General features: G+C 43.8%; 3 protein-coding genes across 4 annotated transcripts; 2 read left to right on the top strand and 1 right to left on the bottom strand.

Annotated features, from left to right (window-relative positions):
• The first annotated feature begins 10488 nt into the window (after nt 1-10488).
• On the top strand, nt 10489-11945 carry LOC147905398 (uncharacterized). Its single transcript, XM_087372194.1, has 2 exons — nt 10489-11346; nt 11621-11945. Exons 1-2 carry the CDS (start codon nt 10561-10563, stop codon nt 11777-11779), a joined length of 945 nt encoding a protein of 314 aa, XP_087228320.1. The 5' UTR covers nt 10489-10560; the 3' UTR covers nt 11780-11945.
• A 40388-nt stretch (nt 11946-52333) lies between these two features.
• LOC147905396 (uncharacterized) lies at nt 52334-134041 on the top strand. Of its 2 annotated transcripts, XM_087371679.1 has the most exons (14): nt 52334-52951; nt 53286-53591; nt 54044-54155; nt 54267-54433; nt 67656-67718; nt 69709-69756; nt 70302-70445; nt 80044-80186; nt 108043-108167; nt 130556-130691; nt 130955-131045; nt 131142-131816; nt 131927-132043; nt 132818-134041. In XM_087371679.1, the coding sequence occupies exons 1-14, from the start codon at nt 52757-52759 to the stop codon at nt 133757-133759; spliced, it is 3264 nt and encodes a 1087-aa protein (XP_087227805.1). In that variant the 5' UTR covers nt 52334-52756; the 3' UTR covers nt 133760-134041. The 2 variants fall into 2 exon arrangements, with proteins under 2 accessions (XP_087227805.1, XP_087227757.1); XM_087371631.1 differs by having other exon boundaries at nt 130955-131816.
• Nucleotides 117342-129727, bottom strand: LOC147905397 (uncharacterized). Its single transcript, XM_087378414.1, has 2 exons — nt 128974-129727; nt 117342-117409 (listed from the first exon to the last, which is right to left on the bottom strand). Exons 1-2 carry the CDS (start codon nt 129725-129727, stop codon nt 117342-117344), a joined length of 822 nt encoding a protein of 273 aa, XP_087234540.1.
• Nucleotides 134042-144179: the final 10138 nt, after the last annotated feature.

Below are 144179 nucleotides of genomic sequence, written 5' to 3'. Positions count from 1 at the left end.
CGAGGTAAGATCGGCACCAGAACCTGAGGAAAGATCGGCACCAGAGCCTGCGGCTACATCATCATCACTAGAACCGCCCATAGACGCCATGCCAGTCGATGAGCCATAAGGGGAGCTAGTGCCAAATCAACAGTATCACTATTGTACACAAGGGACTGAAATACCATTGGAACAACCTCCCCCAAGTACTATAGAATCATCGGGATGGCTACATGGGCACCACTTGCATCAGCAGTATCCCTAGTCCTTATCACCGTCTGTCATTCTCCAACATCAAGCTAGCCAAATGATCCAAATGTCAGAACTATTCAATAGCTTGGCCAAAGAAGAATATGCAAGAGAATTGGACAGACAGACTGCAACAGAAATCGAAGACCAATTCTAGGCAATTGCCATAGAGGTCAAGGCACTTCGGGCGCAAATAGATGAGAAGGAGGTAGAAGAAGTGTGCATGAACCAAGCTCTCCAAGCTCAAGAAAAGGCAGTGAGGGATGTAACCTCCAACCTCCACCAAAGTCAAACACAACTGACGGCAGCAGTACAAGCAATGGCAATCCTACAGACCTACTATAACTCCTTGACATGGATGCACATGCTCAGCAGACGGAGTAGCACAAGCTCGACTCACTCTAATTCACAAAGAAGAAGAGCTCCTGGATTGCAAAGACAACCTTGAAGACATGAAACAATCTTTGGCAGTACGAGCCTTTAGCATTGACGAGCTTACAAGGGAATGTGGAATCTTAAAGGACCAACTTGCTACTGCTCATGCAACTAGCACTTCACAAGCACAAGTCTTGGACCAATGGTCCAATACCACTGAAGCCATTCCTCAACAGGCAAAGGTCACCTTGCAAATGAGAAAGCCTAAGGAGGCATATACAACCATCTACCAACAATACAAAGAAAAACTGAATGAGATGCATTCCCAAAAGAAAATCATCTCCAAGTTTGAACTCCAAGTGCTAGTGCACAACAATGAGGCATTGGAAGACAACACCAATGAAGCCCCACTACAATGCACAACGGTGGTGTACCAAGAGCTTGTGGCTGCTCTACAAGTGGAAGATCACCTCAACGCACACGTGTTTATCCAATGGAAGCAACTCTAAATCAGGATCATACCTACTCATCCAACAATCAAATGGGAATGCTCCATAGGGACCAAAACTCTATGCATAATTTTCCAAGACTTGTCCGAAGATGAGAAAAATATCTTCTGCCTTTAGCACTCAAGACGGATGCTTTCATTGCATATGTATGCCTCATGGGTAGTCCTCCCCTCAGGGTTATTGTTGGTTTGTTGCCATTGCTACAAAGGCCATCACTATTATTTGCAAGGCACGACATAACCGACATCCCACCCATGCAGCTGATGATCCCATCGCACCAAAAAAAGAAGTGTCGAAAGATGATAGGGCCTACCTCACATCCAACTTCCCATATCTAACCACTCTCTCTACCAACCTCATAACCTCACTTACCCTTGCTGCTACCACCCTCTTAACCTTCCTCGAGCTCCATCCTAACATCTATTCCCTCCATCGTCTCTTTGCTCATGCCTCTCACCATTTTCAACTAACCCAATAGTCACAAACTTACGAGTCACTCACACCTAGCTTCTTCCCCTCCCTTGCTTATCCTACCCTTGAGGATTACCAAGCTGCTCAAACCATTTGTCCAGTTCTTCCCCCCCTCCCCTCTGCTCCCCCTTTCGCAAATAACACTCTTCCATATTTCTCCCCCATGTCCCCAGATTCCCTCCCTGCACCGTCATCACCTCCGACACTACTTGTGCTTCCATCAATAGAAAATGACACAGTATTTGATTTTGAATATCAGGATCCAGATAATCCAATTCGTACTCCCATGCCAAGTTCCAATGATGGGTATGATTTTGATGAGATACCACTTCCCAGTAACCCTATCAAGGAATTTTGGAGCAAATATCCTGATATGAAAAGTCGAGGTGGATGGACCCTGGACAATTTTCCTACCAACCTTCGTCAACATCAAATTAGTGAAGGTTGAATTAACAAGTTGGATCCACAACCTGATTGGTGCCGTCCCAAGCTCTTTGATGTAATCTTTTTGAAGGAGTACCTACATGCACCTCCATGTCTTAGAACCCATCCCAAGTTCTATGCAGTTCCACGACGTAAAAAATGGGAAACCAACATACACACTTTGGATGAAGATTGAACCATTAATTGGCCAATGATCTAACCATACTCTGGTGTAAAATTGAATATCCAAGGCACAATGATCCGAGCACTTCAGCAGCATGAGCAAATAATGCACGGCAACATTGAACGCTTCCTTCGCCTAAGTGCTATATTCTGTAAAACATTGGAATTCATTCTGGAGGTCCCATGTTACCTCGATACCCATTTGCCTCCACTCAGTTTCAATCCCAATGAACGGGTCGATGCTCAGATTGCAAGTCGACTCTATCAAAGAGTGATCTTCTTAGATGCATGCCAATATCTCTGTTCGAACAAATGGTGGATACAGGCTACCTGGAAACTGAGCGCAAAAATTGTATGGTGCCAAGGCTTTACAGCAGGATCGACTGGCATGACACAAGTTCCACAACCACTGGACTAAAGGCATGGCAATCTAGGCACGTGCTCATAATAAGCCATAACCCAAGGACGGGTAATAAAATGGATCCATGAGTATGTTGTCTCTATGCCAACATGGACTTAGGTAGTACAGAATGTGTGTGTAGAGTAGCGGCAAAGCTCCATTTGTACTTGCATAAGGCTAGAAATAATCCCTCTTAGAAATCCAACTTGCATGTTCTACATGCAAGTTCTACATACGATTCCTACATGCGAGTTCTACATGCAACTCATACATGCAACTCCTACATGTGAGTTCTACATGCGAGTTCTACATGCAACTCCTACATGCGAGTTCTAAATGCAACTCCTACATGCAGCTTGCAACTCCTACATGCAACTTCTATATGCAAGTTCTACATGTAGAGAGAGAATGTCTTACAATTCCTACATGCAGAGAGAGAAGCTCTCCAACTTGTATAAATACCCCATAATGGAATGAAGCCCACACTCTTTGGGGCATTGTGTTGAGTTCTACTTTGGTATTCCAAGAAATTGTCTCAAGTGTCCATGCTTCCTTGCACTCCACGTCCAAAAGCATGTCCTAACCTTGCAACTCCTCCTCCCCTCTCCTCCAACCTTGCAACCCATCCTCTCCCTCTCCTCCTCCCTCCTCCTCCCTTCTCCTCCCTCCTCCTCCCTTCTCCTCCTCCCTCTTCCTCATCCTCCTCCCTCCTCCTCCTCTTCCTCCTCCTCCTCTTCCTCCTCCTCCTCCCTCGTCCCTCCTCCTCCCTCCTCCTCCTCCCTCCTCTCTCTTCTTTCCCCCATGCTCTTACACCTTCTTCCTCTCCCACTCCTATGCTCCCCCAAAACCCTTAGTTCCTCAACCCTTAAGCTCCATGATCTACAGGGGAGACGAGTTCTCCACCATGTACTCTACTCTAAACCTTGGAACCTCTTCTAAACTCTGGAACCTCCTTCTAAACTCTAAAACCTCTCTCTAAACCTTGGAACCTCCTTCTAAACCTTGGAACTCCTTCTAACCCTAGAACCTCTTCTAAACCCTAGAACCTCCGTCTAACCCTTAAACTCCTCCTAAACCTTGCAACCCCCAATGAAGACAAAAGCCTTCATTACCTCAACCACGATGATACATGTTCCTTTTACACATGCATGCACTATGTTTGCTTACCACACTTAAGCCTACGTCTCTCACCGGAATACAACTCGAGGTCCTAAGCTACATGAATACTACAAACAACAACCCCGATATATCTGTAGGTGACAAAAAGCCTTGAAACTCTGCATATTGAGAATACCCAGCTCTTCCTGTGGAAGCCATGGGAAAGAGCCAATAGTGTTCAAAGGTCTGGATGTGATGACCATGAAGATTTTGGGCACTTACATATGAGTGCATCACCACTTGAGGTGATAAAGGCCCCTCATTTAAGTCAAATACAAGTTCGATATGCAATTGCCGCCACCGTTGGTGATGTTATTTCCTTGGTAGATCGAGGGTGGGGAGATCTCGGAGCAAAATGATGAGCAATCAGAAAAAATGCATGGTGGCCACAACTGCTTGATTAGGGAGGATGGTTGCGAATGTAGTGTTGAACTCTTTCATCCAGGAAGCCAAATCTAGTGAAGAGACAACCTCAGGCAAGTCAAAGTGAGGAAAGTTGTACACAATATTGGGATTTGTGCCTCACATCTCAAAATTTGGCCAACTCCATCATTGGTGATGTGGCATGTATGTGGGGTCGAGCCCCGTGCAATAGTAAGTCCTCCAAAACATTGTGTTTCAAAAACGGAACCCGCCATTGAGGTTGGACACCAATATCGCCATCGGCTTGGGGCACTTGCTTGTAGTCAGGTCAGCCGTATCCTCGCTGTGTTTGTCGATCATTCTCCTACCACCGCTTATGAAAGCTGTGTTGGATGAGCTCAGTGAGAGGTGTCACCTCCATTATGTCTTTCAAGTGAGGTGAAAGCTCTACAGCTTTCCTTTCCATCGATTTACATCTGCCACATCCTTAACCATTCTGAATGAAGTGATCACCTCATACCAAGTGTCATGGTCGGAAGTGGATTCGTACAACGGCTGCTGGTCTTCTTCATATGGCGGATGCTGGGCTACTTCTTCTTCAAGCTCCTCTTCATATGGGTCCTCCAAGTTGGAGAAGAGCATGGGATTAAGGATGTTGTACCATTACCCATGTCTTCTGGTCCTTCTTCCTCAAGAGGCTACTATTACATGTCCCCTGTGTCGTGCTGTGAAGTGGAGGGCTATGTGGTGGGCCCGTGCTTGTGTGAGTGCTCACATGATGGTGGAGCTAGGGCCTATGCCAGGTACTGTGTTGGGGTGTGAGGAAAATGAATCATGTTCTAATAGGCTTGTAGAATATTATTAGAAAGGAAAATGACACAAGTCGGGGGATATCTCTCACTTGCTACCCTAAACAAACGATGAAAAATGAGCTCGTTTTGAATGCACCCTTGCATCCATTTGAGATTATGTTGGAGAATGTCAGGATTTCATCTGAGGAGGAGGGCTTGACCAGCTCGAGAAGGGGTATAGTCATTAAGAAGTTGATAGATTCATGAAGCAATCTAGTCCACGCCATGAAATTGTATACAATGGGGTGGTAATAGAGTGTCAGGATATTCATGTCAACATCCAAAACTAGATCTTTGTGAAAATACTCCATTACTGTAAGTGGATGTGCTTGGACGGTTGTGTGGTGGAAGGCCTCATTGAGGTCATGCAGTGTGAGAGTGTTCTCACAAAGGATATTGTGCAAAAGAAGAGTGGCAGCTAGTGTGTGCAAAAAATAAGTGTAGGTGTTGTGAACAGTGCATGATGTGAAACAGAATGTGGATCCTGCAACCTCTCGTGGAGAAGGCATGGTACTTGTTTTGGAGGGGATGATGTCTGAGCCGCTGCAGGTCCACATGGAGTGCCAATATTTGTTGTTCTCTTTGTTGGGCAGCTGCATGTAACTGCTCTATCAGTGCATCCTATTGATGTACTTGGAGTTCTAGTGCTCTTTTCTCCCCAACCATGACTCGAGCAAGATGTTGTTGATCCATTGTGTCTTGTCATTGTTGCAATGCCTTGAAATCCGCCTAGAGGGTGTCTATGTGGAAGCATTTGGTAGCAAGGGTCTCTTGGGTCTGCTATAGCTCTAGTTCCATTCCTTGGCAATCTCAATTGCTTGCACGGCCCATTGGCCTCTACCATTAGCTTTCTCATTTTGAAGGGCAGCATCTATCTACCGGAGTTTGCATATGGTATGAACTACCACCACATATTGGTGCATGAAGGCTTCTTGGCACCGATGGAGAACATTCTATGCAGCAGCTATGAGGGAGATGATAGATTTCATAAATGATATCTCCTTTACATCAACATCTCTATCCTCCCTTATTAGATTCTGGTATCCTTCAGTAGAGGTGTCATGCAATACACCTTTGCCTGCTGATACACATTTGGAAGGAATGGGGGTTGGGGAGGTGGTTGTCTTGGAGTTGCTACTGGCTGCTATGCTGAGGCCATGGCAAGGCATTGGGCTCTTGGGCCCCTAAGTTAGGTTTGTAATATCTTCCGCCTGGCCGATTGGTCTTTTCAAATTCTACTCTCATCTCGTTGATGTTCGAGTGTCTCTGCAACTTTATTTGTTCCTCCTCTGCTCGGGCCATTCAAGTTCCGCCTACGGGAGAAGATCTTGTTGTTGCTTTTCTGCCTCCTCTGTTTGTCATCGGGTGTGTTCTTATTCCTAGAGCTTACGTGGTGCTTCTTCATCTTGCTAGAGCTTGCTGCTTTTTTGTCTCCTCTCTTTGTCATCGAGCTTGTTCTTCTTCCTGGAGCTTGCGTGCTGCTTATTCTTGGAGCTTGCGTGCTGCTTCTTCATCTTGCTACCTTTTGGCGATGGCTGCTTCCTCTTGTGCCCTCTAGTTTTGTTCCTCTCTTCTTTTCTTCAACAAGGGCATTGTGGGCATGGACCTAGTGGAGGGCGCTGAGCGTAAACCAATATCTTTTTTCGCATCACCATAGCCTTCCAGAATGAGGTCATTGGAGAGGTGATGGATGATCGGCATCAAGAACATTGAGTTTCCAATCTTTTCACTACCACAGATGTAAACGGTGAGTATCTCCTCATAGAAAAAATCGGCCCAGTTTATTTCTTTGGTTTTGATGAGACGTGCTAGGAAGTTGGGAGTACAACACTATGGTGTTCAGTTAGTTGAATTCGGGCGAGCAGTGTGATTGCCCAGGCTACCTTGGCAAATGACAAACCATCTTATTCTCAATGATACTAATGGGTACCCCTCCCCAATGTATCTTTGAGTTGTAGGGGACCACTGCTGCCAACTGCTTTTCAATTACACGCAGCATTGCAAAAGGTTGGGAGATCGCTGGGAGGTTAAATGCACACATGTCTCTATCGTAAACTGGTAGAAATGGTATAGACCATCTACATGTAGCCAGCTTGTGGTGCGCGTTGCCATATTGTAACGATCAATAAACTCCACTGCTTGGCAGAGGTTGAGGTGGTATGTCTCGCCCTTTGCTTGAAGTGCAACAGGTTCTTGTGTCACTGCACCATTCTTAGGGACAGTTTCTTGTGTAACTATCACAACTCATGCTACTGATTCCTATAACATAACTACTCAAGGGTACATGGATGTTTCCTGTGGTCTCACTTTTGCTGTGTTGATCTGTCAAGTCCTAGCAATAGGTTCTTGCATTGCTACCTCTTTTTTGGAGGTAGGTTCTCGTGTTACTACTGTGGCCCGTGTCATAGATGATGTAGGATGTCGAGTGGTAGCAACTAGAGACATGCGTGCCTTGGGCACCCTTATGAAGCTATTGCCCTAATAGAATCCTTGGGCTTCCAATAGCCGCTTTGGTACCCACCTGTAATGGCACTTTCGCTAACCCTTTGTTGGTTGGCGTCTTCTTGAATTGTTTCTCTTCGAGTGTGTGGTTGTAGCTTTCACGGGCGGAACGGGAGAATGGAGAGGCAGAAATGTATCTTAGCATTGGAAGATGAGACTGTATCCTTCGAGTGCCAATACAAGCACTTGCCCTTATGTGCACTCACTATAGCTAAGGTAGGCCCATCATACTTTGTTGGCGTAGCTACAGTTGGATTTGGAGTAGCGGCTGTAGTACATGAGGAAGCCATTAGACCACTGAAGTGCGGATGTCGTTAGTTAGGGTGGTCATACGCCCTTGCCAATCATTTTGGCAATTGACTGCCCAACATCATGTCCTTCTAGAATGACCTGTTCATCCATGGCACCTTCTGGCATAACATAAAATTGACCTTGAATGTTAGGAGTTGAGTACACATGTCGTATGAGCTCAAGTTGTGGCTAGACGCAGATCAATGAAAGCATCGGCCGAGCATATTGTTTCCCTGCACAATTGAAAATTGGCTTGCACCCTCCCGGGGGCAACTGTTAAGTCCTCCATGGGGTTTAGCCCTTCCATGGATGCTTTATAAATTGATATAAGCCCTAATTTTTTCGCTTTAGCCTGACATGCTCTAGCTTCTTGTAATGCTTGTTGCTTCATCCGAGCAACTGCCAATTTTAATTCCCTTTCCCGATGGATGGCCTGTAATGTCTGCAATGTTAAAGGGCCATAGTAGCACTTAAGCTTATTACCATTAATGTAGCCCTCCATCTCAGTACCATCAAGGGTTGCAACTCTGCAAAACCCCTAAGGTGTAATCTCTACAACCGATATGGACCCATGCCATGATACTTTAGCTTGTGCTTGGTGTTTCTAATGCTATATAAAAGAGTGAGGTTACCTTCCTTCAATTCCTTATTGTGCAAGTTATGGTTAAACCATTTTTTACGGCATAGCTTTTCCACTTTTATGCCATAAGCTGCACTTAGCCTCGTTTCATCAAGCTTTTCCACCTCAATTAATCTCTCAGGAATTGCCTCATCAGATATTCGATTCCTAACCATGACTCTAAGGCTTGGCACAATAAATTCCATGGGCATAACTACCTCTAACCCAAACGCTAGTCTAAAGGGTGGGCAGTTTGTTGCCACTTTGTAGGCCATTCTCGATAGGCCCATAGTGCTGCGATGAGTTTGTGCTCCTAGTCATTGCAGCTAGCCTCAACCGTGCACGTCATAATTCCGCACCAAAACTTATTTGAGATCTCGGCCTGACCGTTTACTCGGGGGTAATGCAGAGTAGACTTGCAATGCACAATGAGGAACTCACTCATCAATATTCGAATTGTATCATTCACGAAGTGCATTCCTCAGTTGCTTACAATCTCAAGTGCAAGGCCGAAGTGGGATATTACATTTTCGCATTGGCCCTCGCATCTACCTTCCTTATGGCTCTGGCTTCTGCCCATTTGGTGAAATAGTCCATGGCCACTATAATATAACGGGCTTAAGTCCCTTTAGTGGTAGGACACTCATTCGATGTGGACCCTAAGAGCATTGGTACCACTCTAATCGTTAAATTGCAACTTTGATCACGATAGAATGGACTTAGTGGTCACTTCTCAAGTTTGCCATTCGATTGTTGGCCTGCCACCACGAGGCCCAAGTGAAGGCAACGCTCAGTAGAAGCGAAAATACATGCTTATTTTTTATTTATTTTGGCCACATTTTTTAGGGACTGTGATTGGTGCATGCCCCCAACATTTTTAGCCTCTCTCTCTCTCTCTCTCTCTCTCTCTCTCTCACACACACACACACACACATTGCTCATCCCTTCCCTCTTTCGCTATTTGGATCTCCGCCCTCTTTCGCTATTTGGAACTTGGGCAGGCCTTATGAATGATTTATTATTATTTAGCTTGTCAAGTAAATGGGATTAGCATACGATATGGTTTCTTTTTTAAACTAGGCTTGTATAGGTGGTGGTCTCTCATGGCATGTGAAATTTTGTAAATGTTTTGGGGCTTAAAGTGTCCACATCATAGTATTCTAAACAACGTCAAATGCCTATGCTACATGTGGGTGTTGCATGTGAAATTGGTCTTAAGCTACTTTCTTTTCTATATTCATTTTAGGGTTTCAAAGAGTTTGCTTTGTCCAAAGAAGAACCTAGCTTCAAGATATTGATGACTGTTTGGTAGCTCATGAGTAGAAATTTATGAGTGGGCCCACTGGAACACAAATACATTGCAACTATACTTCCTACTCTTGGTCCTTGAGTGTTTTGGTCCCCAAGTGTCAACATCAAGGAACCACCCCATGCGTGGGAGAGAGAGAGTGGTATCTTCCCCACTCCCTACTAGCTGTCATTGATTACTAGATACATACTAGTAGCACCTCAACTAATATGTTGCTAGTACTATTAGTGATGGGGTCCACAATTGGGGTGGCATCTAATATATAAGGGGAGGGGGGAAGAGGTCTCTTCATGAGATGGAGTTCTCCAAGTGGGTGCTTCGAGAAAGAAAAAGAGTAGAGAAAAAGAGAGCGAGACATGTCATTTTCATTGTTAAAAAAAATCTTGAAGTTCTAAAGAAAAATCTTCACATTTAGTCTTGTGATTTGTTTAGAAAAATGTTTTTTGTGAACAATGCCCCCCCCCCCCCCCCACACACACACACACATGCCTCTTCACATTCTGAAATCCCAAGTTTTGTGGTTTGTTTAGAAAAATGTTTTAACTGTGAGCATTGCCATGCACGCACGCACGCACACATGGAGGCATGCACACACGCACGCACACATGGAGGCATTTTTACAATCTGAAACCCCAAGTTTTGTGATTTGTGTGGTGGGAGAAATTCTCTATAGGGGGGGAGAGAGAGAGGGGGGGGGCTTATCTGAGGCACGAGAAAAGGAGAGAGGTGATTGGGCAACCCCAATCCGGGCTGTCCCACTCCCCAAACTGTTCTTCTTCCCACTCATCAATATAGTCTTTGTTTGTGCCATACATCTCTCTATCTATCTATCTATCTATTCCCTGTCTTGCACACACACCACTTCCGCCTTGTCCGCCATGTCTCTCGACGACCCTCAGCTTCTCTCTGCTTCTGCTGCTTCCACGCCTCCTCCCCCCGACTCCCCCGATTTCGCAGATCCCTCCCATCAACCCCCTCTTGATCATCAAGAACTCCCCCCCCCTCCCTCTCAGCCCATTGCCCAGCAGCCTCCTCCCTCCGATGATCCCGAACCCGCCCAGCTACCACCTGTTGCGGACTCTCTTGCTCCCGACACGCCCCCTGTCCTTGAGGACAATGACCCTCCTGACTTTCCTGTCGACGAAGACCATTCCTCTCCCATTGATGGGGATCAGGCCACCGGTGTGCAGCCTCAAGGGCCTACCGACGAAGAGCAGGCTGCTGAGCCCAGTATGCCCGCAGTCAATGCAGACGAGGACGTATGCGCTAGTGATGGGCATCAGGTGCAGGAGCAAGAGCCTCCCGTCGACGTAGACGAGGGGCAGCTAGCAGAGGATTCGCCCGTTGTCGGTGTAGATGAGTGCACACTCGGTAGTGAGAGCCCTGAGGGTGAGCCTGCAAAACATAGCTCCCTGGAAGAGACTCCTGTTGAGATCGCATCGGATGACAACCAAGAACAGGCTGCTCATGCTGATGAGCCGGTTATGAACGGAGACCGAGAACCAATAATTGAATCTGATAAATCCTTAATCAGCGGAGGAGAAGAAACAGGGGCTACAAACATCGCCGAGCGGACTGTCCCACATTCTCTGGAAAACGGGACGCCTCTGGAAAACGGTTTGGAGCCTGGGCAAGATGTTAATCAAAAGGGCGAGAAAGCACAGGTGAACACACTTGGACCTAAACGCTGTTTATTCTGTTTGTAGGCTTCCTATATGTTTCTCTTATGCTCTGTGAATTTGTCGCTACGCGACGCCTAGATTTCTGTTGTCCAGTGACCAGTAAGCAGTTGTAGTGCGTGAGTCCGCCAAGAAGAGGGATGTAGGAGTATTTGAATACTGGGTTTAGAAGCCACTTGTCTGTAATGAGTCCTTAGTCCTGGCTTGAACCTTTTTTCTTGTTGAGCGTAGGCCCTCAACTATCTGTTTGTCTGAACAGGAAGCTGAAGACGAGGAGGAACTTCAGGAGAAGCCTTATAAGGACGGGGACAGATCAGCAGCTATTGGGGTTTCTGGTGTGAAGAGCCCCCTTATTTTCGCAGGAGTGGTTCTGGCTGTTCTTGGAGTTGCTGTAGCCTGTCTCAAGAAAACACATTAGAGTGTAGAAGCCCAACGAGGTCAGGTGTATAGCAAATAACGTCGAGTGTTAGTGTACAGGGCGTTTGGGTGAGTTATAGGACTATAAATATGAATCTCTTCATAGTTTTTGAATCTGCGGGCCTTTTGTTATTTAAGAGTCTAAAGATTCAACGTTGAATTGAGCAGATCAACTGCTGTGGTAGTCCAATTGTACCTCTTAGTTTTTTGCTTGTCTTGAGTCTTTACAAAGATAGGATTTGCATTATGCTAGCCAGTACTGAACAATCAAGGTGATCTTTTGCAACATACTTGCAATTAGGGTTCTCTTTGTTTCTAGGTAGAAGTACTCATGTGCACACTTTGCAACATCCTGTCCTGGAAATTGTAAGAAACTACCTTAAAACAAAATGCTTTTGCAGTTGCGGGGTCGACATTGAGCTCAAAGTGATGGTCTCCTACTCAATTAGTTTCCATACCGATCCCAGCTGTAATTTTCTGCGTCACTATTGCAATGCAATCCTGCTTCTGCCTCTGCCTGGTGAAAGGGTTTGCACAGAGATTAGTAGGCAAGCTATACATTTTTGCACGATTTCCATAATTCCGGCCATGAAATCTCATACATCTGGATTAGTTAGCCCATGCAGCAGAGATTTTTCCCAATGATATGGCTTGGGAGTGATGATCAGATTAAAGAAGCGTTTTTCACTCTATAATCTTCCTCAAGTGACACCTTTCCAAGTAAAGGCTCGAGGATGCGTACATTCAGAATTGGAATGAACCCTGGATCAAATTGTCATTCGCTTGTATGCAGGTGGGTGGCTGTGCAGCGATAATGCTTGATGCCACCTCAAAGCTTGCATAGAAGAATATGGAAGACAACGGCTCCTACGAAAGGTTTGCTCCTTAAGATCGCTCAACAGTAAAACATGGTAACTGTCAGTTCCTTTCGTATTGACTCAGATGTCGCTTGGATGTTCTCTCTCTCTCTCTCTCTCTCTCTCTCTCTCTCTCTCTCTGTAGCACTTAGCGCTCCATGATCCCATGTCACCCACTATATAATTTGATTTTGAACAAGGCGCACGAAAAAATTAAAAGTAAACCAGCGCAGGCAAGTTATCATATATTGTGTAATTCTTCCCCTGCCCATTATCTGCACCACATCCATCTATGCTCCAGGTCTCAATGCACGTGCAAATTTGATGTTCTAGAGAGACCCTTCATTGTCTTGGTAGTCTCTATTGATCAGAAAGAGTTTGCCAATGTGGAAGGCCACATTTGACGGGTGCAATATTGTATCTTGCTTCAAGGGTCTAGGACTTTGTTATTAACCATGTACGAGGCATCTTTTGAGTGCAAAGCTCTCATTCATCGGAGGAAAAGCCTAACGAAGGTGAAAGCTTAAGCCTCATACAGTGAATTGTCGCTTTTTCACACGTTTCAAAATGCACACTAAAATGAAAATGCACAAGTCCATCCGTGAGTGAATTGAGGCTGAGATAGTGTTGAGCCCCCCAAATGGACATTGAAATGCATATGGTAGGTTTTTTAATGCATGAAATTACAGAATTCAAGTTATAATAGAGGGAAAGGGATGTAAAACCATATGTAAGTAAGTGTTTAGATATTATCCCTTGAATGGACATCGTATGCATGTTCATCTTATAATGACCATTCACCAATTCCTTTAATTATTTCAACCTCCCGTTATTTATTCTAGCTCCCACACGACGAAGCAAAGATAAATTGGAAAATATAGAATGCACTTTATTCGAGGTTTCTCATGAAGCAACCAAGATCCAATGCAAGAGAAAGTGAATGACAATCCTTGGCAACTCAAATACAAGAAACAACCACCACCTTACACATCCTTCCCCACACACATGCCGCTTACAATATGTTGATGCAAAACCATGCATAGAACCTCCCACGTTTGCCAAATGGCATAAAAGTACACATAAATTGGATTAAAAGGAGACTACAAATAACTCAAATAACATTAGCAAATGGCATAAAAGTTCATTGCCAAATGGCTACATATGTGAATGCCAAACACCTCAAGTAGAGACTCATGGGGCTCTTGAGGTTCTCCAATCCTCTAGATTGTGGAACCCCATATTTTGCAACTCGCGTCTTGTGCGAGTGAGTCTTGTATGGAGACGACGATGAGCCTGGACATCCATCGTTGGTTGGCCACATTCCTCAAGTGGGGCTTTGAGGTGAGCCTTCCACATGGCATCTTGTAATACATATTGGTAATCTTGCCCACCTGTTGACCCATAAAGGAAACAATGATGATCATTGATACATCTTGGACTAATAATGAATTCATTAAGAATTACAAATAGAAAGATTTCAACTTACCATCCATACGATGTGAAGATTATGGATTCTCCTTTCTCCTTGCCTTTTCCTGCAGAAGTCACGAAAACAAGCACAAAGACTTAAAAACCCTAAAACCCTCCTCAAGGATTCTCATCAATGCCCATTTATATGCAAGGATGATTAGATACACAATGATAGTCTACTTACCAAGGATGCTTTGGAATGTTGTGAGAGCTTCAAGGGCCTTAACCAATGATCATGAAGTTTGCCTTTGTTGTCACGTGACTCTAATATATTGAGAGTTGATTGCATACGAATCCTTACAACAACAACCAAGGGGATAGCATTAACAAGCAAGATATTGAATATGTTCATTACACAAACAAGAATAAAGTGGTTCATATAGTTGTCTACTAACCAGCTGTTTGAAGGCTACGTTGTAAATTTGCTAGAGCTTCAAGGACTTGATCCGCAGGTGACTGTAAGCTAATAAGTATATCTTGCCTATTGTACCTCCTTGTAAGCTCTGGTGGTGTGTCCAAATCAATAATGTTTTTGGACATGGATGAATGTACAACTCTTGCAAACAAGCAGCAATGATAAGATAACTAGAGTTTAAGTTGTTTGATTTTAATTTGTCATGCCTATATTGGGCTTTGCTTGCTCATGCAGTTGCATATACTTTCTCATTTCAGCCCCCTAACACCCCATTTTAGCTCCCTATCTTATAAACCTTATTCATCTACGCATCCCCATCCCATCTCCATCCCATCTACATCCTATTTGTCAGCATCATACCCCAAACTAAAACAAGAGAGTGTGAAGAACTAGCCCTCTCAAGAATGCAAATGTGTGCAATGCATGCAGAATTTGAATGCCGATTGGCCCTCCAATGGGGAAGAGCGCCCTCATGAGAGTACTTGTTTCTATTTTCGACCTACGTGCAAGGTGTGTGTGAGATGGCGAATGAATGCAATGTGAATGTAGAATGCTACGTGAGATTCGCAATGAAAGGGTGATACCCTTTCATTAATGTCCCTTGAGATCACTCAAGTTCCATCTTCCCATTTACACCTACCCTTAGCCTATGATCCATGCATCTACCATTCAATGCACCTTAATGCACCCTTCCCTTCCTATTGCCCCTAGGACCTAGACACATGTGTGCACATTTTTATTAATAGAATAAGTATCACATGTCCAAATTCGATGCTGTCTAAAGCAGTGGCTCCAACTCGACTAGTCCTATCTACCCAGATGATCCACCGCCATAACAAATCGGTCGGTGTCCATCCTAAATACATATACATGTTACACCATTGGCGTATAATATATAATAATGTTTTAATGTCTACTAATCACAGATTAGTGATTACTCTGGTCATGACACTCCCTCCTGCTTGAATGGGCAGAAATCCTCTTTTGGATCCTCTCTTGTCTCTTTGTCTTGCGTATGCTTTTCTCTTTTACTTCTGCATTTGCATCTCCTCTTCATAATCTGCAAATAATCTTCTCTTAGTAGTACATGATCTCTTCTGAATCAAAACTTAAATCTCATCTTCAAGTTCTGGTTCCTCTTGATGGTGAATATTCAAAATGCAGAAGTACCACTGTAGTGGCTCTTTAGTATCTCTTCATACTCAGAATCCCCTTCTGAATACTTAGCTGCTGAAATCTCTTTATAGCAACCTGCTCAGTAAGCTGAAACACATTCTCAACAAACTGGTCAATATTAAAAGGATTCTCTCACCCAAACATTTCATTGAACTAGGTAGACCTTGGCTATGGATGATTTTGCGATGGAGAGCTACTTAGTCTATAGAAACTATAGACCTTCAATCTCTTTTTCCAACTCTTCTATTTCAGCCCTATTTATCCTATCAGACGCTCTACACGGAGGAGAAAAAAATTTATTCTCTGTCCATACTCTACAATGAATATGCCTACTCTCTATTCAGTTCACACATCCATACACCAGTGTTGGCTGAATGGATAGCATTTACTCTTGGTTCTATGTTCATCGTAGAGTCCTGGAATGAGGAGTTAGAAGCCTCACCCTCCTGCTTGGATGCTTTGCCTTTCCCTTCTACAGAATTGGTTTTGACAATTTTGGCTGATAGAGTAGGACATTTATGCCATGGATGCCCTGGCTTATGTTTCTTACATCCGAAACATTTACCCTCCTAAGGTCAATTCTTATTCATGCCTCAGAGGCATGAAAGTGGCCTTAAGTTGCTTTACAAATTTAGACCATTGAAGAATAGGCTCTTTTCCCATTTGTAATAAGGACACCACATCAAAGCATCCTTTTGTAGGTGCAGTGTGGCAAGAGCAAGCTTCTCGTGGTCCGTCTTATCTTGATGGGCAAAATATAGCTCAAAATGGCGAATCCAATTGAGGATTTTATCCGCCTCTCTTGCTCCATCATACTTTGGGAATTCTATTCTCTCTCGGGGTTGGAATTTAGCTCTCTTTGACGGGGTACTTAAATAGTCATCCCCAAAGTTCAGCACTCTCTTAGTCCCTAATTTTGTCATAATGGATTGTTCAATCATATGGCTAATCTGAGAAACTAGTTTATCAATGGGAGACTCTTCTCTCCCTCTTGCACTTGGATTATAATCCATGTGTATCGGATTTTGAGTTAAAGGTGTAAACTCAGCGCCTTGCTCTTGGATGGACTCATTTCTCCCTTCATTTCTGAAGGAAAACTCCCTATCAAGAGATTCTTGAAGGAGAGATGAAGGTAATTCTATACGTGGGTTATCATACTCAATATGTGTGTAACTCTCATCTACATTATCTTCTTCAAGAGGAGGTGATGGTGTTCTCTCCCTATGTCCTTCTGGTAGTGGAGGAAAAAGGACAAGTTCATTATTAAATATCCCTCCTCCTTCCATTCTTTCCTTTTAGTAATACAAGAGAAAATGGCTTGCTGTAATTTCAGAAAAGGGATTTATTTTACAACAAAAGTCAAGTGTTGTAGAGTTGGTGGTACTTATCCCACTCCCACTTTGCTTGTGTCGAAAAACTACTTCATTTGACCTCTTCTTCCTTCTCTTTTAGCCTTTCTTCCTTGTTTTTATGTTGTAAACTGGTATACTCCATTTGGGCTACTTGTTTTGAGCAGATTGGTGCTCTAGATACCGTTATAGGGGGTACTTGATGGGTGGAGCACCCCCTTAAAATCTTGTTCCAATATGACTTTCCGTTGGGGAGAATGGGCGGGTCTCTTTTTCCCTTGGTTTAAGGGTTTTAAGGGTCTATTCGCACAGGGGGGAGTCACCCCGTTAGGACACCCCGTTCCCCATCCAAAGACCCAAAAAATCAGAGAAAGCCCTTGCCCTCAAAGGCTCTGTGTTTTAGGGAAAGCCCTTTCCCTCAGAGGCTCTGTATTTCAGAGATTGCGTTCCTGAGAAATTAGGCCTTCCTCCTGCGGCGTAGAAACATCATGTCAGACAAACTTGCACCATAGATTGCTCCCCCGATGTAGAAACAGGATGACGGCCAGCCTTACGTCGTAGATTGTTGTCCCGAGCCTTGCTGCTCATACCATGGCTTCCACACCGCCCTTGTCAAAGTTCCTTCCATCTGCCCCTCGCACCTTCTTGCACGTGGTCTGCGATTACAGGGCTTCGACGCTTGCTGTCATGCATCCTTTTCGTATGGACCCTTGTCTACATGCTACAGTCCATGCATGCCCTGCTGCACTCTTCCCTGTGCGCCACCTTCTCATGCGGCTCCCTTCCATGTTGGCTACTGTCCCGCACGCTTGCGCCTTGTCTCGTGCTCGCTCCTTCTCTTTCCTTCCCTGTAGTGGAACGTCGAAGCTCTGATACCAAATGTAAAGAACCAGCCCTCTCAAGAATGCAAATGTGTGTAATGTATGCAGAATTTGAATGCCGATTGGCCCTCCAATGGGGAAGAGCACCCTCGTGAGAGTACTTATTTCTATTTTCGTCCTACATGCAAGGTGTGTGTGAGATGATGGATGAATGCAATGTGAATGTAGAATGCTACGTGAGATTCACAATGAAAGGGTGATACCCTTTCATTAATGTCCCTTGAGATCACCCAAGTTCCATCTTCCCATTTACACCTACCCTTAGCCTGTGGCCCATGCATCTACCATTCAATGCACCTTAATGCACCCTTCCCTTTCTATTGCCCCTAGGACCTAGACACGTGTGTATACATTTTTATTAATAGAATAAGTATCACATGTCCAAATTTGATGCCGTCTGAAGTAGTGGCTCCAACTCGACTAGTCCTATCTACTCAAATGATCCGCCGCCATAACAAATTGGTCGGTGTCCATCATAAATACATATACATGTTACGCCATTGGCGTATGATATATAGTAATGTTTTAATGTCTACTAATCACAGATAAGTGATTTCTCTTGTCATGACAGAGAGGAGAAAGCTTGTAGGAGGAGTCTCTCCTTTATCTCTAACTCTAATGAGGCATATCATAGCCCTAATTAGACATGCTAATATCAACTCTCATGAGACATATCATATATCTCTTACTCTAATGAGACATGAAAGAATATTGGTTTCGAGAGAATCCTTCAAGAGAATCGAATAGTATTAATATGCAACCATGTTTGAATGTGTGTTAAAACAAAATATTTGTTTCATCTATTTCGGGTAGTTTCATTTCGTTTCGTTTCATTTCTGTCTGTAGTTTCGTTTCTTTCTATGTGTAGTTTCATTTCAGGTAATTTCGTTTCCATCTGTAGTTTATCTTTCTTTCTGTCTGTAGTTTCTGTTTCTGACGTTTCAGGTAGTTTCATTACTGTCTTTAGTTTCGTTTCTTTCTGTCTATAGTTTCGTTTTGTTTCTGTCTGTAGTTTCGTATATGTCTATAGTTTCATTTTGTCTCTATCTGTTGTTAGCTCGTTTCTGACATTTCAGGTAGTTTTGTTTCTATAGTTTCTCCTCGATTTTCAGAAATAGAGCTGCAAAGGAGGAAAAGGTTGAGACGTTACCATTTTCAACGTCTACGTGGGTAGAAACAGGCTCCATCCTGGCAAAAGTCTTGGCAGTGTTTCTTTTGGCGTTGTCGGTAAGCCTTGACAGGAGCAAGAGCATGAGGGAGGCTTCGGGGTTCTTTCAACGCTATCGTGCCTGTACAGGTTTGACCGAAAGGGCTCCTAGAAGTGAAAAAAGGGGAGGCTTTTGGGTACAGGTTTGTTTGAGAGAGCAGGGTACAACTTTTATGTGCTGCAGGCTGGGTTGACAGATGTCTAAGCTAACGGCATTGAGCGAGGCATGGTTTGAGCTGACTAGGTGGGTGCAGGGTGACATCATGAATGTTGAACACAGGGCTAAGCTCCGAGAGTGACCAAAGGTCCGATGTTGAAATTAGAGTTTGGTGGGAACAATGAGGGACCCGCACAAGTTTTGCAAAGATGGGGGAAACGACAAGAGGATGGTCACTACATCTATCCTCAGGCACTCGGCAAATTCGTTGCAAAGTTGGGCGTAATCATCTTCCGACCACTCTTCGCCCCACGTGTCTCTAGGTAGTTGAATACTTTTGACATACAGAATGGATCCCAGCATTGACAATAACAACGAGCAGGATAATAACATCAGTAATTGTGTGTCTTGGCTCACTACACTCTAACTATCGCTACAAGGAATCTAAATTCCAACAATGCATCCATATACTTTCTAATGGCAAAGATTGCCACGTGGTAACTTCTGGTAAAGCAGCCACATGGCATACCTTTGCCCTATGTGGGGTGGAGCAGGGGCATTTTCAAGGAGCTAGAGCATGGCATTGAGGGTGGTGTTAAGGGAGATCCGACCACGTGGGACACAGCATTCTTGCTCCACCAACTGACAGCCACCCAGTCAGCATTAATTGCCTCTGCCGTGCCCACTGGAGACATTCATGTTTCACATTTGAAATTTTGCTTGGCGAGAAAAGGAGGCTAACGGATGTGTGAGAGTGAAGCCAAAGCGTTGGTGAGGGCAAAGCAACACTGCTTTCCATCGCTGCAAGCCAGAAGGCCTTGCTAGATAGGCACACACGATGAGTGACGAACTGTATGCTCTGACCTCTCCTGCATCTCAATTCCTTTTTCGGCATGGCATGATATGATCCTTTGCCATTGCTTAGTTTGTTGTTGCTAAATTCTTGCTCAATTGCCGATTTACAATGTCACGTAGTTTGCTTGCTGACGTTGATGCCTGCTTGCTCTATTGGATGAACGAGCCTCTCACGAATGTAATGCGTCTGGATCAGCAGAAGTGGGTGATTGGAGGGGAAGACGGTGGATGCATTTGAACAATCTGGCCTCGAGTTGAAGCTGTTGCAGGTGTGTTAACTTCATTCCCACAACGTTTTCAAAATAAAAAACTAGACTTTCCATACATTGAATTGTTGATGATTCTGATTATGAGTGGGTTGCATAGAGCATTTTGGAGTAGCATGGATCGGATTGCGAAGCACACAAAGGATGCGGTGGCGAGGTTGGTGAACCAAAGGGCCATTACAAGCAACCATCCAAGCCGGTTCCTACTACTTGCAGTAGCATGAATTACTACTGCTACCCACATCATCGTCATCCTCTTCGACATGGAATCATTATCATTTTCATCGGATTTACGTGTCTCTGCTTCTCCAAAATTAACATATTGTTGTTGTTTACTTGCTGACCATTTTGTTTTTGTTCTGTCAACATTTTGGCGAAAAGAGGATTGTTTTTTAGTTTTGCGTTGAATTTGTGCTCCAACTCTGGAGAGATCTGCCGCATGTGGAAACAGTTCTAATGATATTTACGGTTTGCCTGTCCTATCAAGAGATGTGGACCCAAAATCAAAACAGAGCTCCACCTTCCCGCGTGGTGACCCAAAACAACCATCCACTTTCTTTTATTCTCAGGTGCCATTCTCTCTCCAAGAAGCATTTCTCTACATTCGCCACCATGAGCCATTCCATTCTCTCTTCGATAAGCATTCCTCGTTGCATTACTATTGTATTACTAGCTTTCTTGCATGGGGATCTGCATGAGGAAATTTACATGGTGCAACCGGAAGGCTTTGAAGAAAAGGGCAAAGAGCATTTAGTTTGCAAGTTGAAGAAGAGTCTCTATGGACTTAAGCAAGCACCTAGAGAATGGTATCAGAAGTTTGATGCTTTCATTCGGTCCCAAGGTTTTAGAAGGAGTGAAATTGATAACTGCCTCTACACTAAAAGGGCTAAGGATAATAGCCTGATACTCCTGGCACTATATGTGGATGATATGCTATTGGCTAGCAAGAATACTTATGAGCTAGATGCATTAAAGGCCAAGTTGCATGAGGCCTTTGATATGAAGGATTCGAGACTTGCAGGTCATATTCTTGGTATGCACATCACGTGTGATCGGGGTAGGAAACTCCTTTGGCTTTCACAGAAGGAGTATGTTACAAAATTATTGCAGCATTTCAATATGGAGGGGGGGAAGGCAGTGAGTACTCCATTGCCTCCATATGTGAAACTGAGTCATACAGATAGTCCCAAATCAGATGAGGAGAGGGCCATGATGGCCAAGGTTCCTTATGCATCAGCAGTTGGGAGTCTTATGTATGCTATGATAGCCACTAGACCAGACATTGCATTTGCAGTGGGAGTTGTTAGCCAGTATATGGCTAATCCAGGAAAGAGGCATTGGGAGGCAGTTAAGTGCATCATGAGGTACATGAAGCGTACCAAGGAGATGTGCATCTGCTTTGGTAGAGGAGACATGTGTGTACTTAGGTACACAGGAATTCAAACTATGCAGGGCATGTGGATAGTAGGAGATCCACTTCTGGTTATGTGTTCACCTTTGCAAGTGGTGCACTGTCGTGGATGTCTCATGCATAGAAGTGCATTGCTTTGTCTACCATAGAGGCCGAGTATGTTGCAGCCACAGAGGGTTGCAAGGAGGCTATATGGCTTGATCAGCTAGTGGGAGATTTGGGGATTCATACAGGTGTAGCGACATTACATAGTGATTCCATGAGTGCTATTTAGCTAGCACGGAATCCGGTCTTTCATGAAAAGACCAAATACATTGACGTCAGGTACCATTTCATCAAGGAGGTACTTGAGGACAAGCGCATAGAGCTTGTCAAGGTTCATACAGATGATAACACTGCAGATATGCTGACGAAGAGTCTACCTAGTCAGCAATTTGAGTATTGTCGTGTATTGATGGGCATTGGATAGTATGCTCACTGGTTGTTCTCCCTTAAAGGCACATTGTCCTTTAAGTGGGAGGTTATGGGGGTTAAATGTCATTGTGCCTTTACCCCGGTTATGTACAATACTTAAACACATATATAAATGAATGAAAAAGAAGATTAGGGTGTTCTGCACCCACCAAAAACTTATGTGGCTCTCTGTTTCTCTCTCTCCCTCTTCCATTCTGCTTCCGTTGAGAGCACTCTCAGACTCGGACTCTAAGCTCTCAGAAGTCAAAGTTTCCTCCTTTACCACCTTCTTGTGGCGACTCTTGATGTTGTAATGGACCTTCCTATTCCCTCCTTGGAGAATAAGATCACCTGTCTCCCACTTCTGTACTGCCTTCAGTTGACGGAGCCAAGGCCTTCCCAAGATCAATGGATAAGCCCTAGCATCTGGTTTTGTAGGAATAACCTGAAATGTTGTAGGTACAGAAATTCCACACACATCCACTACCAAATTCTTCACAACTCCTAGAGTTTTCACTCTAGTATTATCAGCCAACTTAATGCGATAAGGAGAGTTAAGAGAAGATAACTTCAAATCAGCATCTTTCATTGTCTTTTCACTCATGACATTTATCGATGCAGCCCCATCAATGTATGCATTAGAAATAGTCTAGCCATCTATGATGACATCAACAACAAGTACATCATCTCCCACATCTATGTCTACCTTTTGTGCCATAGGTGTCCCATTATCCTTTTTTTTCTTTTTCTTAGACTCCCTAGTGCTAGCCAATTTACTCCATTCCTTCCTAAGTTTTGGAGAGAGTGCCAAAAGCTACCCAAATGTGATTTGTGCAGTCTTCTCTCTAAGGTCTGTCAATAGATCATAACTAAGAGTCCCTTGTCCAAGAGGAAAATCAAATTGTCCAATCTTTCTTCGGGATGATTTTTTCTTCTTGTGTTTCCGTTCTTTCTCCTCCTCCTCTTCCTCGTCACTCCTAGTTTTACAACTTCTTGTCATCAATGGCATCAAAGTTTCTTCCTCATCTTCCTCCTCTGAACATGTTCTTTCTAAGAGTACTACACTCTTGTCTTCTCTTTTTTTCAATTTTGGACATTCGGGACGATAGTGTCCCTTCTCTTGACATTCATAACAGGTAACATTGCTTTTATCCCTACGCTTATCCTCAATTCGTGGAGCCCTAGGTGGCTTGGCATTCACTAAGTGCAACTTCAAATCAGCAAATTCTGCCATCAATTGTGCAATATTATGATCCAGTGAGGGAGCAGATACCTGGGATGTTGAGGCTACCTCTACCCGATGTGCCGGAGTCATGACACTTGTAGATGGCTGAAATGCGGACTCAATTTCATGGGCCGCCTCCTTCTTCAAAGCAATGCGAAGAGCCTCTTTGAAATTACTGGGATTTTTGCTTAGAACCTTTCCATGCAAGGTAGAATCCAAACCATAAACAAATTTGCTCATCTTGAGATGTTCCATTGCCCATGAACCTTTAGAATCTCCCATAGAAGATGGAGAAGAGTCAACCATATGCAAAGTAGCTTGTTGGTACTTGATGAATAAATCCTCATACCTCATAGCAAAGTTCGAAATTGACTTTCCTTCCTTTTGGGAAATCTTCTCCAGCTGCAATAACAAGGAATTTGGTGACTCCAATGTCCCAAATCTCTCCTTCATTGCCTCGACCAAGCTTTCCCAATCATCCTTGGTATCTTTTGGCAAGGCCTCGTACCAAGTTAAGGCCACACCTCCAAGAAATCTGAAAGTATCTCAGTACGTTCCTTCATAGACCAACCAGTCAAGCGACATGCTCGATTGGATTCCCGAAGGTAACTCCTCGGGCCTTCTCCTTCTGATCCACGGAACACTGGAATGTTGTACATCTTGCATAGAAAATGAGCACAAAGAAGAAAATCTTTGCTTGTAAACAAGATGAGATCGTGAGGTTATGATAGGAAAATCCTAAGCAAAACCTACCCGGCGTCTCCATTTAAAAAAAAAGATGTGACACAAAACTGGGGTTTTGGTTTTGGTCACGCGTGTCTCAACCCACAAATTGAAGAAGAGAGAAGAGATTTGGGCATTAGAGGAAGCTTAAAGAGACACTCACTCTCTATCTTCTCAGATCAAAACAAAGATATAGATGTCAAAGGTGAGGTTGTACTCTAGCATTGGAAATAAGAAAGACTGAGGGGAAGCATTGATTTGAGCTAATCGGTCAGCTCCAAAATTAAGGGCGAGCCATTGCCGGAAGAACATCTTTTGACTCAACACAATGTGAGCTGATGTGAAAGGCGTGAATTGATAGGGCTGATTTGACTAAATGGGACGGTTGGGACGAAACATAGATCTCGAAAAGACAAAGATACTGATATCAGTTTCATTCAAAATGGAGCTTGGAATAGAAAGTTATGATGGTTTTACGAAAGGTTCTCAAAACTGCTCCAAACAACAGACCCGACCACTTAGACAACAATAACTTTTATTCTACTAACTAAAACAAATATCTGAATACATCAATAGATAGATCTTGAAAAGACAAAGATTTTGATATAAGTTTCATTTAAAACGGAGGTTGGAGAAAGAAGTTATGACCATTTTATGGAGGACTGTCAAAATTGTCCATACCTGACTGCAGTTATGGAAAGGGCAACGATCTCCTTCAGCAAAGAGAAGTAGCTTCCCAGATACATGGCAAATTGAGGTCGCCCAGAGGAGTAGAGAATACCCTTAACACAGATCAAGAAATGACTCACTCATGTAGGTACACTAAGCTTTAGAGCGAGGAGAGAGGAGATGGAAGAAGGATGAGGAAAAGGAAGCATGAACTTTATTCAAAACATCAAAAGCAAGAAGAGGGATACAAAGTGGGAGCCTAATGCTCTAAGGAGAAGGGTAAAATAGGCAAAGCTAGATACAAGTGAACCAGATGCTGGAGAGGGAGGAGAGAGGTCTCTTTTATAGAGCAATTCTCACCCTCCTTCACCTTGTTACATTTTCAGCCAGTAAATTTCTTCACCCCCTAGTGACACAATGACATGGGTCACCATCAAATGTCCTTTTGGGCACATTTTGACAAGTGTCCCATCACAAGATCCTCATGACCCTTTAAATTTGAGAAAGTCAAGAGTCTTTCCCCTTGGAGCCCATAGGGACCCTCTCTTTACCATATGTCAACATCCTCCATATACCACCTTGGAATTCTAGAAGGATTCCTCTTGACTTTACACTCTTCCACACTCCTCCACATGCCCTCCATGTGCTTGGCATGTGCTCTCCATATTATTTTACTACATTATGGAGGCTATGCAGTCATCTGGCCCACTCAAAATACATGACTCATTTCTATTTTCCCAATTACAAAGCAAATAATATATCTCTCAAACCATTCTATCCCTATACCAAGGTATTTATAATTCATACCCGTGGTACTTACAATGATGCACTCCACTCATAATCACATTTGCAATCATTTTCACTAATTATTCTAATTAGTGTCAAACGCACATTAATGATTACATGAAATAAAGAAGTCGACATCAAAAGATTGACAAGCCGCATGAGAGTAGCTGCAAAGAGCCGTCTCCTGCCACCAACTTCTCCGTCACGCTTCTTGGTTCTTTGTCTCCTTGGCTAGCTTTTGTCACCTTGCGGGCCCCACAAATCCTCCCATAGGTTTCAAAACAAAATATCATTTTTTATTGTCAGAGTATATCTGTTTAATGAAATACCCAATAAAGTACTGCATGGTCCTCAGTCTTCACCTGTAATTTAAAACCACAGGTTTGCAAGATATATGATATAAAATTTATAACATTTCGAGCAAAGACTAATTTGAAAGGCGATAGTTTACATATCTCAAATGAGCCCAACCACCATACGTGCTTTTCCAACTGGACACTGTAGTACTTTGAGCTAGACTTTGTGATTGATTGATCAAGTGCTCGATTCATCAAAGTGATAGAAACTCTCTCTATATTTTTTTCCTTGACAATTTCACACTCATCGAGCTTCACAACAAACTTCAAAACTCCTTTACATTCTTCAAATGTGATACTGTAGAACTGAACCATTAGTCTCTACAATTGTTCAAGATCTACAAAAATATTATTCCAAGCATTATATGTAGTGCTTCTCTTTTCACGTTCATATACACTTTCGATTGTCCAATGAACTTATCAATTTCTTGGTTGAGATGACCTCGTTCTTTCCACACTTGTGCTGGTGTTGGTAACAACACATGTTTTATCCGTTGATCTTTTAATGTTAATGACACAACTCTAAATATTGAAGCATATCCCTTTCTGCTCACATCAAGAGCCTCTTGAATTTTCATGACATCAGCTTTACTTTCTGATACAAAGTCTTCAAGAACTTCATGTTTTACCTTCTTAAACTTTTTTTCCTCCATCATGTTCTTTGCAACAACAGTGGAGCCTAAGCCCTTCATTTGTTTGATGGGAATTAAATTAGGATCAACTTTTTTTCCTCCTACAAGTACACCTTGCAATATCATAGATTTTCTTGCAAGACAGACACACATATACAATTACAATGGCTAAACAAGATGTACTCTTACCTTGCTTTTTGTACTCTGTGCTTACATCCTCTAGTGCCAGCTTTCAACTCCGCAATGTTTTGAATTCTCTTACTTTGTTGTCTGTCTCCAAGAACTACTCTCTTCATTCTTGCTCTTTGTAGCTCATTCTTTGTCTTTGAATGCTCTTCGATTTCTCTTTGCAGCTGCTCTTTCAAGTCTGAATTTATCGACATTTCTTGCGCCTTCTCCATTCTTTCTCGAACATACAATGTCTTGTACATTTCCGTAGTTGAATGTTGAGTCAAAATGTATCCATACATTCCATTATTCCCGTCACCCACAAAACTCAATAGCATTGTTTGATTAGAAAATGGAGGGCTTGAATTTCTCAATGGACATTTTCGGTAAATTTCTCCGTTGCACCATAAGTCGATATGCTAGGAGCCTGCTCTTCTCATAATTTCCTTTCACTCAGCATTTATAAGCGGAACCTTTCCTCTTTTCTATAGTGGTGCATATTGTTCTTCTAAATCAATGTGCAAATGGTGGTCGCTTCTTTTGAGGTTCTTCTTTAGCAGTATGGTTGCATGCAGCCATTTCGTGAGGGCTGGTTCTTCATCTTGTCTGCTTTTTATAAAACTCATCTAATCTTTCGCGGTAACCATTCAAATATTTGAAAAAAAATAAATTAGTGATAGCGTGATGGGTTCTATATGGAGATGTGGAATCTATATGGAGAGAGAATCAATATGGAGTGTTTAATGCAGTGTCTTCTCAATTATTTGAAAGGACTTTTTTATTCCTTTTTGGACTGAGACACCTGTAGTCCTAAACTGACAGATATCCATATTTTATTGCTTTCTCCACATTTTAGAAGAGAAATAAAAGAGAAAATAGAAAATTTCTTACAGGGCCCAAAAATGAGGTCCCTTTTTTCCTAATGTGAGCATGCGGGTGACGGACAGGACGATACCGTACAATTGCCTCCTATGCCAACCTTCTGTCTATCACTATCTCACTCCTTTGGTGTTGTAATCAGCTCCTAATGCCAGCATCAAAACCAAATTCAATTATAATCCTGAATATCAGGCCCGTGACCATTTTTGTGTGATGGAATATTTTTTTGTCCCTGTAGAGATTGGATTGTCCCCACTGAGTCACTTTAATTGTACTCTTGCTAACATCTCATTAGATCTTAGAATATTTATAAAGAACATCCTGGTATGATAGCCAATGATGTACTCCTTGATGGTATTTTTTCATACTTCATATGAAGCATCAAACTGTACTGCACTTGATAGTATTAGACTTCAAAATTGTATACAAACCAACCCAATTTCATGTTGCACTCAAACTTATCAAGTATCGTAGAGGTTGTGCGTTTGCAAGTTGACTAAATTTTGAATTTGGATCGTCATTGTGTATGTAGCATACACCCACTTGCCCTTTTGTACCCCTAATATGATGCTCATTGAATAAGAGTCCTCTCAATGCATCATGCTATCCCTATTGCATTGAAGTTGACACTGAATTCTCTCCAAGAAGTAAGGTGAATACAAGGATTTTAAGGGAAATTTAGCACATGTAATGGAAGGAATTGAAAGACCCAGTGTTTAGGGAGAGCACATAAGCAAGAAGGGCTAGAGAGGATCAAAACAATGAGAGGTCTTGCAATCACTCTAGGGAGAAAGCACGTGGGAGATGGAGGGCATTAAACATATACATATAAAAGGAATCAACATAAGTAATTGGGGGAATTGGTAAGTGCAAATGATTTCACATGAAAACTTAACAAGTAAACTATTATAGTGACTAGGCACTCTCGCTAATATGATGCAAAATATTTGCTACTTAAGGAAGTGTAACTTCAATGCATGTACAATAGAACATGAGCTCCGATATATAGTGAAGAGATGCTTCAAATTGATAGTCAAATCTCAAGGGATCCACTCATAAATATGTAAGTTTATCACATGGTTTCAACAAAGGGTTTCTTTAAATCATTTTTTAACACATTTTTTACATAGATATGGACAATTGGAATAGAAAAAGGACGGTTTTTCATAGGCATGGAGTCCGATAGCTCTTCAGACGGGCCATTATTGAAGAAGGGCAATTCACCTAGAGTTTTCTAGACAATCAATCCGTTAGAGACAATCTCAAAGGCCAACAAAATAAAGGCATCGTTGAACTTATTACCCGATTATTGCTCCTGTGCAGTTGTTGCGAAGGAGGTTGGCTAGAGCACGAAGGGATTTGTATAGCTGGGGGTACCACACATGACTTTTGTTAGGTGACGATGAATCTTTGGTTGCAACGTGTAGGAATTCGTGGAACATGGTGTAATTGAGGCGTCGATCGTTGTGGGACTGAATGACTGGTGGAGACATGTCAAAGTTGGACTTGTTGCTTTCTATGAATACGTTGCTCTCAATTAAGATGGTGGCATGAACACACCCACCCATCGCATAGTAGCCCCAATTGGTGTAGAGATTGTTGATCACATGGTAGTAACCCCATCTGCCACATGAATAGATAGGTGGTAACTTCATCCTTTGCAGGCATTTTGATTCCTTAAAACTATTTCCTACTCAAATAAGTCCCGCACGCATCTATGATGCTCTGTAGATTTGCAGAAGGTGAAAAAGGATGTATGTGGGGCTTGGCAGCAGTTGGAGACTGAGATTGTACTAACATTTTGGAGTAATGGTAGCGATCTGTTAAAGGGACGAGTTTTTGTTTTCAAGTGTCTATCATTTTGACGAGGAAGCTGCGAAGCTTTATGAGGAATTGTCTTTTGTTATTTGCAGCATGCTGACAAGGAAGCTACAAGGATTCTTGAGGAAAATGTGGAATTGGCCCTAGAGGAAAAGCATTTGTGCACGATCAACCTAAACGAGCGGTCGAAAGTGGAAGTATGCATCTACAACAATGAATCCTCGAAGCAAAGGAGCGAAGCTAGTAACATTAGAGTTAATGGGTCAAAGCATAGAACATGCTATCTTTTGTCATATGATATTGCTGAGGTGAGGTATAAAACCTAGGCGACCTTAAAGGGCAGGCTCTTGCCATCAGTCCCCTCCAGCTATTGCCTAGACCATCTAACTAAAGGTTATGTAGGAAGAATGGGCACAATGACTCTGTGTTATGCTTTCATTTGGTTGTGTAGACATCGAAGGGAGGAGGCCCACAAAAGGGTGAGCAAAAGCAAGAGCAGGCGGGGTCAAAGGGAGGAAGCATATCGTCAACAACAAGTACTCAAAATTTTGTGTCAGGAAAACATCTCTACCTTTGTGATCACTTTTCAGGGCTTCATTGTTCCAAGCATAGTTTACAGAGCAACATTTCATAGTGATTTCATTACAGAGCCTGAAGCAATGCCCAGGAGGCCGAACTCCCGATTACTACAATTTTATTTCTTTTTGGATTTTATTTGTGGGAACAACGAATAAAACTATAGGATTCATGTGAAATCTTCCTTGCTATTTCGTTGGCAGTGCTAGCTTCGCATCAAGCTTTGAGCAGTGTATGGGTAGCCTAGAAGACAAAATGAGGAAGGCGATGTTGGGCTGAATATTAGGCCCATCTAAGCATAGCAATTGTTGTAAGGCATACATTGCCCACGATAGATCACCATCACAATATAGGCATCCAATGAGGGCATGCCCAATCTACTCTCTCAAAATATGCCTCGCTGCCTATGGCAACCCTGGAAACAACTACACTATCAAAGCCAACTTCAAATTCATGTAAGGCGGGCTCTGAGATTTCCTACAAGTAGTTCCTTGGACTATCAGTGTTGTGCCAAAAAGGAATCTCGATGGTAAACCCTCGATAGCACCGAATTGCCACCCATTGAACCAAAGAGGTAAAAATTTGAGAAGCGCTTAGCGTAACAACTATTTGCATTACCATAAGAGCATTTTCCATATAAGCATTTGCATTATAGAAATTAGCATTAGTCATTTGCATGAGTTATTATTGGCATATAGGGCTTCACCAATAGCCATGTATGGCATGAGCCATAGCTGTCCATAGTTGGTTGTCATAAAGCTACTTTATGGAGAGAGTTTGAAGGTGTTGCAAATGTTATGAAACATGTTGTCTATGCACTTAGGGCTTTGGATTCGAAGGCTCCGACAATGGGAAAAGCTTGGATGCATTTTTGGAGCATCGATTAAGATCTAATTACAACAAGTCTCCATGTTTGTCCAGGGCAACAGAATGAAAGAAGACTATTTACTACTACAAGACATGGGGAATTGTGGCAATTGTTTAGGCCTCGATGGGAGCAAGCTCATAATCTCTTGCATAGCGTTGGGTATCTCTTAGATGCTGAGTGGTGGAATGTGAACCCTGAAGAGATCCCTTTGGTCATGAATGACTTTGATAAAGTGGTGCGAGGCTATTATCCCGACAATCATGAATTTGCAAAGTGTTGTAATGAGTTAGACAAGTATCGATGCAATGAGGGGTTATTTGCTTCAAGGGATGTCCATTGGCTGAACATACATCTGCTTGAAAATGGTGGATGATGAACGGTGCCACTTGTGAGATTCTACACCCAATTGCTCTATGATGGTTCTATCACAAACATGCTCTAACTCAAGCTTAGAAAGAAATTGGAGTCATTATACATCCATAGTGTTTTGCAAAATAGACTATTAGAGGATCGAGCTGAGAAGCTCGTGTATATTTATGCTAATCACAAAATGCTCGAAGCATTAGGGGATGTGGGATATGAGGAGCAGATCCCAAAATGGACCTATGACATTCAACATGATCCTAACCATGCTGGAAATGTTCTGTCATTGCAACCCCTACAATCGAAAGAGGAGGACGGAGAGGAGAATGATAATAGCACATCCGAAGAGGACATCGATGAAGAGGATGAAGATGAGTAAAATAATCAGCCTACACATGTGTTTGATGATGAAGACATTGACGATGGGTGTGATGATGATAGTGAATCGCACCATGCTTGCTGACATTCATTCTTTCAACTCCTTCTCTTGCTAGTTCCCTTTTATTCTATTAAAAATTTCACAAACCTCTAGCAAGGTGAAAGGAGAGGATCAGTATTCATCTTGGATTCTTCACATAGAGAGAGGTTTCAACCAAGTCCTACAAACAATATTCAAGAAAGGAAATCGAGCCAGAGGTTGGTGAAATTTTTTATAGAGAAAAATATGATGACTTGTTTTTGCAAGAAGTGGTTCAAGTAGAAATTTCCTCTGAATCTCCTCTCATTTCCATGCCAATATTTGGATAGGCAAACTAAACCTTGGCATGGATAGGAGAGGAGATTGAGAGAAAATTTCTACTTCATCCACTTCTTGCAAAAATGAGTCATCATTTTTTCATCTATAAAAAACGTGCCAAAGCTCTTGCTCAATTTTGTGCCTTGAATATTATTTGAATAATCTCCTAGATGCCTTGAATATTATTTGAATGATCTCCTACATGTCTAATTTACATTTGATAGTATTTTATTTTGTTTGATTTTAGAAGGTCATACAAATAATTTGAAGTTGGTTTTTTATGTCATGAGTTTGGGCAGATTCATCTATATATAGTCTAGCAAGCACTGAGTCTTGCTTTGCTTGCTAGGTATGTCTAACTTTTGTTTTCCAAAGTTGTTAGTCTTACAAAGGTATATTTTCATTTATAAATTCATTTTGAATATTTATTAAAATTGAAGTGCAAATGACAATTTCTTAAATGCAAAATCAAATGCAGGTAGCATAGTGAAATTTTCTTAAATACAGGTAGCATAATGAAAGAAGATTTATAAAGAAGATTTGTAGTTGATCTATAAAGAAGATTTTGCATTTCTAGAAACTATGTTCCATTTTTTCACTTGAAATTTGTTTTCCAAAGTTGTTAGTCTTACAAAGGTATATTTTCATTTTGAATATTAATTAAAATTGAAGTGCAAATGACAATTTCTTAAATGCAAAAGAAAATGCAGGTAGCATAGTGAAAATTTCTTAAATGCAAGTAGCATAGTGAAATAAGATTTGTAAAGAAGATTCGTAGTTGATTTATAAAGAAGATTTTTCATTTCTAGAAACTATGTTCCAAAGTTTCTTCACTTGGAATTTGTTTTCCAAAGTTGTTAGTCTTACAAAGCTATATTTTCGTTTATAATTTCATTTTGAATATTAATTAAAATTGAAGTGCAAATGACAATTTCTTAAATGCAAAAGCAAATGTAGGTAGCATAGTGAAAATTTCTTAAATGCAAGTAGCATAGTGAAAGAAGATTTGTAGTTGATTTATAAAGAAGATTTTGCATTTCTAGAAACTATGTTCCAAAGTGACAATTTGATTAAATAACAATTTCTTAAATGTGAATGCGAATGATGTTTGATTTTGTTAGGTAAATGAAATTTTCTTAAATGCGAATACATATTCTTTTGAGTACTCTAACCATTATTCCCAAGTTTGAATATGCATTAATCACAAAAATGCAAAGCAATAAGAGATAAATTTGCAAGCTGTGATTAAAGAAACATACTTTTCATTCATATTATAGTGTATCAAAAAATATACAACATCCAACCTCATGGTCCTAGATACACCTCTCTGCAGCCTAAAAACATGTACAAAGATTTTGGTATTTATACTTTACAAAGTGGGCAGAGATGTGATGTAGGAAGGTAATCTACTAAACAATAAACATGAAATCTATGCTAACATGGCAAGGCATAATAACCAGTGGAGTTGTCAAAAATAAACTGACATATAGGGCATACAAAATTGTCAAGATCATCCACCGGTAGTGGTGTAACTGCATATGGCGGTTGGTGCGAGTGTCGATAAAGAGCCAATCGCACTTCCACCGCTAGCATCTCCATGCACTGCAACATGTGTGTCTATAGCCTCTTGTCACAATCATACATTCAGATATTCCAAATACCTTACTTGCACTTGTAGGGCTACATTCTCATTCACCAACTCGATCTCGGTGTGGGTGATTGCTCGGTTCGCAAGTGTTGATTTTCCTCGAACCTTGCAATGTTTTCTTCCCCTAGTTGCAACACTTTATGTTGTAAAGTGCCACGTGCACCCTCCAATGCCTCAGACAGGTGTGACTAGGTGATTGGCACTTTTGTCCTACCCCGAATGTGCATGTCTTTGTAGGATGAGAAATCCACTAGCACGCTCTTAATAAAATGCGCATATAAAAACTTGGTGAAGAACATGGTGACCTCGTTGTGGTGCACAGGCTTTCCATATACCTCGATATAAATTTCACGAGTGTTCATGCAAATTTGCTCATCTTTGTGGTTCACAATCTTCCAGTGTCCATGCTGGTCAAGTGACTATGTCGGGGTGTCACCTTTGTCGATTGTCCTTCTTCGCCTCCTGGACTGTGACTACCCCTAGCTTCACCCTCGTCGACCTCCAAGGGCCAGATCTCCAATGATTCTTGCTTGGAGACAAGTCTATTGATGTCCTTCCATTGCATGCCTAAAAAACCAATCCATAATCCCGAGGCGGTCACTATTAAGGAAATACCTATATCACGTGCGTTCAAGCCCCATATATAAATCCCCTGTATACATTTTTTAGGTAATTTTAATACCCCCTAATGCAGAAATTTCCCTTTTTATGAAGGGTCTCTATATGTATACTTTTCACTCTTTTTTAATGACCCCCTCTGTAGAAGAATTTTTATAAATGCCTCCCCTATGTATCTATAGGTCACGATAATTAAAAATATGTCATCGATTAACTCACGTGATAGCAAACATTTATGAAAAGTGATCGCCCCGGGTCCATAATCAATTCAAACTCAAATAAAGGATGTGTAAACATTCTTTTAAGCCAATCCCAAATCAAGATCGCATCATACCTCTTGGATCATGGTATATCAAATGCGTGCCAATGTGGCAGGCATGTGCTCTAGAGGTACATTTACTATCCAATGGAGTCCCTCAAAGTGCAAGCGTTGTTGCTCTACATGTCAAAACTCCTCCTCGGCCTCCTCTTGCATCAATGTACGCTTGCCTGCTTGCCTAGATCCTTCAGGTGGGGGAGGATGGTTCTGCTCTTGTGACATCCTTGTGTGTGCATGTGTGGTCTATAGATTGACAGGTTGTAGGTGTTCTATCAACATTAAATTGAACCTTTGTGAGACATGTGCATGCCATATTAAACACAAGATGCAGGCGGTACATGACATTGTGATAGATGCAAGTATGACATCTGATAATGAATGCAAGATGCATATGTAACAATGTGACATGCATGATGTACTCAAACGATGAAAGATATTACATATAATGTAGCATGCACTATGCAAGATGCTGATGCAATGCTTAAATTTAGACAAGAGAAATTGAGACAAGAAAAATAAACAATAATAATAATCATGGAGCAAGTCACAACTTATTCAAGCATATGAAGGCCAGTGGCCAAACATCAATATTGTCCAAGAATAATTATGAATTCATAAATATTTAATTACAAAGTGTTCAACATATTGATTCATCTCAATATGATACATCTCAACATGATACAAAGTATTCAACATGATACATCTCAATAAATACAATACCGGCTTGTAGGGGAGGCAGTCGATCAAGCGAGCGATGTCGAGCAAGCAAGACCAATTAAGCGAGCGAGAAAAAGCAAGCAAAGCAAAAATGGTTGGGCTACCAACACATAATCTCAACATTGAACATGATTATAACATAATATTGCAAGTGCACATTAGTAATAGTGCTCTATATTCTATGAGATGAGCTTAAATAGAAATACTTTGGCTATCAACAACAGGTACTATATAGTTGAAGTGCATCACTTGAGAGAAACATAACCTCACTATATGTATGTACTATCGTTAATAAAGCTTTATAGTATCACCATAATTTTGAAGATGATTATAACATAAGCTTGTAAGTCTACATTAGTGATAGTGTTATTTAGTCTCATAAGATGAGCTTGCATAGAAATGCTTTGACTACCAACAAGTAGTATATAGTTGAAGTGCATCATTCAATAAAAACTTCAACATCGAACATGATCATAACATGTTATTGTAAGTCTACCTTGGTAAAAGTGTTCTATATATTTTCATCAGAAGAACTTGCATAGAAAACATTTTATTGTTTTTGTCTCAATATATAGATAGAGTTCTAACATGCTCTTATTATGAGCGGCCTTGCTCTAAATCTGGTGCAAGAAACTGGAAAATTTTCCATTAAATTAAATTTTGATGCATGAAGTTTTATTAAATGTTGTAAGAGGTCATGATAATCATTTAAATCATGCCTTGCCATTTGTTTTGATATGTAACATGACCCCATTTGGATTTGTAAATCAAAAGATACGGGACATCGAAATTCTCATCTTTTGGGCCAAAAGAGGGATATTCTCATCTTTTTTGTACAGCTGCAAACGATGAAATACAAACTAAAAAATCATGAGTAGAGAAAGACCTGTACAAATTGTATGGAAGGTCAGAGCCTGTGCAAAGGAAGACCCTTTACGAACTGTACAGAAGGATAGAGAATAAATTCTACGGGATGTCAGACTGTACGGAAAGGTCATACAAATTGTATCAAAAGGTCGTATAAATTGTATGGCGACAAAACTAACAATGGGGAAAAGGTATAGAGAAAAGAGAAAAAACATATGGCAGAAAAGAGGAAGTCTATACGGAAAGGTCCGTACAAACTATACGGCTGCAAAAATGATGACAAGAAAAACATAGATAGGAAAGAGAAAAATGTACATCCAACTCTCTCTCTCTCTCTCTCTCTCTCCAATGCACACACCACACCTACACACACTCACACACACACACACACACATGCATTGATGGTTTTTTGTTATATTTCCTTTTGCTCAAGACTCCCGTTAGTCTAGCCTTTGTACAACCAAGACAATGTGTCAATACTCTTGGTAAAGGAAACTCGTAAGAAGGGGATGAACATCAATGTAGAAGTTGAGTTTGCTACAACATGGTGCAAGGGTCATATGAAGATGCTTCAATGATAAAGTGCACTTCCAACCTTATAGAATGAATAGAGACTCAATGAAAACCTAATGGACAAAAATGCCGAGTTGTAATAAGAAAAGTTCTTGCAGCCCATGACTATAGCTATAAGCAACAGTGAGCTTCAAGCAACCAAGAAATCTCTATGCCTCATTGTTAATTATTCTTTGAGCCTGGTTGCATCTCCTATTGTTTGAACCATTTTGAGTGACCTCATATTTTGAGCTTCTTCCTTCCTCCTCATTCTAGCTCATGCTCCTTTCTTGTATGGGCCTACTTGGAATCCATTGCACATGTTAGTACCACTTGCCTGCCACATCAACAACATTCAAATCTTGTATGGACCACTTCTTCCACATGCCACTTCTTCCATGCACCACTTTCATACCACCTTGGCCACATTTAATTCTTCCAAGGATACCCACATTCAAGTTTATTGCATGCATGTTTCATGGCTTACCATTTGCTTGGACTAATTCCTCGTGGTCCAAAGCTTGGAGGGAAATTGGAGATAGCGCTAATTAAATAGGTGGAGGCAAGGGTGGGAGGCTTGAAATTGCTCACTTGGAAGGGGCATCAAGGTGTGGTTGAACCTCAAATTAGAGCCAACTTGGGGTTGGCAATGGGGATCAAGGTTTGTGTGCCTAGATAGCAACTTTAATATCCAAGTAGCAGATTGTGATCCTAGCACTAGGATTTAGAAGGCATTAGATGAATGCATTCGATGGCTACTATGGTCTAGATGGTTGGTTGGGGCAAAGTGCAACTAAAATGCTTGGCTCGGAGATGATTTGTCAGCATCACCATGGGTAGCCAACTGTAGATGGATGAAGCAAACCTCAATTGCATCTGCTTCAACTTGGCATGGCCCTCAGTCTACTTCTCTTGTGGTCTTTGGCAAACTAATTGGAGATATACTCACATTGATTGTGACTCCATCAATGTGATGGTAGGCAAGTAATTTTTCAAGCTACTGAAGTAGCTTGACAATGTTTGCTTTGTTAGATTCTCGAGCAATACTATGGATGCATATTGCTTGTCATTCCACTTTATATTTTGCTTGTTCCCTCTATGCAATGATGTTTTTTTTCTTATCGTAATCTTGCATCATTCTATCGATATTTTATCATAGAGTTTCAAATTGATAAGGAGATAGGAGACGGAATTACTTGAGTGGGCTATTTCAGGCCTTTGTTTGGGTGATCATGTGGAAATTGGGGGCAATGAGGTGCTTGTTATGGAAGATTAGTAAGTTTTCATGAGTCGGGATGGTTAAGAGGTGAAGCACAAAGAGTGACAGACTTCAAAACAAATTAGGCTTCTACTACTGATTGCTTCAAGTGCTTTCCTTTAGGCATCAACCACTACCCTTTGTGATTCCAATTTGAGTGTTATAGTTGGAACTTGGTTTGTTGGCATTGTAGACATAAAACCTCCTTGTGGGTTGGTGAAACCTTCTAGAGGGAAGTAAAACAAGCTCACCATATGTAATGATTCTTGAGGGGGCATGTTATATTGCAGCTTGTGGGGCACCATCTAAGCTTATTCAAAGGGATTGGGAGTTCCTCAATGCATTATTATGCCTTGCTAGCTTGACCAGTTGAGGAGTATGGAGTCTTCATGGACATAATGTTATCCTATGAGGAGTTTCCCATGAATGGAACCTATTGAACCAATGGAGGGATAGTCTTGTCTGCTTGTTCCTTGAGCTACACTTGAGGGACCTACTATTTTCTTGGACCTACGCTTCACTTGACAGGGGGTTGGCCATCTTGCCTAGTGTGAGTTGGTTAGGGGGCTTGGGTGTTGGAGAGGGACACAAGAGGAGTGGACAATGAACTTCTTAATTGTTGAGAAGATTATGCTACAAAATGCACAAGTGTGCCTTGAGATTGCAATGCATCTATTACATCACAAAGTTGGTGTAGAATAGGGTGGCCTAGTACACCCTCATACTTGATTCCGCTACAACTATTTTGGCTAGGAAGGCCTACAATACATTTCATATACTCTTCTTGAGCCCAATGTACTTGGATGGGAACGTGAAGAATGGTGTACTTGATTCATTGAGAGTGTGACTAATCCGAGAACCTTGAGAAGAAGGAGATGGAAGTACATATCACATTGTTGTGCCACTAGCTAGGAGTGCTTATTGTTGGTCTAGGGTAGCTAGAATACTTTTGCAATGAACTCTGTGCTTATTTTCACCCCCCTCCCTTCAATGATAAATGAGTATTCGCCATCATCATTAGCATTGAGGAGCACCTGTACATCCATTATGCTAAAATCCATGTGTCCCATGGTAGTTCCACAAATCTATCAAGGCTATTGCTATGCAAGTGACCATTGTTGGTCATCGTTTGGTCGATTGGGGGTGGAGAAAGGATCTATGACATGGTTTGTTGATGGTGTTTCTTATGAGACATGGTGAAGGGAATAGTGTCAAAAGAATCCATAAAGAAGAGCTAAACAATGAGCTTGAGGCATGCAATTGGGGAGTGCGGAGAAATGGCAACAACAATGGGAGCTAGTGCATGAAGGAAGTTGCTACATGCATAATAAAATTTTGTTCTTGTGAATTGATATGTTTTGTGTTTTTCTTGGACGAGAGTGGAGTGGGTACTTAAGTAAACTATTGTGTCATGGCATGACATGGCACTCTTGAACTACAAATTCCTACACATGCAATCTTGATGCACCATTGGATGGCCACAATGCCAAGACAAGGAGGATGGTTACATGGTAAGGCTTGACCTTATGTCCATTGAATAACTTGGGAATCAAGTGCCCTTGCAACATGTCTTTGGAAAATACCTCTACTAAACTGAATAGTCCATTCCACCCCAGCTATAGCTTAGGTTAAATTGTATGAGTTTAGCATTGTGGAGCAGAATGAGCATGCCTTTTTTGAGGTGATGTGTTAATTAGATAGGTTTTCCCTCTCCATTGGTGAATAACATATTGTGCCCATGCCACTCAAACTTGGATCTCATTGAACTCAGCCAATTGTTGGCATCATTATTGGATGGCCTATTGTTCTCTCAATCCATGCTTGATAACTACTCAAACACTTGGCACTAGGATTCTAGGGCATAATAGCTTCCAAGCTATTCATAAGCCAAGTAAAAATGGGCTAAATTGGTGGTGATTTTTAAGGTCATTCTATATGCCTAAAGGGTGGCAAGGACTTTGATATCCTAGACTTGGCTGTCGACATTGAATGTCTTCATGAGAATAAAATTCGACACTTTCTTTATAGACATAGCCTAACATTGCATTGCGAGTAGTAGTTGGTTGCCACTCAAGGAATAATCATGAATTCTTCTAGCAAGATGGTAATTTTTCCATCATGGTGTGTGCCTTGATCACTGGAAACTTTATCAGGCATACCTTCTCATAAAGGAACTTTGTGGTGCTCTAGCCTAAGTTCTCCCTTTGTGTCTCACCCTCTACCCAATTGGTAGCATAGTCAGCCACTATATGATGGCATACTTGATTTGCATGTGTTATGCTGATTTCTTGAATAGTTTTATGAAATCTAAAAGGCCTTCCAAGGCAATCTTGGATATAGAGGCATTTGGTTTTGTGGCAAGACTCTTCTTGCCCTGATAGACATAGCACTGAGTACAACACCAACGAGCACCTCTAAATAATGTACTCTACCATAGCATGGCTTGTAAGTCTTTTTTAATCATCACGCTGGCATTGAAATAGCCATGAATGAGTATTCAATGCATCTTTGCCAATACCACATATCACTAGTGGGGGCAGCATCCATGGATGGAATGCTCCATCCATGCCTTGCTTGTAAATCTATCCCCCAATTAGGTTGTACTACCATGCCCATAATGCTAGTTCTCACACTTACCTTCTTGGGGATGCCTTCTAGAAACATAAATTTAGGTAAGTACTATAGAATCTCTTTGTATTTTAAAATAAATGGGCATCAAGTAGCTTGATGGAGACTCCTCGATGTTCTCCTGATGTTGGGAGTCAAAAAAGGCAGTCCGCTTTAACATCGGATTTTCTTGCCTTATGCACAATCCAAAATTAAACTCCTATTATGGTAATATCCACAAACTAACCTCCCTCAGATGACCATTTTGTTAATTAGATACAATAACGTCTATTGGTCAACAAAAATTATAAAGGGTCTTTTGAGTAAATAGTGGGGAAAATTTTGCACACAATCTACCATCCCTAGTGCCTCAAGTTATGTAGTGTTGTAGTTGCAGTCAAGTGGGCCATCGAGTTGGGATAGAATAATACCTATGGAAAAGAAAAGGCATCAATATGCACATGAAATATTATATCCCACCTCCATTATCAAAGCATGGGTGTCATTGTAGAATGGTCCTTTAATGCCGTGGATGTTGTAGTAGCAAGACTAAAACTTCACCTCCTTCTTTGTGAGTTCTTACAATGGAGATGCTACTTTGGTAAAGTCCTTTAGAAATATATGATAAAAGATAATGAAACTAATGAATCTTGGTGGAAGCATGTAAGGAAAGATTCCTTCATCTATTCCTAGTCCTAGAAATAACTAATTGGAAACCAGTTCCGTCTTACCCAATGTGCAAGGGAAACAATTTATGAAGTTCTCCTCAATAAATGCACCCATTGATGGAATAGAGTCAAAAGAAGCTTTGTAGCTGGTTTTATGGGTCCTCATCATTAGCCCCTTTGAAAACCTAGAACTTCATTTTTATGCATAGCCGCGATGCCATCGAAGGATCCTTTTTCTTACTACGAAGGGACTTGTCAAACGGGGATTCTCTAGAAGTCTTGGGTTCTCTAGCCTCCTTGCATTCCCACACTCATATCCAAGTGTGTGTCTTGGACCAATCCTGGTCCAATATGCTCACTCTCTCTTGTTTCTGAGTTGTCTTTCATTATTGTTTTTGCAATAGTCACATATTGTGATTGGCAAACATTGATGGTTTTATCTTAATGTTCACATATTGTGATTGCCAAACATTGACGGTTTTATAATCAATATCCCTCTACTTGGAATTCAGGTTAGTCTAACCTTAATGCAACCTAGACTATGTGCTACTACTTGTAGGGAAGGAAATTCATTTAAAATGGCACAAGCGTTAACTTAAAATGCTACAACATGATGCAAGCAGCATATGAAGATGCTTTACTGACAAAGAGAACTTGTGGTTGTACATGAATGAATGGAGACACAATGGAAACATATTGGATAGAAATGCTAAGTTATATTAAGAAAAGCGCTTATAGCCCATGATTGTTACAAACAACTCAACCTTGTGTCAACTATGCACAAACTCTCATGAGTGCAAGACTCTCTCTCTCTCTCTCTCTCTCGTTTGAGATTCGGATCTTCTTGTTTTGGCCAAGATCTTGAGGGAGCTGTCTTCAATCTCACATAGATCTAGGCTGAGGTGCTACCATGAAGCTCGAGGAGCTGCCGTGAAGCTTGAGGAGCTACTGTGAGGAGTTGTTTTGTTGGTATGTCTTTCAGGGTTTCATCGAGGCGGCCATCGCCATCATTGCCATATCACTTCACGTTGTCATCATCATTGCCCTATCCCCATTGCTAAGGTTCATGTTGCCATCTCTAAGGTTTAGGCTGCCTTTGAATCAAGAACTATAAAGCTGCAGTGGGGATCAATTCACGAACCTATGGGGGACTGTGGAGTCATGAGGAACTAGAAGATTGTCATTGTTCAGGGATTCCATTCAAAGTCTCTATTTGACTCACTTAGGATGTGTTGTTGCTGTTGTTGTCTTGAGATGGCAAATCTGAGAAGAGCCCTGAGAAACTTTTAGATGCACAAGTAGTAATAAATTCCTCTATCAAAGGGAAAAAACTGAAGGAACAGTTTGGCTCACCTATAAAACTTCCTCAGTCTACTTGCTATATCAAGAGGAGATAAAGAGAAATACCTAACCCCATATCAATGAAGAGGGTGAAAAAAGGTGCCAAGACATGCCAAGATACACTATATAGTGAAATGCATGCATTGATTTGGGCCGAAGTACGCCTCGTGTAGGCAAAAAATGGAAAGAAAATGCAAGCTAATTTAGAGCAGAAAACATATGAGGAGATGTGCAAACTCAAAGATGAGTGGATGAAAGACATGTATGCCAATTTGAAAGAGGAGTTTTCAACATACTTACTGGCTGAATGTGATGTCATGGAAGCCATGACAAAACGCCTATTGCAAGCGACTATGGAAAAGGAATTGATAAAATTGAGAGGGGAAATGCAAAAAGGAATGCAAGAAGACATTGAGGCCAAAATGGCAATGCATAAAAGCCACTTGGATATGTGCTTGAAGGATCGGGATAAAGAAATCAAGAAATTGAAGGATGCACTTTAATTGGGATAGGCAAAGCTTGAGGCCCTTAGAAAACAAAAAGTGGGAGCACATGAGACTTTGCCCCAAGAGGTTAAAAAAGAAATTGAGGGGCTGAAAATACATGTAGAAAAGGAAATAAAAAGCTTTGCCATGTGGCCAAGAAGGCTCAAACAAAGGTAGAAGAGAATGCCAAAGAGAAATCAAAGTGGAGTTGATGAATGCCACTCTTGAAGAGGAAGCTAGAAGTTGGGCACGTGCCTTGAGGGTGTGGGTTGTGGGATGGGTGGAGAAATGTAGTCCCCACGAAGATGCCAAGGAATAAAGCGAGAAAATGAATGCGAAAGATATACCTATTGCTGATGCATGGTGAATGGGTGCAAAGAGTGATACTCGTGCTAGAGTGATGATGGTCAAGCTTGAATCTATGGAGAGGATTTCTTTGCAAAGAGGAGAGCCCTAAAAGGTGAGAAAATCTACTTAGATGATGACCTCACTCCAGCACAAGTAGTGCACATGAAAGAAAGTATGCCCGGGGTGCATGAAGCAAGGAAAGAGGAGAAATGGGTGATGTACAAAGATGATAAGGTCATCATAGCTAATCGTCGACCTTTGTGGCGGATTATGGCCTATGAGACCTTGAAGATGACAATATGGAACTGTAATGGATCACTTAGGCTTGATGCGGGTTACTTTGAGGACACCTTTAGGGGAAAGGACATTGCTATGTACACAGAGACTCACCAATGCAAGGGGAGTAAGTTACCGGATGTGCAAAGCATACAGATGGGAGACCGTGTACCGACCCTACCCATGGAAACCAGGAGGCACCAGAGGATCATGTGGCGTAGGGATATTCTTTTGAGAGGGCAGGGATTCCATACATGTGGTACACAGAGATGCAGAGTGTGGGTCAAGGTTGAAACTAGTAGACCAAGGGACTTGTACATAGCCGTATGTTATTTCCCGCCTGCATATTCTGGTTTTGCTTCACGTGATGGATCACCATATGCCCCTTTGTATGAGGATATTATGAGCTATGCACACATGGGGGACATCCTACTTGTGGGATATTTTAATGCAAGGATAGGGAACAGACAATCAGCATTCTATGAGTCGGAAACCTCATGATGAACCTTGGGAAAACCAAGGTTATAGTGTTCAACATCTCGGCATCATGGATCACTAGATTTGATTGTAGTTTCACCCTCGGAGGAGAGGCGATTGAGTTGCTCTGGGAGTATGTTTATCTTGGGATTACCTTCACAGGGTCAAGGTTCTCACTGAGAGGGGCATCAGAGGCCATGATGACACAAGCATATACAACTTTGGGGGCATTGGAGAGACAATGTACGCATATTCAGTTTCAGGAGCCATGAACCAAATTATGGCTCTCTGATACTATGGTGACACCCACACTCTTATATGGAGCAACAGTTTGGGGACCAAGTCTTTACCATACCAGAGAATAGGATCGTAAGGAATAGGCTAGACTAGATTGATGGATGGGATAGTATGGAGAGACCTCTAGTTATGATGGTATCGCACATGATTTGAAGTAAAGGATTGGTCCCACATGAGATTGTCAGATCTGAGTTGGGAGCAGCACCAGTGGTAGTAGAAGTACTTTTTCAGGTTGTGACATCTTACAAAGAATTTGGGAGCTCCCCCAACAACGGTACCCCCATTTGGCACTTACATCCTCTAGAGAGTTGGAGCAAATAAAGGGGAGGATGAGTGTTGGTTCTCCCACATGAGCATATGGTTGAGCCTGTATAGCATGCAAATTGATAAACTTCCCCCTTTTGATTACAACTTGGATTGCCCCACCCTGGGTCTCATCTGTTCAGTTGAACCGGGTGACGAGGATGGAGATATTGAGAGAACATGGCTTAGCTCCATTCCCTCCAAGGACAAAGATCATAGCCATTTCTTAGACACTACAACGGGGATGGGTTCATCATACAGTCGAGCTACATGGATACCCCCTTCCACATGGCATACCAGTGGCCATCGAACAACTACAGACCTCATTACACCAACTACTACAAGTAGAGACTGACAGATGGACACATGTGGATGTAGAGCAATGCATATTCCAGCTTTGTGGGAGAGAACCTGAGACAGCAGAGAAGCATTGCATATGCAGATGCACCGTTTACTATGATATCCGAGGGAGGTATCATTGCTTGTTCAGAGAGGGTTTTGGGCCTTTCCGTCAAGTTACGGAGTTTGAGGGATGCCGCGTACATGTGGTACACAGAGATGCAGAGGCAAGATACAGGTTGAGACTGGTAGATCGAGGGACTTGTGCAGAGCCGTATGTTATTTCCCACCTGCATATTCTGGTTTCACTTCATGTGATGGATCACCATATGCCCCTTTGTATGAAAATATTATGAGCTATACACACATGGGGGACATCCTTCTAGTGGGAGGATATTATGAGCTATGCACACATGGGGGACATCCTGCTAGTGGGAGATTTTAATGCAATGATAGGGAACAGACAATCAACATTCTATGAGTCAGATACCTCATGATGAAACTTGGGAAAACCAATCTTGTGGTGTTCAACAACTCGGCAGCATGGATCACCAGATTTGATTGCAATTTCACCCTCGGAGGAGAGGCGATTGAGTTGGTCCAGGAGTATGTTTATCTTGGGGTTACCTTCATAGGGTCAAGGTTCTCACTGAGAGGGGCATCAGAGGCCATGATGACACAAGCATATACAACTTTGGGGGCATTGGAGAGACAATGTATTCATATTCAGTTTCAGGAGCCATGCACCAAATTATGGCTCTCTGATACTATGGTGACACCCACACTCTTATATGCAGCAACAGTTTGGGGACCAAGTCTTTACCATACCAGAGAGTAGGATCTTAAGGAATAGGCTAGACCAGATTGATGGATGGGATAGTATGGAGAGACCTCTAGTTATGATGATATCACGTATGATTCGAAGTAAAGGATCGGTCCCACATGAGATTGTCAGAGCTGAGTTGGGAGCAGCACCAGTGGTAGTAGAAGTACTTTTTCAGGTTGTAACATCTTACAAAGAATTTAGGAGCTCCCCCAACAACGGTACCCCCGTTTGGCACTTACATCCTCTAGAGAGTTGGCAGCAGATAAAGGGAAGGATGAGTGTTGGTTCTCCCACATGAGCATATGGTTGAGCCTGTATAGCATGCAAATTGATAAACTCCCCCCTTTTGATTACAGCTTGGATTGCTCCACCCTAGGTCTCATCTGTTCAGTTGAACCGAGTGACGAGGATGGACATATTGAGAGAACATGGGTCAGCTCCATTCCCTCCAAGGACAAAGATGTTGCAATATCATAGTCATTTCTTAGACACTGCAGCACGGACCTCTAGTATGGAGAGACCTCTAGTTATGATGATATCGCGCATGATTCGAAGTAAAGGATCGGTCCCACATGAGATTGTGGGAGCAGCACCAATGGTAGTAGAAGTACTTTTTCAGGCTGTGACATCTTACAAAGAATTTGGGAGCTCCCCCAACAATGGTACCCCCGTTTGGCACTTACATCCTCTAGAGAGTTGGTAACAGATAAAGGGGAGGATGAGTGTTGGTTCTCCCACATGAGCATATGGTTGAGCCTGTATAGCATGCAAATTGATAAACTCCCCCCTTTTGATTACAGCTTGGATTGCCCCACCCTGCGTCTCATCTGTTTAGTTGAACTGGGTGACGAGGATGGACATATTGAGAGAACATGGGTCAGCTCCATTCCCTCCAAGGACAAAGATGTTGCACTGTCATAGTCATGTCTTACACACCTCAGCGGATGGGTTCATCATACGGACGAGCTACATGGATACCCCCCTCCACACAGCATACGAGCAGCCAACTATAGACCTCATTGCACTAGCTACAAGTAGAGACTGGTAGATGGACACGTGTGGATGTAGAGCAGCCGATATGCTAGCTTTGTGGGAGAGAGCTTGAGATAGAGGAGCATTGCATATGTAGATGCACCGCTTACTATGATCTCCGGGGAAGGTATCATTGCTTGTTTAGAGAGGGTTTTGGGCCTTTGCATCAAGTTATGGAGTTTGAGGACTAGAGATGTCTAATCTAGTCCCGCTAGAGATTCACGGATTTGCCATCTTGAGGAATCGAATCTCTGTCAAACCCGCTCCATCCAACCAAAGATCTGTCGCTTATTTTTTCAGAATAGTCCCTCCACCTGATATCATGCCACCTACACCACTTGCAACCTCTGCATTGACACCCCTTAGTCGCCAGCAACCACCATCCTCTTCAGCAAGGTCATGTTGGATAGAGCCCTTGCACTCAGTCAGGCACGGCATCCTCGACTACCCAGGCCACCCCCCAAGTGCCCTTTCCATGAATAGATTTGGGCCATCATTGCACAACATCAAAGGCGTCTGTCGAGACGTGTTGATCTCTTTGGCCTACATAACATCATGATAGATATACTGGGATGAGTAGGAGAGAGAAATATCTCAAATAGTTTAAATCTTTAGAGTTTTTCTCTTCATTCTGTTTCTACCCCCAGTTAGAATCGAGTTGATTCCAATATCCCTCCCTCTCTCTCTCTCTCTCTCTCTCTCTCTCTCTCTCTCTCTCCCCCCCCCTCCCCCGCCCCTCCCTCCCTCCCTTCCCCCCTCCCCTCCCCCCTCTCTCTCTCTCTCTCTCTCTCTCTCTCTCTCTCTCTCTCTCTCTCTCTCTCAACTAAGCACAACAACGTGTAGCACTGGGCAATAGTGAGCTTCAAGTGAGCAATCACTCTCGAAGCCTCACATCAATTATTAACTCAAAGCCTTTTTGTGCTTCTTGTTCTTTAAAAGCTTCAGCTTCATTTTCATTTTATTTAACTCTTCTCTTTCTCTTACTATCTCTAAACACTCTTCTTTGTTGATATTAACCACTATTCCTTGATATTAGCCACTATTTATTGGGGACTTGTTATCAAGCATATAATCAGTGTCACCTTCTTCGTTTGATAACAAGTTATTTTCTCCTAGACCAAACACTCGGAGGGTGAAGACTCCTAAATGTCCATGGACCACCTTATTACTTTCATGCAGATAATATTTCTCATGGGAGGGGTTATCACAATCATATTCGTTCCACCTCAACTAGGGAAATAAACCACTTTCATTGCATCTTATCAAAGACAACACACTATGCATATAGTTTGATTTGATGCAATTTTTTGCCTAGTACATATCTCATGCCCCTCTCACAAATCTAGGACAGCACATAACCCCTAGGCCTAGGTGATATCATTTGCTGGCCTAGATTTGATTGGAAATTTTTGTTGATAACACGTTCCCACCAACATCTAAGTGCCACTTTTTTGTTGTGAGTTTTGTCTTGTACTCTAAGATCCACCACTAGTAACTAGTTGACATAAATGCATAATATTTAGCATCTAAGGATGTAGTCATCCTTTGGAAATTAATGGAATCTTCTTACAAGTTACCATAGAAGGGTACTCCTTAAATCCACCCCAAATTACCCACTAGTCTATCAAAATATAAGGCCTGGAAAGTGCTTGGCTAAAACGTGCCCAACCATTTTTGGTGTATTTGCCAGTATTTTTCAAGTATTATTTCTAACAAGCCCCACCTCCTCGAATGCATAATGATTTGCAAGATTGACAATGATAAACAAGTAAGGAGGTCTTGACCATCATATATATATACATATATATCCTTTTGTTTTTGGAGCAAATCATATATATGTTTCATACAAGGGTTTATGCGTTTGTGGTGGTATAATCCCTTTCACCTCCCTCCCTCAAACATATGAGTAAATAGTGCTTGACTAATTGTGCCGCTCTCATTCCATACTCCTAGTGAGTGATATCTCCCCTTTTCATCTCTCCCTTCCCCTATGGTGCCACATAGATATCAAAATAACTTTTGTACTAGTCAATTGTACCTCCCCTATGTATCACCATCCACAGACCCCTCTTTTCTCCATTGAATTTAAATTGGAGAGACTAAGTTTATTAATAGCCATTCATAATGAAACTTTTTACAGGCCAATGTTTGCAAAGTTGTTGCTTCAAAGCTACTTTTTAATTGTAAAAATGTATGTCTCTCACTAAAAACATGTTTAATAGCACATTTGAGAAAAGAAGGGGAATTTTTACATTGTGTGCAGTGTTACATTCAAAAGAGATGCATGAGTGATAAAATAAATTCTTATCCAATATGACTACTTTATGTGAACTTATTAAGGGGATGCTTAAATTTAGCACTTGAACATTTATACTTACAAATACACATTGAAAATATATGTAAAAGTACATAAAGTTTATAGCGTTGGGGTATTTTAAATGCATTTTAATGCTATGACATGACGGTTGTGGATTATGAAGCAATGACATGAAAAGAGCATTTCAACATTTTATGCACATTTATAATGCTAACAAGGACACAAAAAACATAACCTTCAAATTGGGAAAACTGGCAATTAATCTCAAGCACAAAATATATGATGTTAATACACCACAAATTGGGACACAAATGAATATTATAGGATTAAGCAAATTAAAATTGTCACTATGTGCTTGGCATAGCTATGATATTTGAACTATTCCTATGATTTATGTTCTTATGACTTATATTAGGATATAGTTTTTGCTAGCTAAGGTATTCATCCTTAGTCAAACATGCTTGCTTTGCATGTACTATATGTACTCAGTGAACCCCTACCCCTCTCGCCTTGTGATGTTTGGTATAATAATTGATATTAGCCTAACTTTGATAGTGGAATTGGGTGCTTGTTATGCAGCCATATGTTTCTGGTCCTCGGCATTAGGCTCCCTAGTGGGATTTCCAAATGGCAAACTATTGAGGAAATATTTGCCTTCATATGCTATGAAAAGTCCCATGTGAAGTGTTGTTACATAGATGAGCAATTAGTGCACTACATGCAAATTCATGAGACATCCAGTGTGGGTTTTTCTAGGTTTTGTGAATCATGTATCACCCTTGCAATCACTACCCATTTTTTGAGGGAATGTTTCTTTCCTAGGAAGGTTATGAGTGGGGAAGGGGGGAGGAGGGGCATGAAATCTGAAAAATAAAGCTCCTACTAAGCATTTGGGTGAGTCTAGATAAGAGGGAAGGATGTAGAAGGAATTTGCTATATTTTGTTGAGCTAGTTAGGGCTTGGGAAAGAATTGAAAGTGATCATTTTGAGAAGAATTGAACATTTGGAATAAAGCACGTTTGAATGAAGAAATAAGGCATACTTTGCATGTGTGACTTTGTTACATGTAAATTAACCAACTTGATTTGATGCACTTAACATAACTAGTTTCCCAAAATATTACAAGCAATCAAGTCATGCATTGCAATTTGCAAATACAACTTGAGACATGCAATTTCTTGGATGGCTTAGTTATCATAATCTTTCTTCTTTTTTTTCAAGGGTTTATTTATTTTTTGTTGAGTATGCACAGCCGTTTTATAAGGTCTTGTAACTACTGAGGTAAGAAGGGGTTTATAAGTGGGTGTATAAGATAAGGTAGAAATCAAAAGCTTGGGGGGTTTATAAGTGGGTGGAGAAGATAAGATCGGTTTGAGGAGACAAAAGTCACTTGATTTGAATAGGAATATATTTTTACACAACTATAAGATAAGGTTGATGGTGATGGACTTGGATTAGTGAATTTGATTGAAGGGCATGTGTGAGGTCCCCTATGTATGAGTAACTCAACTATTTGCAACCCACTATAGAAATGGAATTTGATTGAAGAGGTGAGCAATTCAGTCAACACAAAATAGCAATCTTGTGGGACACTTTAAAGCAATATTATCATGATCATTGTTAGATCTAAAGTCGTTGTCTCTACAAGTGTTTAGCCCTTGATTGAAGATGAGATAAAGAGTAGGATAATGCAATTTAGTGATTGTGAGATCTTCTACATGAGTCATTAGACACAAAGAAGTAGGATAATGAGATTTGGTGAGATCTCGTACACGAGACATTAGAAATAAGGTTACCCACAAAGAGCACTGTAATGATAGCAATAGCCTTGAGAATTGAGTATGTTAAGCATTGTATGAAAATGTTTGGCCGACAAGTCGGTACCATGCCCAGAGAGGTAAGTCGATAGGACATCAATAGCGGAGGTAGGGCTTGTAGAGAGCCGCGGAGTTTGAGAAAGTGCTAGAGTCCTTGTTCTGGTCGCTAAACAATGCAAGCAAGTCGGCATTGTCCAGAGGTGTCAGTCAGCAGAGGCAGGCGAGCATTGGCCGAGGGAGTGTTTGGAGACACTCTTTTGAAGCTTGGGAAAGGGATGAGATGAGATGAGTGCCTTCTTTGGTGGTGCCCTTTCCCTCCATTGGTAGAGGTTTAAGTCTAAACTGGATTAAGCAGGATTAGGAGATGGATTAAAGATGAATTACAACGATGCATGATGCTTGTGTGAGTTTCTTCTGATTTTGTTACTTTTCCGTCAAAATACTCATCATTCCTGTGTTTCTTTTGACGAAATCCGATCATTCTCATCAATCTCCGATCATTTTGCTTCTGTCTGCCGTCACAAACCTTCCCTTGTCTCAATCATTCTGTTGTGTTTTCCGTCAAACATTTTCTGCTGCTCCTCTTTTTGTTCCTGCGTCATTCCCAGTCTTGATCTTTAAGACATCCGATGATTCTTGTTTAACGGGAAGACGCATCAGTACTCCCTCGCAGTTCCGATCAGTACCGATTGTGTTTGGTGCATCTTCTGGTCGAATTTTCGCTGCAGGGGCGACGGACTTGCTCTACTTTGTCGAAGACAGCAGGAGGTAGGATGCTCGAGATGCAGGCAGCAGCAACGAATTTGTTTAGCACGTCTTATTCATGATCTTTTGGACGAAATAGGGGAGATAGGAGCCCGAAACGTTAGGGGAGATAGGAGGCCGCAACATCCTTGTCCACGCGTTTAGCGGACCAATCCGTGCTGACATTGCTTTAAGGGGTTTCAAAAGGTTTTTTCGCCAAGTTTGAGGTTCCGTTCCCGGTACAACGATCATGCAAAGCCTGCAAATGCAATTATGCGAAATGTATCCTGCTAGAGTGACGGAATTTGTGGCAGTGCCTGTGCTGATTGGAGAATCTTCTGTCAGTGTACCGTTTACTTCTCATGCAACCTGGTGGGAGTTTCTATCAGCTCTTGTTTAGTTAGGAAAGGACCGTCAGATTGCTCTGGAGCAGTGATTTTGCCTGGTACGAGGTGGGAGTCTGGGAGATGCATTGCATTGCGTATCACACGTTCGAGATGTTTGGAATCACACATTGATTGCTGCACTCTCATTTTGTGCCGAATGCTTCCCGCCTTTTTGCGGCGCCTGCGCAGAGCTGCGGTCGTTCTAGGCTTCCCATTGCTCGGCAAACGGTCGAAATGTTCCATGCTAATTGGTCCTTAGAGAACTCTCTCTCTCTGGCGTCATCGTGGCTTTTCGTCTCCTAAAGCTCTTGGACTTCGCAGGCGAGCTGGATGACGTAAAACATACATCGGCTTCATCGTGTCATCTTGAACGCAAGATTGCAGTCTCTCTTTGTCATCGAGGCGATTTGGCAACTGTTCTGTAACGAACAGCTGTAATGGGAACGCAAGGAGACGGAGCCTTTTCTTCCGACAAGGAAAGCGGTGCAGCATTGGGACAATCAAGTCAGGACGATGATTTGTGTATAATCTGTTTCGGAGAAGAGAGGGCCTGCGATGTGTATTTTAGTCCCTGTGCACATAAAGCTTGTGCTGCGTGCGTACAAAAAATTCGTGTAGCGAATGTGTATAAGGTAAAATTCTCAACTACAGGCTTCCGTTGCATCGGTACAGTTTACTCCTCCGCTACATGGTATGAAGATGGCCTCGCAGAATAAGATAATAAAGTACCAGAATCTTCTTGGCGTCATTCCCTTTATTACTGAGAGGCCTCCCACACACTTCTAAATACTATCTTCGCAATCCTTTCGACAGCTTGGGCTTTTTTTCTTACGACGTAAATACACTCTTTCAGTATAGCCACTCAGCATGAGGAGATTGGTTGTACGCATGCTACCTTGTGTGTGCTGTGCGATTTCGCAATTTGAAGGTCTGGCCGTATCTTAACCGTGGATGTTAATCATGTAGGCTGACAAAGGCGTTCGATGTCCCTATTGCCGGCAAGTGATCGATGGGTATCTTGATAACCCTCCTCGTACTGCAACGAATAACAATCAGAATGCAACCAAGGCCCAGAAAGGAATACAAGTCCCATGTCTCTATGGTAGAGCAGGCATTACATCTATTGGCGGAGCGAATGATTACGTGCCTCCAAAGGGAGTTGATGGTGGGGGATTACGCAGCATGCTCAGGCAAGAGGACCCGCTTCCAGGCTACGTTTTGCCTCCCCTCAAATCTTCAGATGACGTGGTCAGCATGGCCTTTGACAAAACGGTGAGCTCAATCGACTTTCAATGTGGCGCGCTTGGTCCTGAGGATCGATTCTGGTAGCGTGTAGCCCTTTTACCCACTTTATATTTTTTTCTCTTATATCGCAATCTGTCCATTGGTCTACGTTATGTTCACGTCTTTTTTAGTTTCAGCAACCTTAAACATGGGAGATTGTGCATAGTTTATCTGGAGAATCCTTGGGTTGCCATTTCTGTGTATGCCAATCTTCTTCTTATGCATTTTCAACTGGGAATTTAGAAAATTCTATTTCAAATCATATTTACTTCTGCTTTTCCACTTGTCCTGCACTGTCCACCCATATGTATGTAGAGATAGTGGATTTTAAAATTCTAGTGGAGAATATTGAGTCAAATTATGCATTGAAATAGCATAGCTGTATGATCAACAAGGGTGGTTTTGGACTAAGTCTATTTAGATGTAATGTGGCACTGCAGGGATCTAGGCATTTGAACTTGATGTTGCGAGAGGGATATCAAAAGCGCGATAAAGTAGCAAAGATTTGCAGGGAGATGCTAACACCCTGTGCGACGAAGCTAGCTGTACATCGTAGGTGGCTTTTATTAGAATGCTGTGCAGTATTTTGAAAGCACATCCTGCATTCAAGTTTTACAAGGATTTGTTTGTAGAGACCTGATTTTTTCGTACTTTTCCTGCCAGCATTTGGGAACTTCGTGTTACAGAGATTGTTGGAATATGCAGCATCACACAGGGGAGACTCTTCTGGAGAGAGTTTTTTCACTGCATTGGTGCGATCATTTGCTCAAGACAAGGGTCTTGTGATCGCTGCTCAAGATTCACGGGGGACGTTTTCTATTCAAAAAATGGTCAGAGAGCTGATACCATGGTCTCAAGTATTTGAAGGCTGCATAAGCTCTTGAAATTTAGAATATGATAGGTGCTTTGCCTTTTGAATTTTGCTGTATTTGTCGTGAAAATTATGCCACATTGTGTCACTATATAAAGGTCTGACGGGTGGCATATCTGGGCATAATGAGTAGCTTCACTCTTCCTCTTTGTGCTGTGTGGAATTGAAAATAAATTAAAGATTGAGCTCCGACTGGATATGTTACCTTTGTTTGTAATAAAGAAGCAAGCTTTCATCTTTGACCACTGTTATGTATCCCACAACTCTGTTTTTACCATGACGTTGCAAGTTATTTGCATGCTCCTTTCATTCATGTCTTTCTTTTGCATACTTTCTTCTAGGATTATGCCACATGCTGCGATATCCTGACTTCTGCCCTCAGGTATGCAATAGATAAAGAGTGAGCTGATACCAACAACTGGTATCAGAGGGGAGAGGGGATATGGAGAGTGTTCCAGCAGCTTTTGGGCCTGCTGCTATACTCCAGGAGAACTTTCACAGCTGGCACACCAAATGAAGGTGAATGGCATGTCATCTCAGGATGAGAGAAGCAGGAATTGAGGATCTGAGAAGGTTGTGCTCTGGGGGCAAGGAATGAGAAGGCGCTGGCTATCATGTGTTGAGTGCTTGCACACAAGTATGTACGCAATGTAGATCTTACAAAGTTTCCAAGGGAATGCTGGGATAAGCATTACAAGACATTTGGTGCTAAGATGAACTATTCAAACCTACATCTGACAAGTGGTGACCTTTTGGATTGAAGATCTACAGTAGTAAATTGATGGAAGAGCACCTATGTAGGACGCAGTCCACTATTCGGCAACTAGGATCTCTTGATGTAACTGCAAGAATATGATTTCACAGGAATAGTTGGCACTTCAATGGTAACAAAAGATCAGAATTTAGCATTTTAATGGTAACGGAGATCAGAATTTGGGAAACACGACTGCCATTCTTCTTGAGGAAAAGTGACATATGAAAGCTATGATCATCTACAGTTGATCTCAACACTGTAAAGTATATTACAAACAGGATTCAGGAGCTGATCCGTCTGAGGAGGTCTCTGGAGACCCCCTGCAAAAGAAGATAATAGCACCACATAACAAGATCTAAATCAAGGAAGCAGCAAGAGAGCATCTAGCCCCGGTAGTCTCCATAAAGGTCTCAAGCTCACTCTATGCAGAGGCCACAAACAGGGTTGGTAATAATGGGTAACCTTGTTTGACCCCAATAGTGCTCATGATCTCCTTTGTCCATCCAGCTTCTGTTCAGACTCTGCCTAGACCCATTCATAAAGTGCCATAACAGCCCATATGATCTCTAGTTCGTAACCCAGCTCCTGTAGTCATCTAATAAGGCGGGCTCTTAGTATTGTGTCAAAGGCTTTGCGGAAATTTACAAAGCAATAATAGACCCTATGACTTCATGCTGTGGCCTTCTCTATGACACTCTTGAGTGTGAGTATGTGATCCATGGCGCCATGGTTACATCGGAAACTGGCCTACCTCTCTGCCCTAAGTTTGTAGAGAAGGGGGAAGGGGCAGATTTGGAGATGGGGAGAGAATAGCAGAAGGAAGGGACGAGAAGAGAGGAGAAGGGGAAGGAGAGAGGAAGAGAGAGAAGGATGAGGGGATAGAGAGATAGTGAGAGGGAGGAGAGAGAGTGTGAGCGTAGGCAGTAGGTAGCTGGAAGGAGGAGGGAGAGTAGATAAGATTAGATGTCACATCAAAAAGTGCGTACAGAGGTGTGGAGGTGGACTTATATAGTCTCCCTCTACTATATCTTCTTTTTGCCCCCCTCTAGGCCTAAAAATCCCTGAAGCCAAATGAGGCCTAACCCTCACTAACTTGGCCTGATCTTGGCCTTCATTACAACCATCCCCGCTCAATATTATTTTGCCCTCAAAATTGCAAGTGGTGGCTGGAAACAAAGGCTCCTTGCTGCTGCAAAACGGTGAAACATATGCCACCTGGGTCAAAAGGAAAAATAAGATAAGTCCTTCTCCCCATAAGTTGTGGCACCACCGGGGTCATGTAAGTGTTGATCCCACCTAGCATACTTGTCATGAAGAAGCTTCAAAAGCACATACAGATTGGCTCTCCCCAAGACAGCTATTTTGGGGACCTCTCCATGCCTTGCCACCCACTTTTCCCCATGTCGGAAGCATTCATTGTTTTGCCATATACCTTGTAAGGCAGCTTTGAGGAGTTGTTGCATTGCATTTTTCAGCTGCCCATATGCTAGGAACTGAAAATCATTCTCATTATAACTGCTGTACTCAGGCTCTAACACTTCCAGCAGTGCTTGTGCTTACTCAGCATCCAAGGATTTTCAGTCCTCACCTGTAAGGCCTTCAGCTCTGGGCTGTATCGCTGTAATTTACTTCTAACCATGACACCCATGAGGTCTTTGAAAGCTGCCCATGTGTAGCTACGGCTTCCAAGACAAAGCCCTCAACTTCAACCAAGTGTGGGCATGGTGCATGCCATCATGAGGAACCTTGCCCTCATCATCCATTGGATATAATCTGAAATATCCTTCCACAAAAATCTGTCCAGGCTGCATTTGAGGTGGCCTAGACTCTATGTAGAGCCTCATGTCTGCCAAATCCTCTCATAGGCATTGGGCTGAAGCAAAGCTGAACGATGAGTGCTAGAGGGACAGGCTCTCCCAAAAACATTAACATGAGTTTGGGATGTGCCAAATGGCAGCAACGAAGATGGGCTTATATCCTCTGCACATAACTCAAGGATATCACCCCTTGGAAGAGTCGCTGGTGGAAGTCTCTGGCTGAAATTTCCCATGGGTGAGATCATAGTGAGCTGCTCACTAATACGCTTCCCAACGATGGAAGGATTTGGCTGGTCTACCGCCTGCCCACCCTGCATCTTGTGTGGGGACGCGACAGAATCCACATGCATGAGTGTAACTTCATGCTCTACAGACAAGGATGTAGCATCATCGTGTCATATGAGATCACCCTTCTCAGAAAGAAGCTGATTGCCTTTGTCCTGTACGATACCCAACTTGTGTTGTGGCAAGTTTGCCTTACCATTAACTGTAGCTCTACCTTGGTCTCCTTCCATCGCACTTCCATGTGCATCTTTTCCATCATCTGGCAAATCTGCATTATCATGCTGCTGTTTGGACCAATATGGTTGTGCAAGGGTTTCTTGCCATCAAACACCTTCTCAAAAGTGTCATAACAGGCATCTTCCTTTTGCTGTCCATTGCCATAACAGCCATCTTCTTTGTGCTGTCCATTGTCTTCATAATTTGGGCTGTCATTTCGAGGTTGTATCATGTACATGCAGCTTTTGTCATTCCTACTAGTCATGAATGTATGCCATCTGGTAGTATCCCAGAAATCTGCATGCTTGGCCTGGTTTCCATTCCTACCATTAAGTTCAGTCCCATTCCTACTAGTCATGAACGTATGCCATCTGGTAGTATCCCAGAAATCTGCATGCTTGGCCTGGTTTCCATTCCTACCATTAAGTTCAGTCCCAGATGAATGCATCTCTATTGTGTGCTTCATAAACATGTCATTTAAGTTGAGCAGCTCAAGTTTTGATTGCCCTTTGAAAACTTTGTTCTCAAATTTTGAAAGTGCCAATACATGGCAGCAATATTTATGACATGCTGCCCTTGCATTTACAGCACTCATGCGAAATGCCTTCATTCCCATTATGGCTGCTAAGTATTGGAGGAAAAACTCCCAGATATACTCATTTAGTGAGCAATAGTGAAGGGCATTATTCATGTGGCTATCTTTCCTGTACTGCTCCTGAATGTGTGGTGATGCAGCTTCAGGGATTAAACTGTCATGCATACCTTGCTCTTGCTGCATAATCTGCTTCTTAGTAGATTTGCTTTGGCATCCTTTGTTATCATCACCGTGGTCTTCAATATTTTCTTCCTTAATGGAGACCATACAACGCTGGATACTCACCTCCTCCTCAAAAACTTTGTCCTCAGTTTGCATGCCTAGACATGTCTACTGCAAGTGCATCCACATCCTTACCTTGCTGGTCAACATCCGCATCTTGATTTCTATCACAGATTTGCTCAACATTGCTTTTCTCATCATCTATCTTTTCAACCATTTGGCCTGCTTCATTGTCACTGTTATGTAGGCTTCTGCCATCACCATGCATACATGTATTCCTTCCATTGGTATGCTGAACTGCTAGGGCATCGTCTGGAGCAATGTATCGGTTCTGCAAACTGATACAACAGCATCCTTGCTGTCCATATTCGTTTCCATCATGTGGGCTGCTGCTTTTATTTGAGCGGTTATCCCCAAAAAATCCACTTATATTTGCAGTTGTAATCGCCTTGAAATAATCAGATTTGTGTCCTGCATACAAAGGCATGGTAACTGGCTTAAAGCATGATTTGGCTGTGTACTAGTGAGCGGCATAGGATGGCTAGGCTGCATTGGCTGCATTACCAACATTCGCACATGTGCATTCTCCTCAGATGTTGTTGGGTGGCTATTTTTATCGGCTTGCTTAGCCTGTGTCATCACCCCTCTAGTAATCATAGCTCCAAAAACAGGTGGCTGCTCTATGGCATTTGTATCTCCACATTTAGCGTGGAATGATCCTAGGAATGACATCTTTGTTGGTTCTAACAGCTGAATGTGTAATGTACAGCCACCGTCATATATATCCCGACCTTGCAAGCTGTTTCGTGCTTGCAAATAAGCCCAAAAGGGGAAAATACTTGATGTAACACATCCAATGTAATAGGGTACAAGAGGTTGTAGATGGTAATCGAAAGAGTTCCCTTGGGCTGAAATCCTGCTGTGCGTGCAACGTTTGCCATAAAACCTCGATGCGGTGTAGAGAATGCATTCCGGCTGTCTGATCTGATTGGACCCCATGCTGGGGTATAGGCTGCTTGCCTTTGTCCGGTAATGCATGTGCGACAACTTGGCCAATCTGCTGAGACTGCTGACCAATCATTTGTTGTCCCAACTACAAAGATGTATCCTGCTGGAGCATGGAGGAGAATGCTGCAAGGAATTGAGCCTGGACAACCCAAGATGTAGGAGAGAGGGCCTGAGTGGTAGTAGGAACATTTGTACCACTAGTGGATGCACCCACTGTGGAAGGCAAGTGCTCATGCTGAGCAGCCTCATCACTGTCTAATCTTATTGCCTAGGGATGGGTCGTTTTGAGCCTTCTTGTCAGTAATTCCGTGCGTATGGAGAGGGTGTCATGGCTGCAATTGTAGAGTACCGAGTCCTGATGGAGATTGAAGGAGCTGAGGGGGACTTGGAGGTAGGCCAGTCCATAATTGCTTATCTGTTGAACCCCCTAGCTTAACCTAACCCTTGGGTTGGGTTGGGGGTTTAGCCCAACTCAAGGTTAGGGTTAGTTTGGTTGCTGCTAGGGGGGAGAGAGAGAGAGAGAGAGAGAGAGTCTATTAACGTCCACTAGAGACCAAAAGGTGTATGGGACAGCAAGAAACCCTCTAGTACATCTGCCTTAGGGAGGGCACATGGCAACTTCCAAGGAGTGCAAAAAGTCACCCACACATTATTTAGAATACCTACATGATAGTTTGGAAGAGTAAATAGCCATACATCAGTTTAAAAGAGAGAGAGAGAGAGAGAGAGAGAGAGAGAGAGAGAGAGAGAGAAAGAAAGAAAGAAAGAAAGTTTATTAAAGTCTTCGGGAGACCGTGAAGGTCTATGAGACTAAAGATAACTGATACAATGAGCATAACGGTGGCGGTCTCAAAATGGGCCAGCCAACCGTTTCTACAAAAAAGAGGTTATGAAGGACGGTGTGTCTAGTCCTGATACAAAAAATGTGTGTCTACCTCCAGATGATACAAAAAAGAAGGGGGGGCACCAAAAATGGGGTAGAGGGGGGAGATACAGTATATATGTGCAGGTGGTGATCGTCAGAGACCAATCATAGAGGGGCCGTCAAATGGGAGGTCGGAAAAAACCCTGCGATAGATGATTGGCCTCTGACGTCACGCGGCCTAGTCGAGCTCGGTCGTCGGGGGCGGCGGGTGGCCCTGTGGATGAGGGCAACGGTAACCCCGGTGGGACGGGCAGAGAGCAGAGACGAGATGTCATGGACCCGGATGTGTGAGTCTGTCCGCTGGCGCAGCTGTCGTGGCTCTGGCTCTCGCTCACGTCCGCGTCGTCGGCTAGACTGAGGAGAGGTATCCTGTGACTGGAAGAAATTAGAGATAGGCCGCTGGGTGTCCTCACGCTGTGTGTGCTGCTCGTGTCGTCATGCTCGGAGAGAGGTATCTCGGTGGCGAGTCATCTCATGTAAGAAAGCGGCTAGGCATCGCTGATCCGGGAACTGCAGCATGTGTGGGAGGGGGCAGAATCTGTCGCGGAAGAGGCAGTGGTAATGGCCTCGAATGGCATAATAGATAGGACATCTGAAAGCAAAGTGCTCCTCCGACTCGATCTCTTGCAAGTCGCAAAGTGGGCAAAGGCGGTCCTCTCATGGGATACCCTCTGCGCGTCCGCTCTCGATCCGTAATCGGTGTAACGAGACCCTAAACTGACCGGGGTGATCCGGAGCGCATGTGGTAGATGAAGCTGTGTGTAACTCAGAGATGTGATGAAGCCCTCCTGTGAGATCTGGAGGCAGTGTCGGCGGTAGAAGTCGAGCTTCACAGGAAGCTCGGAGTGAAGAAACCATATCCGCCAGGTGTGGAGCTGGAGCAGATCCGCTCAAATGAGCTGGTTGACCTCCTGGTCAGTGGGGGAGAGGGGAGATGGTGGAGCGTCGAGGCTATACTGAAAAGGAGGCAATCGGTCTAAGTCGAGGCCCAGTTGGGTGAATCAACTGGAAAGACGACTATACCAGCATTGCTGGTCCCCATCAACGGATAAGGCCATAGAGGAGGATAGGGCTAGCCAAGGTAGGCGGAGGCGACCATCAGCGGAGGAGCTGAAATCCCTGATTCTGTGGAGATAGGTGATAGCCTGAAAAGCCGCATCAAGCTGTAGGGGTGAGGCGCCGAACTCTGCTAGAATGATCTGGTGTGGTACCAATGGTTTGTTGCGGATCATCCGAGCAAACATCAGTATCTGTAGGCGCTCGACTCGAGCCCACTCTGTGTCTGAAAGGTCGACTCCCCACCAAGGGCTACCGTACATGCCTGCTGGGCGGACCAAAGAATAAAAAAGGAGAGACTTGGTCCGCGGGTCCTGGAAGTGGGAGTGGTAGCACTGTCGCTCCAGCTTGGCAAGAGCGGCGTATCCCCGGCTGATCCTGGCCTACATGGCCGGGCGCATTGTGAAGATCGGGCCTGAGAAGACAACGCCCAAGTATGTGTAAGAGTCAACTATCTCAACAGGGTCGCCAGCGAAGAGGAACTGCTCTCGGTGCATAGCGGGTCTGGAAGTGTTGAAGATCATCACCTTGGTCTAGAAGTGAGAGAGAGAGAGAGAGATTAATGTCCGCGGGAGGCCTCGCAGGCCTATGGGACAAAGTGCAAAGTACACCAAAAGGTAAAAACTCATACAACCCACAAAGGGCTGGGGCAAGGGCATGTTAAGATCCTTGTTGAGCAGTATACTACAGTGAAATACTGAATCTGAAGCCTATACTATGATGGCTCGCCTATGGGTGGTGAAAATGTCTCGGATCTGCATCTGTCGGGCTGTCTCATGCTGTGGTGGCGGAGGGAGACGTGGTCTCCTCGATCTTTGAATCCTCTGAGCTATGTTCAGAGTGACCCCTCGTCTTGGGCGGTCTCCTATGAGGAAAGCCATGATAGGTCAGACCTCAATAGGATGTGCTCTGGTTGCTCTCCGTGTCGCGAGTGGCCTCTACAACCCTCTCTCAGTAATCCATTTTGCCCGCATATTAGCTAGCTCCTCCTCCTCTCCATTGTGTCTTGGAGCTAACTCAAATGCATAGAAATCTGTGACTTGCTGCTGTGTCTGGTTAGCCAGTGTCTGGTCAGCCACTGTATCCTGTGGCCTGGTCGCCTCCTGTTGCTCTTTGATCTGTCGTAGTAGGGTCTCCCTATGTCGGTGCATCTCAAGCAGGTAGAGTCCAATGCAGACCTAGTCATGGAAGTGGATCAATCGCAATAGTGGGCTGAAGCCACTCCCATCCTGATAGTATGGCCCTCTGATCTCGTAGTAGGTTGGGCAGGCGCAGGAGAAAGTGCTCCTTTGTCTCAATCACTCCTAGCATGCAGAGCATGCAGATCCATTGCTCTCTTGGTATACATGCTGCTCTCCGTGTCTCAATCCTCAGCTGATGGGATGAAACCTGCATCTATCCAATGGTGATCCTCAATCCTCTGTCGTCGAGATACTGAGGTCTGATGATGAATCGCTCCGAGACGCTCGGGAAATGGTCGCGGTAGAACTGGGTCTTGGTGGGGAGCTCTTGATCTTCCCCCTGAAGTCCGAGACGTGTGGAGCTGGAGGAGATCTAACCGTATGATATGGTTAATCTCATCTCGCGGGATCGACTCAGGGGTTGCATCCATATAGTTCTGAAACGGAGGACGCTTGTCCATCTGAACCCCGTGTCTTGCAAACCATGTGGATATACGTGCATACCATGTGTCGGCCCCGCTCTCAGCGAGACGTCTAGATGACTCTAGGGTCAGGCTCGATAGTCTCCAGTGGGGATCTCAGCATCATCATCAACATCCTCATCATCATCAGCAGCAGGTGGATGAGGCAATGGGGGCATGAATAGAGTGCTGTGGGCTACTCAAAGGTGCAGTCTTGGCACATATCCTAGTTATAGCTCTACGCCTAACCAGGGCTACTGCGACCCGCATCGGTCGGGCTCCGACTCTAAACAGGGAGGGGATGTCCTCAAGTGTGATCTGTGTGTCGATCCTCTATCTAAGCTATCGGGTCACAGGCTATGGGTTACGGTCACATCGAGGCCTCATCTCGTGGAGGTCCATGTGATCTGGCTGAAAGAACTCCGTGATAGAGCTCTGAGAAGGATCAGCCAAGGAAAAAATTTACTCCTGTCTCTGTGCTCGGAGTATCCTCTCGCGGTGTCTGGGTACCTCATGAATGAATCCTACTAAATACCGTTGGTCTAGGTAGGAGAGGAATCGGGCAAAAATCCCATAGCTATCTCTAAAGAGGCAATAGAAACGCCCTCGGATCTCATAGTAAATAGGACATCGGAAGATGAAGTGCTCCTCTATCTCAACCTCCTGCATGTCACACAATGTGCATATGCGCCTCTCCTTGGGTAGTTGCTCTGCTCTGCCGCTCTCGATACGAAGTCTGTGTGAAGAGACCCGTAACTGTCCAAGAGAGATCCTCAGTGAGGGGGGTAAGTAGATCTGCGTGTATCCTGGTGGGTCAATGAAACCCTCTGCTGTGATATGTAAGAAGTGATCTCTGTAGAAGCTAAGCTTCACTGGGAGTTCACTCGGTCCCAACCAGGTCCAAAATATGTGTAGCTGTAATAGATCCTCACGGATAACTTGGTTGACCTCGTGTGATAGGAGGGGAGAAAACGGAGCATCCATGCTGTACTGGAAGGGAGGTAGTCTATCCATGTGGAGCTCCAATCGCTCAAACCATCTCGCTGTGCGTGCATACCAGCACCTCTGGTCCCCACCTGCTGCAAGTGCCATAGAAGTGGACAGAGCTAGCCATGGTATCCTGCTACGCCCAGAGGTGTAATCCCCATACTCCCTGACTCGGTACAAATACTTGATGACCTGAAATGCAGCATCTAGCTGTAAGGGGGGTGACCCAAACTTAGCCTAAATGATCTGGTGAGGAACGGATGGCTTACCTCGGATCATCCGTGATAACACGAGAATCTATAGCCGCTCCACACGGGCCCACTCTATATTCAACAAGTCTGGCCCCCAACATGGGCTGCCGTACATCCCCGCTGGGCGGACGAAGGAGTCAAAAAACAACCCCTTGGTCCGTGGATCCTGAAAGTGCGAGTGGAAGCATTGCCTCTCTAGTTTGGCCAATGAAGCATATCCTCTGCTCAAGCGTGCCTGCATCGCGGGTCTCATAGTGAAGTTGGGTCCGGAAAAGACAACCCTGAGAGAGAGAGAGAGAGAGAGAGAGAGAGAGAGAGAGAGAGATAGTTTATTAAAGTCTTCGAAAGACTCGAGGGTCTATGAGACAAGAAAAACCAGATACAATGTGCTGAATGGATGGAGAGTCTAAGCAAGCATTTGCACCTAACCAAGACAAATAAAAACACGGAACACCAATACAAGGATTTGAGCCTATGGAGAGGATGGGAACTGTGGTGATCCTATTCATGCTCTGTATGTTGTCTAAGGAACTAAGTCCACCGGGCGGTTGCGAATGGAAAAGAGGGTCTTGGCAGAGAGAGGCTCCGGTGACAGTCAGTGCTGCAGCGGCATGTAACCCATGATAGAGCATAGATGTCAGTCATTCTGTGTGGTTCGTTGTGGTCTCCTAGCCATGGCTTCATGTCGTACAAGAGCCATGTCACCCCCATTGTTGGTGCCCTTGGTCTGGCAAACATGGAGGTAAAATCCCCAAGCCTAATCTGTGCATCGACATGCTGTATACCCCTAACTGCTTTATATCTACTGCATATGAGCAGTAATACTGCTGAAATGGCATAAATCTCAGAATTCCCTTTGCATTGGGATGTGTGCTAAAGCAACAATGTGCCCAAAAGTGTATGCAGAACAGTCTCGAATGTTAAAAGCTGGCAATACCTTTGTAATGCGCACATGAAGTGTTGAAACCCTCAAACCAAATGCTTCTCCGTGAAGTGTACTTGCCAAGAAATGTCACAAACTAGCTCTGAATTCTAGAATTTAATGAATGTGACTAATAAATTGCATTCAAAACAGCTTCAAATGCTGTGCTTATTGCAAATGTGCTGGAAAATGCACACAATTGATGTGGTGGTCAGGTCAAACTGCTCAAAACTTGACAAAGTTATATGGACTTTTCTCTTTGCTCATCTTTCTTTCAACCCCTTTACCTTGGGGAACCTCTGCAATGACATGATCCTTGAGACCCTCCAAAAACCTTTCGAATTGGAATCAAATCTGAGAATGCCTTTAAATTTGTTGAAAACCCTAAAAACCAGCACATAACTTGCACGTTTCTCGACCTATCATGTGCTTTTTGTTCCTAGAGTGATCCACTCAGCTGGGTGAAGTTGCTGACATCCTAAAACATCACCTATGTTGCAAAAAGTGGACACAATAATTAAACAAAATGAAATCTTTCCGAAATTGTTTGAAACGGATGCCTGACACTTGCACAATTTGCATAGTGCTTTGTAGAGCTGATAACACTGGCTTCATGCAAAAAGCGAGCTGCTCTCCAACTGTTGGTAGATTATTTTTTACTCCTCTTGAGATCAAGCTCCTCTTCCTTGGATGGACTTGTGTCATAGGGAAAACTTTTGAGTTCCGTCTAACGCTTCTGTCAATCTGGATCTCTAAATCTGCTGTGTAGTAAGATTGACAATGATTGAGTCTATAGAAGTAGACAGGACTGCCAAAAAGAAAAAATAACTTCCCTTGGTTCCCTTGCCCATGGCTATGTCCCTTATGCAAGTTTTGTGCAAAATAAACCAACACTTTGCTTTGATTCTGCCTTCTTCCCAAGAGATGAGCTTGAGTGTACTTGAGTAGACTGTCTCTAGAAATTAGCACTTACCTTGAGTGGAGATCCCGAATTTAGAAGAGAGGGCTTTCTTGAAAAAACTCTGAAATTTCGCTCTAAACTTCTCTTACATGCTCTGTTTTCGTAAGTTTCCTTTAACAATTCATGGACAGCAACACTATGGAGGGACTTTACCTCAACAGATTGTTTGGGAGATATCACAATGCTTTGTCAATAGGGACTCCTCTTCTACCTACGTAACATAAACCCACCATTACCTTGAATGCAATATGCTGCAATGCTCAAGTCCCTCTTTTTTTTTTTGCAAGAAAGAGATTTCTTTTAAGTATGAAAAAAACCCGCGAGAACTAGCTCACAGAGGAAATACAAATGCATGGCATGAACAAAAAAACCACCCAGAAATGGGTCAATCAGCTTTGACTTTTTTTGTCACAAAGCATGCCTTCGATTTGTGCAAAGATGAATGAAATAAATGACTTTGTAATACCACCCAGCAGAGACTCATGAGGATCTATGAAACAGCCCATGCGTTACATTGAGGGGTTGACTCTAATCATACCTTAGTCGCGTACCATATTAGAATTTAGAAGTGGCTTCTGTCTTTAACTGCCCTAGCTTGCTGACTAAACCTAACAGAAAATTGATTTCTCTTAAGATGCTGGCCTCTGGAACAGAGAAAGAGGTAAATCGTCCTTCTTAGTGGCAAGCTGATCAACAAGTAGTCGTGTTTATATTCTGACATTAGTGAAGCTCAGCTTATGTGGCTATTTAGCTTTGAAGTATCTACAAATTCCTTTAAAGAACTTCCAAGGATCCTCACAAAGGGCATAGCCCTACTTTAATTGTGACATCAGTTAAGCCCAGCTTGTGTGCCCCAGTTTAGCTATGAATTACCTGAAAATACGTTTGAAAAATTTCAGGGATGCTCACAGCATCATGAGTTTGAGACTGCACTATGTTGTGTTTTTGGAGGATGAGTTTGGGCATGTTCCTGGATTCATCTAGATATATTGCCCTGCATCACTTGGATGATGAGACCTACCTCTCCTTTTGCCTGAGGGAAGATCAAAATCTAACCGTCCATCTTAGTACGGCTATCAAAGCTCCAATCCGAAATTGATCAGACTGCAGAACAGAAGGGTGTTCTCGAAGGCTCAATTGCTTTCTATGTCATTGATGTTGTCTTTAGATGATAGTTTATGGACATCTTTATCCTCTACATTAGCTCTTGGGAGTTGTGAAAATCTGTGGCATTTGAGTTTTTGTTATATGCCCAAAAGATTTTTCCATGTCTGACACACTGTCAATCTGAGTTTTTGAAAAGGAGCTGCATATCGGAATTTATTTTGTCAAATATTAAAACTCGTTATGTTTTGTATTAGGAGGAAGAGTTATTGCCATGGTACACAGCGGTTTAAAAAAAGAAATTTCAATGTAGTTTGGTCAAGCTAGAAGGGTCTGATGGTGTTTGTGTCTTAGATTTTACTTTGATGGAAGAGGATGAATTTGTCTCTAAAGACTTGACTGGTTGGAACTGAAACATTTTTGGTGTCATGTCCAGCTTGTGTCTCTACATGGGCCAGAGGAACTTTCCTTAGTGACAGAGTGTATTCGCGGCTCTGTGGTAAGCGTTCAATATCCTTTTGCACTTATGCGTGTTGTTGATTTTGTGAATGTCTTCCTAGAAGGTGTTTGTAAAAGTTAGAAGAAGAATGAATTCGGTTAGCTCTACACCCTCTAAAGTTATCACGTTTACTTTATCTTTCCATTTTCTCCTTCCCTTTGGTGAAGGGGACATTCTCTTTGTTTAATGAAGCTTTACTGTGCAATAGCTAATCTGCTTGTAAGAATTCACAACAAGAATAAATTTCCTAGCTTTACACATTCCCATAATTTTGTCAATTACCATGGTCAACAAGAGCTTACTTTTTGCCTTTTTCTCTCTCTTTGGAGAGGGACATTTTCTTTGTTTGAGTGGTCAAGCAAGCTTTGACTAAGCTATGAGGCTTGGCAAGAGAGAAAGGGGAAAAGCTTGTCAAGAAAGAACGAAAAGACAGTTGCGCTTACAATGGCTGATGACAGTAAAAGCTCATACTTTGCTCTGGAATTGCTTCCATAATGTTACTCCCTTGACAAGCAAGTTCAGGGGAGCGTCCTGTGCTCCTTGGCTAACCTGCCACGTATCCTCCTGTTTGCTGGCAAGTCCGACCTGTGGGCTTTTTGTTCCTGCTTCCTCTATGCAGTCGCGGTCGATAGCCTGTTCCATTTTCCCACTATCCTCTCATTGAGTTTGCCTCTTTTCACTGTCCGCTTTTCCCGTTTCTGCCAGTCCATAAACCCTTTCCTGCTCACTGCCCATTTGTTTCTTTCTTCCTGTCCGCACACCTTTCTGGCAAGTAGCCTCACTATTGCTTTCCCATACACAACCTCTTACTGTTTTGCTGTGTCATCTTGCCTCTTTATTTCTCATCATTACACCATTTGTCTCATTCTTAACTGCCTTCTCCTCCTTTTATAGGTTTCTTGACCTTAGGCCATTGCACCATTTGCCTCATTCTTAGCTGCCTTCCCCTCCTTTGATAGGTCTGCTAACCCTTAAAGTTATTTTGTCATATATATGTATATATATATGCCTCTTAGGTCTGCTAACCCTTATATATGCCTCTTCTACATTTTATTTTATCCCGCCTTTTTATGGTGCCATGTTTGTATTGCTTCTCTTTATTAATCCTACTGGTCACTAGCATCTTGTGCTTTGTGTACATCAGCTTTTGCCTGCCTTTTTTGGGTGAGTTACCTTCTTGTCATGACCTTGTGTGTCACCTTCTCTTTTGATTCCCCATCTTTCGTTCTTGGTCCCTTGCTTGACCTTCATGTTTACTTGCTGCCTGACCTTTTTCGGGCCCCTCTTACACTTTTTCTCTTTTACTTTCTTTTGTTTGTTCTCTCTTATTGCTTTCCACCTTTCTCTGGCACTTTTATTCTCATAGGGTGGCTTTTGGTTACATTTTCCAGGGTGAGCCATATCAAGAGTGGCACCTCTGCTCTGACGGTCCCTATGAGGAGAGCTGAGATAGGTTGGACCTCCATCATGCGTGCTTTGCTGACTCAAACGTGTAGAAATCTGTGACATGTTGCTGTGCTCGACCTACCCCGTCTCCTATGGCACTGTCACCTCACTCCTGCTATCTGATTTGCCTTAGTAGAGTCTCTCTGTGCCGCTGCACCTCAATAAGGTAGAGGCCAACACATACCTCGTCATGGAAGTGGAGCAATCAAGAGTGTTCCAAAGCTGTGCCCCTCTTGAAGAAGAGGCAATGATATCGTCCATGGATCTCATTAACCGAAGTAGGTGTATAGCCTGTCATTATTGAGGAGCCTTCTTAGCAGCCCCAGAAAGCATATTTAAATTGGTGGTGAATCTTTTACAGTAGTTGAAATGGTGTGTATCTACTTCTGAAATCTCTGAATGAGAAACAGCAACAAAAATTCATCTGGGATGAGCAATTTGTTTGATTGTAATTATGGTCATCTGTTCCCGTGTCAGTGGCATCATCACCATTCCTTAAATTTTGTGGATTAACTTTTAAAGGATGTTTCCCTTTAATGTGCAGGTAATGCTGGCCTTGGATCAGTATGGAGTCTATGTACTAGAACGACTGGTTGGTACTTTAGAGGATGCTTGAATTTGTTTGGCTTTTCCTACAGCTGTCCTAGTTGCCTGTTATTTCTTTGAGGGGCAGGAGAGCAGCAAAGGAGAAATGTAGGGAGGGCCATAGAGATAACAAGGCTTGATGGCAGGAGGGCTGAGCAAAAGCGCAATGGAGCAGAGGCGTGGTGAGCAGAAAAGCTTCGGTGGACAGGAAGGCTGGCATGATGGAGCAAGAAGGCTAGAGCAGGGGTAGGGAGGGTTGGAGGGGGGAGCAGGAAAGCAATGCAGCAGAGTTTCGATGGAGCAGTAGGGGTGGCATGAATCATGATGCAGGAAGCCTGGAGCAGGAGGGCTGGAGTGGGAGGACTAGAGTAGGTGCAATGCAGAAGCGCGAGAGCAGGAGCAGGCTGAGCAGGGGAGCAGCGAAGGGAAAGGGGCAGGCCGGAGCAGAGAGCAGGAGCAGGATGAGTGGAGAGAGAGAGAGAGAGAGAGAGAGAGAGAGAGAGAGAGAGAGAGAGAGAGATGTGTTAAGCTATCAGGAATGTGGCAGTGCAGGTTGAAGTGCTGATTACAGCATTGAAGTCTATTCCTGGAAGGAAGTCAAAGTTCCCTCCTAGCTTAGCAATGTTTGCGTTATCTCAACTGTGCCATGAGATGACTACAGATTCATGTGGACTTGTCAATATTGCTAAGCATCAGGTAACTTACAATTGTATGGGTAATGAGTGATTGATTTTAGAAGTAGAACATTTTGGCCTTTGAAGGTTGGAGGAATGACATGCATGCCCATGGATGCAGGTTTTTTTTTGAGAAAAATTTGTGTTTGAATACCTAGCTGAAATGCAATTTCTTTTAGGGCTTGTGCTTGTGAAAGTTTTATTGTTCTATATTTTTTTGAAGTATATGCACACGTTTGTTTTAGTGAATGGGAACTAGAGTTTGTAATGATATGTTTTTAGGGTGCAGTGTTAGCTAGGCATCGTTATGAAATCGGCTATAAAACTTTACTAAATGTCATTAAAACTTTAGGAAAATTGTTTGAGGGTGGGAAAAGAACGAAATAAAACTAGGGACAAGATCTGAAATTGAAACAAGATAACATTGGGATTACCAATTTCGATGATTACAATGTATAGGATTTCAATGTGGAGGTGGTCCAATAACGATTGGAAATTTTTCTGAGACTCTGGTGTCAAGGAATTGAAAGTTAGCACATACAAATTTTGATCGATATTAGTCATGGTACATTCCACAAGTCTCTTGGATTAAGAATCCTAGGTGTTTGACATTGGATCAACTGAGGGAAAGTTTGAAATTGGAACAAACATAACATTAGTATCTCTAATTTAGATGATTACAATGTGTAGACTGCTCCATACACCTTGTCATGTGAAGGAACTAAGGTAGTAGCACTATGATTCATAAGAACATTTGTTAAAAATATGGAAGAGAACTACTCTTTCATCCTCATGAAGTGGAAAAATCTGAAGGAACCCCATCTGTATCAATGAGGATCTTCCCCAAATGCAAATAGAGGAGAGAAAGAAGGCATCAAGATGTAGGTGAGGGAAGGGAAAACGGGAAGTCTATAGGGATGGCAGGGTTACCATATACAACTGGAAACTCCCCCTCCCAAATGGGGGTACACAGCCGCTGGGACCATCAATACTTTGTCTTTTGTTTTTTGGGAGAGAAACGGGACCTTATGGCAACTTTGTTGAGACTTTTAGAGGGAAAGATCTCACAATACACTAGAGCCCTTAGAGGGGGCCATCCATATTACAAGGATACACGTTGCAATCCACATATCGCTTATAGACCCATGCAGATGGAGGGGTGTTAGGGTTGGGAGGAGTTGTAGTTGTTTTCCGCTCCCACCTTTAGGCACAAATCATAGCTACTTGGACAGATGAGCAAGTTAGATACATGCGGATTTGACTCAGGAGAACATATAGACCGCAGAGGTGCAAATTACAATATGCTAATTCCCCCTTAGACATTTGACTATGCCCATAGACATTTCACCTTTTATAGTATTTAACGAGGACATTCAGAGGTATATACAGCAAGGAGAGGTCATACTCATAGGGGACTTCAATGCCAGGGTGAGGAACACATAGACAAAGGTTTTGGATTTCCTTGGCACTGCCAGTTCTCCCACTTGAAGAGTTTGGATGTAGGTCAGAGCATACTCATACTAGGTCCACAGTCATACGTGGACGATATTTGCTTGACATGTGTACCACTCATGAGCTGCTCATCTACAATGAATTACAGAGGTGGATAGGGTTAGAGAGATACACATGCTGCCCACATGGAGGTGGTGGACTATGTCATGGGGATCCCTTGCCTTCACACATGTAAGATATATGCTTGACATGTGTACCATTCATGAGATGCTCTGTACCATGAATTACAGAGGTGGCCAAGGGTTAGAGAGCATATACATGCTGCCCACATGGAGGTGGTGGACTATGTAATTTGATCCCTTACCTTCATGTCACATATTTCTAGTCTCATAGTATGCCCTCTTATGTTAGGATCGGACCATCTGCACTTATCCTTAGCTTTAATATTCCCTCACCGGACACTCGGATCACTCTTCCACGTACTACTAGTATGACTTTGATCACTCCCTAACCACATCTATGGTAGCTATCTCACCACTTGTCTTACAGCACACAGATGAGATCTAGACTTTGATGCCAAATCTCTTCTCTTCATCCACATCGCAGCACAACACTCCTTCCCCTACACAGTCAAAAACATAGGAAAGCCACCAAAGGGTTTGCATCTCAAAATAGCTGGCATGATGATGAATACAAAACGCTTAAGAAATACTGGCACCCTTAGACCAAACAAGGAAATCTTGATTAGGTATAGAAGAACATTATCGATGTTTCCTTTGCACACTTTCTGTCCATTGAGGCAAGGGTGAAGAGATGCTCTTTAGAACCCCAGTCACCTATGTCATGATCAAGAGCCTCATGAAAGGTTTCGATTGGCATGATACACTCTATTCCATACATTCACAGAACAAAATTAGTGATCATAATGATGGTATCCATCAAGACTTAAACTCTCAGGAGCAGTTCACATCTAAGGGGTCACCTGTTGAGATAGTTTCATCATGCGTCAGGAGCAGTTCACATTTGAGGGGTCATCTACTGAGATAGTTTCATCATACACTTATCTTTTTCGGACCCAGCTTCACTATGAGACGCGCGATGCTGGCACGCGCGAGCAGAGGGTATGCTTCATTGGCCAGACTAGAGAGGCAGTGCTTCCACTCGCACTTTCAGGATCCACACACCAAGGGGCTGCTTTTTGACTCCTTGGTTCGCCCAGCGGGGATGTACGGCAGCCCATGTTGGGGGCCAGACTTATCGGATATAGAGTGGGCCCGTGTGGAGCTGCTACAGGGTCTCATGTTATCATGGATGATTCGTGGTAAGCCATCCGTTCCTCACCAGGTCATTCAGGCTGAGTTTGGGTCATCCCCTTTACAGCTAGATGCTGCATTTCAGGTCATCACGTATTTGTACCGAGTCAGGGAATATGGGGATTACACCTCGGGGCGTAGCAAGCTACCATGGATAGCTCTGTCCTTTTCTATGGCACTTGCAGTAGGAGGGGACCAGAGGTGCTGGTATGCACGTACAACGAGATGGTTTGAGCGACTGGGGCTCCACATGGATAGACTACCTCCCTTCCATTACCCCATGGATGCTCCGTTTTCTCCCCTCTTATCACATGAGGTCAACCAGGTTATCCATGAGGATCTACTACAGCTACACACATTTTAGATCTGGTTGGGACCGATTGAACTCCCAGTGAAGCTTAGCTTCTACAGAGATCACTTCTTACATATCACAGCGGAGGGTTTCATTGACCCACCAGGATACACGTAGATTCACCTACCCCACTCGCTAAGGATCTCTCGTGGGCAATTCCGGGTCTCTTCACACACACTTCGCATCGAGAGTGGTAGAGCAGAGTGACTACCTAGGGAGAGGCGCATATGCACACTGTGTGACATGCAGGAGGTTGAGACAGAGGAGCATTTCATCTTCAGGTGTCCTGTTTACTATTAGATCGGAGGGCGTTTCCACTGCCTCTTTAGAGATAGCTATGGGATTTTAGTCCGTTTCCTCTCCTACCCAGACCAGCGGTGTTTGGCAGGTTTCATTCATGAGGTACATAGACACCGCGAAAGGATACTCCGAGCACGGAGACAGGAACACACTCCTTCCTCGGCTAATCCCTCTTAGAGCTCTATCACAGAGTTCTTTCAGCCAGATCACATGGACCCCCACGAGATGAGGCCTTGATGTGACCGTGACCCGATAGCTCAGACAGAGGGTCGACACATATATCACACTTGGGGACATCCCCTCCTTGTTTACGGAGCCCGCCGATCGACTCATCCAGATCCTCGCTGTGCTACGACAGCTTCATAGGCAGTGCGGGATAGTCTCCAGGACACGATCTGAGCAGCAGTGGCACTGCCCCTCCACTCGCATCTGCTCCAACCACGGGCCGATGGGCAAGCCTCCGTGGGTTGCCAGCCAGAAGAAGTATGAGATCTTCCTCGACTGCAAGCTGGACCACAACCATGTCCAAAACCTAGAGCGAACATCTCGGGGCACTCTCTGGGTCACCCAGTGTCTTTCCCTCGAGGGAGTCCACCTGGACGAGTCCATCTGAAGTCTCTTGCCAATCTGTGTGGTGTAGGAAAAGAAAGGCACCTCATCTATCGTCTCAGCTAGGCCGCCCCTGGAGGGCCAGAACCACTCCCCCGGGTCCCACTGGACCTCCCTTAGGGGTCTACCCTCCCATAGCCAGAGGCGCCATTGAGAGTCGTCCTGCTCTGAGATACTGGGATCAATCATCAAGACTCCCATCCATCTCAGGGTCACTCCCAATGAGGGGCTGAAGCAGGCCTCCAGGTCCTACACGGAAGAAGTCGGGGTGCATGCTGCTGTGCTGCATCAAAATCCTTAAAGGAACACCAATACGAGAAAGCTGCCCCAACCATTTGCTGTCTCTCCAAATGTGAAGTCCTTCCCCTAGGACTCATGAATGGCTAAGTCGATCTCGACCATCCGCTGCCGTGCCCCTCTCAGATGCGATAGGGCGTCAAGCCTCGCCTTTGCCTCCATAGGTAGCTTGCTCCAGTGACCAAAAGACCCTGCTGGACCACTGTCCCACTGTGCCCAGCCAATGTGAGTTCGCTGCCCAAGCATACGTCCCTCCTGATCTTTGACATCTGGGTGCCACATAAGGGACTGGTGCTCAAACTCCTCTCTGCATCTGGGCGGAGCACGGATGAGGCCCCTTGCTAGTCTCTGCCAAATCCTGTGGAGGCTCCTCATCAGGAGGGAGCCCTTTCCCATAAGGGGGGCCTTTGAGAAGATCCATCTATGTGAAGGTTGCCACTGTCCCCTAGTGCATGGGGTGTTCCTCAGAAGCCCTCTCTGTAAGAGGAGCTTCCAAGGCTTAGCACCTAGGGTGAGGCCACGAACCACCAACTTGCCCAGAAGGACCCTGCTCTGCATCTCCGGATCAATGATACCCAAACCTCCCAGTGCCTGCGGCATGATCACCGTCTGCCAAGCTACTCGGGCCCTAGTGTTCCTCGTGCCGTCTGAACCTGCCTAGAGGAAGTTCCGTACCAACCGTCGGAGCTGCCCAATGCATCCTTTGTGAAAGCACCAACAAGAGGCAATATACCAGGCAGTGGCAAGAAGGACCTGGTTTGCCACTAAGGCGTGACCTACGAGGGAGAGTTTGGCCGAGCTCCAATAGAGAAGCTGCGCCGAACACTCTCAAGGACCGGGGCAATTTGCTGCTCTGCTATGATGTCAATACCCACCTGGCATCCGAGGTATCTCGCTGTTTGGCCCCGCGGTATCCATCTGAAACCAAAGTCACTCTCCCACTCACAGATCTCTTGTGTCTCCTCAAAGCCCGTGAAGAAGCCTATGGATTTCGTCTAGTTGATCCATGTCCCCGAGGCCTCACAATAGATAGCCAAGGCGTGCCTTTGACTCTCTCTAGACTCGCTGTGGTGCCCTCAACATACAAGGCGGTGTCATCTGCAAACTCCGAGTCAAGGAGCTCCTCCTCCTGTCTGATTGGGAGTCTCAACCCTGTGAGACCCGCCACCTGTGATCTCAAGTAGTAGCCCAGAGCCTCGGCTACAAACAAGAAGAGGAAGGGAGCTAGTGGGCAGCCCTGGCGGACTGAGTGAGAGAGAGGAAAGGCATTGCCTGTGTGTCCTCCGATAATCATCTAACTAGAGCTCCTTACGTATAGCGCTGAAACTCCTTTGATCCATCGGTCTGAGAAACCCAATCTCCTCATAGTGCCCTCGAGGAAAGACCACTCCACCCTGTTGTAGGCCTTCTCGAAGTCCAAGAGAAGGATGACCAGTGGCTGTGACTCCTCCCTGGACCAATCCACTGCCTCCCAGAATGTGAAGATGTTGTCTAGGATGTTGCGCTCCTGGACAAACCCAGTATGTGTGTCATGGATGATGTCGGTAAGATGAGGCCGTAACCGCAAACTCAAGACCTTGGCGAGGACCTTGTATGCAGTATCAAGCGAAGTGATTGGCCTCCACTGTCGGATATCTGACCTATCTCCCCCTTTCGGGATCAAACAAATCCACCCCCTACGCAAGGACTGAGGGAGAAGGCCTGTGTTGAAAATCTCCTGGCAAGCTAAACGGAAAGGGGTGGAGATAATCTCCTAGAAGTTCCGGAAGAAGGCCGGAGTCAAGACATCCTCCCCCGGGTATTTATGGGTCGAGAGAGCCTTGAGGGCTTCCCAGAGCTCCTCATCTGTGAAAGGCTCCTCAAGTCTGTTGTATAGGTGTTGCATAGGTCCCGCGAGACTATTGTCGGAACGTGATCCCAAACTAGCTCTCGGGCCACAAGACCGGCTGGGGTCATCCTCTCTGTTTGAAAGAGCTGGCTATAAAAACCAGTGGTCATGTCAAGAATCTCCTGCGGGTCAGTGTGTATGATGCCCTGCGAATCTTGGAGACGCTGTTGCTGTGTGCCGGTCGATCGGGGCCCAGTGGTGTGAAAGAACTGCTTCGTCATCCTATCCCCCTGGTGTACCCATTGGGCCCGGGAGGAATGATAAGAGAACTCAGCCCGCCGTAGCTCCGTGTCCTGAAGCTCGAGACAAGTGCTCTCCAATCTATCACTAAGCCACTAAGACACTGGGTCCTGCTCCCTTAGCCTCTCGATGTAGGCGAGGTCTCTCCTCAAAGCCCGCTTGCGCTCCTGAAGGGTCCTCCTCCGCCTGAGGGCGTGAGCCTGCAGCTCCATATTGCTCCTCTGAATCGCATCAGCAACCCACGCAGCCTAGCCCTCACTCGGTGCCATCTCTGAGTGCTCCCAGATCTCTGCCATAACCTGTTGAATCTCCTTGTCCTCCAAGAGGTCCTCTGGGATGCGAACCCCCTTCTGGGGGAGACCTCGGTGGGGCTGATCCAAGTGAAGTACCACTGGAGAGTGGTCGGACATCAGATTGAAATAGCCCATATCTCAACAAAGGTGCCTCCTAGATGCAGGAAGATAAAGGTTGTGGCAGTAACCCAGCCAGAGAGGAAAGAGTTGGCCAAATTCTCATTGTAGACTTACAATTCAAGGCCCTAGTGTTTTGTGAATGTGGCTTCACCAGCCAAGGAGGTGGAAGGGGGATTGATGTATAAGGCCCTTGTATAATGAGATCAGAGGAGGGCTAAATGTGCTCAAGACTCATTAAGCCAGATTACTGTCCTTATCATAGCTATGTGGGAGAAGTCCAGTAGTAGGTCCAGAGTCATGGCTATCCCTTTCGATGTTTGCTGCACAAACTCAGGTTTAGGTTGGCAAGTGATGGTGGAACGAACCTCGTTCATGTTAGTGTATTTCTAAATGGGTCCATGGCCTCTTCTGTGAAGGAATCTTCCAAGTTTTCATTAATTTTTACTATCTTTGGTTTAGAATTCATGTCCAAATCGATCTTTTTTATTGTCTGGCCTTTAGCTGTAACATACATTTAACTACTGAAGCTATCTTAGGACGTATATCGGCGAATTGTCTAAGCAGAAACGTGTCCATAGAAAGTGAAAGATTGTGCAAGAACAGCACACGATGCAGATTTCTGAAAGAGCAATGATGCTCAATATGCCCACACGGTTGTACAACCAATTATCGGCTGAAAAGGACTCTGGGATGCTGTCTTTTTGTCACGTGGCTATGGAAGCCACCTTCTGGACAAAGATGGAGAGAGTCTTCATGCTTCAGTACTAGCTGTTCTGAACTCTATTGCTGCTCTTCTTGCTGTTGTGGAAAACTCAGACGGTGTCCCACCCTGTGAGCATGAACAACTGCCCCTGGGGAAGATTAGGCTGCAGTGGATCTACTGAATCTTACGTAGGTTGCACCTGGTTTATCCTTAAAACCTGCAGAGGATAGACTCAACTGCTGTTGAGCTATCACTGAGTGAAGGTTGATCACTGAAATGAGGCCGCGGGCCTTCTTTTTTAGGCTGGCAGGCCCCCGACTGGGCCGGCCTGGTCTGTAGCAAGCCTTCAAGGTCTGCACCTACTACATGGCCTTAAATAACCCAGACCTGCCCTAGACTGTTCTTGCCTCTGCCCGCCCTGTTGCAGACTGCTGCATTGAGGTCGACTGCTCCAGAAGACAGCTGATGTGCTCTCAAAGGCTACTGTACTGTCCATATTGCTCTAGGCTGCTCCAGGTACGACTGTACTGCTCTAGGCTGCTCCAGTGCTACCGTACTGCTTTTACTTGACAGTGCAAGTCTACCCTGCATGCTTTGCCCGACCGGTGGCCCTAATATACTATCCTATTCAAATGGCAAAGACCAACCTTTCATCCTGTTTAATGAGGGCTCACAACCGGTGGTTTGATCTACTGCCCTAGCCATGCCCTACTTGACAAAAGCTTGCCACACCATCTGTAGGCGATGCCCATCATCAAGGATCATCTTTATCTATACAAATTCTTTGGCTATTTCTCTTACACCTTCAGTACCTGCTTGCGGAAGCATGTCTTTTACTTCCCAGTAAAACACCCAGGTTAGCATTTAGTGTAAATAGGGCAATTGTAGCTAGATTGAAGAATTATATTGGCATTAACTTCTCTTCCAAATCCATTGGTATATCCTCCAAGGGTTCTAGCACTTAGCAAAAAAGGAAAATCAGAGGAGCTTGGTGATTGACCCTAGACAAAAGCGTTTTCTCTCGTTGACCTTTATTAGGCATCTTGGGAGTCTACATGTACCGAGTCTTCTTTCTCCTCTTGTGCTGAGTGGTTGGTATCTAGGGTTTCAGCTTCCACCTAGAGGTGATTCCCTGAAGCTCCTCAACTCTTCCTGGACTCACCAGGATCCTACAGGAGATATTCATGAGAGGGGGCCTTTTACAGGTCCCAGTGAAGGGGACGGCAAGCAAATAAGTCAGCTGAAAAAGAATGATAAGAGGAAGAAGCCAACCAAGAAGACTGAAGGAGAGGAAGATCAGCCAAAAAGTAGAAGCCAAATTTTGAGGACTAAAATTGAGACAAAGAAGCTGCCAAACTGGCAGGAGGCTATCAAAATGGAGGTGGCCAACGCCTAAATATTTTTCCCAAGGTCAAATGATAGCCACATTTTTAAATTCTTCAAAAAATCCTAGAAAGAGTACGAGGGCATCCAGAGGAGCAAAAGCTAGTGCTCACTAGGTGATGGCCTTAAATTGGAAAAGAGAAGTGACATTGTTTGCTAGAGTTTATACGTGACATGGGAATTTGATGCCGCTATAAAGCTACCTTTGCTTTCCTCTGTCAGGCTTGACAAACTGTTCAGAAGTTGTGTTCAGGGATTTTGTGAGGAGTATCATGGCTGTGAAGGTGGCCAAACGTTGTGCAAGTTTCATTTGAAGAACAAAATTTTCCATGGTTTCAGATTGGAAAACAAAGGAGTCAATGTTGGGAATCAAATCATGATGTATTTTTGTGAAGTTTATGCTGCACATATAGGTAGTCCTCACTCTACATGTTGTGTCCATGGTTTATATCTTGTCATTGGCACTGTGTGAAGCCAAGACTGCATTATTTAGGAACAAACCTGATCTTATAGTTGATCAGTCTGTTTATCTGTATTTGATATTTTGATGTTTTATTTCTTGGTCTGTGTATCTTTGCTTTATTTATGCCCTTTATTTGAACTTTGAGCTTCTGCATATCCTTCAGTATAGAAAGCAGATTAATCATGAACTGAGCAACTTCCTCTGCAGGTGAGTGGCCCCATGCTTGTCGAATGCATTCGATGGTCTTTGCCTCAAGTAGAATCACTGGAAGCAGGCATGGCAGTTGCTGCTATTGCAAAAGATGTTGTTGGTTCTCGCAGTGGGCACAAGACTTTGCAAGGCATTTTGAGGTGAGATTAGTCCTAACTTCTCTCTGAGATAACTGGTGTCATAATGCCATTTTGAATGTAGTTACAACTTCTTTGGCATTCATGGTTTTTGCATCTCAATGCTGAACTCATGCAAGTTCAAGCTTCAAATTAGTTCCGATGTTGTAATATTGGTCTCATGTGGGAGTCAGGAGAGTAATCGAATTATTTTCCAGAATTAAGAGGACCGGTGGCTAAATTTTCTGTGCTCGAAGATCCTTGGGCCTGCTAGATTCCGTCATAAGACAGCATCCTGCATATGTATTCTTGCCAGCAACCTCTGTTGGGGTAAAGGCACATTGCCACCCTTTAAAAGTTATGACCCCTATGACTGTCTTAAGACAGTCATAGGGGGAATCCCTAATCCTAATAAAACCTTTGAGTTTGTGGTGTGGCTCAACACTTTTTTTACACACCCACACTTCTTGTGTCTCCCTCTCCTAACGTTCCACCTCCTCTCTTTCCCTCACAAGTGGTATCAGAGCCACTCTCTCACTTCGGTCTACCCCTCCCTCTACCCCTTCCTCTCCCCTCGGGCCTCGTGCCCTCAACAGCGAGCAGGGCGCGGCAGCAGCGAGCAGGGCAGCAGCAAGCCAGGGCACCCGCCGCGCGCAGCAGGTGCGCGAGCACCCATAGCTGCAGCAGCAGCTAGCTGCTGCTAGCTGCTACCCACTACCCGGTGGGCGCAGCCAGCGCGCGCAGCGCCGGCCGCGTGCAGCCAGTCGACTGGCTGCAAGGCAGCAGCCGCGACCAGCCGTACAGCCAGCGGTACCGGCTGTACGGATGCCACGACAGGTACAGCCAGCCGTACCGGCTGTACGGACGCGTGCAAGTACAAGGTACAGCCGTACCGGCTGTACCCTCAGCCAGAATTTCGACAATTTTTTTTGGGGATCCGTGCCCTCGCAAGTACAAGGTACAGCAGGTACTTGCAGGTACAGCAAGCACAGAAATTTTTTTTTTTGGGAAGAAGGAAAAAGGGAGAGCACTCTGCTCTTTTTGCGTGGTACTTGCAAGTACACGCAGGTACAAAAGTACAACGAGGTTTTTTTTTCTTGATGCATTCCCAGAATTTTCAGTTTTAAAACTGTGTGTTTGAGGTACATCAAGTACACTCGTGTCCCTCGTGCTTGAGGTGACTAGTGCCACAGTGTGTGGTGGTTGCACAGTTTTTTTTTTTCGGGAAGGTCAGATGCCTTGATTTTGCAGAGGGCTTTTATGCTTTTGCTGAGTGCAAATCTCAGTTTTCGGGTGACAATTTCATAGGGCTTTTGCCTGACAGTGAATGCAGTGTATGCCTTGGGGCAGTGTGGAGCCAAGGTGCCCACATTGGTCTCGTTTTTTCGCAGTGTATCAGTGACATTTCTTTGCAGGTTACATTTTGTGTACGGCACTTAGAAAATCTCAGTTGAGCCACGCTTGGCCAGGGCGCATCGAGTTTACTCGGTCCCTAACTGTCCATCGTTGACAGTGCTCAAAAGATCTTCTTTTCGGTGTTTGTACGTTGGGATCTGTGTTGCCACTATGCACACAGGCAGTTTATGCATTACTTTGTCAGGTGAAAGTGCCAGGAGAGCGCTGTATTTTGTATGCTACCTCAGTGTTGAGGTGTTTTTCACTTGGTACAGGTGTCAAATCAAGGGGCTTTTGCCCAGATTTTGCTTGTGAGCACTTGAGTTACTGTTTGAGAACTTCAGATGCCTTTTATCCCCTTGGCAAAAGGGTGATTGTTTGGGATTTGTCCCATACTTTGTTGCAGGTTTGTGACAGGCTGAGGTGTTTGGAGCCTTTTTCAGTGGACAAAACAGTGTATGACAAGTGGTTTATGCATATAAAATCAGTGCAATACCTCATCTGAGGTGGGAGAAGTGATCAGGACATCAGTGTTTTGTGTTTCGTCAGATGATGATGCACTTGTAAAGCACTTGTGGAACAGTTGCAGCATTCTGTAGTTACTGTTTTATGCCTATTTGAGCACGGTACAGTGTGTCAGAAGGTACAGTGACTGGAGGGAAAATTTTTTGTTTTGCTGCAGATTTTTTGACAGTAAAAAACAGCACTATTGTGAGTGCTCCTGGCTCTTGATAAAGCAGGTTTTCTCTAGAAATCAGAATTTTATTTAGTCATTTTTTTTGACTTACAGGGAGTCAGGCACTTTCCTTATCTGATATGGCATCAGGGGGAAGTGAATCTTCAATACTGAACATAAAGAAATTGGAAGGGGCACACAATTATGCATTATGGGCAGAACAGTGTTTGAATGTACTTCTGCTAAAGAAGATTTCTAAGCCCATAAGGGTGAAGGGTGTCAAGCCATCTGGGATGGCAGATGATGAGTGGGAGGAGCTTGATTTGTCCGCAAGGGCGGCTATCATGCTTACTCTCACTGATTCTCTTGTGTTCAATGTTCAGGCAGAAAAGACCTCTTATGGCCTATGGCAGAGGCTAGAAGAGTTGTACGCCCAAAAGAGTTCAGCCAGTAAGGTTTATTGGTTGAAGAAGCTTGTCGACCTTCGCATGAAGGAAGGTACAGCTATGACCTCACACTTGAGTGAGTTCAATGCCATCTTTACACAGCTTATCGCACAGGGATTGAACCTTGATGAGGAGTTCAAGGCTACTTTCTTGTTGTGTACCCTCCCTGAGAGTTGGGACACTTTCAAGACCACCGTGTCAAATTCAAATGTCACTCTTATGTATGCTGATGTGGAGAGCTCTCTCCTTATGGAGGAGATGAGCAAGAAGAATAATATGGGCAGCAAGTCTTCCAATGCTTTGCATGTATAGGACTCAGCAGAAGGGGAGATCTGCTGGCAAGTCCAAATCCCGCAGTCATTCCCGTGGCAAAAAGGATATTGAATGCTTTTACTGTGGCAAGAAGGGACATGTGAAGTCTAAGTGCTTCAAGTTTATACGGGATCAGAAAGCCAAGAAGGCTGAGACAAAGGATGCAGGCAGTGGAAGCAAAGGCAAAGGCAAGGCCAAGGCAGATGACTTGGATGCAGTGAATGTTGCAGCAGAGGACAGTGACAGTGACAGACATGAGGTATTATGTTCTTCTGCTGTAATTGCACATACATTGGTTGTTGATGGCCATGACATGCACACCTGGCTCTTGGATTCTTGGCTGCGAGTGCTTTGCTCATGTACGCAAAGAACTGCGCACCAAATTGGAGCCAAAGTCTTTCAGATGCATCTTCATGGGTTACGGTGACGAAGGTGAAATGGGGTACAGGTTATGGGATCCTGTCAAACGGAAGATTATACGCAGCAATGACGTCATCTTTAAAGAGGATTGTGTACACAGAGAACCCGTGCAACCTGCGGAATACAGGAGGGTTGTCTATGATGATGTCGGACAGCAAAGAATGCCCATTAATATGCAGCAGCAGGCTGCTGTAGATAACCCTGTTCAAGAGGGTATACAGGCTGAAAATCAGCCAGACAATTTTGCCAATGATGCACCACTGGATATGCCAGCAAATGGCGCTGTAGGACAGCCAAATATGGTGGTACAGCCACCCGTCATGCATGACGAACAGGCTAGACAGCAGCCTAATACGGAGCATTTTGTTAGGAGGAGCACCCGTGTACAACGCCCTCCTGACAGGTTTGTTCCAGGAGCCAATAATGTGGCTGATTTTATCATGCTGACAGATTGTGGTGAGCCTTCCAGCTTCAAGGAAGCTATGGGAAGAACAGAGAAAAGGAAGTGGGAGAAAGCCATGCAGTCAGAAATGGACTCCCTACTTCAAAATGATACATGGGACTTGGTGCAGTTACCTGCAGGCAGAAAAGTTTTGCCATGCAAGTGGGTTTACAAAGTCAAAGTGGATTCAAATGCTTTACCGAGGTATAAGGCCAGATTGGCTGCCAAGGGATTTAAGCAGGAGAAGGGCATTGACTTTGATGAGATCTTTTCCCCTGTAGTCAAGATGACTACTTTGAGAGCAGTGTTAGCTCTTGTTGCTCATGAGGACATGGATTTATGTCAGATGGATGTGAAGACTGCTTTTCTTCACGGAGATCTCCATGATGAGATCTACATGAGTCAGCCAGAGGGATATGCTGTTGAAGGGAAAGAGCAGCTTGTGTGTAAGCTCAAGAGGAGCTTGTATGGACTCAAGCAGGCGCCAAGAGAATGGTACAAGAAGTTTGATGCCTTCATGCAGTCCCAAGGGTATCATAGGTGTGAGACCGATCACTGCTTGTACACCAAACGGGCAAAGGATGGCAGTTTGATGCTACTCATTCTATATGTGGATGACATGCTGATTGCCAGCAAATCTCAGCAGGAGATTAGTGCTTTGAAGAAGCAACTGCATAAGTCTTTTGACATGAAAGACTTGGGTGATGCAAACCATATTCTTGGTATGCGGATTATTCGTGACAGGTCCAAGGGACTTTTGTTTCTGTCACAGAAGGTACATTGACAAAGTACTGCAGAGGTTTAAAATGGAGGGAGGGAAGTCTATTAGTACCCCGTTGCCTCCTCATTTAAAACTCAGTAGTAAGGACAGCCCCAGATCAGATGATGACAAGGTTGAGATGGCCAAGGTTCCGTATGCATCTGCAGTTGGTTCTTTGATGTATGCCATGGTTGCCACTCGTCCGCATATTGCTTTTGCGGTGGGAGTCATTAGCAGGTATATGGCAAATCCAGGCAAGCGGCACTGGGAAGCAGTGAAAGGCGTCTTGAGGTATCTCAAGGGTACCAAAGACTTGTGCATATGCTATGGTAGGCAGGATGCATTGGTGCATGGTTTTACAGATTCAGACTATGCAGGGAATGCAGATAACCGGAAGTCTACTACTGGTTATATTTTCACATTTGCAGGAGGTGCTATATCATGGGTGTCTCGGTTGCAGAAATGCATTGCACTGTCAACCACTGAAGCTGAATATGTTGCAGCCACTGAGGCTTGCAAGGAAGCAATATGGCTTACTCGGCTGGTGGGAGATTTGGGCATTACAGGAGATATGCCAGTTTTGCATTGTGATAGTCAGAGTGCTATCATGTTGGCAAAGAATCCGGTCTTTCATCAGAAGACCAAGCACATAGATGTGAAATACCATTTCATCAGGGAGGTACTGGAAGACAAGCGGCTTGAGCTTGTGACGGTGCATACTGATGATAATCCTGCAGATTTGCTCACTAAGAGCTTGCCTACAGAGCGGTTTACACATTGTCGCCACATCATGGGATTAGGATGAGACCATTCTTATTTTATAGTCTTGTATACAGTAACTGTATATTGCTGTAATTTTATTCTTTTCTCCCCTTTAGGCACATTGGCCTTTAGGTGGGAGGTTGTTGGGGTAAAGGCACATTGCCACCCTTTAAAAGTTATGACCCCTATGACTGTCTTAAGACAGTCATAGGGGGAATCCCTAATCCTGATAAAACCTTTGAGTTTGTGGTGTGGCTCAACACTTTTTTTACACACCCACACTTCTTGTGTCTCCCTCTCCTAACATTCCACCTCCTCTCTTTCCCTCACAACCTCATGATGGTTCTTTAGCGAAAACAGAAGAAATACGATGTCAAGAGCATAAAGACAGATTGATGTGGATGATACAAGGGCAGCTTGTGCTTCCACTCTCTGTACATAGTCTTTGTGACGCGGCTTGTTGTAGTAATTCATTCTCTCTTGTTAGGACAAGAAGCTTCTGCGATTTCTCGAGATAGGGGAGGGCAAGGAATTGATCTGTTTCCAACCGAAAAGAATATGTACACACATGCGCGCACACACACACACACACATTTTTTTGGGGGTAAAATAACCTTGCATTAAAAAGAATGTACATTCATAGCTGTCTCAAAGTGAGGCAGCTACTACTCATATGCTGTAAGAAAACAAACTGAAAAGGAAACATACAATAGCTGCTCCAGTAAAGAACAGCTAGTACAAGAAAGCTAAAAACAGTGGAAGAACAATTCTAGCTGGGCCGCAAGAAGATCTCCCATGAAATGCACGTCCTGAAGGGAGCGATGCAGTGAGGAACGGAATATGTACACACACACTTTTTTATAGTGAAATTATTGATATTCTATATTAACAAATGGAGTTCCCAGAATGAGGAGTCCAATATTATGTCATGAGAAAATCTCATTATATGACAAGAAGATACTGTGGAATATACACACTTTTTTTGTGGTGAAATCTTTGATTGATTATATTACATGAGTATCAACCTCAAAACAAGGTGCTACAATTACATCAACTGAAAATTTCAGTATATGCCAAAAAGACCTCATGATCTATGCAGCGGGTCTGCAAGCAATCAAAGAAAGATTGTTGCAGAGAACGCCTGAAAAAGCCAAACAGAGAGAAAGTAGGATCACCAAAGAATTTACAATTCCTATATGTCCATAAAGTCCATAGTGCCCAGTAGCGAACCCAAACGAAGAAAAGATGAAACTCCGGTTTGGATGGATGAAACCCAAATAGCCAGAAGAACTTTCCAAACGGAACAGATGGGAATCTTGCTCGCAAGCGTTGTCGAAGCAAATCAAAAAACTCACGAGAGCACGGACAATGCCAAAACAAGTGAGGCACAGTCTCCGAAGAAGTAGAATATCTGTGGCAAAGTGCAAGAGCAATGTGTCGATGAGCCAATAGCTGTCCAGATGGAAACACTCCCAAAAGAACTTGCCCTTTGAGGCGATCAACAATCTCAAGACAAGGTATTGGCTGAAATGAATCTTTGATAATAGTGCCATCAGGGCCTATAGTGCTATCCCAAAGCATATCGGCTAACCACTATTGGAAAGAGATGACCATACCAGCACCATCAAGCAACCCTGCATACAACACGGCAGCTCGTACACTGCGTACAAATCTGTTGCAAATATGCATCCCTGTGTGAATGTGTCATACAGATTCGTGGCTCATCGTTGGTCATCCATACACACGATTATGGGGTACACTCCTTATAATAGGCGCCGTACAACACGTTCACTCTTGCCCGTACATATTTGTTGCCAAGGTACAGATCTGCGTTCACGTTGCCTAGTGCCACGCACAAAGGAACTGCTCATCGATGCTTTTGTTGCCACCTAGCATGAGTTTCAACCATGTCTGTGCAAGCATCGACGCCATCTCTGTGCAAGCATCGACACCATCTCTGTGCAAGTCACCATACAACAGTGTGTTGACGATTTCTACATGAAACGTGTCGTGTAAGTGTTATCCTTGCTTGCAAATCGTCATACTATGCAATCAGCATAGCAACAGTGTCAAATTTGGGGCTTTGCAATCAACACAGGAGGAATTGTCAAAATTTGGGGCTTTTGCAGTATTTTCCCTTTGTTGGCTCAATTTTATTCCAAATTTGGGGCTTTTGAGTGCTTTGACGTCCTATTGCCAATTTGCAGCAATTTTGGGAGCCTTTTCCTCAATTTGCCCTCTTTTGCTGCAATTTGCCCTTTAGAAATTGGGCCTTTTTACATTGAGCTTCAATCTTGCAAAGGACAAGGCCTTTGGCAGATTTGCAGGTACTTTTTTCCTCAATTTGAGTGAGAAAATCTGACATTTGCTATCTCTAGCAGTCAGATTGGTCTATTTTGGCATTTTTGCAAGACATTGCAGTCAGATTGCAGGATATTCTCAGATTTGCAGGTTATTTTGCCACATTTGCTCAAATAGCAGTGACATTTACCTGCTTTGATCTGAAATTGGCGGTTTTTAGTGAAATTGACAAGAAATTGTAGGACATTTGGTCACATTTGCAAAGTTGCAACTTAATTTGGGGCTTTTCCACATTTGCCCTCTTTTTGGCCATTTTGCCCTTTGAGATTGTGGGGTTTTTTGCCTTAGCTTCTATTTGCAGTGATCTCATTTGGTCACATTTGCAGTTGAAAGCCTTGAGGCTATTTTTGCATCACTTGGTTAGTGCACTTTTTCTTGTGCTTTTTACAATGGCTGGCAACAACAATGATTTGTTTGACATTCTGCGTGAAGATGATAAGTTGGATGGCACCAACTATCCTATGTGGTCCTACCTTATGAAGCATATCCAAGTTGCAAGAAACTTTTGGAATATTATTTCAGGTATTGATTTGAGACCAGCCAATGCTCAAGTGGCTGCCCCTACTGCTGGCACTCCTCTAGGGGGGAATCTTCCTGACTCTTCTTCCAAAAGTACTCCTGTCACTACTCCTACTCAGGATCAGATCAGATGGGACTTCAGAGATGCAAATGCACACTCATGTATTGCCTTATCATGCAAGAGAATCATTATTCCACACATCCGATCATGCAGGACAGAAAAGGATGCTTGGGATAAGCTAGCTTCTCTTTATCAGGTTGGCAATGAGGCACGGGTTGCATATTTGAGAAGACAATTGCAGGAACTCAGCATGCGGGAAAGTGACTCAATGGATACATATTTAACAAAGGTCAAGGACCTCATGGAGCAACTTGCAAATATTGATGAAGTGGTGCCTAATTCACAGCTTGTTAGCACCACATTGAATGGACTGCCAGACACATATCAAGGGTTTGCTACAACACTTAGACTTGTAGCCAATGGAAATCCTGATCACTACTCATTTGCTCAGTTCGTCACTTAGCTTTTGCAGGAAGAGCAAAGTCGTGCTACTAGGCAAGCTACTATTCTTGATCATGCATTTGCTTCACAACAAAAAGAAAAAGGCAAGGCTTCCAAGCCTATGGGCAAGCCTAAATATGCGCCTAACAGTGGCAATTCCTCCAATGTATCTCAAAATACAGCAGATAAGTCAAAGAAGAAAAGATGCAACTACTGTCGCAAGCCAGGGCATGAAATTTCAGAATGCAGGAGGCGCATTGCTACGGAGAAGAAGAAAGCAGGATTCACAGTAAATGCCTCACATGCAATTGAATCCCATGAGCTAGCAGATGCCTCACATGCACATGCTCCCCAGGATGATTGGGCATGGGCTGTCCATTGCTCCTGACGACCGAGCTCGACTAGGCCGCGTGACGTCAGAGGCCAATCATCTATCGCAGGGTTTTTTCCGACTTCCCATTTGATGGCCCCTCTATGATTGGTCTCTGACGATCACCACCTGTACATGTATACTGTATCTCCCCCCTCTGCCCCACTTTTTTGTGCCCCCCCCTTCTTCTTCTTTGTATCATCTGGAGGTAGACACATCTTTTTTGTATCAAGACTAGACACATAGTCCTTCATAACCTCTTTTTTTTGTAGAAACGGTTGATTGGCCCGTTTTGAGACCACCACCGTTATGCTCATTGTATGAGTTATCTTTAGTCTCATAGACCTTCACGGTCTCCCGAAGACTTTAATAAACTTTCTTTCTTTCTTTTGATCCCTCCAAAGTTGATGCAGTATTTTCTGCTAATGATGCTCAGTCTTGGTATTTTGATAGTGGTGCTTCCAAGCACGTAACCTCTTGCAGACATTTGTTTCATTCCTTGGCTAATGCACCTCGAGGGGGGACTATCACATGTGCTAATAATGCTTCCTATGCTATAAAAGGAATTGGAGATGTGCAGCTCACATCCATTTCAAGCCATCCTATCACTTTGACAAATGTTTTTTTTGTGCCTAGAATTGAGGTCAACTTGATTACAATTTCAGTAATTGCCACTTCAGGTTTGAGAGTGATTTTTGATGGATACAGATGCTTAGTATATGATCTTCGTGATGCCAATGCCATAGTTCTCATTGGCACTTTGAAAAAGGGACTTTATCACGTTGATTATCACTCAGCTGCACTTTCTATTGAAGCATTTGTTATTTCAGATTCACAGCTTGCTGAAACTCATCTTGGCATGAGAGAATGGGTCATCTAAATTATAGAGCTCCTGCCAAGCTACATGCACAGGGCATGGCAAATGATGTACCTCAAACTCACACAGTTTCCAAACATGTGTGTGAGGGTTGTCTTTTGGGTAAGATGCATTGGTTTCCTTTTCGTCACAAAGGACATTGCAGCTAGTGCACAGTGATGTCTGTGGCCCAATGAGGACAAATGCCATTGGTGGGTACAAATATTTCATGACTCTAATTGATGACTTCACAAGATATTGCTGGGTATATACTTTCAAAGCCAAATCTGAAGTCTTCTCATGCTTTCAGAGGTGGCTGAATATGGTTGAGAATGAATTAGGATGCAAGCTTGTCACCCTCAACACAGATAGGGGGGGAGAGTATATGTCAAAGGAGTTTGATGCATTTTTGTCTTCACGGGGCATTGCTCACTCATGCACTACTCCTCACACTCCTCAGCATAATCCTGTTCCTGAAAGAAAGAACAGGGCCACTATGGAGATGGCCAGATGCATGCTTACGGCCAAGTCTTTGCCCAATAAATTTTGGCTTGATGCAGTGATCTATGCCAACTATGTGCTGAATAGATCACCTACAAGGGCATTGAGGACTGTTACACCTTATGAAGCATGGAAAGGCAGGAAGCCTTCACTTTCACACATGAGAGTTTTTGGGTCTCTTGCATATGCACGTGTACCATCTCAATTGAGACATAAGCTTGATGATAAGGCAATCAAATGCATATTTATTGTTTACAGCCATGAGAGCAAAGGGTATCGGTTGACCAACCAAATACTGGGAAGATTATTGTTAGTAGAGATGTAATATTTGCTGAACATTCAGCTTCTCCTCTTGTGGACTGCAAAGCAAAGCTAGAAGTTGATATGTTTGATGCCTTTGACTCTTGGTTACCTCTTCTCCCCTTAGGAGGGGACTTTGACCAACAACATGAGCATCCTGCAGGCCCTCCAACAAGCAATGATCAGCCAGCACCCCATGCTGATTTGCAGGTTCCTCTTCCAGCACAAAATGATCCCAATATGAGAGAGAGAGGGAATGTATATATACATATACAGCACAAGCAATATATATCTGGGAACTTGCCTTTGCTGTCTATTGGCAGCTCTTTCTTATATTATATGTATACATATAAGAAAGAGCTGCCAATAGACAGCAAAGGCAAGTTCCCAGATGGCTTCTTGACACATTGAGGGACAGCAAACAGGATCAACCTCTTGCTGCCCGGACAAGATCGGGGAATAGATAGATGCATGGTCACTTTCTTGAGTTCGCACTCCTTGCTACAGCTTGCAATGAAGAGCCTTTGTGCCATAAAGATGCATTTGATAGCAAAGAGTTTACTGCTACATGTTACATTGGTATCAGAGCTTTGGTCTATATTCAGCTTGACTACTGTGAGTGTATGGTTGTGTTGAGTTCCGGGAAGGACACACAATCAAGTGCCATGGAAGGGTCCGGAAAAAAATTCATCATTGAAGACTATGAAGAGGAGAAAGACTACAAAAAAGATACGCTTCCGCCAAGTGCTCAAGAAGTGATGGTGAACCTTTTGGAGCAGAATCGGGTCCTCCTACAACAACTCAAAGAACATTCGTCCCAGCTAGAAGAAAGGAAGACAATTGGACCAGACAAAATAACGTCTGGAGGAAAAAGAAGCAAAAAAGCCGTTGAAAGAAAGAGGAACCACAGATTTTGAAACATTGCTCTTAGTGATGTGTGATGAACGTAGGAATGAGGAGTTATTGCGATGCGTAGAGCTCGCCTAGACAGAGAGGCAACAAAACCTAGACCGAGAGGCGATGCTTCTCCAACACAAACAGATGTTGACCACTATGCAGGCAAGTCTCAGTGCAGCAACAATCACTGCCACGGCTTTGTCATCGACAAAGGTAACACCACTCACCCGGTCCACTACAAATTTTGTTAAGCACGATGGTAATGGTGGCCATTCAGTTATTCTTCAATTTATTCATTAGTTTGTCGCTCATTTTTCGTTAGCACAGATTCAAGATGAGCAAGACAAAGTCCACCTAGCAGCCCCTCATCTTATCGGTGAGGCGGTTACCTGGTGGTAACATTGGGCTAGTAAGTATACGAACCCAATAACTTTTAAGATGAATTTTGTTTGGGCAACGTTTGTTACCGACCTCAAAGCTCGTTTTCTACCGCCACAATATATGCTTAATGTGAAGGATGAGTTTTCTCGTTCCTCCCAAAATGGTTTGCTTGTGTTGATGTATAGTAACAAGGTTATCACTTTGGCGTAGCAGTTAGTCGTGTCTGAGAGCGACAAGATGAAGCAATTCATTCGAGGATTGGACCCTAACATCCGTTTACCATCTGGAACTTCGACCCGTTGGATTATGAGCGGGTGTTGACTCCCAGAATCAAGAGATGATGCTGAATGGGGGAAAGCCCAAGCAGGTCCAGAAGGATTCCAAAGCCCCTCAACAGTCAAAAAACAGAGCGGGTAAGGATAAGAAGAAGGACAACCAGTACCAAAAGAAAGACGGCCATGCTTATGGTCAAAAGGAGTCCAAGCCAAAGATGACTCCGGATGAGAAGGCTAAAGCGGGTATTGCAGGAGGCTATCTACATCCCGATGAATAGAAGTGGTGCCACCTAGAACATCGTTGCTTTCTTTGCTACCACATTGTTGGGCATGGCAAGAAGGATTGTCCAAAGTGGTTTGCGAAAAAGGCTGCGAAAGCGCCTACTTCGTCCGTCAATGTATTGGCTCTTCTAACCCTGCCTCCATCCTCAGCTATGCATGCCGTCTTCCCTGCTTTGAACACCATCCCCACGATGGTCTTTCAAGGTAAGAAGGAGGGTGACTTCTCAAATCAAAAGAAGGTGCTCATTCGAGGAAGACTGGAGCCGGATCGATGCACGATGGAGGGAGGGAGAGGCTAATGGAGTATGGTACTACCACTAGTCTGTGTTATGCACAAAATACAAAATTACATAGTATCCCCACCATGCTCTCTTCTCTATTTACTGAATCCCCATTATTGAGCTTTGTTGCCAAGACTCCCTCCAACCCAATTCTGATCAGAAGGAGCCATGCTGCTCTAATACCAATGTAATAAGTGGGGACATGCTATGCATGAATATAGGAACATAAAAGGAGAACTCAAGCATGAGAGACACCAAAGATCTTCCTTACTATTGTATACTGCTTTATTCATGATGAAGTTTATGGTTTTCAACCTTTTGAGTGACTATCATGAGATTGAAACTGCACTGTGTTGTGTTTTAAGAGGATGAGTTTGGGCATGTTCCTGGATTCGTCTAGATATACATTGCTTTATTGATGATGCTGGCATAAATGCCCAAACTACTAATTGTACAAGAGTGCCAAATCAGCTAACAAGCTGACGTGAAATAACTTCCCTAATTGCGACTGTGGGAGATAGAGTTATGCTGCTGAAACAGGACACAATGGAGGCTGGGAACTGAATGAGGAAACAGAGGGCACGAGCCCTCTTGTATAGGGGGCTGTAGGGCTTGACTTGACCACCCCAAACAGGCCAACCAGCCAGTCGGCTGGTTGCCTGGCTGGTAGGGCTGGTTTTAGCAGCCCTATGGGCTGACTTGGGAGGGGCTAAGGCTGCCTATAAAAGTCGCTTTCCCCATCCCATTTCGTTATACTTGGTGCTGCCCTTTGGGGCCCCCAAAACCTTGCAAATAGGGTGCATAGGGTGTTGCTGACAAGGCAATCAGTTGTCACTGCAACTTGGGCTTTACTTGGTGCACGTGACACAACTACAACCTAGAAGATCTCATTATATGACAAGAAAGCAGGATAATAAAGATCCCGTGCATGCAGAAAGTCGAAGAAGGACTGCTGTATAGATGCTTGGAAGAAGTGATACTTAGCCAGGGACAGATCACCAAAGACCCTATGGTTGCGGTCCTTCCATAATGTCCATAGTGCCCAATAACGAACCAAAAGATTGTATTGTTGCTTGATAGGGTAAACACCAAACAGCTAGAATAGCTTGCCAAAGCAAGCACTAGGAAAACGGGCCTGAAGGCGTTGTTGTAGCAAAAACAAAAAGTGACAAGATTCAGGGCAATGCCAAAATAGGTGAGGCATAGAATCCTACAAGGGCAGACATCAACGACAAGTGGCACGAGCAATATGTCGGCGAACCAAGATTTGTCCAAATGGAAGAACCCCAAGCAAAACTCACCATAAGAGCTCCTGTGAGCTTCCCCTCCCTACCGCAGCTCGCTCTACCTCCCCCTAGCTCCTCCCCCCGCCGCGACCACCTCCACTCCCTTCCCTCCCCCTCCGCCCTCGCCCCCCGCCCCCCCTCCCCCTCACCCGCCGGTCACCCCACCCCGCTGCGCCCTCGCCTCGCTCTCGCCCCCCCCCCTCGCTGCTCTCTCTCGCCCTCCGCTCCGCTCCATCCCGCCCCCCTCACTTCTCTCCCGCCCCGCCCCGTCGCTCCATTTCCCCTCACCCCCGCCGCCTCCACTCCCCCCTTCCCCCTCGCTCCTTCTCACCTCACCCTCGCCACTTCCTCCTCACGCCTCCACTCCCCCCTTCCCCTGGTCTCAGCCGCTCTCTCACCCCCCCTCCGCTCTCATCCACTCCGCCCCCTCCGCCCCACCTCGCTTCACCCCACCCCCCCCTCGCTTCGCCTCACCCCCTCCCTCCCCCGCTCTCACCCACCCGCCGACCCCTCTCACTTCACCCGCCCCCCCGCCTCCATTCCGCTCTCCCCGCCCCCCGCCTCCATTCCGCTCTCCGCCCCCGCCACCCCCCCCCGCCCTCCCGCGCCCCCCCGTTTTTTCCCCGCACCCCGCTCCCTTCACCCCGCCCTCCGTTCCGACCCCCCCGCCCCCTCACCTCGCCTCACCCGCCTCACCCCCAGGCTCCACCTCCCGCTTCGTCCCCCCCCCTTTTTGGGGTGGCAGCCTGTTCATACTCCTCATCGGAAGCTTGCAGTTAGTCTTGGCGGTATGGCGGCCCCTCGCCCGGATCCGGAGGCCCAGTCGGACTCTCCCTCTCCAGATGCCTACCGCGTTATCCTGACAGAGCGACAATCATCTCGTGTTCAGGAGGTTGCCATTGACTTTGCGCGTACCTCTGTTTACGGTAGAGTCATTGGTCACTCCCCCTCCAAGGTAGCCATCAGGGACTGGCTCCAGTCCACTCTCCTGCTAGAGGATGGGCATATTGAGGAGGTGGCCCTTATGGGAAGGGGCATCTTCTGGCTCAAACTCTCCACTGAGAAAGCTGCGAGCAACCTGATTGCCAGTTCCCCCACCTCGGTGGATGGGAAGATTATCATGATAGTCCCGTGGTACCGTGGATTCAGCGCAGCGGAGTTCGATGCTCGGTTCCGCATACCTCGACACCCAGTGACACTTGTTTTTCCAGGGCTTGCTGCAGAGTTGCGCCCGATTTTCAGGGACTTGGGCTCCCATTTTGGCTGGGTTATGCACGACACCTTTGCCGACGCGGTGACCACGGCAGGAGCCCCCCGAGTCCGAGTGGCTGTGGCGGATCCTGCGACTCTCCCTGCTGTGATCGAGATTGTGACAGGTGCCGGCAGCATCACCCAGAGCATGATTGTCACCGGACAGCCAGGTTAGTGCCTGCGGTGCCACGGCTTTGGGCACTTGGCGGCTGCTTGTCCACGGTTCGCCAGTTCGTCTCGACCCCCCCCGCCCCCGCCCCCGACCCCTCCGCCTCCACCCCCACCCCCTGGACAGCCACGCCAGGAGGAGCCGGGACAGCAGGAGTCTGGCCCAGAGGTAGTGGGCGGTTGGACTGAGGTTAAAAGGAAAAGGGGAAAGAACAAGAAGACTTCGGATAAAGGCAAGGAGGCAGAGGTTACCCTTCCTGCAGCAGCACCCCAGAGATCTGTCAGGCAGCCGCCCCAGGGGTCTGGGAGAGCTTCTTCCTCGACGGCAGCCCGCCCTCCACAGCCTCAGTTCCCCCTCTCTCCCGTTCCCCCGCCCCTTTTCTCCCCGCCCCAGCCCCCTCCCCAGTCTCCCCCCCCCCCCGTCGCCCGACCCGCAGCTTCAGTCCCCGCCTCCTCTTCCTCAGTCTTCTCTTCCTCCCTCTCAGCCCCAGTTCCAGTTGCACCCCCATCCCCCCCCCCCCCTGGTCCCCCTCGCCTCTCCCGCAGAGTTAGCTGCACCACCGGCTTCCCAGCCGAGTGCAGCCCCCGCTCCACCTCCTCCACCCTCTCCGCCAGTCGCCTCCGTGGAGTCAGAGTTGCCTGTCCCTCAGCCTCCTCCCCCTCCCCCCTCGTTGGCAGGACACCCGGAGTCTACACCACCAGTGGAGCAGGTTTCCCTTCCCGCTAGCCCCTCAGTGGCAGACTCAGTTGGGTCTCAGCTCCAGGAGAGAGAGCTTCCTCGAGACTTTTACAGATCTGGCCCCTGGGACTACCTGGATGTGGCCGACCTTGGGACCTTCCCGGCTTGTCTCGACATCAGTATTTTCCTGCTCCGCAAAGGGGCGGATGGGAGGATTGGTGCCTTGGCTCCCAGGGATGGCCCTAGCTTCGCATTCACGTTCCTCAGCGATGGCACCGAGACCTGGACAGACGACTCGGTTTGGGAGGCTCTCAGAGAGCAGACACACGCCCAGGTGTGCTCCTGGATAGGCCCGTCCGGTGGGCAGCTCCTCGAGACTCAGTGGTCCGAGGGCGATGTGCGCTTGCGGTGGCGTTGCGCCGCCAAACGCTTCCGACTGATTGTGATCCTCCGACCTCCCCTGTCATGGCCTCTCCCCCAGGATGTCAGAGCTTGGTCCCAGCAGAAACTCCGAACCTTCTATGGGATGACCTCTTCAGAGATCTCGAGCTGGATCGAGAAAGCTTTTGCTCATGGCACCAAAGGCCTCTCGCCTTTGCTGAAGGTGTTGAAGAACGGGCAGGACGACCCCGTCTCCCCCTCCAAACCTTCTCATAAGCGGCAGCGCCTCCATTCCGATATGTCTGGTTCTTCTTCGACTTCGACCGCGAGCAGACAGCTGTTCGCAGCCCCCCATCCCTCTCCATGAGCTTACACCTCGTATCCTGGAATGTGAACGGGTTTCACTCTTCTGGCACCCGTGGTCCCAGGAAGCTCATGCTGCGGCAGGAACTTCAGCCTGCAGTGATTGGTCGTTTGGATGTACTTTTGCTCCAGGAGCACAAGCTTTCTGCGGCTCATTCCCGTAGCTGCGGGAAGGTTCTCCCTGGACGGTCCTACACTTATTGGGAGCCCTCGATCGGCGCTCAGGGGAGGAGTGGGGGTGTTTGTACTTCCGTGTGCGAGCAGTTAGCCCAGGGAGTTTTCGGTCACGGCACGTTGATTCCTGGCCGAGCCCTTTGGGTAGGCCTGGACTTGGAGGGGTCCAAAATAGGCATCCTCAACATTTATGCCCCCACAGACCTCCGTTGCAGAGCCACCTTCTGGAGGACACTTACAGGGATTCTTCCAGACATGGATTCCTGGATTGTTGGAGGAGACTTCAACAACCTGGAGACCTTGGAGGACCAGCAGGGCAGAGGTCCGGAGTTCACAGGTATGGCCCAGGCAGAGCAGTCAGCTTGGGACTCTTTCATCTTTGAGACGGGAGGGAGGGACAGTTGGAGAGACCCGTCCTTCCGGCGTTGGCACGGGAGCCTGGACTTCTCTTGGGGCTTCCGCAGGGAAGGAGGCAGACTCCTGGAGAGGCTTGATAGATTTTATGTCAGTGATTGGGCCATCAGCAGAGGCGGCCAGGCGGGTATAGTTCCAGGGACGACACTCTCCGATCATGCGCCTGTGCTCCTCTCCTTAGATTCGGCAGCCCAGACCCTCCCCTCCCGATCATGCAGGATTCCCGACTCCATCTTCTCGAGGGTGGACGTGCGCAGCAACATATGCAGTCTTTGGGACAGAGATTGGGGGGAGGGCGTGGATCTGGTAGACTCAGTCGCACAGGCTCTGCAGGAGTCTAGCCAGATCTGCCAGCTCGCAGCTTTACAGGTTCGACAGGATTGGTGGGGCAGAGAGAGAGCTCTTCGGAGGGACCTCGCCTCCATTCAGCGACTCCAGCAGGCTTCCCCGGGTTCGGAGGAGCTACGGATCCAGGCCCTTCGAGCCAGAGCCCTCCTGGAGGAGATATTCCAGCGTCGTTCCGAGTTTTCCTTTCACGCCTCTCGCTCCTTTTGGGCCCGAAAGGGTGACCGGATGTGCAGGGAGTTCTTCAGGACGCATGGCCAGAGAGCTGCAGGTGATCAGCTTCGGAGTCTCAGGACAGCGGATGGTCACATCGTTACGGATCCGGGGGAGGTCCTGGGGTTGGCCACTGACTTTTACAGGACCCTCTTCCAGTAGGAGCCGCTTGCCCCTCGTGCCAGTCGTGCCCGTGAGGAGGTGTGGAGGCACATTCCATCCCTGGTCCAGCCTAGCATGCAGGCGACGTTGATGGCGCCGTTCACCTCGGATGAGATGTTGGAGGCCTTGATGGCTATTGACGGACAGAAGTGCCCAGGTGAGGATGGGCTATCCCGAGCTTTCTTTACCTCCTTCTGGGACCAGATCCATCAGCCCCTCCTTGCAGCTCTGCAGGGGATTTTCAGCAGCGGTCGGATGCCAGAGAGCCTCTCCTCGGGACTGATTTGCCTCATCCCGAAGGGAGGAGATAGACAGGAGATTCGCCAGTGGCGTCCGATCACTCTCCTTACCTCTGCCTACAAAATCCTCGCCAAGATGATCAGTGCCAGAGTTCGGCCTCTACTCCCAGACCTCGTCCATGACACTCAGACAGGCTTTGTCCAGGATCGCAGTATCCTGGATAACGTCTTCACCTTTTCAGAGGCGGCGGAGTGGGCTCAGCACAGCGGATCACACCTTGCCATTCTACTTCTCGATTTCGAGAAGGCCTATGATCGCGTGGATTGGTCCTTTTTGGAGGGGACTCTGGAGCGGCTAGGTTTCCCGGCAGGTTGGATTCAGGGTATCTCAGCTTTGTACAGGACAGCGTCTAGCAGAGTTATCATTGGAGGCAGGTTGGGCGAGCGCTTTAGCTTGGAGAGATCAGTACGTCAGGGCTGCCCCCTGGCTCCTTACTTGTTTCTCTTCTTCGCTGAGGCCATGACTTACTACCTTCGGGCGAGGTCCACAGGGCTCAGGGGTATTCGCCTTCCACTCCGGGAGGACACGGAGCTCTTGGACTCGGAGTACGCAAATGATACAGCCCTTTATGTCTAGGACGACGAGCGGATGCTAGAGAGGGTGCGGACGGCCCTGGAGGTTTTCTGTTCGGCCGCTGGGGCGAAAATCAATTGGAACAAATCCGTTGGTTTTCTCACAGACCCTGGGGCGTGCTCTCAGTGGGAGCGATTTCTGGGCTTCAGATGGATTCCACGTGGACAGACAGCTAGATACCTTGGCTTCCAGGTTGGCCTAGACATCACACCAGCTCAGCAGTTTCTCCCGGTGCTAGATTCCATCCGACGGAAGCTGGCTTTCTGGAGCACTGCTAAGCTCTCTCTTGCAGGTCGTGCCTTGGTAGTCAACCAGGTCCTCCTAGCCACGGCTTGGTATGTGGCTTCCTGTTGGTGCTTCTCGAGATCCAGCGCGGCACAGCTCAGGAGGTTGGTTCGGAACTTCCTTTGGTCTGGGGAGGATGGTCATAGAGATAGCAGAGCCAGGGTTGCGTGGCAGACAGTCATTCTTCCACAGGCTGAGGGTGGCCTGGGGGTCATTGATCCAGAGCTTCAGAGTCAGGCCTTGTTAGGCAAGCTTGTCATTCGCGGTTTGACCCCAGGGGGGCAGACGTGGAAGACGCTACTTCAGCAGGGAGTCGGCTCCTGTGTCCCGCGCCGAGGTGGAGATTGGCTACCGTCCTTCAGGTGGATCTTCACCTCCGCCCCGCTCACTCAGCCCCGCTCCCCTCTCGTTCGTAGCCTCCTCATGGTTTGGAGGCAGCTCCGTCTCAGTCTCATTCAGTCCCCTCCCAGCTGTCAGGAGGAGATCGATCGCCAGCCGCTTATCTGGAACAGTCAGGTCAGAGATACCGAGGGCCTTCAGTTGGGGGAGAGATCACATATCAGGTGGGACGGTTGGATGAGGGGGCCAGCCCGATCCCTCCGTGTTTGGAGGGATACGTACAGACATCTAGAGATGGCAGATCTTGCGCAGCTGGAGGTGCACGTGGAGCCCAGGCGAGACGCACGGAGATCGACGGAGCGATCCCAGCGGCTTGGTTGGCCCCACCTGAGTCCCAGATCATCATGCCTGGTGACACCCGATGGCTGGGACAGTTCACCCCCCGTGGCATTCCATTGGTGATCGCAGGACGTTTGGATGACTCTTCTATTTCCTTCTTCGCGGTTTCTGGGGAGGGACGACTCAGGACAGAGGGTGCGCTCATCGACCCCCTACTCCCGTGGCAGAGGGTTCGGATCGTAGGCCTCTTGGGGAAGGTCTGGCGTACCGACCCTAGCATCGAGCAGGACCAGGTGCAGCTCTGGCGTCTTTGGCTTTGGGAGGGGCGGGCATTGGCAGAGCTTGATTGGGACCCAGGAGAGTGGTGGTGGCCAGAGATTGTGATAGGTCAGGGGCCGACCTCTTTCTTCGCCTACAGTACGACTTTGGGCAGGCGAGTTCTCGGGAGGATGCAGAGCCGCTCCCCCACCCAGCGACCCAGCTGGTACGCACAGGGTCTCTCCAGGTTCTTTTTACAGGCATTCTGGAAGGCCTTGTGGGAGAGTTGGCGGCCACGGAAGATCTCATACTTCCTGTGGCTTCTCGCCCACAAAGGTCTTCCAGTGGGGAGCTGGTTGAGGCAGATAGGCCAGGACGGATGCTGCCAGATTTGCCATGCGGATGAGGAGACACCAAAGCACTGCCTGTGGAGCTGCACTCGCGCCCAGGAAGTGTGGAGGTGGACTTTTGGGATTCTTACTCGCGCAGCACCAGAGCTAGGATTGATCACTTGGGGCGCGTTCTGCTGGTGCAGCACTGCACCTGGTCTTCATCACCTTTTTGAGGCATGTCAGCAGGACCCCACTTTCCTTATCACACAGGGGACGTGGGGACCGCTCGAGGGTATCCCACAGCACCTAGCAGAGGCTGATACAGGAGTTCGGGAGAGGCAGCCAGTCTGGGAGATTATTAGCAGCATTACAGGGTGGCACATCTGGACCTCGCGCTGCGCGCAGATCCTCGGTGGCACCTCCTTATCGACTGCCCAGATCATGGCGGAGATTTGGAGTGAGATTATTCATACCCTCAGAGGCCAGTGGGACCAGATTCAGGGAGACTCCCGGGCCGGTCAGGAGAAGCGGAGACGCTTCCTCCGGACTTGGGACACACAGGGCCTCTTCTTCGAGCAGACTACGCAGGGCCTTCGGTGGCACTACTCACCACCCCGTTGGCTGTTCGCTCATACTCGTTTTCTCCCTCCGTGAGAGGATGGTTTTCTATTTTGCTACTTGTTAGGGCTGTGTCCGATTTGTGAATGCAGCCCGTCAGCTATAAGCTGACCCCTTGTATCTTGTTCTCAAAGTAATATAATTAGCACTGTTTTTTCGGAAAAAAAAACTCACCATAAGAAAATCTGCTAACGAAGGGGGATTTGCGAGCCCAAATTTGTTGCAACCTTTCCTCCACCACCGAGAAGTACGTGTCATGGACCAGATGCAATTCGAATACATGAAGAGAACAAGCAAGATCATCTGAGTGAAGGGCCCATTCTGAGACGGTCATTCGAGTAAAGGGCCCAATCTTTGAGACTGTCTATAATCTCAAGACGAAGCACTGGTTGAAAGCCATGAAGCATCTGTGACAATAAGTGCCATAGGGGTCTATAATGTTGTCCCAAGCCAAAGTGTTTGACTGATGTCGGAAAAAGATAGCACCATATCAGCATCATCAAAAGCACATCACCCACAAGGCATATTCCTTTGGACCACATAAAATAAGAGCAGTGGGGCTCTTTGCAATGCCAACGGATGTGTACACACCTTTGACCAATGAATGCACCCATCACACAAAGAGTGTCCACCAGCAAGAGAATCCCTGCCAATCCATTTAAGATATTTCACCAGGCCATAAAAGAGAATGCCATTCTTTTGAGTGCAGAGGCTTGCATGCTGTCCATGTGGCAGCCCCTACATATGCCTTCATGTTTTCCCTACATATTCCACGTGGCATCTTGAAATCTCTGTTGGTACACCTCCCTCTTCCCCATGTTCTCGTCACTGCTCACAGGTGGGGAGAAGACGAAAATAACTCCCCTTCTCAACGTCCCACCATGAGTAAATACCTACACGTTTATGCAGATGCTCCATTAGCTTCCATGGAAAAGCTCTTTGGAACAAGTTAGAGACGTCCTCAACCTCCCTCTTCCCCATGTTCTCGTCACTGTGCTCATAGGTGGGGAGAAGACTAAAATAACTCCAACACCCCCTCTCAACATCCCACTATGAGTAAATACGTACACGTTGATGCAGATGTTCCGTTAGCTTCCATGGGAAAGCTCTTTGGAACAAGTCAAAGACGTTCTTGTTCACAGGCCTTGGAACCCATAGTTCCTGCTCGGACTTGTCATGTGCAAGCAAACCACCTTGGTACAAAGGTACAATCTAGGTAGTACCAAAGGTCAATGGCACCACCATCCTCACTCACGAACACCCACTAGTGTTCCCAAGCAATCTTGGCACAAACATTATCCAGCTGTCCCCCTTTGAATCTAAGCAATCTTCTTGGGCACTCTCGATCTGCCGACAGGAGATAGAGCCCTGCTCTCTTCAGGATGTACCACATACTCCTTTCAGAGCTTCACATGTTTTAGTGGACACCTCTTGGGAGATTTTGGCTAGCATTTCCTCTTGGCACATTTGGAGAGCCAGATGCACAGAGACCTTGGATGACACCCATATACACCCATCACAGGTGTTCACTGGTATTTGGAGTGACACAATTCACACTTTGATAGCCATATGGGCTAGCATGCAGGGCCCTTCATGGGGCTCCTCTTCTAGGAGGACTGTATTTCTTGGAGTTTGGAGGGGTTCTCCCTTTTTCTCTTTTTCTCGGAGGTTGCTACTGGATTGAGATGGCACTATCAGCCCCAATCCTTTCTTTTTGGCTCTTGAGCTTTTCATGCATTGCATGGTGTATCCCGTATTCCCGTATGGAGCTTGCTCTAACGGTTTTCTTTAATACTTAATAGAAGTATCTTTTTTGAAAAAAAATAAAAATAAAAAAATCTAAGAATAGCTTGGATTTTGCCAAGTACCATGCTTTCGAGGTCTGTTACAACACGTCTTCACTTTGGCAATATCCGCAGCGAAGTAACTTGGACAATGAGATCCCAGTGGCCGATCCACACATATCTCCAAAGTCAAGTGTATCTCTAGGACCCCCAACTCTAGATGAGCTCTCAAGTAGGTAATTCTCTGGTGACAGTCTCTCGGCCGTTAGATGCCCCGGTCTCCACCATGAAGGCTTCAACAAGCTCATCATGTTCTCCTTCTAGCAACTTTCAATCGAGCTTTGAAGAACCACCAAGACTTCCCCTCCCTTGCCTATCGGGAAGGCTTTCACCCTCCACGCTCTCAACACCGGAGAACCATATGCAAACATTCTACCCATAGCATGCTACTAAAGTTTGAATGTATATGCACAAAGAATATACATACCAACGGATCCTCTATTTGTGTGCTTGATTTGAAAAAAAGCTTGGTGCCTCATGGAGGCATTTACACATCCATGTGTAATCCTATAGTGCCATTTTTTGTGTCCCTATATCCATCTAACTCTGATCCTAAAGGTCCTCTTGAAGACACCTCCCTCATGCAAGTATGCCAGATTTGTTCTTAGGGCAATCTGAACAAACGTTGTTGTCCTTCGCCTCCACAAATGTTGCTGGTCCCTTTGACTCTTCATATCATCTTTCAATGTTAGACATAAATAGCAGTACACTAAGATTTGCATATCTTACCTCAGCAACAATCGGAGTTTTCACCAAGAAAAGTTCCTAAGTTCTTACCACGTTCGCTACCGGTTTTGCCTCTCTAATTTTTGATTGGACTATTCCTTATCTTTTGGTCAGTCTTCTTCTTTATGCAGTCCTTCACAAAATATCCTGGCTGGTTACAGTAGAAACATTTCTTTTTCTTCTTGTAAAAAAGTTTTACTTAGAATGTCTTTTGAGAGAAGTGAACCCTGCCTTAGTTTCCCAAAAGGATTTGATCTCAAAACACCAGAGTTTTTGCAAGTCTTCTGGTTTTGTTTGCAATCCAAGTATCCCTTTTCTTTGTGTTGCTTGGAAGTTCCACAAAACTCCAAAAAAGCCAAGATTTATTGCAGTTGCTTGTGAGACTATTTTGACGGATGTCTCTAAATGGCTAAGTTACTACTTCAAGGCCATGTTGCCTAGTGTCCATGAACTTTGGAGGGACTTATTAAAGGAGGCAGATGTCCCCTCGCACTCAAGCTGGATTTTAAATGACTCTGTAGGAGTGATTCCTGTTGTAAATTTTTTTAATTCTTCTCGAAGCATTCAGGAAAAAGAGTCTCCTATTCTCCTTCAAACCTATGATTTTACCATGCTTTACACAAAGATCGAGCTGGAAGACCTGAAGTTTAGAATAAAAAAGCTAGTGGCTGAAGTTTTTAAGCTGAGATTTGACATAGATAGATGCAAAGTGCTAAAAGTTGAGAAAAACAGCCTTATGCTTTGACTTTTTGTGGCTAAAAAATAAAGATCATGACATCAGTTCTAAAAAGAAAAGATAACACAAAGGTAGTAAGTGTTGAAGATGTTTGCTCTTGGATAGATTTTCTTTTAGATAATCTTTACATCACAATAGATGATTCTTTGTTTCAACAAATTATAGGAATCCCCATGGGCACTGATTGTGCTGTCTTTTTAGCAAACTTTTATCTTTTCACTTATGGATTTGAGTTCATGCAACGTCTTATTTCTATCAATACCTACCCTATCATTTCACATAAGCTTAGCCAAGTTAGGTGTTTTATAGATGATTTATTTGTACCAGATGTTCCTAATTTTCAAGACTTTATGTACAAAGATGCTTGTGCTTTTGGAGAAGGAATCTATCCTTGTGACTCTTGTGAACTGAATTGCACTTTAAGGGGGGATTCTTGTGTTTTCTTAGATCTTAGACTTTCTCAATCTACCATAGGATTAGAAGTTGATATTTACGATAAATGTGAACAACCTGAATATAGCGGTTTACACCTTATAAAAATGCCTCACATTGACTCAAACATTTTTGATTTGGCAAAATATGGAGTCATTTCTTCCCAATTCCATAGATTTTCCCGCCTTTGTACAACTAAGGAGTCTTTTATCACTCAATGTAGTAATTTGATCACTTTACTATTACACAAGAGGTATAATCCAAGGAAAATAATGAAAAAAGTTCCACAATCTTAGATATGAAGTCTTTTATCTATGGTGTATTGGCCTTAGGTATGTTTAGAATGATTGAACATAAGCTGAAAACAAAAAGCGGGGAGCTGAATAGCTCGTTTTTCTTTTAGTTTCAAAAGAGAGTTTGATTGAGTATGCTTGTGCTTTCTAAGTTAGGAATGTAATTTTGCCTCTTTGTAGGAAGCGATACATAAGTGTAAAGGGTCCTTTTAGCTTTTTATGTTTTAAATAAGAGTGAGTGAGAGAGAGAGAGAGAGAGAGAGAGAGAGAGAGAGAGCGTTAATTCCAGTTTTTTGGAAGATTTTGCTTTTTGTTTCTTGACTTGCTTGTTTATTTTTGCTTAGTCACCTTCTTCCTTTCTTCTTTATTTCTTTATTTCTTTCTCTTGTTTGTTTATTTGACGTATTTTAGTAAGCATTGGGTTTGCCCAAGAGACTCCGCGGGTCTTTAGAAACCCAGTATAGCTGCTTATGCTTGGGCACTGATGACGACATAAATGTTGCTTTGCTTGCTAAGTATGTCTTCCTTTTGTTTTTCATAAAAGTTTTTGTTTACCTCTTTTTTCTTCTCTTTCATTTTCCCTTTTATTTTCTGTGTAGATTTTTGGTCTTTAGAATAACAAAAAATCTAAATTTGTATGATTGGACTTATTCTAGTCTTACGAAGGTATATATATTTCTTTTTCTTCTTGCCTCTAGTTGATTAAGAGTTCTCATCATCATAAGGCTTGTCATTTCTCTTTTTGTTGTTGGACTTGCTGTTACTAGGCTTGCCCTTCCTTGTGCCTTTGCTCTTGTCTTGCATAGTAAAAGGTATTGTCGTGGGATCCATTGTAATTCTCTCCCGTTTCCTATCCAAGCAGAGGCACTAGCTCCTTGAAAGTCACCGGTGCTAGTTGTTGTCTGGCAACCATGGTTGTACCAAACCCTTTGTAGCTTTGGGGAGCATGCCAAGAAAAAGCGTAGCAGTCCATGCTGTATCCGTTCGTTGACCAACTGCTGAAAGTTGATGCCTCACCACCTTCATCTTGGTGGTGCGATCCTCCGTGTCCCCTCCTCTATCTTTATGTTGTAGAGTTCTGTTTCTAGGTTGAGGATCCTAGACGCATTGTTGATTACATATCTTTCAGCATGGTCCATGCTGAAAATGCCGCGTCCACCAGTTGTATGTGAGGGAGGACCGGCTGCCTACAATTATTGTAGGTTTGCTTTAACACAACTCGTGCTTTGACCAGCTCCGCAAGCTTATTTCTACTAGCTCTCCGCAACCTTAAATGTGGACTATGGCTGTGTTCCTTTGGAATGTGCTATTTCCAAATTGGGCTCTCAAAAAATGCTCATATGCACACACCTAAGTGAACAAGAAACATCTGTACCCTAGTTTTCTAGGCCATTGATTTCAATCCTATACTTGGTTTGCACATGTTGTCTAACTGGGCTCTCAGAAAATGCTTATACGCACACACATAAATGAACAAGAAACTTTTGTAATGTAGTTTTCTAGGCCATTGATTTCAGTCCTATACTTGGTCTGCACATTTTGTTTGGAATTCTCTGCACAGAATTATAGAATGACATTTTTCATTGATGATCTATCTCGTGGAGCACCAACAGATGCCTTATTTGAGAATATAATGATATTTAAAAGTAAATTTCTGTGTCAATGAGATTTTGAATTATGTTTGGTCTCCTTTTATAGACTCCCAATGGGGAACATGCCATTACTGCAGAACAGTTTAGGTCCTAACTTCATCATAGAAATGCATGCAATTGGGGGACGAGCATTTTCTGAGCAAAATCTTTCAAGCATCCGAGTGAAGGAAAAAAAAAGCTTCCAACTATGTAAAAATATGGCAAAAATAGATAAGAAGATAACATAGTTTCACTAAGAAATTTGCCAAGTATTTTAGCAATGCTTATTTTATACTCAAATCTTTACATGAATCTTTGGGAATGGTGAGTAGAATAATGGAATGGCTTTTGAAGAAACCCACATGTAGCGTAGACTTCTCTATGAAAATTCCCTTATGATTCTTCTTACAACTTTAACTTAATAGGGGGTGACATTGAAAGCCCTCTCTCAACCTAGCCTCATGAAAGGGTTCATCCAAAGAAACATTGATATTAATTATATATGTATAATATTATTACATTGAGAGTGATTATGAGGGATGTTTCTTACAGGAATCACTTTTTAAAGGTAATAACAGGGGTACAAAGGATGTCTATGAAGAAGATATTTATGCTATGTAAAATTGAATGAGTGATAATAATGTATATTTTTATCTAAAAATAAAAGTGTAAAAACCATGTTTCCTAAAGAAACATAATTTTTTAAATCTCTTAAAAAACACGCTCGGATAAACTTGCTCATAGGTTTTTGCTCGTAAAATTGACGCACCCCTTGCAATTGTAAGATGCTATTGTAGCATAATTTTTTGCTTGAAGAACTCACTTTTCTGGAAGAATCACTATGAGAAACGGTTTCGCTAGTAGGCACTATCAGCAATGTTTTTGAGATTCCAAGTTAGTCTCCTCAGCTATGTATTAGCATGCATGGGTAAAGCATCAAGTGGTACTTGGACAGAGAATTCCTAATTTTTGCCAAACCTTTTCTGTTCTGTCTTCGAAGTCTTGATGTGAAGCAAGTGGCAGACAAGTTGATAAGGACCCTTAAAGGAAGATATCTCAAACTTACAACAGATCAGGTCTCCACTGGTTTTAAGCTGGTGCGCTCCTGCTTGGCGACTTCTTGCTGTGAGTTCTTCTCTGATCTTTTCATGTGCCATCTATTGACATAACACTTGATTCTTGTATCAGCCTTTCCTTTTGAAAGCTAAAAGCTTCTTATTTTATCATGTGTTCACGAAACAGGTGATTTCCTGTTGTGTCAGTGCGGGCTTGCACATATACATAAAAAAGGAAGGAAAAAAATGGGACATAAAAAAGCCCACTTTCTTTAACTAGGGGAGCGTAGTAAGTATTATTTTTGGGCTGAAGGTAGTAGCTACTAAATGACAGTAGAAGTTTGCATATAGATTATACACAGCTTTACTAAGAGAGTTTTTACTGTTGAGTGTAAGATGGCGCTTTGTTAAACATGAGACTTATATTGTGAGCCTATGGATTATAATTTTTTCCTGAACTTATTCAGGTTCTTGAATTCTAGGAATCTTTTATTTACCATGATTCCAAGGAGGAGACAATATTATAAAGCATGTTTTGGGAGCTAGAAGTTAAGTCTTAAATTAGTAGAAGCTGTCCTATATTTGTCAACATTTCTTTCTAAGAGCTTTTGTAGAGTATAGACCAATCTCAAAATCTTGATTTCAAGTGGTCAAAAAGCAAGAGTGTTTGCCTCTGTTATTGAATATCATGTACCTGAGCATGAAGTTTAGTTGTCCGTTGTAGTTCTCACTTTTCTAGGATCTTAGCATGGCCAGTCCATGTTTGTGATGTTAGATTATGAGTAGTGTGGTGTGAACACACCCTTGGGGCATTTTTCACTCGAGTTAGGAGGCTTTTTCCCCTAGGGTTAGTATTGGGGTTAACTTCCTTTGTAGAAGATATATTACTTCTCCACATTTTCCTCTCACTCCCATTACCAACACTTGGAATCAGAGCCCTACTCCTCTACTAGCTCAAGCTAGCCTTATCAGGAGAAGTTCCTCTAGCAAAGCATTCAAGAGAAGGTTCTCCAGCAAAGCATCTTTCTTTCAGAGGAAAAACGCTTGACGAATGAAGACGAGAGCCAGCTTGCGATCCATGATGAAGTAAGGGTGGGAGTGGCTTTTGGTTGATACGGGTGTGATTTTTTGGTGAGCTTTTTGTCATGAGCTTTTTTTCAAATTTCATGAATATTGCGAGCTTTTCATTCACCTGAGAGAGAGAGAGGGGGTGTGGGGGTTCATGGGGTGGGGTGGGTTGAAAGTTTGGGTTGTTGTTGAAGTTAAGAGGAGAGAGGGGGGGGACGGGAGATAAAGGAAAGGGGGAGGGACGGGCACATGGGTAAGGTGGCATGGAGAAGGGAGGGGAGGGGAGTTGGAACATATATTCGTTATCATAGTGGAGAACGTAGAGGGGGAACTTATAAGGTATACAAAGAGGAGTGCAAGGAGGAGAGAGAGGATGAGGAATGTGAAAGTTATGTTCATCTACTAAATGCAAAGGGGAAGGGAGAGCATGTGGGAAATTTTTTCATTTTCAAAGTGTATAATTTGACAAGTTTGACCTCATATTTGGATTCCTCGTCGAATTCTGGTCATTTTGAGTACCAACATGACCATATTCCCATAAAATTTTTAAAAATGGTGTTTTTGTCATGAATTCAGACTCAAAATAGGCCCAAAACAGGCCAAAATGACAAAAACACCATTTTTTCAATTTTTATCGGAATATGGTCATGTTGGTACTCAAAATGACCGGAATTCGACGAGGAATCCAAATATGAGGTCAAAAGTTTCAAATTATACACATTTAAAATGAACATATCTCCCATAGTTCCTCCCTTCTACTTTGAATATGGACATATCTTCCATAATTTTTTGCCTCCTACTGCCACTCACATCCGCCCCCCCCCTTGTGCATAGTATACACTCTTCCACCCCTCCCACATGCTATGAAAATGAACATATCCTATATCCTCTCCCCCTCTTTCTAACCTCCCCATCTTTCTTATAACAAAAACACGTATGGATTTCTAAAAAAAGCTCACAAAAAAAAAGGAAATGGTAAAAAAGCTCACATTAAAAAGCTCGCCAAAAGATTTTCCCCGGTTGATACAACCATTCGTCTAGGTTCAGGTCAAAATACATAAACGAGCCGTTGCTGCTGTTCATCTCTATATAGTGCATCACTTGTTCTTTCTTTGAGAGCTGCTCATCGTAACTCCGTTCGTCCTCACGATCCCTGCACCTGCTCAAGGAGCTGCCACCATCCATTGTAGTACATGTGCCTACTGTTCATTGTCTGAGAGCTGCTCACCACTGTAGCTCCGTTCGTCAACGCGACTCGTGCACTAACTGCACCGCACAAGGTATGGTGACAAAGTAGGTCGCGAGTACAGCCATCGCACAGCTTGTTTGTAGAGCCATATGGTTTTGCACGAGGTAGGTTGCCTGTACAGCCATCACACGGCTTGCTTGTACAGCTGTACGGTTTTGGACGTAGTCTATTCATACAGCCACGGTCACGTAGCTCTTCCGTATATTTTCCGACATATGAATTTGTCGCACACTCTAGCCCTTAGTCCATTTGCTATACATGGCTGTTGTCTGCTTTTGTATTTGCAAGCATACTTGGTCGACACATTGGGGTGTTTGCAGTATTTTACATTATTTGCATTGTAGATTTTAGGGCATTTATAGATATCTAATAGATTTGTAGACCGTAAAATTTGGGGCTTTGTCAATTGCAGGTATATTTATCCGTAAAATTTGGAGCTTTTCCCTCAAATTCTCTTTTTCCAAATAGACAAGTTGACTTTTGCAAGCAATTCCAATTCAGAGTTTTGTAGGTTCTTTTGCAGGGCAGTTTGGGGCTTAAGATATTGCTGTAGCTTCTTGAGTCTCGTGTAGACTATTTTGGCTTAAGCCACTGCTGTAGCTTCTTGAGTCTATTGTAGACTTAAGGCAATTTTAACGCGGGAAGCGGAGTGCCACAAGGGCTGGGAACCTGGTTTTATCTGAAAATTTATTTTGTTGCTTTAGAGGTCCTTAGCAGGTTATAGTGACATTGTATAGAAGGCTGTGTTGGGTTGTATTGTAAATCCACCTCCGCTATGGATTACAGAGGGAGGTGGGGTGTTGAAAGGGCTTTTAGATGGGGTCTGTTTCATGTCAATCGGGTCACCGTAACCCAATATATGCAATTAAAAGAGTTAATGTAGGTATCACGTATCCATTTTGGGGGGGGTGGGGGAGTGATTTGATTAACGAGTGTGAGACTCGGTGTAAATAGGAATATGAGAAGTGTCTAGATGGTTGGAGATGATGGCTTTCCATACATGTAACTTTGTAAGTACGAGATCTAGTACACTTCGAGGGATGAATAAAAAAGTTTGCCATTTGTTCTAGATATGGCTTTCTCCCTCCTACACCCTTGCTTGCATCGTGAGCACAAAGCACGCATAGTACACGAATAAATTAATGAGCCTTCATTTTGGTGGGGACGCCGGGTAGGCTTGAGGTCAAGGTGGGAGAGGAAGTTTTTTGGGCGGGTAATCGAGTTAGTCACAGAGGGAGAGGTATACCTCCAGAAACACGGGCTGTTGTGAGCTAGGAGTTGGTGGGAACTCTGTTCGTACGGGACTCTTGGGCTGGTCATCGTGATAGTTGTTTTGGAGCATGGGTTGTCCGTACAACGCTTTGGCCAGGAGCAAAGGTTGGGAGTAGGCGTTGGTGCTCGTGGATTGCTGGCAAATTCCGTTTGATAGACAGAGAGCACATGGGCTAGATGTCGTATCTTGCTATTATCCGTACGGTGGTTTGACTAGGCATTGGAGCTCATGGGTTGACGGAGATTCATTAGCTGAGGTTGCAATTCCATCTACCGTACAAAGGAGAGGATGTTGAGGCTTATCTAAGGAATTTTGTAAGAGCCAGTTGTATCTCTGGTTGGCCAGAAGCTTCGTGGGCTCAATTCCTTTCTGGCTTCTTGTTTGGAAGGGATGGCACTAGCCTGGAATAGGACAGTTCCAGAAGGAGTAAAGAATGATTGGGGAGTAAAGCTATGTCCACGTGGCTCTGGCCAAAGAAGGTTCAAGGGAAGGATCCTCAAGGGAAGGATCGTCAAAATTATGCTGGTGCTCTACAGGTGGCTCTAGCCAAAGAGAAGAATAAGAAGTTGGAAGCAGAGCCAATTATACCTATACCGTTGACTTCAGTAGGAGTGGATTCATCTTCTGTAGTGGATAATACAGCTGCTATGCCATCCACTAGTGCCAACAAGTTGGAGAAGAATTTAGAGAGAATGATGGCTGAGTTCAATGAATTGAAGTTACACTTGGTGCAAGCCACACCAGCTAATGTGCCCAGGATGGAGTTGAGAAACCATGTGACCATGGCAGCTTTGAATGTCATAAAAAAGGACATGTGAAGTAAGTACGATTGCCCTCGTTTGGTAGGAAATAGGGAAGGTGACAAACCTGTCTCTTTGTTGGATGCAGAGCAGGAAACTGCTAAAAAGGGAATTCATGAGTTAGAGGTGTTTGTAGGAAAGCGAGGTCATGGGGATGAGATGAGTAGTGGCACTGATGAGGGACATGGGGGAAGGGTGTATGAAAGAAGGAGAAAGAAGAAGCAGTCTTCCAGGCAGAGAATTGGGTTGGCATATTTCCTGTTGGGTCAAGGAGTGCAAGATTATGATCTCATCACTAACTTGCATGGAGAAAAGGCAACTATGGCCATTCCTCAGCTACTTGCACTCAGCCCTGCTTTGAGACAGCAATTTGTAAGGGAAGCCAGCTCACATAAATCGAGGAGGAAGAAAGGAACAGCGGATAGCGAGGATGTAACTTGTAAGCATTGATTTGAGTGACCAGATCCCTGTGGTGACAGCCTCTATAAATAGCATACCTATTAAAAAAGTGTTTATTGATTGTGGGGCAGCCATCAATGTTATTAATAAACAGACCATGCAAGAAGTGGGTTTGAAGAGCAATGCTCCTTCTCTATATAAGATAAAATTGACAGACAACTCCACGGCTAACTATTCTGGTGCTGATACAGCGGTTCGGGTGGATGTATGTGATGTTGCACCCTTATGTAGCTTCCATATACTCCCAACAAAGCCAGATAAACATGCTTACCCAATTATATAGGAAAGACTGTGGCTGCGCGAAGTGGGAGCAGTGCAGAAGTGGGCTACAGGGGAGCTAATCTTTCATGATGACACAAAGAAAGTGAATTGCAGCTTAAAGAATGGGAAGAAAGAGGTGATAAAGGATGGGGAATCAAAAGAGTCTTCATACACAGGCTATGACGAATATGATTCAAATACAGAGGAAACAACTTCTGAGGAGCGAGAGGCCTTAACTGTGGAAGTAGTTGGCATAACTTTGGGTGCAATTAAGCCTCACATGAGGAAGATGTTACTAACAGATCTTAAAAGAGGGCAGCAAATGCATGGATGCTAAACCCACAGTTGGAGAGCTCGGGGAAGGAGGCATACTTGGATACGTTGGATGGTTTCCCACAGCTCTTTGTTACTAATTACTAGCAAATGCGTATGGTGCAGCTTGAGATTAAATTGAAGCCTGATGCTAAACTAGTAGTGCAAAAGCTCAGGAGGTTGGGTGTGATTCAGGCAGATGCTTTGAAGCTAGAGATTCAGAGGTTACTCATTGCTGGTTTTATTTTTCCTGTGGAGAATACAGAATAGGCGTCGGCTGTTGTTGTCACACCAAAGAAGGGGGAAAGTGGTGAATTTGTGTAGATGTGTGTCCTTTAAATGCATGCACAAAAAGGGATTGTCATTTCTCCCCTTTCACGACGAGATACTAGATCAAGTGGTAGGATCAAGTGGTAGGCCATGAAGATACATGGTGTATGATGGTTATTCTGGATATTTTCAGATTGGGATTGTAGAGGAAGATCATATACATAGATGAATCTAGGAACATTCTCAAACTCCTCTTAAAACACAACATAGTATGGACGAGTATGCAGGGAGACTCCCGTGCAGCCTTGGCTAGGAGGGCTTCTTTCTTTAGGGAATGGAGGGATTCTCCTTTCTTCTCTGAGACTCCTACAGGGTTGAGGTGGCACTTTCAGCCTCGGCCTTGGTTGTTTTCCATCTCACTTTGAGGGGGTTTATTTAACCTCATGATTGATTTCATGATGTACCGCTTTGAGCTTGCTCTCGCGAGTTTTTTCTCTTACTTAATAGAAGTCTCTTTCTTGGGAAAAAAAAAAAACACTTCAATCTCATGATAGTCACTCATAAGGTTGAAAACCTCTAACTCCAACACGCATAGCAGGGACTAGCTACTATGACATCCCGACTGACGTCATCAGCATCCAACAATGGGTGTAGACCATCGTATAAAATAATGCTCTCACACATACAAATCCACACACCCACACATACTTGAGCATCCATTTATACAAAGTCTTCAAACTGAGTTTCTATCGGCACTCCGGAGATGAAGGGCAAAGTCAACCATGATGAAGGCTAGCACTAAAGGAGACGGCTAATCAAAAAGTAGTCCAAAATCTCTTCATTCAAGTTACAACTTCTTGTGAAGTCTAAACAATTTCGTTTTAGTCTCTCCCAAAGGAGCATCTAAGCCTAGTTGATAGGGCAACGCACCATTTAAGATAGCAAGAATTATCGCAATACCAACAGGCTGCAACACAGACAAAAACTTCACAAGGTCATGTCCCGCTAATACGGAAGAAGCATATACCTAGATGAATCCAGGAACATTCCCAAACTCATCCTCTAAAAGCACAACATAGTGCAGTTTCGATCTCATGATAGTCACTCATAAGGTTGAAAACTAGAAACTCTATGCATACCAGGTCATAATACTGGTTTGGTGGATGCACCGGCTACTTTTCAAAAGTTTATGAATGAGGTGTTTGAGCCATATTTGGGTAAATTCATTTGAGTCTTCATAGATAATTTTTGTATCTACAGCTCTTAGATAGATTATTTGGAAAAGACCCGGTTGGCACTGCAATGAATAGATGATGCCCAAGGCAACTTGAAACCTTTGAAGTGTCATATTGCAGAGGATAAGGTGAAGTTGCTTTTTCATGTGGTTTCCTAGGAAGGATTGAGAGATGGATCCCGAAAAGGTTGCTACCATAGAGGATATGCCGGTGACAAAGACAGGGTGGAAATTAAAGACCTTTATCTGTCCAGAAAGTTACCTACTATGGAAGGTTTCTATGGGAATTGGCATAAGAGCTGTATCCTTTGCATTAGCTGGCCAAAAAGAAGACTGAATTTCAGAGGACAGATAAGGCCCAAAAGGCATTTGAGGGGGTTAAGAAAATGCTACAAAATGGCCCAGTTCTTATGCCTCCTAATTGGGAAAAGGATTTCTTCGTAAGTATGAATGTAACGGAGAATGCAGTGGCTGCTATACTATTACAGAAAGGGGAGAAGGGTTATATGCAGCCCATTTACTATGCGAGCCACTAATGGATGCAGAGGGGAGGTATACTGAGATAGAAAAACAAGGGCTGGCAATGATGTATGCAGTACGCAAGTTCAGGTCGTATTTGCTGCCCAAGCCTGTTGTCTTTTTGGCAGACTCAGTGATCATGCCCTATTTTGCGAAGAAGCCCAATCCCTCTTGGAAGTTTATGGAGTGGCTGGCTGAGTTGCAGGGATTTCAATTTACCAACAGAGCATTCTACCCGTGCTACACTTGCAGATTTACTCACAAAAGGGAGGTGGCAGAGGAAGTGGAAAATCAAGGTAGAAAGGAAGTGAAAGAGCAGGCTATACCTTAGTATATGCAACAAGGTCAAGGGCTGATGAAGCCACAGTATGCTTTGTATTTTGACGGAGCTTTTCAATGAAGCACAGGAAGAGGAGGTATTGGTATTTTCCTCATGCCTATCCACAAGACCCACAACTCCCTAGATGGTTTCCTTTGCCACATGTCATCATTTTAGCCCTTTTTACTTGGTACACCTTTTACCCCTCTCTTGGGGCACAATTAAACCATTTGCCCCTTGGCATTATTACATATTTAGGTGCACCTAGGCCTTAGTACTCAGAACCACCTAGTCAATGCCATTTCACCCTCACCTAGGACCTTGGCAGTTACTTCTCTTGACCATTTTATTTACGCACATTAAATATTACAAAAGTCGGTCATCTAAGAGAAAATGCCCACCGATCTTTCCGAGGTCATGCTATTTCGGCTAGAGCATAACACTTCCGTAGCTGTATGCCTTATGCGTATGGTAACGTATGGAAAAAACTATGGATGGGGTTTGTTTCATGTCAATCGGGTCACCGTAACCCGAGATATGCAATTAAATGAGTAAGTGTAGGGTCATGTACCCAAGGGGTTTGGGGGGATGTTATGCTCTAGCCGGGATAGCATGACCTCGGATAGATCGATGGGCATTTTCTCTTAGATGACCAACTTTTGTAATAGTTAATGTGCGTAATTGAAATGGTCAAGAGAAGTAACTGCCAAGGTCCTAGGTGAGGGCGGAATGGCATTGACTAGATAGTTCTGAGTGCTAAGGCCTAGGTGCACCTAAATGTGCAATAATGCCAAGGGGCAAGTGGTTTTTAATGTGCCCCAAGAGAGGGGTAAAAAAGGTGCACCAAGTGGAGAGGCTAAATTGATGACATTTGGCAAGGAGAACTATCTAGGGATTTGAGGGTCTCATGGATAGGTATGAATAAAATAACGTATGGATCTGATGATTTACTATCCCAAGAGAAAAGGCTGGGTGGTATAACAGATAGCCATCGCCCGTGATTGCTTCAACGACGAGCAGAGATTCAGGCTACAGACAGAATCGTGGATAGATAAAATTGTTGACATTTTGGTATCAGAGCAAGGCTAGAGGATGGAAGGGGGATTCGTGAAGAGATGAAGCGATGGAGCGTAAGGTTCTCGGAAGGTGACGGGAGGCTACGAGGAGATCGACGGAAAGTTGGCGTTCTGAATGAGAGAATGGCCACCGTGGCCTACGAAGGCTGTTAGCGTAAGAAGAAAACTAGTCGCAGGTGACGGGTAAACGAAGCTGTCGAATTCGAGCGGTCGTCGATACCTTTTGGAAGATGGTAGTTCACGTAACGTGAAGGCGTCACGTCGATCAACAGCGGCATATTTGGTTTCATCTTGCTCGCTGTTCTACAGAAGCATTGGTTGCGAGGCATTCTAAGACCTTTGCACAGTCTAATTGGAAGGGAAATTGTACGTCTGGGAAAGAGTAGCTGGCATCGTTGCAAAGATCAGGGAGCTCTTTCTTTCCGTGCAGTTTTTTTTTTTGGTTTTTTCATATGGTCCTGTGATTTCTGCACTGTAGAAGAGGAAAAAAAACAGGAAAACGGAACAGAAGTGAAGGGTGTATATATTGGTTATTTGGGTTATTTATTAAAAAAAAAAAAAAACCCCATCTTCCACTGTGAACCTATGGAAGCAGAAGGGCAGAATTCAAGAGTGAATCCTAGTGAGTCTAGAGTACAGTCTACACAACAGATGTCACATCAGGCAGCATCTACTTTGATTGGTAGGATTTCGATATTAGAGGATGCTTTACAGCAGATTATGAACCAGCAGCTTCAAGTGAATGCTGGTCAAAATGAGATCAGGGAGATGGTGCAAGCCTTGTCGGCTAGGCCGTCTAGAATTGATAAGGGCAAAGCTCCAGCTGAGCCAGAGCCCAGTGTACATTCCCTAGAGCGCGCAAGGGTCAAAGTGCCTAATATCGCTAATTATAGACCAGAGAAGTACGCTGGTCGGATGACCGAGCGCAGCTCTGATGTGATCGAGGTTTGGTTACACAAGTGGGAAGAAGCCTTCGCCATTTGTGAGATTAGATCCGATCTAAAGAAAATCCGCGAGGCCACACACCTGTTTATTGAGGCAGCGGACAGATGGTGGATAAAGCAACAGAAGGATCAAGTTGCTCCAACCACCTGGGAAGGGTTTAAAGCTGAATTCAAGAAACACTTTCTCCTACCTGATGAAGAATCCCGAGCTTGGGATGCTTATAGAAATCTTCGTCAGAGGAGTCTGTCAGTGGCAGAGTACACTGACAAATTGAGAGAATGTGTCATGAAAATAACAAACCCTCTCCCTATGTCGGTTCAGTTAAAAGACTATATCTATGGACTGAACGACAAAATCAAAATGGAAGTTCGGGCTAAATATGTGACTACATTAGATGAATCTATCGTAGTAGCCCTGAACTATGAGGATGCCAGAGGCAGATCTGGTGGATTTGTGCAGGCAGGGACTCAGTATGAGTACTCGAGAAAAGGGGGATTTCAGAGGAAATGGATTTCAAAGACAAGTGTCTCGCAGCCAAGTGGCCAAACCAAGCAGGTGAAGCCGGTTGAGGGACCAGTAAAGACAAGTACCACCGTTGGGGTGAAAAGGAAAATAACTCCAATGGCAGCCCGGGCTTGGTCAAAGTCCTCGTTGACCCCTGAACAAAAAGACAAAGCTAGGAAAGAAGGATTGTGCTTCGGCTGCCTTCAGCGACATCAGTGGAAGGATTGTCCACTGAATAAAGACCGTCGCACGGCTAATATGATAATATCTGAATGCGACGTAGAGATGCAGGAGAGTCCCAATGTGGAACATATGCAAATGCAACTGGCGGGACCTTCTCAGAGGTTAGTACCTTGTTTGTTATGTGTATCTGTTGCTAAGTTAGTGACGAGTGCACCTGATAATATCCTATCTAAGCCCGCAGCAACGGGGTATACGGCCTTTAATGATACGGAGTTAATTAAAATGAAAGGGCAAGTGGCCAGTCATGATGTCATTGTGTTGTTTGACTCGGCGTCAACTCACAATGTGATTAACTCCAAGCTCGTGAAGAGGCTGAAATTAAAGACAAGTCCATCTGACTATGCGTATACAGTCAGGATGGCAGATGGAAGTTCAACTGAAGTATGGGACCAAAGGGTTACCCAGTTGGAGCTTCGGATTCAGGACTATGCTGAGAAGCTTGATTTTGAAATGACCAAGCTTGCTCATGCAGATATAGCCCTGGGTATGGCGTGGCATTCTAGGAAGAATCCAGCCATTGATTGGAAAAAGCACGTATATCAATTCAAGAGGAATGATGTGCTTTATGTCTTGCGAGGTGAAAAAGACATACCTCAGGGACCGTTGGTTTCCGTGATGGAAATCAGAAAGGCTCAAGTAGAGTTTTTATTCCTTTGCACAGCATCGGTAGAGCCGGTGGATGAGTCTTCGGCTAGCACTGATGTTACGCAAAGTGGTGAGATGGCCAAGCTGGCTAATCTTATAACAGAGGAGTTCTCTGAATGTTTTAGGGATGAACTACCTTATGGGTTACCTCCAGAGCGGAAAGTTCAACATAAGATTGAACTAATCCCGGGGGCAGAACCTGTAAATAGACCTCCCTATAGAATGAGTTTTGCTGAAGAAGCGGAGGTGCGTAGACAACTGGAAGAATACCTCAAGTTGGGGCAGATTCAACCAAGTTTCTCACCTTTTGCTTCGCCAGTGATATTAAAGAGGAAAAAGGATAATACGTTTCGCCTCTGTATAGATTACAGAGCATTGAATAATATCACTGTTAAGCACAGGTATCCGATGGCTCGGATTGATGATTTGCTAGATGCATTACATGGAGCCGTGATTTTTAGCAAGATAGATCTTAAGTGCGGCTACCATCAGATCCGGATTAGAGCCGAGGATGTGCATGAAACCGCTTTTTTTTAGAGGTTTGGTCATTATGAGTTTTTGGTAATGCCCTTCGGACTTACCAATGCTCCAGCGACCTTCGTCATGCTTATGAACGATTTACTACGTCCGTATATCGGAAAGTTCGTAGTACATTTTATTGACGATATCTTGATATTCAGTAAAAGTGTTACTGAGCATCGTGAACACTTAAGAATAGTGTTCAGTACTTTGAGGAAAGCCAGTCTTTTTGTGAATAAAAAGAAAACTATACTGTGTATGGTTAGGCTTGAATACTTAGGGTTCATAATTACTCCACAGGGGTAGAAATGGATCCGAAGAAAGTGGCTGCGATACTAACTTGGCCAATCCCTCAGAGTCTGACCGCGTGTTGCGTCATTCTTGGGATTTGTCCAGTTTTATAGAAGGCATATCAAAGGATATTCCGGAATAGTATCGCCATTGACTGATCTGACCTCAGATAAAGTACCTTTTATTTGGGGACAGAATCAACAAGAAAGTTTTAACACCATAAAACAAGCTGTGGTCTCAGGACCGGTGTTAAAATAGTTGATCCCCAGAAACCGTTGTTCCTAGAAACCGATGCAAGTGGCATTGCGGTAGGAGCAGTCCTCCTTCAAGAGGGAAGGCCAGTAGCCTTTGAAAGCAAGAAGCTTTCTCCCTCTCAAGAATTGGCCAACTCATGAATTGGAGTTGTATGCTGTTATCCATGCTTTGAAAACATGGAGGCATTATTTGTATGGTTCAGAGTTTTATGTGGATGTAGATTATGATACTCTGAAACATTTTTGTAAACAGCCTGACTTGAGGGGCCGCCAAGCTAGGTGGGCAGAGCTCATGCAGGAGTTTAATCTAACGATTCGGTACCGAAGAGGAAAAGACAATAAGGTGGCTGATGCGTTGTCTCGCATTATGCACAACCTGAGTTTCACGGTATTAGAGAGTGCTCTAATGACCGAGATAAGAGAAACTCAAAAAGTGGACGAGTTTGTCCAGAGCTTATGGCCTAAAGCTCATGTGTTAAAACCCGGGGAAAGTGAAAAGGATGACCTAGCATCCAGGAAAGGCCAAACTTATGCAAGTATACCATAAGGGATGGTATGCTAGTTAGAAATGGCAAGGTTGTAGTACCTAGTCAGAATGATCTCAGGCAGAGAGTCATTCGACAATGCCATGATAGCCCGTGTGCGGGACATCCAGGAGTCGAGAAGACATATGATCTCGTGAAGCGAGATTTCTTTTGGCCAAAGATGAAAAAGCATATTCATGAATATGTGACACGGTGTTTCTCGTGTCAGGTAAGTAAGGCCGAGCGGGTGAAGCCACTCGGACTTTTACAGCCCTTGGAAATACCACTAAGTAAGTGGGAGAGCATTTCCTGGACTTTATTGTAGGACTACCTGCAACACAAGGAGGATATAATTCTATCCTTGTGGTGGTTGATCGTCTAACCAAGATGGCTCACTTCATTCCGACTAGAGAGTCTGTTAGTGCCCCGCAAGTGGCGGATTTGTTCATTAAACATATATTTCGTCTGCATGGATTGCCTAGATCCATAGTGTCAGACAGAGATGTTAGATTTACCGGTCATTTTTGGACAGCGGTATTTGAGACACTAAGGACTGAGTTGGGAATGAGTAGTGGGGATCATCCTGAGACGGATGGTCAGACGGAGAGAGTCAACCAGACTTTAGAGGATATGCTGAGGGCATATGTGTCATTGAGGCAACATACGTGGGACAAGTGGTTGCCATTGTTGGAGTTTGCCTACAATGATAGGAAACATTCCTCTACCGGGTTCAGTCCGTTTGAACTGAACTATGGTTATAGACCCAGCCAATCCAACTATAGTTGGAGTACCTCAGAAAGTGCCTAGTGCCGCGAACTTTGTAGTTCAGATGCGGGAGATGCTAGCACTTGCGAGAGCTAACATCCGTCAGGCTATGGATAGAGCCAAGATATATGCGGATGAAAATCGGTCTATAAGAGTATTTGAAGAAGGAGAAAAAGTTTTTCTCAGAGTTCCTTCGCACTCGAAGTCGTTGACTTCAGGAGAGTGTGCTAAGTTATCACCTCGATACTGTGGGCCGTGGTTAATTCTAAAAAGAATAGGCAGTGTAGCCTATAAATTAGAATTGCCACAGGGGTGTAAGGTGCACCCGGTTTTCATGTTTCGTGCTTAAAGAAATTTTTGCATACAGGTGACTCACTAATCGAAGGTGTGGTTTTGTTTCAGGAGATAGAGGATATTGCAAAGCGCCAACCAACAAGAATCTTGGACCGAGGAACAATGCAAATACGAAATCGGAAGATACCCACGGTGTTGGTTGCATGGCATGGTCAGCCTCTATCGGAAGCTACCTGGGAATCCGTATACCAGTTACGGAGAGCTTTCCCAGATTTCATCATCGAGGACGCTGATGCTTGAAGGAGGGAAGGAATGTTATGCTCTAGCCGTGATAGCATGACCTCGGATAGATCGGTGGGCATTTTCTCTTAGATGACCAACTTTTGTAATAGTTAATGTGCGTAATTGAAATGGTCAAGAGAAGTAACTGCCAAGGTCCTAGGTGAGGGCGGAATGGCATTGACTAGATAGTTCAAAGTGCTAAGGCCTAGGTGCACCTAAATGTGCAATAATGCCAAGGGGCAAGTGGTTTTTAATGTGCCCCAAGAGAGGGTAAAAAAGGTGCACCAAGTGGAGAGGCTAAATTGATGACATTTGGCAAGGAGAACTATCTAGGGATTTGAGGGTCTCATGGATAGGTATGAATAAAATAACGTATGGATCTGATGATTTACTATCCCAGAGAAAAGGCTGGGTGGTATAACAGATAGCCATCGCCCGTGATTGCTTCAATGACGAGCAGAGATTCAGGCTACAGACAGAATCGTGCATAGATAAAATTGTTGACAGGGGGAGGGAAAGATCGGGGGGGGGGGGGGGGGGGGGGGGCGGGGTTAGAGTAGTTTGATTAAGGAGTGTGAGACTTGTGTAAATAGGAATATGAGAAGTATCTGGATGGTTGGAGCGGATGGCTTTCCTTACATGTAACTTTGTGATTACGGATCTAGGAGAGAGAAGCTGTACAGTTCGAGGGATGAATAAAAAAGTAAGCTGTTTGTTATAAATATGGCTTTCTCGCTCCTTCACCCTTGCTTGCATCCTGAGCACAAAGCATGCATAGTACAGGAATAAATTAATGAGCTTTTACTGGTCTTTCCAACCGGCTTGAGTGCTGAGGACACGACACAACAAGATCACACATTGCTATGAACAATGAGTATCAATATGTGCTCCCCCAAAGGTGGAGCATGATCAAAACTAGTACAATGGAGCTTTAGGGATCACAGTGGCTCCTTGCTGCCAGGTGCACCCCTGCCAGATTTACCCAATCTTCAATGCAATTACAAGAACAATGAGTATCAATATGTGCTCCCCACGGTGGCTCTCTGCTCTGGGATGCACCCCAACCAGACCTACTCAATCTCTAATGCTGGACTTCCTCTTTCCACCCAAGAACATACACCAAACGTTAGTTCTCCTGCTACTTCTCCAAAGTGAGCTTTCCCTTCTAGCTTGTCTTTCATTCAAAATCCCCTCTTCCTCGTCACTAGTCATGGACATAGCTTGCTGGGGTCCTTTCCATCTAGGTCTTCCCTATCCTCAATGGGTTGCAGTAGGCTCAACCCCTCTTTATTTGCAAAGCTGGCTCCTTGCCGTTCTGGGGAATCAGCTCCTGGTTGCTGGGGCTGCTTCATCAGTTGACTCCAAATCTCCTCCCCAATGGCTGCCTGACCTCCTCTTACTTCCACGGTCTTGTTGTCTGCTCTCCTTCTCCACCTTGGCCTCAAGTCTTCATCTAGGTCTTTGTCCTCCTATGGTTGCAAGTCTCTGTGACCTCATGTTTTAGACTAATTCAACCCATCCATGCTACATAAAGAATCCTTTCGGCATGTTTATTAGCCTTTGGGCCAAGGAGCCTAGTTGTAACAAACAGGTTAGTTTAGTGGCTTTTTCAAATTGGCTTTGTAGCTAATACTTTGTACTTTAGGCTGCTAGGAGATGCCACATGGCAATGTTGGGGTATTATCCCATATACGAAGTTGTAAAACAGCCTGCCTTGATCCTATAGGGCATGGCTGCCTCATTTGTACTCAGCTTATGATCTATACACTGTTATACCAAATTGGGTATTTCAGCTTGAGTCCGTCCCCTGACTTTTACTCTCTCCACTCTAAGAGGGACCTTTCTATTCCCTTCAGCATTGTACTCACTGCTTCTAAATGGAAATGCTCTGGCCTAAGGCAAGTACTTCGTCTGAATTACTCATTTCTGCTCTAGAGTTTTTTTTAAAAAAAAAGCAAAAAGTTCTGCTCTAGAGTTTGATGAGGGCTAGTCTAGGAATGTCTATTTAGCCAGGAAGAGTTAGCCAAAGTCAGGGCTAGTTCTCTTTCAGTGGTATCAGAGCATGAAAATCATGGGAAAATGTGGGAAAATCATGTCCTTTCATTTTGAAATTCGGAGAATGTGTTCATGAGCCTGTGACACTCTTCTATGCAAATTTTGGGTGCGGAAAGTTGCCCCAATCTTTGGTTGCCACATATCAGCATGTTAGAGGGTGAAATTTCAAAGTTATCAATTTGAATGATTTTTACATCATTATGATCAGGCTGACCTCCTGAATAAAGCCCTCATGGATGGTAAATCTTTAACTGGAGATTAAATTTGTCACTAAAAGGCGGCCAGGCATTCTTAAATCTGCTTCGATTCTCTAGAAATCCCACCTCAAATGCAGTTTCCACATTACCATCTCAGTCGTAAGCGCTGCTAGAAGGGATATGCAATGTATGATTTCAATCGTAATTGATATGTCCTGTTTTTAAAGCAAAATGTCTTCCTGCCGCGGGTGCACTTGACTTCAGCTAATTTCTAGCTATCCTAGGATTCTTCTATTCTATCCTCTGCTTAGGTTCAATTGAATTCGTTTCTGGCATCTACTAGAGGGGCTCACCATAGGTACGGAGAGGCAGCAACTAAAGCAAAAACAGGGTACAGCTTAGAAAAGTACCAGTCCAAAAATAGAAGCCTTATCTCAGAGATTTAATGAATACAAAGGCCTTCCTGCTGATCTCAGGTCAGTCCTACATTAATCACCTCAGAAGCAGCAGGAGGAGGTTTGAGCAGGTTCAGGCAGCCTTACTCTTGGACTTGGTCCTTACAAATGAGAGACAGCACAATAGAGTTAGATGGATGATAGGCATCCCATTTCAGGACATATGATCTCCAGTAAGATAGATATGGAGATGCCTTGGTCTTCTGATGTGCACTCTATAAGGGCAGGCTATCCGCGTCCGTGGATGAGAATATCATCGTTCATGTGCACTTTGAGCCAATCAGGATTGTGGGTCATGTGGAGCACTGTTTTTTGGCTTCTAACTAGTATTTAGACCCCCATCTCGGGACATCCCTCTCGGCTGGGGGGTGTTCCTATCAGTACTTGCATTGGGATCTTGGGGAGTGGGAGTGAATTGATGCAAGAAACCATGAAAAGAATCTCCCATCTTTCCACTACATTGTTAACAATGCCAAGAGGTTTCAGCTCAACGTTAGGGACTGAAAGCTCTTAAGAGCTGCTAACTAGGCGTTTCAGATTTCAGGAGAATTGCAGATTTTTTTTGGGGGAAAGCTCTGAAAGTTCCCAAGAATATAAAAATCACTCTCTTCTTTTGGGTTTCTATTCATGGAGGGATTATTAAGTATCAATGGAAGTCTACGTTTGGACTCCCACTTCATGCTCACATTCCCTCTCTGCTGAGGGGTACATTCAACATTGCCTTTGGGATTGCAAACAAGCCAAGGACATTGCAAGACTTTTGAGTAGATTTGCTCGCTCCCCTTTCTTTATCACGTACAGCTCAATGTCCTGACTCTATGTCTGGGTCTCAGGTGTTTAATTTGAGGCATAGCTCCCCTTGGGCTTTTTCGGTTCGACATCATTTGGTTGAGCTATGCTCTCTGGACGTTGTTCTATTCTCTCCCTACAGATTTGTACAATCCTTGATGGACCCATGTTAGGAGATCGTAGCAAGCATTTCAGCCTGGCATATCTAGAGATCCACATGTACAAAGGCACTTGATCGTTCCCAATTCCACCGACGACTAGTATTTGGAAAGACATTGTACACATTATGATGGTCCTTTGGTCAAGTATGCAAGTTGATTTTGCCATGAGTACTATCTTCCTCAGAAAGCAGAGAGGCTGTCCTTTCTTCTTAAAGGTTACTAGAGATTTGAGATGGCACTTTCAGCCTCAGCCTTGGATCTTTACTGGGCTTTTTTGTTGGGTAGAGCTTGATTCTCGCATGGTTAACTTTTGTCTTGAACATTGTCTTTGGGGCTTTTCTCATACTTAATACAATTCTTTCTCATTGGGGGATGGAATTAGAATTTTTTCATGGTTGGAGTACAAGTGGGGATGCCAAGGAGGAAAAGGGGTAAAGATATTGTGTGTGTGTGTGTGTGTGTTTGTTTGTTGGATCCTTCATATGGACTTCATCCAAGGCAATATGGTTTTGTTCCAAGAAGGAATATACATGATAATATTTCCAATACCCTCATCGCAATGGAATATGCAAAATATTCAGCTCAAGATGTTTTGGTCATGCAGGTGGATGTGGCAAAGGCATTTGATACCGTACAGTGGGATTATGTCTCTCAAATCATGTCTAAACTTGGTTTTGGGCCAAAGCTAGTTATTGTCATATATTGGCTTTACTCAGATTCCACTGCTCAATGCTTTATAGGGAATCATTTGTCTGAGTCTTGGAATCTGGAACGATCAGTTCGACAGGGATGCCCTCTCAGTGCTTTGCTCTATGCTATTGCTTCACATCCTTTGCTTCTTTATATGGATCATCTGGTTGATATTGGATAGTTAGTGGGGCTTGAGATTCCTGGCTCACGGCCTTTCATTGCAGAGGCTTATGCAGATGATTCATTCTTCATGCCAAAGAATAGTCCTCTGGAGCTTCGCTTATTGATAAATACCCTTTCTGATTTTGGGTTGGCAGCTGGTCTAAAAATTAATTTTCAGAAATCAAAACTCTTGCCTCTCAAGCATTGCGACTGGCATGCTATCCTTTGGCCCGGCCAGATTATTCATTCGGAAAACATAGTAAGACATTTGGGTTATCCAATTGGCTGGAAAATCAGAAATAAGCAACAAATGTCTTGGGTATTTAACAAAATTCAGGACAAATTTGAATATTGGAAGATCTCCACTTGGCCTTTGCATGTTCGGCTTCGAATTGTCCAGTCCATTGTTTCATAATGTAATTTTCTTAGTTTCACCAAAAAAAAAAAAGTGTTTGTGTTTGTTGGAGAGGGGGGAGGGGAGGGGGGAATGATGGTTCACCAAGGATTCTGAATTTTGACTGCCTCACCTGTGTTCTTGCGTCTTTTTCTTCCTTTCGTCCCCCCCGCCCCCCCCCCCCCCCCCCCTCCCCCCAATATGGAAGTACAGAAAATTATTCAGCTCAACACAAAGGGGAACCTGATGGAAGGGGTGTTGCATCATTTGCCAAAGTAGGAGGGCACCGAGGTACGACTGAACTTGTACAGAACGAGGAGCAGGTCATCCAAAGGTTCTGTAAAAGTAAAGAACAAGGACTTTACTAGAGAAGGTGACAAGAGAGTGTTCTACATGGTTGCAATAGGCTGAAAATCATAGAACTCTAGCAGCCCCTTGAACTCTAGAAACGATGGTGTAAATGGAATTGATATAAAGGTTAGTAGGTTAGCAAGAGGACGATCATCAATTTAAGCACACAACTTTACCCAAGAATAGTTGTAGAATCCTTTATATTCCCTTAGGTTGTCTATATATTCCCTTAGGTTGTCTATGCAGGTGTTTATAAAGGTTTTCCTTTTCTCTCTGATAGTTCAATTTTGCAATTGTCTTTGGTATGGCATTGATACCTTAACTAGGCAAGCTTATTATACTACAGTATTGAACATATATCTTCTGCCATACATTGATATGGTTGGCGTGCTGCCCATGCCAACATGTTGTAAGTATTCCTGAGACTCTCATTTGCAAAAGTCTGTACCCATTTTGCCCCAGGTGTTCATAAGCTGCTTTCAAAAAGCAGAAAGCTGTAATGCATTCCTTTTTTAAAGAAGGCTTTATGCACTCACGCTCATGCTCTGTTCCCCCCCTCCCCCCAACACACTTTTTTTTAAAAGTGAAATCTTATATTTCTGTATGGGAAACCTCAAAAGAGAAAAAAACGCACCAATAAGTACAAGGAAAAAATTTACAAGTAAAGCCTCAGAGCCAAACTCATGAGGCAGCCAAGTAAAAAGTTACATATCAAGCTGGAGGAGAATCAAACGTAGCATCCTCCAGCTTCAAATTATTGCTTTGTAAAAACTGATGCAGTGATAGGTGATACCAACGGGCTGGTTTGAGGAGGCTAGGAAACTGATGGGAAGGCTGAAGCAAGGGCTACAGCTCTCTCTCTCTCTCTCTCTCTCACACACACACACACACACACTTTTTTTTTTTGTGAAAGCACATTACTATATTAACATGAAATCAATGTACATGACATTAGACTCCAAAGGAGGGCCCAATGGAAGCTCTCTCTCTCTCTCTCTCTCTCTCTCTCACACACACACACACACACACACACACACACATACACACACACACACACACACACACCCCTCTAACACATACACTTTTTTTTTTTTTGTGAAACTAAGAAAATTATATTATGAAACATCCATTTTACAACAGGGCAGTGCTCAAGAAAAGAGCCAATGCCCTATCCATCAGAAACAATAAAAGAAAAGCTGAATGAAAGAAACATCCAAATCTTCCTCATGCAAGGCATCATATAAGGACTGCCGCAATGAGGCCCGGAAGAACTCATAAGGTTGCTGAAGGGGTGAATTCAGATATGCATGATTTCGTTGTAGCCAGAGGGTCCATAAGGCCTAGTATCTGGTCCAATGGAAGAAAAGAGAATACTATGACAAAGAAGCTGATAATCTGCCAAACATCCAGAAAAACCTCGAGAACCTGTGTGCAGGAAATCTGAGAGATAAAAAATAGGAGATCTTGTCCAGAAGGTCTCTGGAATATGAACAGAACCATAATAAGTGTTGAATACTCTCAGGAGTATTATGACATCTTGGAGAAAGAGGAGAGGCAATCCTTCTTTGAGCCAATTTCACTCCCACTGGAAAAATACCAACAATACATCTCCAGAGAAAGAGTCGCTGCTTCAATGGCATTTTCAACTTCCATATCAATTTCAATTTTCCTTTCCACCAAGTTAAAGACTTATTCAGATGCCAAAGAGAATTTGCATGATGAGCAATCCATGGAGGAGGTAATATCAATCGATAAGCCTGTATGGAAGTCAATAGATGCAAAGGCTGAGAGGATAATCGTGGACTTGAAGACTGAAGATGCCAATCTTGAAGCCTGTCTCTTACTTCCAATGTTGGAATTGGAACCAAAGGGAGTAAGAGATTTGCAATAGCTTTCCATATGGGTCTATGATGCATCCCAAGATTGTAGTGTTGGCATGCTGCCGGAAAAGAGAGAAGATGCCCTTGAGTATCTACCACATCATCAATGAACCGAATGCCCAGCTTCATGAGATTGTAAGCTCTGATTGGTTGTTGTACAGCAAGAGGAGAGTAAAAAACAGCACTCCAATGAAGGCTTTCCATTCGAAGCGAGGAAGCTATAGAAGTAGGATGGGGAGACCATTTGATGCGAGAGAGCACTTTCTTCCACTCCTGAATCAAGGCAGTGGAAAATGGACAACCCGGAATTTTACCTTGAAACTTGCCAAGTACTACTTCCGTATGTCCATAAGCATTTGTGCGCATCTGGCCACACAAAAATGCCAACATGATAGACCAAGGCTGCTCTTGCTGAAAAAAAGTCTTGAGCATAGTGATCTTTCTTGCCAACACATGAAATTTGATGTTTATAATATTCAAACCACCATGCATTCTTGGTGAGCAAAGCAGGTCCATTTTGAGCAACCTTAAAGCTTTTTTATGAAGCTTAGTTTTCCAAAAAATCTCCATGGCTTGAGACATAAAAGAAGAGGGATCTCGAGATGACCAATGTAATAAAGGAAGGTAAAACTGGACATAAGCTAAAACAATGGACTGGACAATTCGAAGCCGAACATGCAAAGGCCAAGTGGAGATCTTCCAATATTCAAATTTGTTCTGAATTTTGTTAAATACCCAAGACATTTGTTGCTTATTTCTGATTTTCCAGCCAATTGGATAACCCAAATGTCTTACTATGTTTTCCGGATGAATAATCTGGCCGGGCCAAAGGATAGCATGCCAGTCGCAATGCTTGAGAGGCAAGAGTTTTGATTTCTGAAAATTAATTTTTAGACCAGCTGCCAACCCAAAATCAGAAAGGGTATCCATCAATAAGCGAAGCTCCAGAGGACTATTCTTTGGCATGAAGAATGAATCATCTGCATAAGCCTGTGCAATGAAAGTTAAGCATCTTAAGCATGAGAACAAACCAAAATGGTGGGAGGACCTCTGTTTTGAATGTATTGAGCAACCCGTATCTGAATATTTCCTTTTTAATGATCTTTTTTCTGTTCATATGTGTCTGTGCCATTATATCTAAGTATTTTGAGATATAGCTTACAAATTTTTGTATTTAAAAAGTAATTTATCGTCTCAATAATTCGACATGGGTTTCAGTGGATGAAGAAACTCGGTTGCGGATTGTGGATGAGATTTTATACTCATTGAATACATCGTCACTTCAAAATGCCTTAATCGACATGCAGCATGGTTGTGATGTTCTGGCATTTGGACTATGCATTTTAACACGCAGGTCAGTGTTCCCTATCGATTATGAGACTCAAAAGTTCTGTGGGAAATTGCTGCTTGAGTCACTTTGTCATTCTGACTAGATGATATCTGTGCGCTATATGTGGGAAACAATAATCTTTATAAGAGCTTTACGTGGAGCCTTGTTAAATGATAGCTCCAGAGTTGGCAAAGCTTGATGTGTCGTGATGACAAAAGAAACTATGGCCTCGTGTAATTCTGGGTGTGTTTGATCAGAGACTTTGACAAAAAAATTTCTCTTACCAGGGTTCTTGATGAGCGCTTGGAATTGCTTGCTTCAGTAATTACGAGAGACAAATACACCAGGTTTAAAGAAGGTGTGGAGGCAATGCGGAAGGTATTCTTTGTTGGCACTCAACAAGGAAACATTGGCATGCAAACCCCTGTTCCTGGAAAGTCTAAAACTTTTCCATCCTATGCTTCAGTCTTTCAGGAGAACTCCTGCCCTGCTACTTTGTCCTCTTCTTCAGCAATTCCAAATGGATCTAAACATGGTCAAGACTTCATAGATCCATGGTTTGAAGAATCGCCCAGCACAAGTTCTTCACATTCATTTAAAACCGTAACATCTGACGTTATTGTTAAAGAAAGCAAGGATACTGCAGTTGGAATGGATTCTACAGCCCTCCTATCTCGCATAAGCTTCACTGCCCCTACTGAAAGTAGCTGCTTGTCTTCAAGTAAGGTAGAGAATGGTGCTTATCGGCCACCCCATTTAAGACACATAACTACTCCTGCACGTCATACACTTGTGCCCCAATCTGGGAGTCCGAAATCTAATCCATCTGAGTCACTATCTTCTTTCATCCCAGGTTCTTCTGTTCACATTTCAGAGCAGCAACAGAAAGGCTTGGAGTTAGTCCCAGGACCATGTATAGAGAATTCGCAAGCTGTTTTCCCATTTGTGGAGATTTGTACTGCACCTGGATCATCCCTTTCTAATAATGCTATTCCTCAGATGCCTCTGCCCACCACAAATTCAAGTGATGGTAAGCTTTGTAAGCCTATTGAGTCTGGTTCCTCTAGTGGACGTTCAGAAGCGGCATCTGCATCCAGTATTGAGCACAGAGCGTGTGACACAAGTAACATTGATTCGTCTGTAAGTGGGGTGAGTACCAAAGCCACTGCATTTACCTATGGTGGTTTTAAACTGATGATGAAGCCATGCTTTTTGTGAAAGTTGATGCAGAACTAACAGGTGTGATGATTTGTGATCAGGAATCTTTGCTTACAGCTGAAACAGACATAGAGGCAGATGGAAGGAGGGCAATGTCCTCTGGACAACAAAAGCAGATTTGGAATTGTGTTATTTGTAGAAAAGGCCCTGCAGATACGGTTAGTGCAAGCTTGTTTCTGCGTTCTGTGTGTTATTTCATCAGTTGCATTTGTCATTTCTTTCCTTAGCATCACAGATTAGTAGTCGTAATGATTTAAAAATGCGAAGTACGGGCCTAGAAGATTTATCTATCTTGTGTTAGCGGGTGGATTTCACTTAGTGTTGTCTTTGCCTGTGACTGAAATAATCTATATCAGATAGAATCACTACCAGCATTTCTTTTATATTCTTTCATCAATTTGCCTCAAGAACTTTGCTTTTACGGTTGCTAGGTTTCTAGCCATTGCAAGCATATTCTCTGCTACAGTGCCAGGCCACAAATTCACTGCACTTTTTGTCTGATAGCGTTTTTACTAGGTGGACACCATGTGTGCAGCCTTCTGATGTTTAAAATTGGAAAGTCATTCTCGTTATATCACCTTTTCTCTTTAGCATCTACAATTACCACTACCTCAGTAGTGTTGTTCTTTATGTCAATTTTAGTACCATCTACAAGCATGCTAATTAAGTAGTGATTCCACTTTGTATCCACTTTCCGGATTTGGTTGAGAAGCTACAGTTGAAGGTAGAGATCCAAAAAGAACATGCCACTTTAGTAGTGATTCTGCTTTGTATCTACCTTAGTAGCCTCTACAAGCACGCTACTCTGCTTTGTATCGACTTTAATAGCCTCTACAAGCATGCTACTAAGTGGCGATTCTGCTTTGTGTCCACTTTCAAGCTGATGCAAATGGTCCTGTCTTTGACTCATATTTTGTTTTGTCATCTTGCAGGTCTTATTCAACTGTTCACACCTATGCTGCTGCCTCTCTTGTTCTAGATCCCTGCTTATATGTCCGGTTTGTAATGGCACAGTAAAAAACATTTTATGTGTCCGACCAGTTGCCCAGAGTTATCATGCCAAGAATTTAAATCAGCAGATTTCTGATGCTCCTTATGCAGATGATTGGGGATCCCTTGATATTTTATCTGATCAAAACATTGTGCCCCCTATGGTGAACCAGGCACATATCAAAGCAAGCCCGCCCCCAAATTCTTCAAGCGAGCAGGAAGTTGTGTTGTTACCATCTGACTTATTTGACACAACTGAAAGAAGCATGTATGATCATTGTATGCGGGAGCCCGAGATTTCTGGATTAGTTGCTGGAGCGGAAGTGTCATCTGCTAATTTGTATACAAATTCATTGTTTAGCGTCAACAATCAGGCAAGGGTACAAACACAGAATTGTGGAGGATTCCAAGATCCTTGCTTCTCTTCCAAATATCTCTCCCACGGTGCAGAAGCATCTGGGACCACTGCAACTTATGCATGTGGCTTCCCACCAATTTTTGGCACATTCCAGGCGGCTTTGTCTGAGGAATCATTGCTACGTGTTACTAGCTATCCTTCATCACTGCCACCCGACCTGAATGTCTGTGCTGCTTTAAAAATTTCCAATCATGGAGTGCACCCCTTTTTGGCATCCAGCCATCAAGTTTCAAGTCTCACGCATGCTTCGGATCGTCATGTGCCTAGGCCATCAGTTAGCACTTCTGCAGTTTGCTCTACTAACGTGAGGAAACCATTACCATATCAACCTTGCAAAGCTTTGAGACAGCCAGCTCCATATCGACCACCGGGGCTTTTCCCTCCTGCCGCTGCATCAACAAATGTTGGAGAGGCTTCGCACTCTATGCCTCCTCTTGCACATTTGCGACAGTGTAGACCTACATAAGCTTCTGTAGTCCAAGGGAATTTAATAAGCAGTACAAAGGCCAGGAGGCCAGTTCAAGGTACTTCCTGCTCTTTTTTCCCCCTGTTCTTTTCCAATTCATAATCTCTGAGGTGAGAAGTGTCAAGTTATTCATCTTATCATTTCTCTCTTGTTCAATCCAAAATGTTTCTCTGGAAGAATCTGATTCCTGGTTGGGAGTTTCTTGATATAAATTTTATACGAGTATTAGGTCATGCATTTTTTGAGAATCGCCTTTGACATCCTTTTAACAAGGGAGCACTGTAGAAGACACTGCTTAATGTTTCCCATTCTAAATATAAAGAAGCACCTTGATGATTGACCGTTCTGTCTTCCAAATCATATTCCTAATTTCTAAATAAGATTTCTAGCCATCGCTGTTTCTATCATATCGTGTAGTTCTTTGCAATTGCGTACTCATAGCAATTTCTGTTCCTGACTTATGGTGAAGTTCTTTGCACACAGAGGCCCACTAATTAAAATGAGATTGAGCGGACAGCATGACAACTTCACATTATTCATTAAATTTCAAAAAGGTTTTTCTTAAATTACCCATTCACTTTTTCTAGTGCAATTATGAAATATTAAAACATACACCCATTCTGAAATTTGGATTGAGCATACAAGTTGATAGCTTTGCAAATATTTGCATGCACCAGTCAGTGTCACCTCTTAGTCTTGCCTAAAGGATGCGGTGTAAACCACGAGGCGACCGTCTGTGTCATTCACAGGTTTACAAAGCATGTTGTGCCCTCATATTTTACACACAAGATGCAAGGGTTCGGGAATTCGTAATTGTATAAGGTGCAAGGATTCGATAATTGTACAACGAAATGTCATTCACACAATGATTTGTCTGTTTAGTTCTTAGGTTTGTTCTATTTTTGGAGTTCATCTACCTTGGGTACCCTATGAGTTTAGTTTAGTCTAGTCTACTCTCTCTCTCTCTCTCTCTCTCTCTCTATATATATATATATATATATATATATATATGTGTGTGTGTGTGTGTGTGTTAGCACTTAGCCGTGGTATAGCCTTGTAGGCTAGTCTTAGGACTCAGTCAACCCTTTAGGTTGAATTCATTGGTCAATCATATTGTTGACTTCGGGGCCATATAGGCCATCCCTTTATACTTTTTCATTATCCATTTGCAAGTACTCACGTTTGCTTCAGCTTGTTGTTTGCTCCCTTTCATTCCACTCCGTTTCCAATACCTCTCGCACCCAAAAGTGGTATCAGAGTAGGTTCTCTTGCTCCTACCTGCCTCCCCTCGTGCTTAGCCATTGTTCCTAACTACAGCTCCAGCTCAGTCCGGTGTCTCATTTCATCGCAAGAAACATGGATTTGATTTTGAAACATAAAAACTTTTATAAGTCTTTTGGGTTCATTTGCAGCGCAAGTCTACTTTATCTCTATGCACTTAGGAAGTTCCATAAAATTCCTAAGAGACCTTGATTCATTTGCAATAGCTTGTAAGACTTCTCTAACCGATGTCTCAAAGTGGTTGAGTTGTTGCCTCAATGCTATGTTGCTGATTGTCCATGAACTTTGGAGAAACTTAGTGAGAGAGGTTGATGTCCCAATAGATTTAAGTTGGATTTTAAATGATTTGGTAGGAGTTATCTCGGTCATAAAGTTTTCTAACTTCTCTTGCAGTGTAGAAGAGAATTGCACTCTAGTCTTGCTTGAAATTTTTATTTTACTACACTCTGAAGATAGATTTGGAACATTTGAAGTCACAAATAGGGACATTTGTTTCACACGTTTTCATACACATGAAAAAGACAAATGCAAAGTTTTTATTTCGGTCGGATGCAATAAAAAAAGCAAGACATTCTTTTGAAAAAGAAAAGGTGCACAAATGGTTGTAGATGTTGAATGTCCTTTGTTAGTTTAATTTTCTTGATGATAATTTGTTCATAACTCTAGGAGATTGTTTATTTCAACAAAGCATTCGTATTATGATGGGCACGAAATTGTGCTATTTTCTCAGCAAACTTCTACCTTTTTAATTTCGAATTTGAGTTTATGCAGCAATCGATCTCTTATGAGACTTGTTCAATTGTCCTACATAAACTTAGTTAGGTTAGGAGGTTCATAAATGACTTATTTATTTGAAACATTCCAAATCCTAAAGACTTATTACAATTGAGTTTGTGAACTTAATTCTAATCTTAGCATTTCAATCTATATATATATGATAAATATGATAAATGATATATGATAAAGAAGTTTCATATATATGATAAATGGCAACAACCTAAAAATGTTTTTTTGAATATCGTATGAATGTCTCAAATATCTTTGATGTGGCTATACTTCCCAATTATATAGGTTCTCCGATCTTTGCACAAGTAAGTATGCATGTATCTCTCAATTTAGTAATATAGTCCTAGAAGGGGCTTACAAGAAAACGTAACGAAGAAACTTTGCTTTGTCCTACATTGGAGTCGTTATATCTTTGGAATTTTGGCTTTGGGTATGTTTAGGATCCTTGACTATAGAATCAAAATCCAAAGTCGAGGGCTTCAAAGCCCTCTCTTTTTAGTTCTTAGGTTTGTCCTATCTTTGGCGTTCATCTACTCTTAGTACTTGTTTTTTGTATGTGCGTACATGCATGTATCAATATGTGTATATATAGGTATCTTTTTTCTAAGGGGTATATATATAGGTATTTGTGTGTGTGCATGCGCACGGAGATGCATGCATCTGTGTATATATAGGTATTTATGTGTGTGCATGTACTTATTTATATATATGTGTACGTGTATTCGTGTGAATATATATATATATATATATATCCCGTTAGGTCTTCTACATCTCTCTCTCTCTCTCTCTCTCTACATACATACATACATACACACACACACACATATATATAGACACAGAGAGAGATCTTAATAGTTTCATCTTTATGTATAAAAGAGAGAGAGAGAGAGAGAGAGAGAGAGAGAGAGATTTTGTCCCTCCATATAAAGATGAAACTATTAAGATCTCTCTCTCTGTCTGTCTATATATATGTGTGTGTGTGTGTATGTATGTATGTATGTAGAGAGAGAGAGAGAGAGAGAGATGTAGAAGACCTAACGGGTCTATGAGATAATACCAGCACAAAAAATGGACTTACTACATCTTGATACCCAAATAATCGAGGGAGTGCACAAGGCCAACTCCTCCCGAGTTATTATATGACATAGCTACATTCTAACACTATCATAAAGTGGCCTTTATAACATTAGTTTAAGACTGAGAGTCTTTGAATTTGGATTTGAAGTTCCTAATTAATGCTTGCCCGTCTCAATAAACCGCCTGTTTGTTTGCCTTGCGTGCTTCCTTTACCTTGGTGAGTTCACTGTTTCTTTGTTTGAGTTGGATCAGAGTGAACTCCTTAGATATCCAAATCTTTGTATCCTTAAACTTATGTGTTTGTCTGAGAATTTTGATTCTTGCTACCTTCCCTCTGCAATAAATCTGTGCTTGTGTGCCAATTTGCAGACATTGCGGATATCATTTTCATCCCAATCGATTTGCAGTACTTCCTTCTTAAGGCATATGATTATGTCCTCAATGATTTTCTCCTCATCTTCATGAAGGTAGCCTTCTTTCAGTCTCGCAATGCGTAAGATCGTCTTATTTTATGCTCTAGCTTCTTGCTCTTTTACTTCCACATAAGGGTCAGCTCTATTGACTTCGTTACTGCCATCAGCATCTCATGTGAGTGGTGATCATGTCCTGAACCACGGAGACAAGTATCAGTGCCAGTGGAGATGCATTACATTTGTGTACTGCCTTGCAATAATTTCCTTCTTTCAACTACTCTCCATATCTTGCACTTTTCTCCCAAGGGTTGCAAGATGAAGCTTGAGCTCTCTAATCTCTTGTTGTAGATAATAGATTTGCTCTTGCAAGTCAATATTAACCATCCTTTTTTGATGTGTTTTGCATAGGGGGAAGGTGTCTTTGCAATGGTGGTGATGCATTACATTTGTGCATTGCCTTGCAATAATTTTCTCCTTTCAACTACTCTCCATATCTTGCACTTTTCTCCCAAGGGTTGCAAGATGAAGCTTGAGCTCTCTAATCTCTTGCTGTAGGTAATAGATTTGCTCCTCCAGATCAATATTAACCATCCGTCTTTGATGTGTTTTGCATAGAGGAAAGGCATATTTGCAATGGTTCCATACGTAGGCTTGAAAGATGGGGATAGGTTGCAAAAACTGACCTTGGGAAATTCCATGGTGGTCTTCAGTTGTGTGTGTACCCCCTGCTCAAGCTAACTCCCAAGGTTGGTGCAGGGGTTCAATCCAACCTGGAGTCTATGAATTGGAGTGTTGAACTGAACTGAATTGACTAGTAAAATTGAACTGAGTTGCTAATTGAACTGACCAAACTTGATTGAATTGAGTTGAAGTTAGCTGAACTGAACTGAATCTTAACTCGAAATGGTCATTGTGTGGGAAACTTTGGAGAAACTTTGCGATGGCGAGGAGCAGAAGCAGCAATGACGACCTTTGGCAAGATGAAACAATGAAACAACAGCCTTTGGTCTTTGGTGGCAGTGAAATGAGCATGGAACTGAGAGAGTGAGTCAGGGAGGGAGAGTGAGTTGCTCAGGTGGCTAGAGGGGAGAGGCGACCTGCTCAAGCGATTGAAGATAGTGCGGTCTTTGTGTCTCTCAAGGGGCAATTGGGGGGGGGGGGGGGGAGAGAGAGAGAGAGAGAGAGAGATTAATGTCCGTAGAGGACTCGTGGGCCTATGGGACAAAGTGCGGAAAACACCGAAAGGGAGAAAAACTCATACAAGCCACCAAGGGCTAGAGTAAAGGGCGCGCTAAGGACCTTGCTGAGTACTATGTTGAAATAAAGAGCTCAATAGCTCAACCAAAATCAAATACAAAGCATGTATCATATCATATCATGTGCTATCTGAAGTAGGAAGAGAGCTAAAACTGGGACATGATCTTAGAGTCCAAAACCTGGCACTACGGTAGCTCATCTATGAGTGGCAAAGATGTCTTGGATCTGTGTTTGTCTAGCCGTCTCACATTGTGGTGGTAGAGGAGGGCGTGGTCTCCTCGATCTCTGAACTTGAGCTATGTTCAGAGTGACCCCTCATCTCGGGCGGTCTCCTCTGAGGAAAGCTATGATAATAGCAATCCATACCCCCGCATGTCAACTAGCGCCTCCTCCTCCACCCCACTGTCTTGGAGATGACTCAAATGCATAGAAATCTGTGACATGTCGCTGTGTCTGGTCAGCGTTTGTATTTTTTGGTCTAGTCTCCTCTTGTTGCTCCCTGATCTGTCGTAGCAAGGTCTCCATGTGGCGGCGCATCTCAAGTAGATGCCCAATGCAGACCTGGTCATGGAAGTGGATCAGTCACGACAATGGGCCGAACCCATACCTATTTTGATAAAGACAGTGGTATCGCTCTCGGATCTTGTAGTAGGCTGGGCATGCGCAAAGAAGTGCTCCTCTATCTCAATCTCTCATAGTGTGCATAACATATAGGTGCGCTACTCTTTGGGTATATGTGCTACTCTCCCAATCTTAATCCTCAGCTGATGGTTAGAAACCCGCATCTACCCAATGGCGATCCTCAGGGCATGTGAGACCCCCTAGCCTTGAGATATTGGGGTTTGATGATGAATCCCTCCTCCAAGACTCTCAGAAAATGGTCGCGGTAGAATTGGGTCTTTGATCAGTCTGTAATGGTGTCATGGCGAACTCTGCCTGTACTATCTCATGCGGGACTGAGGGCTTGCTCAGAATCATCCTAGATCCCAAAGTCACTGTAGCCACTCAAATCTCCTCCACCCTGTTATTGGTACGTCACATCCCTAGAAGGGCATTGCATACATGGCAGTCGGACGCACTAGCGTATCGAATAACCACAGATAGAGAGAGAGAGAGAGAGAGAGAGAGAGAGAGATCTTTACAATTCCTCTTCATCTATCTTTGTGACTTGTCCCTCATATTTCCTTGCATGTATACCCTTTATATTTTCATCTTCTTTCTACCTTCTTGGTGATGTACATTGTTACTATTGTGTAATTGTGTGAGTGATGCATCTACGTTTCCTTCATATTACATACACACACACACACACACACACACACACACACACATGTACATGTATATGTACATACAGATTTATCTATACATATACGTAGACATACACGTACATGTATACTTTCATACGTACATAAATACATGCATGCATGCATGGTCATAAAGTGAAAGGACTCACTAATTTGTAGTTTTTTTGTATAGCTCTAAAGAGTTTTGTTTTGGCTTGTTTGGATCCTTGGATGTTCTAATTAGAGGTAATAAATGTCCACAAAGATTTATGTTCTCTTTTTTTAAATTACATTTCTTGATAAAGAAGGGCACTTTCAACTTTTGTTGATCGAATTGTTTTCCAAGGATAATTCCATATGGTTTGTGTTTTTTTTTACATGAGTAGGTCTCAAAACCATAAACACATTATTGACAACTTGAGGTAGGGTAAGGAGTCATACCAAACTCACTTTAAACTAACAAGAGCAAATGTTGCTATGCTAAAATGAAGCAATCACCTACTAAATTGAGACTACTTGGCCCAAAGAACATAGCATCTGCCAGAGGTGCAACTGCTTAATTCATCATCTACACAAAGGCTAATCAATCAAAATCCGCACAAACTCTACGTGGGAACTAAAAACCCAAAAAGGAAACTTGCTACCTAGCAACAAAACATACCATTGCCTAATACAAATTAAAAATCAACCACAAATAATTTGTAGTGACCCATGTATGCATGTGCCAAAGGATAGCAAACAACCATTCAAACCCATGGACATCCAATCCCAAAAAGATCATACTAAAGCCCATTAAGGAACAAGCATATGCACACTTGAGAAAAGAAGTCAATTAACAAGAAAAACCAATCGACAAATACATGGGTTAAATGACACTCTTTTAGGTTAAGTGGCCTAGTATATATGTAAAAGCATTTATGATAGATACAATTTGGCCAAACTATGACAACACCAACCTCAAGCATTTACAAACACTAACATACCAATGTTAACAAGTTGAGTAAAATGAAAATTAGAACTCAAAACGAGTCCTCCTCCAAACGAAAGGAACTTGGCTTGTGTATAAAGCCTAATAAGTTCTTGTCTTCAAGTCCCATTAGTTGGGCTTTGTTGTTGCTCATTAGTATCCATATTTACATCTAATCTCTTGCCCACACGGAAGCCTTAATGAAGAAACTAGATCCCGAAAACCTTATATAGTTAAAATGAAATTCCTTAGTAGATTGATAGTATGCAAAGCTCATCCATTACCAAAGTTTAGCTTACAATCCTAAATAATCAAAGAATCCTCTTCTTTAATACCTTGTAAAGGTTCACAGCACATATATCCTTTGTATTAAGCAACAATAATTATGGCCAATTGTAATTATACACATTTATAGGTGACAAATAAAAGACCTATTATGAGGTCACAATTATTTATTAAGACACCAAGGAACCCTTCGTCTCTGGTAGAAGCCTGGCTATGTGGCATCAACATCCAAAAGTCATAAATCGTCCTAAATTTTTAGCATTCTCCTTTACCACAAACCAATACCACACCATGCCAACTTGGTCATGAGTGCATCTTGTGCCTTTAGTTTTCTCAACGACCTCTAGGCATAGGAAATCACATGCATTTATGCCGCGTTTCACTTTTTCAAACCTATTATCCTTGATTTGAGTTACGACGCATCTCATTCATCCAATGCGCTTTTATCTCCTCGTCATTCCGAGCAATAATTTTAATGAAAAAATCAAGCTCGACCCCACTTACTCAATTTCATGTTTTTGCATAGAAATGCAAGTGCTTGTCCATGGCTAGTGTCACTCTAATAGCTTCCGGACTGTTGCAATGTGATTTCACAAGAGGGAGGTGAATGTTGATGAAGGGAGAGAGAGGGGGAAGGAGTGGGAAGAAGGGAAAGGAGGGGGAGATAATAAGAGGGAGTGGCAACCACAAAGGCACAACAAGGAAACAAGAGAACACTCTTACATTTCATAGAGAGAACACTCTAACAACTCATAGAGAGAAAGAAAGCCTGTATTCCAAAAGTGCAAACAACAAGTGAAGACCAAAGTCAAACTTTTGGTCTTATATGCATCTCACCTTTTGAAGGGAGCGCAAACCCTTTTCTCTTTCTTCTCTCTTCTTTGTTTCTATAAGAAATTAGATCTTGAAATCTTACATTCTAAAAATAAAACTCTCGCAAATTGATAGTGACACAAAGCTCATTGGATGGAACATGGATTGATTAGACATAGTAGTTTACCTTTCTATTCTCCAGTACCTTTATCACTCAAGAAAGATGGATCATGGAGGATGTGTATCAACAATAGGGCACTAAACAAAATGATTATCAAGAATCGCTTTCCAATCCCTTGGATTGATGAGATTGTAGATACTTGAAAAGGAGCTAAGATTTTTAGTAGGATGGGATTTAAAAGTGGATATCATTAGGTATGGATTTCCCCTCAAGATAGCCACAAAACAACTTTTAGGATAGCACAAGGGCCTTATGAATATGTGCTAGTCCCTTTTGGTTTGAGTAATGCTCCAACGATATTCAACTGAATGATAAGCCGGATTTTTTAGAAGCACAGAGCTTTCATAGGAACATTCTTAACATACTATTCAAAATTTTTGGACTCGTGTAAATCCAAATTAAGTACAAAAATTATTACTAAAGTTGAGCTTATAGTCTACAAACATAATTCACATGCATATATGTGTGAGAATTAGAAGATAGCCTATTAGACTATCAGGTCACAGCTGTTGGTAAAGACACAAGAGAACCCATGCTCCTTTGAAGGCTCTAGCTATGCCATCCTTTTAACTTGAGCATCTAGTGACTCCAAAGATCTCAATACATCTTTACCATTCTCAATGAAAACAAAACGTAGAAGTCCACATGCATTTGATGCTATGCTATACTTTTCCCATTTAACCAATGTTGTCTCATCAATGCATATGGCCAATCCAAGCTAGCTAGCGACTACTGAATATTAAGAATATAATATGATAATTGAGTTAATCCTTCAAAATTTACCTTCGTTACTACTCCATTACTCATTATCACAGCCATGTTTTTTATCACATGGTACCCATTCAGGGTTCATAATTGGACCGCATGTTGGTATAACATCCCACATATGGGTCATTCATGAGACCTCATGTGGTTGTTCATTGTGGACATCACACTCCAATAACCTGGTAGGTGTCAAGCCATGTTTTCCTCCTCATATGAGGCTTGATATGTAGGGTATTGGCCCATAATCTTAGACCCCTTGATAGGGAACCAACCACCATAAGTCACCTAAGTGTCTATAGGGGACCAAATTATGCATAGTAGACTATAGATCACCCTACCTATAATTAAAAAGCAGATAGAATTAGGGTATTCGTTAAGGAGTACATCACGACTCAAGAGATAAGGTGACACGATTGGCAACTAGTCAAACTATCAAAACTATGAGCATAGAGACTCGGGATACGACATGTTGGATTGTTTTGATAGAGTTTATTTCTATGCTTTGAAGGATTAGCATGTATGTGCCACCATAGAAGAAGTTTTTGGCTACTATAAATTGTTATAAGTTGTGTGCATGTGAATTTATGGTGTATTCCATGTAAGCAAATGATATTAGACAATTGCCATATTGCATTGTTTCTTCATCTATTTACATATTATTTATACTTTTTTCACTCTCAGGTGTTTGTTTTTTATGTCTTGGATCTAAAAGGTATGACTTCTCAATGGATTTTAATTTAGATAAGGCTAGATATGCTAACCCATGTGTGAATGCCATTTTGGAGGGAACCTAGCCTTTCCATTGTCAGTCCTTGTGCTCTAGTGACTATTCCATCCACTTATGGGTTGTAGTAAGAATCGTTATATTGTCAAAATTCTTGTTTTAGATGGAAGTACTTGTATTTATTTTGTTATCTAATATATGGATGTCCTGTGTTCTATGTTTAAAGTGTTCATTCTTTCCATATATTTTTGTAATCTTTGTTTCTTTTTTAGAGAAGACAGTCATGCTATCTCTTGGTGGCTATATTTTGACATTGCTTAGGAAATCCCATCTACTTCATTCACAAGCCCGGGCCAGTTCATTCATGTTCCCTATGCAAATTGCTAATATTGGGGCTCAAATGCTTTTGTTATGCTTTTTATATGATATCCTTTCCTAGATGCAATAATGGAAATTATTCATTTGCTTGCTTATTCTAAAACTTGTGAAAAAGATATGAGGGACACGATAATTAATAGGCACTGGTTCAAAGTGATATTGTGAACATATTCATCGCTCTTGTTTATTTGAAAACTTGTGAAGAAGATA

This window comes from Dipteris shenzhenensis, chromosome 1 (assembly GCF_047967505.1).
Source record: "Dipteris shenzhenensis isolate YYH24624 ecotype China chromosome 1, Dip_SZ_1.0, whole genome shotgun sequence".
Lineage (NCBI taxonomy): Eukaryota > Viridiplantae > Streptophyta > Polypodiopsida > Gleicheniales > Dipteridaceae > Dipteris > Dipteris shenzhenensis.
Note: the sequence above shows the minus strand (reverse complement) of the source record. Positions and strands in the feature narration are given on the sequence as shown.

What these genes read in the sequence shown, in the direction of transcription:
- LOC147905398 (XM_087372194.1), top strand. Translation starts at nt 10,561, where the DNA reads ATGTCTCTCGACGACCCTCAGCTTCTCTCTGCTTCTGCTGCTTCCACG. An exon ending in AAAAGGGCGAGAAAGCACAG is followed by an intron (nt 11,347 to 11,620) that starts GTGAACACACTT and finishes TTGTCTGAACAG; the next exon opens with GAAGCTGAAGACGAGGAGGA.
- LOC147905396 (XM_087371631.1), top strand. Translation starts at nt 52,757, where the DNA reads ATGGGAACGCAAGGAGACGGAGCCTTTTCTTCCGACAAGGAAAGCGGT. An exon ending in GTGTAGCGAATGTGTATAAG is followed by an intron (nt 52,952 to 53,285) that starts GTAAAATTCTCA and finishes TTAATCATGTAG; the next exon opens with GCTGACAAAGGCGTTCGATG. An exon ending in TTGATTCGTCTGTAAGTGGG is followed by an intron (nt 131,817 to 131,926) that starts GTGAGTACCAAA and finishes ATTTGTGATCAG; the next exon opens with GAATCTTTGCTTACAGCTGA.
- LOC147905397 (XM_087378414.1), bottom strand. Translation starts at nt 129,727, where the DNA reads ATGTTGGCATTTTTGTGTGGCCAGATGCGCACAAATGCTTATGGACAT. An exon ending in ATGTCATAATACTCCTGAGA is followed by an intron (nt 117,410 to 128,973) that starts GTATTCAACACT and finishes CCTCTTCTACAG; the next exon opens with TGCAGAAATCACAGGACCAT.